The 141,692-nt window shown below is 47.6% G+C and overlaps 4 protein-coding genes across 4 annotated transcripts; all 4 read right to left on the bottom strand.

The window, feature by feature from the left end:
- Nucleotides 1-14,651: 14,651 nt before the first annotated feature.
- Nucleotides 14,652-28,598, bottom strand: LOC143273041 (vomeromodulin-like). Its single transcript, XM_076570924.1, has 15 exons — nucleotides 28,543-28,598; nucleotides 26,085-26,364; nucleotides 23,551-24,040; nucleotides 23,142-23,243; nucleotides 22,301-22,456; nucleotides 21,347-21,431; nucleotides 20,949-21,006; nucleotides 20,497-20,567; nucleotides 19,251-19,397; nucleotides 18,126-18,248; nucleotides 17,890-17,957; nucleotides 17,591-17,621; nucleotides 16,423-16,483; nucleotides 15,628-15,707; nucleotides 14,652-14,907 (listed from the first exon to the last, which is right to left on the bottom strand). Exons 2-15 carry the CDS (start codon nucleotides 26,350-26,352, stop codon nucleotides 14,884-14,886), a joined length of 1,764 nt encoding a protein of 587 aa, XP_076427039.1. The 5' UTR covers nucleotides 26,353-26,364; nucleotides 28,543-28,598; the 3' UTR covers nucleotides 14,652-14,883.
- Nucleotides 28,599-50,656: 22,058 nt separating this feature from the next.
- Nucleotides 50,657-70,403, bottom strand: LOC102912664 (uncharacterized). The gene is made up of 16 exons (XM_076570923.1): nucleotides 70,373-70,403; nucleotides 69,993-70,115; nucleotides 68,728-68,944; nucleotides 66,253-66,357; nucleotides 65,224-65,355; nucleotides 64,460-64,544; nucleotides 64,307-64,370; nucleotides 63,919-64,004; nucleotides 63,148-63,330; nucleotides 60,376-60,429; nucleotides 59,439-59,591; nucleotides 58,362-58,429; nucleotides 58,149-58,194; nucleotides 55,974-56,037; nucleotides 53,282-53,361; nucleotides 50,657-51,222 (listed from the first exon to the last, which is right to left on the bottom strand). Exons 2-16 carry the CDS (start codon nucleotides 70,099-70,101, stop codon nucleotides 51,193-51,195), a joined length of 1,476 nt encoding a protein of 491 aa, XP_076427038.1. The 5' UTR covers nucleotides 70,102-70,115; nucleotides 70,373-70,403; the 3' UTR covers nucleotides 50,657-51,192.
- Nucleotides 70,404-73,885: 3,482 nt separating this feature from the next.
- Nucleotides 73,886-106,852, bottom strand: Bpifb1 (BPI fold containing family B member 1). Its single transcript, XM_042277187.2, has 16 exons — nucleotides 106,719-106,852; nucleotides 95,543-95,699; nucleotides 93,460-93,598; nucleotides 92,725-92,832; nucleotides 91,736-91,885; nucleotides 91,003-91,084; nucleotides 86,485-86,548; nucleotides 84,708-84,793; nucleotides 83,126-83,305; nucleotides 82,674-82,727; nucleotides 82,183-82,341; nucleotides 81,039-81,106; nucleotides 79,644-79,689; nucleotides 78,689-78,752; nucleotides 75,196-75,272; nucleotides 73,886-74,048 (listed from the first exon to the last, which is right to left on the bottom strand). Exons 2-16 carry the CDS (start codon nucleotides 95,655-95,657, stop codon nucleotides 74,016-74,018), a joined length of 1,425 nt encoding a protein of 474 aa, XP_042133121.2. The 5' UTR covers nucleotides 95,658-95,699; nucleotides 106,719-106,852; the 3' UTR covers nucleotides 73,886-74,015.
- Nucleotides 106,853-123,696: 16,844 nt separating this feature from the next.
- Nucleotides 123,697-129,636, bottom strand: LOC102912972 (BPI fold-containing family A member 5-like). Its single transcript, XM_076568742.1, has 9 exons — nucleotides 129,602-129,636; nucleotides 128,495-128,763; nucleotides 127,922-128,078; nucleotides 126,577-126,684; nucleotides 126,141-126,290; nucleotides 125,129-125,207; nucleotides 124,785-124,848; nucleotides 124,405-124,479; nucleotides 123,697-123,850 (listed from the first exon to the last, which is right to left on the bottom strand). The coding sequence occupies exons 2-8, from the start codon at nucleotides 128,751-128,753 to the stop codon at nucleotides 124,439-124,441; spliced, it is 858 nt and encodes a 285-aa protein (XP_076424857.1). The 5' UTR covers nucleotides 128,754-128,763; nucleotides 129,602-129,636; the 3' UTR covers nucleotides 123,697-123,850; nucleotides 124,405-124,438.
- Between the last annotated feature and the right edge of the window lie 12,056 nt (nucleotides 129,637-141,692).

Here is a 141,692-nt window from a genome sequence, read left to right as displayed (position 1 = left end):
GTGCAAATTCGGAGAGATAGACTACAGACTCTTAATGACTTTCAAAGATTATTTGGAGATATTTCTCATCTACGAACTATTGTTGGGGTAAAAAATGATGAACTGACTAATTTGTTCAAAACCTTAAAAGGTGACAAGGACTTAAATAGTCCAAGAGAATTATCACCTGAAGCTGAGAAAGAATTGGCCTTGGTAGAAAAGAAAGTACATGAAGGGCACGTGGATCGTATTGATCCAAAGCTGGATTGCATTTTGGTTATTTTACCTTCTAGGCATTCTCCTACTGGAATATTAATGCAAAGGGAAGATATTATATTGGAATGGATATTTTTACCAAATAAACCAAATAAAAAATTAAAAACTTATGGGGAAAAAATCTCTGACTTGATTTGGAAAGGAAAATTGAGACTTCGTCAATTAGTAGGAATAGACCCAGCAGAAATTGTTGTACCTTTAACTAAGGAGGACATTGAAAAATTATGGACAGCAAGTGAACCTTGGCAAAGAGCTTGCAGTAATTTTTTGGGAGAAATTAACAGCAAATATCCCAAAAGCAACAGAATTGATTTTATAAAGAGAGCTGATTGGATCTTGCCTCGAATTGTACGGCAAAAACCCATATCTGGAGTTCATACATTTTATACAGATGCCAACAAACAAGGAAAGGCAGGTTACAAATCAGAAAATTTAAGTAAAGTGGTACAAAGTCCTTATAATTCAGTGCAAAAATCAGAATTGTATGCTATTCTGTTGGTATTAATGGATTTTTCAGAACCTCTCAACATAGTAACTGACTCTCAGTATGCTGAAAGAGTGGTATTACATATTGAGACTGCAGAATTTATCCATGATGCTTCAGAATTAACTTCACTATTTATTCAATTACAAGATACAATCAGGAAAAGGAGTCATCCTTTATATATAACTCACATCCGATCTCATACTGGTCTGTCAGGCCCTTTAGCACAAGGCAATGATGAGATTGATAAATTATTGATAGGAAATGTGCTGGAGGCCTCAGAATTTCATAAAAAACATCATGTCAATAGTAAAGGTTTAAAAAAAGATTTTTCCATAACCTGGCAACAAGCCAAAGAAATAGTAAAGAAATGTCCTACTTGTTCCTTCTATAATCAAACACCATTACCAGCAGGATGTAACCCAAAGGGTACTCAGAGGAATGAAATCTGGCAGATGGATGTGTTTCACTTTGCAGAATTTGGAAAATTGAAATATGTACACCACACCATTGATACTTATTCAGGATTTCAATGGGCAACTGCTTTGAGTTCTGAAAAAGCTGATTCTGTAATCACTCATTTGCTAGAAGTTATGGCCATCATGGGTATACCTGCACAAATCAAAACTGACAATGCTCCATCATATGTCTCTGTTAAAATGAAACAGTTTTTTGCTTATTACAATATAAAGCATATTACAGGTATACCACATAATCCTACAGGTCAAGCAGTTATAGAAAGATCAAACAGAACTCTAAAGGATATGCTAAATAAACAGAAAGGAGTAACAAAAACTCCCATAAATAGACTGCATAATGCTCTATTAACTTTGAATTTTCTGAATGCCAATGAGAAAGGAACAACAGCTGCAGAGAGACATTGGATAATAGAAAAAACTACAGAATTAAATCAGCCTATATACTTTAAGGATGTGCTGACCTCAGAATGGAAACCAGGGTATGTATTACGTTGGGGACGAGGTTTTGCTTTTGTTTCTACAGGAGAAGATAAGCTGTGGATACCATCAAAATTGATAAAGGTTCGATTTGAAAAAGAGAAACCTCTTAATTAGAGGAGGTGATAGTTCATCAACCAGCATGAACATCCAATTTAAACTAACTTGTACCAGTAACACATGTCTTTTCACTTAATCAGATAATAACTTGCCAGAAAGGAACATCCCCAAAATTAGTCTTGGGAAAAGTTTTTGTTTTTTGTCTTTTAGGAGGATGAAGGTTAAGGAATCTGAAGAACACAAGACAAATGAGACAACTGAAGAAAAGGGACAAATCATCTATCCCAAGAAACAGAGTGAAATGGCGTATGGGTATATATTATCTAAAAAAAAAAAAATTTATGTCTTCTTAAATGTTTGTTTCCGCTTTTCTCTAAAGATTTAACACTATTGGTCTTCTAATAGTCCCAGTTTAATTAAAATTTAAAGCTGACTTTGGAGTTGGAGAATGGCTCTCTCCTTCTTTAAACTCAAGCATGTTGTTAAAATGAAAATACAAACTCCCTGTATCATGACAGAATAAAAGAGCCATTTTCTGCTATGGGACAGGACAAAAGCCAAATTAATTAAGGGACTATTCTATTACTAATCTCAACTCTTTGATTCTATTCTGATTCTTTAAACTTTTCTTAAAGTATAAATTTTATATCAATATTTACAAGATTAATATATACATATACATTTTAAACTTTGTTAAGATATGAATGGTCATATAGAGTACTAACTAATTCTAGAAAAAAGGCTTCAATTAGCTGCATATATATGTCTTTGTGTTCGAGTCTCTTATCAGTTTTCTGCAGGAAATCATGGCCAGGCCTAACATCAACTGAAATCTCCAGGAAGAAGATGGGGCCCAACAACAACAACAACAACAACAACAACAATTCCACGTGGACAATAATAATATCACTAAGCTGACAAACATCATCTACAGATCAGCTTTGAACTACAAGGTGCTCAGAGCAATTTTGAGATGACTAGCTGAGAAGATCCAGTCTCAAAGACTACTTGAATAAGGACTTGAGATAAACCCTGAACTTTGGCTTTATACACAGACTGGATAATAATGAAGGATGTAGTTACCTTTCCTAGAATTTGACAATTAACCTAAATTTTTCTTTCAGGATAAAGATAACTTCGCCCATACCCAGCAGGAAGCAATTTTAAGAATATGACACCCACATTGCCAAAGAAGTGGTGTGGGGCGGGTGGTTTTTTTTTTGGTTCTTTTTAATGGGTTTTGGGTCTGGGATAATTTTCATTGTTTAGGGGGTTTGGTTACAAGTTGTTGTCAAGGGTTAGGAAAAAGGCTAAGCAAAGGAGATTAGATTTAAGGTTCTTGTTTAAAAAAAAAAGAAAGAAAGAAAAGAAAAGAAAAAGACAATTACTAGTTTTAAATACTTTACATTATTACCAACTATTAGGATATAAAGAAATGAAAGTTAGTACTTAGACATTACAATAGAAATTGTAGTCATATTAGATATGTTTTAAAAAATTGAGCAGATATATTTTAGACAGGTCATCTTCAAACCCTTCAGAGATCTACTGAATATGGCATTTAAAATGTTTTAATAACTTAGAAATTTTTCTTTTTTGAGACATGTCGGCTCCTGGCAGTACCAATCTACTTCATAGAAAATATGGGCATTGAAGAAACTGCATATGGAGTTAATTTTCATTGTGGCAAAAGTTAGCCACTGGACAACAAAGTATCCTCAAATCAACAGGACAAAATGGACAGACAGAACACGAAACAAAGGACTACCGATTCCTGCCAAAACAAGTGTGGTTATGGCTTTATCAGAAGGCATCTTCTGAGGCCAGGACAATATGGCACCATCCCTGAAGTGGCCTTCACAATCTGGAAAAGGTACAGTACCCTTTTCTTCGAAGGCAGCTGAACAGGCAGTGGGCCGATGGCTTCTGTTGTGCAATGGAACAGCAACTGAAAGCTCACACCTCTCAATAGTAGACTGGCATTTAATAGAGGGATGTGGAGAAGAAGGGGATGCTGAGATGAAGCCATATATACACAGCCAAGAAGAATGGACAGCTGAATTAAAAAACCATCAACAATTTCCAGAATTTAAAATCCTGAATCATGACATGACACTAGTGGAATTCAGGTGTTTCTGGTACATGGACTGCTCTCACCCAATGTGAGGTTGAACTGTTGACCTTGTGTACAACCTACTTCACAAATGAGTCTGTCAGATACGATAAGCCTATAGGCGGAAGATGATGCCCCAACACTGCGAAGAAACCTCAGGTGACTGTCCAGGCAGCTGGCTGTTTCTGTCAACTCACAAATTTTTTGGAAGTTGCTTGCATGCACTTCCTGTTTTTATTTTTGTTAGCTAATATTATTTCCTTCTTGGGTCTCTGAGGGAGTTGAAGATTAGTTAGTTATAGTTGAAGATTAATTAGGATAGAAAGTGAATTAGATACATTTTGGACTTACTAAAATAGGATAGATAAGGGAATTATTTTCTCAGATTTGTCAAATACAAATGGACTAGACATCGTTTAGGTATTTGTTACTTGTATATATTGTATATAGTTATTGTACTTTTGTATATAGTTTTTCTTTTATTAGTTATAACCTTTTGTCTTTTTTCTTTTTATTAAAATAGAAAAGGGGAAATATGGTGATATTTTATTTGTACTGAAATGTGATTTTAATTTTATGTTAATAAATAAAGTTGCCCTGGGGTCAGAGCTATTAGAGCCATAGCAAGAGCGTGGTGGTTAGAAGAGCTAGGTAGATTTCTGTGTGTTCAGGGATACAGCCAGTATTGGAGACATACGCCTTTAAGACCTGGAGGGCGGTACTTACAGGCAGTGATGAGGCAGTCATGTGGTTGGGTTTACAACCAATAAGAAGGCAGAACAGAAAGAGTATTTAAACACAGACAAACAGGAAGTAGCTCTCTCTCGGGGAAGCTAGGAGCACTGCAGGAGGTAAGATTTTATTTCTGAGCTCTGACCTCTCGGCTTTCTCTTTTACATTGGCTCTGTGTTTCTTATTTTAAAAAGACGATTGGTTACATCTACAGAAGTTTGTCTTCCTCTTGTCACAAAATGGCCTGCTGGGCAAAGAACTGTCCTTGCCTCGACTGCTGACAGTATGAACGCTATCCTTTCTGGATGAGTAGGACACAAGGAAAATCAACTACTGAACTCTGCCAAGACAGGGTAAGATGGTCTTTCAAAATTCCTGCTTCTGAAAATAGTCTGTCAGATATTCTAGGCTGTAGCAAAATTGGATGCCCCAACAATGCTGAGAAACTTTAGGTGATTGTCCAGGTTGCCAGCTGTCTCTGTCTATTCTTGCAAGAATTTTGGAAATTGTTGCTTGCATTTTCTGTTTTCTCAGGTATTATTATTTTACTTCTCAGGTTTTTGATAGGGTTGAAGACTAGATAGTTACAGTTATAATCCTCTCATATCTTAGCTAAGAACATTTTAGATGCTAGAGTTAGAATATCAGAATAGGACAGCTATTGGAGTAATTTCGGTAATTTGCCATTTACTCATGTTCTGGACATTTAGCATGTCTTTCTTGTTTGATGTTGTTCTTGTTGGTTGTAGTTCCATTTTTGTTTATGTTATTGCCCTTTGTTTTTCCTGGACAATACTTGATAATCATTCTTATTGTATGTAGTTTGCATTAAGTTTAGAACCTTCTTATTTAGATAAAAAGAGGGAAATGTAGTGGTATTTGCTCTGCCCCATGACCTTGGGCCTGAAGGAGGCAGTACTTCTTGCCGTTGTACATGACCTCTTAAAAGGAAAGGGAGAAGGGTCACAAGCTCCTTCTCTCTGCTGCCTGAGAGGTGGATTCACTCCCGGTCAGATCAGAGTATGACTTCAGTTGTCTACTCCGTTCTGTATTCATGAGTATTTTTCCTCAATTTATATGTTAATAAATCCCTACTACCCATTAAATAGACTCACATTGATTGATCTTAGTAAGGTGTGGTTAATGTACCCAATGAGACTGCATTGGTACTGAGTATTTTTATCAAGGATTGTTGCATCCATATTCACCAAGGACATTGATTTACACTTTTTCTTGTTATGGTGTAATCATTTTGTTTTAGCATTGGGGTATCAGCTTTATAGGATGAGTTTAGATGTGTTTCTTCCCTTTCTATTTTGTGGAATAGGATGAATTTGCCTGGTCATGGGAGGTGGGGATTATTAAAATGACTGTTATAATTTTGTTGCTTCTTATTGGTCAGTTTATGAGGCTGCTCATTATATGACCATCAATTGAAGGAACATTGAGAGCAACGCCATCTCTGAGGATGTGTTCTGTACCAGCCTGCCCTTGAAGTGCTCATCTGAATCTTCTCCAATGAGCTACTCCAGGATGTGATCACAGCTGGCACTCACAACCAAAGAACAAGATGTCCTCCTGGGATATGTATCTCCCTTCTCCAGGGAGGAAGCCAAGAGTGAGAGCACCAGCATTTAAGGCACAACAGTAGCTCACCCCTTTTTTAAACTCACCTCAGGAGACTTCAGTGTCCAGAGCCAGGGTATGTATATCCAGAGTGTCTTCAAGAAAGTGAAAACAAGGTCAGAAGGGCCTGAAGAGTAGGTTACAAAGTGCTTATGCAACTTACGTTATTGGCACCTGGCCCACGAGAGGCAACATGGAGCCTGGAACAAAATCTTGTTGGTGAATGAGGAGGACAGTGGAGTGAGGTCAGTGGAGACAGCTATGAAAAAAATAGGTGGGGCAGACATGATGCAATCCTGCATTTTATTCATCCAGGCTTTTATAGTGTCCTTTTCAATGAACAAGTTCTAATTATACACTTGTTTTGGGTAGGTGACTTAAACGCAGCTGCTTTGCAAGCAGGAAATTCTGATGGCTCCCTAGCACCAGCACAACACTAGGAGTGGCCATAAGCTCCTCTACTGTCTGCACTGGGGTGGAGGCGCCAGACACAGGGATTGCCGAGCCTTGCTGCTTGACAGCCTAACCAAATCTGAGCTATAGATTCAGCAAGAGACACTGTCCTAAGAGCATAAGTCAGAGAATGACAGAGGAGTGCCACACTCTGCATGGCTCCAGGGATTGACATACCTGGGGCTGAGAGGGACTGAAGAAATGACAGACACATCTGCAGAAAAGTGGGGGTCAGGTGGTCTCTGGGCTCTCAGGTAGAGAACTCGGTGTATTTATTGTATACAGTTGAATAGAGGACCAGGGTTATTGCATATAGCAGAGGAAGGAGCTGGGTTTATTATATACATCTGAACAAGGAGGCAAGTTTAGGTAATACCATAGTCTCTGTAGGGGAGCAGTCTTCAGGCCACAAATATATATGTGTGTGTGTGTGTGTGTGTGTGTGTGTGTGTGTGTGTGTGTGTGTGTGTATGTATGTGTGTGTGTAAGCTATAGTGACATTTTCTGCACACACTATCAACATTCACATGCGTACTAGAGGAAGACTTTGCCATCTCTCTAAGTCACCCAGGGAAGGCTTTGTCACTCACATGGAACTAAGACATTGGTCCTTGACATGGCTGTGCCCATGTCAACAGCACACATTCACCCAGGACTTTATTCCCTCAGGGCTTCCTACAGAGGCGAATACCAAATGTCCTCCTTTGGTCCCTGCATGGACACACATAATTCACACATACAAAACAGAAAGAAGACAATGAGAAGTAGTTAGCAGATGGTGCCATGAGGCTGGGGAAGAGTGAGAAGTACTGGTGAGAAGGAGTGATGGATTGCTCAGAAAGAATCAGCTTGAGGGCTCTTCCCAGCACTGGGCCTGTACACCCAAGAACAAGCGCTGTTTAGTTCACTGTCACCAAGAGAACCCCTTTCCTGTGCTTCTCTGCTTTCAAGTGAACTTCTGAGCTCCCTGGCAGCTGATACCAGGGAGCAGAAACTGTCCTGGCATGGATGCAGACAGCCGCAGGAGAGAGGTAGCTATGAAGTTCAGCATGTTATGTTTCTATAACCTGGCCCACAGGCCTCTGTCTAACACAGGAAAAGATATGCAAATTGCCACATGCTTCTACACAGATTCCAAATCATAAAAACATTTGCCCCATGATGACCTCGAAAAGCATCCTGCTGATAGCACAGTTTGATCCAAAATGATGTCAAAAGCTGGATGCCCAAATCCTCTTTCCTCCCTGTTGGTGAAGACTCCATAGGCTGGTGTTGGGCCATGTCTGTCTGATCTGCTTATCTGTTTATTCCTTTAAGTTCTGGTTCAGGGAATGTGTTCTTCTGCCTATAAGCTCACCAACCCTGTGTTCTTGGCCAGATTTACAGTACCAGGCATTGGTTTCCTCCTGTGGAGTGGGCCTTGAATTCAGTCAGAAAGTTGTTTGTTACACAATAACGTCCATGCCACTGCTGTGTGTGTTCACGGGCGTATATTGTGACACTGGTTCCTATTGTAGCTTACAGGAGTCATAGCTGGTAAAACTGTTTGTAACTCCCCTTACCCAGAAGCCTGCACAGCATCCTTTGGTACTATAAACCTAGCCAGCAGGGGGGATGCTTCCTGGTCAATACCAATTTGATTTCTCTGTGACAAAAGTATGTGGCATCTTCAGCAATGTGGTTTTACTATCAAGTTCTAGAGGAAAATCAAGAGCAATGGAAATAGATGGTATTATTTTGGGGGCCTCTAGGGTACTCCTGACTAACAGCTAAAAGCGCTGAAACTGACTAAAGCCCTGAGATTTTCATTTGGCACCCTGTGGCTTCTGGGCAAAGCATTATCTCCTGTGTAGAGTAATTCACTCTCTTTAAATTATTTTATATGAAAATATACATGTGAATCACAAAATGGTAGGTTCCTTGTAGCTTTTTCCCAAACATCCTTAGTATTAGTTATCTCTCTCTAATTTCTCTTCCCAACTAAACCTTCCCCCCCCCCATTATTTCCTTTCCCTGCTTCATATCACCTGTGTTTTGCCATTCCCCCCCAAAAAATCTGTTTTTCTTCTCATCACTAATAAACCCTTTCCAGCTTCCTGGGTTCTACAGGCACTCCAAGTTTAGGGCTAAATGTTCAACACTAGTATCCACACACAAGTGAGAACATATAAGATGTTTTTCTTTCTGGGTCTTGGTCATCTTGCTCAGTATAATTTTTTTGTTCTACCCATTTACCTACAGATTTTACTGTCCTTTGCAACTGAATGAAATTCCATTGTGTATAGGTACAACATTTCCATAATCCACTCACCATTTGATGAATGCCTAGGCTGTTTCCATGTCCTTCCTGTTATTAATAGAACTACTATGAACGTGGATGAGCATTTTTCCCTGTAGCAGGAAATAGTCTCTCGGAGCTATGCCAGAAGTGCTATAGTAGAGCTGTATGGTAGCTCTATTTCTAGTTTTTTTTTCTTTTGCAAAACTGCTACACTGATTTTTGACAGTGGCCACACCAGTTTGTGTGCCCAACTACCAGTACACGAGGGTCCCTGTTCTCCATATCCTCACCAGGTTTTGTTGTGTTTTGTTTTATTAGCCATTCTGACTGGTGAAATATGGGATCTCAAAGTAGTTTTGAGTTTCATTTTCATGATGGCTAAGGATGGTGAACACTTTAAAAAATATTTCTTAGCCATTTGTATTTCTTCTGATAACTCTCTGTTCATTTCTACAGTCCACTTTTTTTTAAAAAATAAGGGTTAGTGAGGTTTATTTATTTATTTATTATGTATACAGTGTTCTGTCTGCATGTTGCCTAGAGGCCAGAAAAGGGCACCAGATCTCATTATAGATGGTTGTGAGCTGCCATGTGGTTGCTAGGAATTGAACTGGGGACCTCTGGAAGAACAGCCAGTGCTCTTAACCTCTGAACCATCTCTCTATCCCTACTGTCCACTTTTTAACTGAGGTGTTTTCTTTGTGTTTATTTTCTGAGTATATTCTAGGATTTGTCAGATAGATAGCTGGCAAAGGTATTTTCCCAGTCTATAGGCTGCCTTTTGAGTCATTTAACAGTTTCCTTTGCAGTAGAGAAGTTTTAAAATTTCATGAAGTACCACATTTTGGTTGTTTATTGGTCCTGTTTCCTAGGTGACTAAGGTCCTAGTCAGAAAATCTTTTCCTGAGATATATTCTGAAGTGTTTTATTAGTCAGGATTTTCTAGAGGAACAGAACTGATAGAATGAATCTATCTATATGTCTGTCTTTCTGTCTGTCTATCTATCCACCTACATACCTATCTACTTAAAGAGGATTTATTAAAGTGGTTTACAGGTTTTGGTCAGCTAGTCAACACTGGCTGTCTACTGATAGAAAGTCCCAGAATCCAGTAGTTATTCAGTTCACAAGGATGGATATCTCCAATGATATTCAGAATATGTTAGAATCTTGAAGAAGTGGGTTCTAATACCAATGAAGGCATGGACTTGCCAACAAGAGCAAGAATAAGAACAAGCAGATAAAGAGTGAGTGCTTCCTTCTTCCCATGTATAGACTGCAGCCAGAAGTGTGGCCCAGATTTAAGGTTCTGTCACTCATTAGCTTAAAAAAAAAAGAATCAGCCTGACCCACCACAGTGACTGCTGTTTTCATATTGCACCAGCAATGCTTAAGTTTTTTTTCATATCTTACCAATGGTTAGAGAACTTTTAAGTAAAGAACTCCAGAAAAGAACAAAGTAAGTGATGTCTGGAAATCTTGCCATACGAGAGGGTGAGTGTACTGTTATTCCTACAGTGGGATTTGCTAGGGAGCCACTGGCCTGGGGAGAAGAGCTGAAGAGAAATGGGCAAAGAGCTGAGGGAACTCGTGATCTGGCCTCCATTTTCTTGGGTGCCATTCTTGCTTTGGGGTAAGCCCATGTCCTGTATGTGATCTTTGTGTCCTTAGTGAGCTCTACTGACTAATATAAAAAATATTACCCAGGCACTGATTGTGGTGTAGACATGGCACTTGTGTTCCCAGGAGTTATCTCTTCTCTTCTCTTCTCTTCTCTTCTCTTCTCTTCTCTTCTCTTCTCTTCTCTTCTCTTCTCTTCTCTTCTCTTCTCTTCTCTTCTCTTCTCTTCTCTTCTCTTCTCTTCTCTTCTCTTCTCTTCTCTCTCTCTCTCTCTCTCTCTCTCTCTCTCTCTCTCTCTCTCTCTCTCTCTCTCTCTGTGTGTGTGTGGTCTCACTTTTTATCTATGGCAGTCCAGGAACTCACTGTAGATCAGGATGTCTTTGAACTCACAGAGATCCTTCTGCTTCTGCCTCCTGAGTGCTGAGATTAAAGGCATGTGCCAACACACCAAGCCAAGAAACCAACTTGTTCATGTTTCTAGGTTTTGGCATTTATTAGCTTACCTTTATTGATTTAGTTTTATTTTTTTGGCTGTATGTATATGTTTTTATTTGTTCATGTACATACAGATGTGGCTATGTGTATGTAGGTACTTGTGCAACTTTGTGTGTGTGTGTGTGTGTGTGTGTGTGAAAGGGCAACTGGGAGTGGTTGTTTGCACTATCTTTTTTTTTTTTTTTTTTTTTTTTTTTTTTTTTTTACTGTTTCCCACTAACGTGGCACTCTGAAAGTGAGCTAGGTTGTTGACCAATGATCTCTAGGAATCTATCTGTCATTGCTTCTCCAGGACTAGGAAGTATTCACTAAGAAGCCCAAGTCTCTTTTAATATGTGTGTTACAAGGCAGAGTGCCTCAGACAGACATCTCTGTGGCCAGTGCCGGCTTGGCCTTTCAGTCAGGGCCACAAGGCTAGGACTATACTTACTGACCTAGGACATAGGAAATTTTTTTCTGCTTGGTTTATGAGGAGGTCCCTGCAGGTGTCAAAAGGGAAGTGAGCCTCAGGAAGAGATAAGACTGAAAATCCAGTACAGATTGACTTCATCAACCTCAATCAGACTTCAGGGAGTCTAATGACAGGTGTTTCCCCCCCCCCAATATATTTAAGCCTCATACAATTAAAAATTTCCTGGTGTAATACAATCTCTGTTGCATGAGGAAGCATGATTACATTGAAAATCAACTCAGGAGCTGGGTGATGGTGGCACATGCCTTTAATCCCAGCACTCAGGAGGCAGAGACAGGCAGATTTCTGTGAGTTTGAGGTCAGCCTGGTCTACAGAGAGAGTTCCAAGGCAGACTTCAAAGCTACAGAGAAACCTTGTCTCGGGGAAAAAAAAAAAAAGTCAACTCAGGGTACATGTCATTTCTTCTGAGAAGATGGGTTCTGGAGATACACTAGCTATAGTGGCTTAAGAGCCTATGGGTCTGCCTGGTCTTGGTCATATAGAAAATGCAGAGGTCATTTGGGCTGTTAGCCACTACTGGTCCTGGTGGTGGGAGCTTGGGGGAGCCTCTGGCTATCAGGGTCATTTAGATTACCAGCCATCTCCCAGTCTTGGTTGGAAGAACCTGATATGGCCTGGTCCAACAGAGAACACAGATCACCAGGTTGTTAATCATTTCTATTTCTCAGCTTTCTGGATGGAAGAATAGGTTTTTCATCTTTCCCATTGGAAAGGCAATCCTGTGTGCTTAATATTCCTTGTTTTTCTGGAGATCCGTGGGCTCAAGGACGTACTTGCTATATTCCCAACTGTAGGCAGAAGTTTTCCTATTTTGGCAGCCATATTCTAAATAACTGACTCAGAGTTAAATATTAATTATAAATTCTTGGCCAATAGCTCAGGTTTGTTACTAACGTTGACAACTTAACACATTTCTATTAATCTAATGTTACCCCAAGGCTCATGGCTTTTACCGCTATCCCATTTTGAGTGTCTGACTTGTCCTGCATCTGGCTGGCCACTCCTTTGACTCCCCCTTTCTCATCCTAGCATCCTGTCTCTCTCAGGCTGTCTCACCCAATCTCTTCCTGCCCAGTTGTCGGCCTATCAGCTTTTTATTAACAATGAGAGCAATACATATTTACAGTGTACAAAAGGATTATTCCTCAGCACCCAACAGATGTGTAGTGATATCTGGCTCTTATCTCTTTGAACCATCTCACAGTTTGTGTTTCAACAGTGCTCCTCCATTTCCAACATGGAGGGTTTGGGTTCCAGGCTCTGTTTGGTTTCGAGTCACAAGAAAGCATTTAGAGTTGGAGAGTGTGTTAGCTCCATCAGTGTAAGCAGGTAAGCATCTTAAGTGGGGAAGAGGTTGTGTAAGCTCAGGCTTAGAGGACCCAGGCTGTGTCCTAAGTTCTCTCCTGGTCTTTGAGTCTGTGGTTAGCAGTACACGGTTATGAGAAGCAAAGCGTTCCCGAGACGGGTAGGAAGAAAAGGCAGGAACAGAAAGACAGGGTTCCCATCTACTTGAATGGCACACCCAGAGACCCGAAGAACCCCTTCTAGGCACCACTTATTAAAGTTACCACCTCCCAAAAGCACCAGGTGGGGAGCAAGGCTGTACCACCTGAGCCTTTGAGAGGCACTCCAGATCCAAGTAAGTGAGGGGAGAAAGGTTTAATCATTGTCACGATTGTCCTCCAGGGCACCAGAGAACACTGGATTTTGTTGTCTCATATTATTGTTCAGCCCCAAATAAGAAATACTTTGCTTCATAGCAGCACTATTTGTAATAGCCAGAACCTGGAAACAACCTAGATCCCCTTCAACGGAAGAATGGATGAAAAAAATGTGGTACATATACACAATGGAGTACTACTCAGCAGAGAAAAACAATGAAAGCATGAAATTTGCAGGCAAATGGATAGAACTAGAAAAATCATCCTGAGTGAGGTAACCCAAACCCAGAAAGACAGTCATGGTATGTACTCACTCATAAGTCGATTCTAGATATAAAATAAAGAACAATGAAACCACAACCCATAGAACCATGGAGGCTATATATATATAGCATGGAGGTCCCTAGGACAACTGTGGCTTATAATAAATTTCAGTTTTACTCAATTATTGAAAAAAAAATAGCCAAATGAATGGAAACACATGAACTATGAACCAAAGGCTGAGGGGCCCCCAGCTGGATCAGGCCCTCTGAATAGGTGAGACAGTTGATTGGCTTGATCAGTTTGTGTGGTGGTAATCTAATTGTATTGAAATATTATTTTGATTTGTACTGAAATATTAATTTGATTGTATGTTAATAAATAAAGTTGTCTGGGGGTCAGAGCTATTAGAGCCATAGCAAGAGTGTGGCGGTGGTGGCACACGCCTTTAATCCCATAGATATCTGTGTGTTCAGGGTCAGAGCTATTAGAGCCATAGCAAGAGTGTGGCGGTGGTGGCACACGCCTTTAATCCCATAAGATCTCTGTGTGTTCAGGGATACAGCCAGCATTGGAGACATATGCCTTTAAGACCTAGGGGGCTGTACATTCAGACAGTGACGAGGCAGTCATGTGTTTGGGTTTACAACCAATGAGAAGGCAGAACAACATACTTTAAAAATACGAACCGACAGGAAGTAGGTCTCTTTTCGCGAAGCTGGGACAGCAGGAGGAAGGGTGAGATTTTAGCTCTGAGCTCTGACCTCTCGGCTTTCTCTTTTACATTGTTTCTGTGTTTCTTATTTAATAAGACGGTTGGTTACATCAACAAGTTTGGGAGGCAACTAGGCAGTGGGACCAAGTCCTGTGCTCATTGCATGAGTTGGCTGTTTGAAACCTGGAGTTTACGCAGGGACACTTGGCTCAGTCTGGGAGGAGGGGACTGGACCTGTCTGGACTGAGTCTACCAGGTTGATCCAAGTCCTCAGGGGGAGGATTTGCCCTGGAGGAGGTGGGAATGGGGGGTGGGCTGGGAGTAAGAGGAGGGGGTGGGAGGGGGAGAATAGGGGAACCCGTGGCTGATATGTAGAACTGAATGGTATTGTAAAATAAAATAAAATAAAAAAAAGAAATAGTTTGCATGCTCACAAACATGTACCAGAGTTGAGACATGAGTCATCTTTTACTTTTGCGTGCAGAGAGTGTTTATTAAGGAGCTATTACAACAATGCCCATGACCTCGAACTGTTCTTCTTTCCCTTGTCAATCAAGGCAGAGGATCCTGAGCGTGCTGAGGGGACTACTGCTATTGTTTCCTTAATCAGAAGGATGGGGCTTCAAGGTTGCATGGAAAAGATCCACAGAGGCTGTCAATGTCTCGCAGTACTTTGCCTGGCTTCAGTAGCGCTGGCTTCAGTTTGCTGCCTGAAGGTGATTCTATGGAGAGAGAAAGACAGTGATTACTGCCTTTAACCTCAGAAGCTGACTGCAGGCATGGTGAGCGCTAACCCACAGCCCAGCAGATCACATAGCACTGCTTCAGGGGTGGGGAGAGAGCACCTGGAGAGCACCCTGGAGAGCTTAGGTTAGGAGAGAAGGAGCTTGAAGGGGAAGCCTCTGGCAGGAGGGGATCTGTGTGGATGCAGTCGGGGTCCACCCAGAGACAGCAGGCACAAGGCACCGACTCTGGGGTCACGGGATCCTGAGTGAACCACCTGCTGGCCCTGCACAGTGCTGGCTGTCAGTAGCTACACTTTCACTATTATTCAGAGCTGCTGCGGGATGTGATTCTTGTCACTGTGGCTGTCGATCAGATGTCACCCATCTGATCGGTGCCCTGATCAAGGCTGGCTTGTGCAGGTTCCCTGGCCCTGACAGGGTGGGTAGGAAAGAATGAGAACATGAACAGCCAGCCTGAGCAAGTGCTGCTTTCTGTCATTCGGACCCTCTAGGAATTGATGTGGGCCCGGATGCAGGCAAGTGTGGGGCCAGGCACAGCCTAAGGTGTGAGTCCTGTGAGAGAAGCTGCTGTTCTCTGGGTTAATTTCACACTGGTCGTTCGTACAGGCAGGATTGGGAATCTATGTGAGGTCCTGTATTTGAGGCAAAGGGAAGGAAGACAAACGAGCAAGGAAGAGTTGTATTTCGGTTTCTTACCGATCTCAGCGGTCTGACATTGGCATCCTTTAGGGTAAATGTAGTCACTCCTTCCGGAACATTCATTTGTTGAAACATTTCTGAAATAAGGAAGTACCATCTTGTGACAGCAGTTAAGGGACATGAGAACCTGGGTGGCTTGTGTGACCACAGCCACACTTGGCATCTCTGACCTGTATGTGGCCCTAGGAGGAGTCACTGCCACACACATTCAATACGGTGTCATGAATGCTGTCCATCCCCAGCCTATAGAATGGAGGCAAGATACGGTGTAGGGGAAGGAAGGCCCCAAAGCAGGTGGGGACCTGGTGGTCTCCTACCATTGATGAGAAATGACACACTGCCTCACAACAGGACCTGACAGGGGTGACACAAACATTAGAAGATCAGAATGCTATTGACAAGCACGGTAGAACCAACCAGGAACGTGTATTCCTGGCCTGTGGCACCATCATCATTGTTGTCCAAAGAGGTTAAGATATCACCTTCAAGTGTCACAACCCAAATGTCTTTAGGGGTGGGTGACCCAGGTCCACTGTCCAGGTGTATACCCTAGTGGTCTTGGTCCCAGGTACCTGCGGACAGGACTTCCTGGGAGCTCCAGAGGAGGCAATTTGATCTGTGTTCCCTTTATACCATTATGATGCTGTCATTTCTGATAGAGAAGGTGATGGATAACCCAGCAGGTGACAGGGTGGCCTTGCACTTAGGGTTTAGTGTCCCACATGTGTCATGCCCGGCACCTCTCATGGGGCACTCACTGTGCCAGCTGTCAGCATCATTAATTCCACATACCATTGAAGGAAGACCAGGCCTTCTTCATGACTTCAACCATAATGCCTTCCACCTCTTCCTTCTGCAGGACACAGGAGGACATTTTCAGTAGAGCCTTGCAGCCCTCCAATTGTCCTCAAGGCCCAGGAGTATTAGCTCAGGCTGCAGGTTTCTGTGGGCTTTCTCTATTGGACAGGTCTGTCACATGTCAAGGTCAAATATAGAGATGGATCTCCTGTATCCTTAGGGCTCCTGTCTCTGGGAGTTTTGGGGTTCCTATTGGGGTTTGTTGCCCTTGTGGCTCCATGAGCAGAGGCATTGTCCTGTTTACTGCCACCTTGCTACAGTTCCAGCAGGTGGCTTTGGGACTTCAGGAGCGACTAGGAGGTCAAAGGTTGGGAGCCTTGCACTTGGTGGTCTCTGCTGCCTGCTGTGATATGGTTTGAGGACATAGGTCTGGGTCCCTCCATGTTATGATGCTCCCTTCTTCTCATCTGACCCTCCTCTGAGAGCATATGGTGTTGCTTCTACACCTCCTTTTCCTTCTCACTGCTCATCCCTCTTTGTGGGAAGTCAGGCTTCTGTGAACTGGGTTAGGGTGCCACTGTAAACACACCCCACTGTGTGCACAGAAAGGACACTCCTTAAACTCTGCTCTCTAACATCCGGGGACAGATCTTGGCATAAACTACTGTATTTGGGTGTCTCTATGAGGTCAGGGGTCAATCCTACACAGTCTTTATCACTTAGTTCAGAGCCAGGATCATCCTGTCTCTTCCGTGCTAAGTAGAGATGGAAGGTTTGCTAACCTGAATGTTCCCTGAGTCTGCTGCTTCATTGGCTCCCTGTATCTCAGGCTGCTAAAGGTACACATTTGCTAAGCCCATCTCTGGGCCCCACTGTGGGCCTCTCTCCAGCATGTGGCGCCAGACTTTCAGTATCTTCTGTCTTCCATGTATGTGTTTGTATGTTTGCTCCGTGTAGCCCCAATGAAGATGTGAGTGTGAGCATGGGCAGCCATGGCTTAAGAGCTCTCCAGAGACCAGTAGGAACTTGAAGTTCTGTTCCACAGTAGGTGTGTGCTCTATTACCCATGGGCCTCTCTTTCCCCATTCCTGAGTCAGAGTGTCTGGCACTGACGTGATTTCCCACCTATCATGGGTCAGTATACAAGGGCACACCAACTTACAGCCTCAGGGGGCTCCACTGTGTTCTCAGACCTGTCAGCGACAAAGAACAGAGAAATGTTAGGTTCATGATAGCAGTACCACTGGTGTTTAGAGTTCAAGTCTTATCTCAGTTGATTTGGAATGAATCAGTTGTAGACTAGGAGCTCCTGAGCAGAATGGACACATGAATGAGAGCATGTAGGCCTAAATCCCCCATTTCCTGTAATTATTGAAATATTTTCCCAGAACCCATCATGCATATGTGTTTGACAGGGTCTTTACGTCCTCGGGAGGATGGTGCAGTTATAGCTTGTAGTACCTCTTGATTTTGATATCTGGTGTCAGTTTAGTTTTTGAAATCTTGCTGTTATGAGCGATGATTAATTTCTGAAATGACACAAGAGAGCTGGAGTGAAACATGGGGGTGTGGCATTTCCCTCTGTTATGGGGACTCCAAGGTATATTGGGCCTCAGTCTTTTGGGGACAGCTTATCTCATGCATCCAAGTCCTTGCCCTTCTTCCAACTCAGGGAACCTTCATTTCTCTGTACTCACCGTTTTCCCAGTGGCAAAGTCCTCACTGTCCTTTGTTATTTCAACCTCATAAGTGACTCCGAGGAGTTTGTCTTTCTGGAAGGCATAGGCTATTTTGGTGATGTTGGCACCCAGGTCATTCATCTGTTGTGAAGAAGACTTCGGTCAGTGAGAGGAAGAGGATGGGAGGTGCCGTACCATGAGTCAGGCATGTGTCCTTCAGGCTTGGTTGAGATACTGACTTTGCTTCTGTAGGCTTGGTCACCCAGCTGGGTGCTGGTGCAGCTGAGAAAAAGAAATGACATGTGCATCCTCACCCCATGCCTCTGTTTACTTGAGTGGATGGATGTTGGGGCAGAGACCTTGTGAAATGTTGATTTCTATCAAGCCTTTCAAAGTAGAAGTGTGTTTCTTGGCTCTTGTGTCTTGGATGCTCTCTGCTGAACTCTTATGGATTCTGTGGTGAAGATTCCTGATAGGCTGAGTCACCTGATCATGGTACCTAGAGCATGGGAGCTCTTCTCACTGGGGAGACTTCTTCTATCTTTAGTGGGGGTCATATTAAAGTACCTCCTGGGTAGATAAGCCTGGTACCCTTGCTGCTACTGTGACTTGGCCACTCACTGAGCCTTTGAGGGCATCGGTAAAATGAAGACGTGTTCTTACATTGAGCTGTGTTTTGAGGATTACTTGCCATTGATCATTTAAGGACACATGGCCGTGTGCTTGGCATGTGGGCGACACACTCATAATATTTACCCTCCCCACCCCTTGCCTGCTTCTGAGCCCCACTGATGACATCAAGGCTCCTTCTTGATCACTAAGGATGATGTGTGTCATGTGGCATTGGTCTTATCCATCTCTGCAAGAACCTTCAGATCTTGCTGGGCAGTGAGTACATGCCTTTAATCCTAGAACTTGGGAGGCAGAGGCAGGCAGATCTATGTGAGTTCAAGGCCAGCTTAGTCTACAGAGGTAGTTGCAGGACAGCTAGGATTACACAAGGAAACCTTGTCTCAAGAAACTAGAAAAAAAAAATCACACAACCTTCATATCTCATTTATATCTCTACCTTTTCCCTCAGAAGTGACGGTCTCAGCTGTCGTCCAGAGTAGTGCAGACCTGAGGCTGATGGAGGACACTCACCTTGACAGAGCTCTGCTTGGCTACATATATTAAAAGTATCTTCAACATCGAGGTGGACATAGTTACAGAAATGGTGGCATTTTTGGGATCTGGAGGCAGCCGACCTCCAGGCACAGGCACTGTTTTTTTCCCCAAATTGAATTCCGCCTAAGGAGGGGAAGCAGCGAGACAGCTGTGTAAGATTAGGAGACTGGAAGGAGAGGGAAGGCCTTGTGGCCTGGCTTCACCGTGCAGGGCAGTGCAGCAGGGCTCAGGGCAGCCAGGCTTTCCCCAGAAGCCATGAATCCTCACCTGCAGGTGAGTCGGTCATTTATGATGGACTTCATGAAGATGTGTGTTTAATATTGCTTCCTCTCCTTGTCCCAGTTCTTCAGAACTGAGGGCCAGTCTCCCCCTGTGTCTCCATCCTCCTTTTCTCTCTGTATCTCCCTCCCTCCTTTGTTTCATAAACCATCACATGGAGGAATAAGTTCGTACATGTTAAGGCTATTCTTGAATAATCTTTCTATCTGTCTGCTTGTCTGTCTATCTGTCCATTTCATTTTTTCTTTTTTTTATGCATTCCACCCTCATATTTCTGAGCTATAATCCTTTTGGAGGGATGTTGGAAGATTCAGACAGGAACAGAGGAGGGAGACTTAGGCCTAACACCACTGGGGTTTCCTCGTGTCCCATGCACAGATCCTTTAGTTTTTACTTGACTTTAGAGCGATTCATACTCTCTGGGAAGCATGGCTTCGTGTGTAGGAGGTTCTGACCCTCAGCTGCTGTCCTTGGTGTGTGTTGTAGGTTGTTGAGGAACAGCATCCTGAATGTGCATGGATTTGTGCTTCAGCATCTGAGTGCAGCTTTTTTGATGGATTTCCAGAAGAGAAGCTGAGCTCACTATGTCCCCTCTCTTCAAGCTTGTCCCAGCCTGGTTTTGCCTCCCTGACTTTGGGTAGTGGGTGGTTGGAGGAGCTGACTCTGTTGTGTTGTGTATAGTCCACTGAGAATGGAGAGCTGAGCTGAGACAAGTTATGGTTCTCTCTGTGGGAGCTCCTCACAGGCCATTGTCCTGTGGGTTGGAATGGAGAAGAGCACTAGCTGACCATGTCCTGATGGGCACTCAGGAGACTGACCCCAGGACAGATGAGGGTGAGAACTGAGCAGATCATCTCACTGTCCTGACTCTCTGATCTCTGTTTGGGCTCCGGTGTGCTTCCAGCCTTCAGCCGGGTGTCAACGCAATGCCATGAGTACTTACACAGTAGAAAATGGAAAGTCCTTTGGAAGAGATCCTGGTACTCTGAACCTGGTACTTGAATAAGCCGGTAGCTGTGGAGGAGAGGGAGGGAGGGAGGGATGGGGAGTGCCCGGACAGACAATGATGACTGTTGTGCCTCAGCTGGTCTGCCCGATATACCAGTATGGACAGCTGCTTCTGTCTGTCTGCCAGACACAAGGTGCTGCCTTGAATGCTTCCACATCTCAAAGGATGCCGTGAGCTTTGGGTTTACACATGAGGACATGAGGATGTAGTTTTTTTTTTTTTTTTTTTTTTTTTTTTGTAAATCTGAGGTTAAAATCCCCTTGGAGAAGGAGACTGTCTAGGTAGACCTTCAGAGGCCCAATCTCTGTGGTATGTCCCCTATGAAGTTCCCCAAGGTCCCCGGGCCACTTGAGACTGTTGACAAAGGACACCCAGGAAGTACTCACCATTCTTGCAGTCATTGAAGTCCTTGAGGACAATGGCACAGGAGTTGGATTTCTGCAGCTGTGAAGTCACCAGAGGTTAGCTTAGCTGAGGGAGCATCATTAGTCTGTCTTATCAGTCAACCTCCTCCCCCTCTCCCCCTGGCTTTCCCATTTGCTGAGCTAGTTCCCTGACCTCTTATGGGCAGAAGTCATCCACTATTCCCAAATCTCGTGTCTTCTAATTCTGCTGCTGGACATATGCTCAGAGGAGCTTCCTGGTCACACTGGCCTTTGGGCTCCAGGTGTCCCTTGTTCCTAAATCTGTCCCAGCAGCTGGTCATTTACAAAGCTGCATGATTCTTTCCTAGTCCCCCAGTGATTTAGGTCTCTGAGGGAACTACTCCCTTCCCTGGACTTACATTCTCATTCATTTCTGCTGTCAGCAGTATTGCGACGATATTATTCAAGGGCAGAGGCACAGGGAGAGGCACAGTTCCTGTGACACTGTGAAAGACATATGTGTTGAAATGAGTGATCGTCATGTTTCTAGATTTGTGCATGTCTTAGACAGACCGACTCACTGATGAAGGAGTCAGGATGATGTTTCGGTTCTCAATGTGTGGGTGAGTCCTGACCTCCTGCCTTGGTCTTTAGTCTTTAAGGAAGATGCATAGGTTCCTGGCCAAAGCACAGGATACCTGGCTCAGAGGTCTCCTTGGATGGATCCATCCTTCAGACACCAGAAGACATTTGTCCATAGACCTGTCTGTGGTCTTGGTGTAGCTGTGGATCTGAATTCAGAACTTGCTAAGCTCTAGTTAGAGAAATTACAGTGACTCCTGCGTAGGGGATAGCAGAGGGAGGGAAAGAATGTCAAAGCGGGTATGTATGGGGAGAAGCATTTCTAGCTTCCTAGTGTGAACCTAGTCAGAATGGCTACTATTACTTACCTAGTCAGAATGGCTACTATTAACCTAGTCAGAATGGCTACTATTAACCTAGTCAGAATGGCTACTATTACCTAGTCAGAATGGCTACTATTACCTAGTCAGAATGGCTTGGAATCTCTGGTTGGCCCAGGAGAGGAGAGGTAGGTAGCTTGCCCACAAAAGTGTCAGAGAGATTTTCACCATGTGGCCTCATGGTTTCTTTTAGGGAAAACATAGGAGGAGTCCCTTAAATAGAATCAGTAGGAAAGCTGGAAGGTAGATGTGAGAAGACTGTTGTTGAACACAGAGGAATGTTGATAGCTCTCCTAGCATTTCCTGATTGTCTAGAGGACTATGGTGGACCAGCTCTCCTCTGGCCCAGCAGCAGGGCCTTTTGACACACTTTTGAATTGATTCAGTAGAAGGATAGAAGCTGTTACGTACGTCTCTATTAACTGTATTTTCATTTCGTTGACCTTGATATGGGTGTCTTGGACGTCAAGGTTGACACATTTTGTGTTGTTGGAGGAAACAGCAATTTTCATTGTCACATCCAAGTTAGATTCAAATTTCAGTAGGGTGATGACAGGTCCAAGTACGCTGTGGAGAGGAATGTGAATGAAATACTGCCTGAGACATGGGCCTTGAGCGGAGGGCTAGGCATTTGGGAATCAGGCTGATGCTGTGGTGAAGGTCATCCTCTTGAGGAGAGGACTGCGTTTCCTAGTCCACATGTTCCTCGCCTCTCAGTCCCATGCCAGAGAATGAAGAGGGTGGTTATTGTGGTAGTCAGTTACTTTTTGACAAATAACTGTCTTACCCAGCCTTGAGGAGGTCACCTGTCGTTGGTGGCACAAGCTACTAGCCATAAGTTCACTTCCAAGTCTAGCACTTAGGCCTTTTGAGTTTTTGTGGAAATACGTAAAAGAAGTCAATCAGGAGAAATGCTTGGCTTCTTAACAGAAGAAGCTTAGGACAAGGCAGGTTATCTATCATCTGTCTGTCTGTCTATCTGTCAGTTTTTCTATGTATCTATATGTGTTTCTATCTATGAAAATGTCTATGTATGTATCTATGAATTTATGTATGTTTATATGTATGTATGTATCTATCCATCTATCTAATTTTTTATTTTCTGAGTCAAGGTCTCACGCTGTAAGCCAGGCTTGCCTGCAATAGCTGATCCTCCTTTCTCTGTCTCTGTGACCTTGTCATCTGGCTCTAGGATAGGGTACACATATCCTAATCCTCAGTGACCCCGCAGTCATGGTGGAAACAGGCTCACCCTTTTCCACCTAAGATGGCAGTGGCTGTGGAGTGGACTTGGATCTCATCAGCTTCCATGGTGATGTCTGTGCTCTCCTCTCTCACCTCGTCGACCTTGAACCTGCAGAGTGATGACAGAGACTCAGTTCTGCTTCATAGGAACAGCCTGGCCCTCCTGAGGAATAGGTCTGAGGCACCCAGTTCCTCACCAGCTAAGGGCTGCTAGTCCTGTGATCCCTGAGCTGCCCTTTCTACCCCCTGGTTTAAACTCAAGACCTCCTGGTCCTATTTTGCAGAGCTCCAGTGGGAGTCAGTCTCTCTCTATGAAAGGGTGGCTGTCACCGGGCTTGCTGTAGACTGAGGGTCAGTGTTCCCAGTGGGCAGTGGGTTTGTCCAGAAGCCCAGAGAATTGTCAAGGAAGCACTTACTCGAGCACAAGCTCTTGGAGGTTTATCTTGAGCAGATCTGAAAATGTGTCTTTGATGTCTTCTGGGAGGATATCCTTCACCTTGGCCTCAACAGATTCTTTCAGATGTTCTACGTCTTCCACCGCGCCACCCAGGGTCTTCTTGATGTTGGAGAGTCCCTCTCCCTTCAGGAGTCCTTTGCCAGAGTCCTTGTCTCCACCGAGATTTAGCAAGCTGCCCAGGCCACCCTTGCCCCCTGGGAGTAGGTTGTTGAGTCCTCCAGTGGCCTTGGACCCTGAGGAGGACTTTGAGGACTCCTCATCCCCTTTTGGGCCTAGGAGACCATCTAGGCCAAGACCTCCTGCCCCTTCTAGGAGGGAGGTGGGATCTAAGAGTGAGAGCAGGTCAAGGTTGTCCAGTGTGGACATCACTGTCCCAAGCACGCCTCCCATGCCAACGCCATTACACTTCACAAGTTCCTCGATCTGTGGGGGCAGAGTGTCCATGAGATCTGAAAAAGATCAAGAGACAGTCCCGCTGTGGGTTTTCTATTCAGTTCATCCCTAGCTCCCTCCTTTGGGAAGATGACATCTTGAAATATGGGGTACATAGGAACTTTGAATTCTGCCTTCCAAGTTCTAGTGCTTCTCCTGCCCTAGTTAAGAATGACCTTCTGTCTGAGAGATCCCCCTTCCCTGTTGTCCACAGCTGCTGCTGGTCCTACACTGATGCTAACTTGTGATGAGACTGTTAGCTTCAAAGATACTTGGGTGTGGAGTGAGGAGGAATCTCATTTGTGTGTGTCATTTTTCTTGTCCTCATTTGTCTTGCCTCCTTCTTTCCTTCTAGTGACAAATCTCTTTCTCTGTCTCTGTCTCTGTCTCTCTCTGTTTCTGTCTCTGTCTCTCTCTCACTCTCTCTCTCTCTCTCTCTCTCTCTCTCTCTCTCTCTCACACACACACACACACACACACACACACGTTTTGCATTCTTGACTGGTCCTGTTAAGGAATGAGCCATCTGGCCAGCTTTATTTAGTTAATTTTTGTTTTTGTCTTGGTGTCTGGTGCTCAGTATCAGCTCTAGTCCTCAGGGTCCTCATTGGTATTCTGATCCCCATCCTCTGTGTTTGTTGGAGTCTTATAATTGGATATGGTGCATGGCTTCCCGATGAAGTATAAAGGTTATGATTGTGGATATCTACTGTAAGGTGGAGGGACTGCAGAAGCAGGAGGGTAGTGAATAGACAAGCACAGTTATTCTTTCTTTCTAGGCCCTTCCGTCCAAGTCTCCTCTGTTCTTTTGACTCATTTTCATATCATTAGTCTTTACAGATGATTTTTACTTGGATATGCTATGTTGGGTAGCCTTTGCATTTCCTCAAGGCTTAAGCACTCATAGGCATTCAGGGGCCTATGATGTATTTCCCTCCATGTGGTAGAAGTAAGAAAGGAGAGATCTAGTGTAGTAGAGAAGAGGCTGAGAGTCATTCTGTGACCTAGAATACAGTCAAACCACTCTAATGCTACCTTCACTTGCCTGTCTGTCTGGCTCTAGTAGGAACTGCACAGAAAAAAATGTCAGTGAAGTGTTGTTTGTTGTCAGCCTTGTCTATTGCAGAGCTGTGGCTGATTGGTCCAAAGGGCATTTCTGGCTCAGCAGAGTTATGGTTGAGGCAGTCCACGGAAGCATGTCTTACATCCTAGCCGCCCCTTCTTTGCCCAGAGTTCTGTGTCTGGAATCTTGGACTTATGAGGGGTGTTACTTGGCCACTATGACAGGTGAGTGGGTTATGGCCTCCATCTTCATCCCATCATGCTCTCTCTGATGCAGGTCTTTACTGGAGTGTTGCTGCACAGAACCTCCAGGGAACTACGAAGTGTTTCCTGTTGTTCTTTAGCCCATGAGACCTAACCAGTTCCTGTTTCTGAAGCAGAATCATCTCTTTGTCATGCTTTTAACTACCCAGGTTCCTGTATTCTCAGCCTTTGAGAATCTTAGGGAGAAGAATTTCTCATCTCCTGGACCAAAGTGTATGTCAGAGAAAGGCTGAAATGGGTGTCTCAGGAGAGCACGTGTGATCAAGGGCTTGCAGGCCGATTGTGAATGTTCTGCTTTCTGTTCTGAAAACTAGGCTGAGGGTAAATCAACTGTGGGAGTGTAGCCAGTCTTGAGGCCCAGCAAGGAGAAACCCTGTGGCATGGCACAGTCTCTAAGTGGTAAGAATCCACTGGAAGGCAAATAGAGAGACAGCTTTGGGGTCAGACATTTCCTTTGTCCAGGGTAGCATAAGTCAGTCCCGGACTAAGAATAGTTACCTTACACTCAGCTTCACCATCTCCCAGAGCTGTAGGATGAGCTAGATTCAGCCCTTGCTGAGCCAGAATTTCTAGGCATGACCCAAGTTCCCTTCTCTCTCTAGGCACCAAGCAGATGCCACAGGGTCATCATGTTTGAAATTCACTTGTTGAGAAGGTTGACTGAACCTTCTCTGAGCTAGAAATGAGCAGACTATGGAAGGTGTGGACAGGACCCAAAATGTGAGTCTTACTTACAGTCGTGGAGTTTGCCGCTGGCGAGGAAGTATCTGGCTGCAGGTGCACACTTGCCTCCTTTGGGGGCAGCTGGATGCTTTCTGGGAGGCAAGCCTTGGCTGTTGGAGGAACCTTTGAGGTGTGGGTGGCTTGGTATGATAAGAGGGAGAGTGCTCACATTGGGCATAGCAACAGGGAGACTGCTCACCCCTGGGGGTGTTTCCACCAGGTCAAGTGTTCCTGCTTGGATGCTCAACATGATGACCACGGCTGAGAGAGCCCACATCATTGTGGGTGAAACCTGCAGAGGAGAAATGGGTCACTTATCACGTTCACCACAGGCCTTAGAGCTGTCATGTTACTTTGTGTAGATGGTTCCCTGGCTCTGGTAAGAGCATGTTTTTCACATTATTGACACCCCAATTTCTCCTCTGTTTGTGGGAACATGTTCTGATACATGCTAGTTAGCATCTTGTGGAGCAACTCTTTGCTCTTCCTGTTTCTGCCATGGGTAATTGTACTGTCAGGATTGGCTGTAGCATGTCAATGAAGGTGAGCCTTGTCCTGAGGTCTGACTCCATGGGTATATATATATATTCTCCTGCTATCTTGTGCCGCCATAAGATATAATATACTTGGTATTATCCCAAATATAAATTTTGCCCCTCTTTTCTTTTTCAGTGCTGAGATTGTACACAAGACTTGCCCATGTTACACCATTGCTGAAGCACTGAGCAATGTCCTTAGGGCCCTGGCAATATCCCAGTTCCTGTCTGTGAACATGTCCAGTTGTGTCCTTAGCTACAATCTCAGGTCTCTTCCCCTAAATATCTTCTTAGTGAGTAGTTAGTATTTGACTTTTCCTGAGGCATCTAATCGAATTGTGTTAGCAAAGCTAGGCATTCGGTCTCATTCTTATCCTGGTTTCCCTTGTCTTGGGTGGTGGACTTATTCACGGTGGATCTGAGCTGTGTTGGTGACTTCTGGAGATTATTTCCCATCTCACCTTCTCAGATTCCTTGCTTATGCTTATTCTCTGAGTGTTTTGTCTCTGACATTTACCTTGATTTTTTGCTTATTTATTCTTGAGACGGTCTTCCTCTACTTTCCTGAAGCTTGCTTTCTAGTTCAGGCTGGCCTTGAAATCAGAGAAAACTGTGGCCTCTGTCCCTCCAGTGTTGGGATTAATGCCATACACCCCATTCCTGGCATTTCTTTAAGTCTTGGAATTACATTTATTCATTGCTTTCCATTGGTGGTTATGTGTGTTCTAAGTCATGGGAATGCAAGTCAGAGGAGAAATTGATGGAGTTTGTTCTTTCCTTCTGTTGTGTGGGTTCTAGGGACCAAACTGAGTTCATCCGGCTTGGTGGCAGGTACCTTTACCCGCTGACTGATTTACCTGTCCTCTTTCTAACATTTAGAATGGTCCTTAGGCATGTGCCCATGACATTTCCCCCTAAGATATGAGTTGCACTGTGTCATTTCTTCCCACTTGTCCTCCTTCACCTGTCAGCTTTGTAAAATTGGGGGTGTGGGTCTTTGCTCCCACCTTTCAGCACACTGTCATAATCACCATGGGGGTCACTTCTCTCAAATTGTGACCCTGCAATGAATATATTATTTATGATAGAGAGCACCCTGCACATGTGTTCTTAAAAACAAGGATCATTTATCAAGACTCCAGCTATAACCCTTAATATCCAGAAACACTACTGCAGCCTGACACAGAGAGGCTCCTGTGACATACCTGTCCATCAAGTGACTACTCCACCCATGACTGGTACTACCCTGGTAATTACTTGATCTCATTCTAAAAATATTATCTATAATCCCTTTCCTTTCATCTTTTGAACCTGGCCATGCCCTGTCCTCTTTGCATACTTCAGTAGTCTACAGGAAGTTTGTCTTCCCAGAGCTGAGCTAGCCTGTGTCTGATAAGTTGGTGAATCTTGGAAGGAAGGTGTGATGGTTTCGGTTGGCACCAGGTGCAGTCACTAGCAAAAGCCAGCCCTCTGCTGCCGTTACCATCAGTAAGTGGTTTCAGTAAACAGAAGCCAGTGACAATTCCTTGCCGTGAATAAATTGCCTTTTTGAAAAATAGATCTCAGCACATATCCACCAGACTTCTGCCTTTGCTGTTCTACCTGTGGGAAATCCAAACAGCATGGCATTCATCTAAACCCCCTCTCTGGAAAATCGAGGCATGTGTGCCTGTTAATGAGTTCATGACTATGCTGCCTTAATGGATCTGTCTAAATGTTCCAGCAATCAAACTGTGTTCTTCAGAAAACAGTCTCCTAATTTTCCCTTGTCACCCACCAGCCCACTTTAGTCCCAGAACCCCCGCATTTCAGTAGCAGAGGAACGTTCTAGATTGTCAGTGAATAAGACCTAGTCATCTGTCCAGAGGTGACCTGTCCCATAGTCCTTTCTATCTGGCCTGCCATTCTTAGTGCATCCCTCTGGGCAGTCCTACCTTTCCCCTCTGAAGGGTCAACGTCTTCAGAAGCTGCTTCTCCTCCTGCTCCTGCCTCTGACTGTCTGCCCCAAAGGGGCACCCCATTTTTATAGGCATTCACTATCTCCTAGAAAGGTCACCATAGAGGAAGGGGCATGATCTAGATGTGCTGATAAGACAGGTGTGATGCAGTATTCTTTCCAAAATCAGCAGCTGCTGTTTGTCCTTGCTTTTGTTGGCATGTCCCTGTGCCTGTCAGAGCTGGTCTTCGGATGGCAGAGGTAGGCACACCACACAGATTGTAATGGCCTTAGGGGTCTGGTGGTTCTTTGTTTTTTGTACTTAACCGTAGTAGGAGGAGAAGACTATGAATTCTTCTGATCTAGACTTTCCTGAGGTTTATCGTGCTCAGTTGCTGATTTTTCTCTCTTTCTTTTTATACCTCAATCTTGCTGTCTTGTGTTGGGTAAATAACCAGAGGGAAAGGGCCATAAGGATGACAGTTATCAGTCCTCTGAGATTCCCTTGATGGCTCCTAACAGTGCCCTGATAAAGGTGATACTCAATACAGAGTGATTGTCAGGAATCCATGATACAGGACCATCTCAGACATGATTGGCACGTAACATCTAGTAATATAACTACAAGACCATCTCAGACATGATTGACATGTAACATCTAGTAATATAACGATGTAACAATGAGCAAGGGATGCAGGTGAATGTACCTAGGGACTAACTTAACTTGCCTGAGTACAGTGCTGCTCCTGAGTTTGTTAAACAGGAAAGTTAGATAATTGGGTGTTATCCCTTTCCTTTCTTCTCCCTGTGGAGGTCCAACAAGGATGGGGTTAATCCCCTGTCCATGATGTGACAGGGTCTGGTGAGATCACAGGTCCAACAAGGATGGGCATGCTGAGGCTGAGGCCTGCTCAAGATTAGGATATTTTAAAAAGACAATGGTAGCTCCACTAGCAAGCAGACTGAAACAAGGCATTGTGGGGAATGGGAAATGTTCCCTGGAATCCCAGTTTGGGAGCAGAAAGGCTGGAGCTTAGTGCCTGCCAGAGGTGGGAAATGTCCTGGAAGGGATTTCACAGCTGCAGGCTCATTAACCCCCTGCAACAGAGACCTCAGGGGGACAGTGATGGAGCAAGCACATCCTGGCTGGGACTGCTTAGCTGTATAGAACTCTGGCCTCTACTTAGCCTGAACCTCATGCCAGGACCCTACAAAGGGTCTTGATGGGGGAGATGGTGTGTCACTGGATCCCTTTGTCCTGCTTCCCACAGTAGATATAATGATTAAGTCTCCTTTTTGTGCTTTTCACATTCATCTATCTGGCTTTTAATTGTCTTATTGAGAACAGGCATCCAAACCTGGCTTGTCGGATGGGGCACAGGGTGTGACCCTGAGTTCAGTAACAGAATGAGGCATGAATGGTGTCAGTGGTCTCTCATGGTCTGGTTGTACTTAATAAGTCCCTGTCTGGAGGGAAGCCTGACTCCTTTCTGCCTCATCTCTCATCTTGTGGTTCTCAAGCTTCCATGCCTGTTTCCTGGGCGTGAGGTTTCCCTTCCACTTCCAAAGAAGTCTGTGGGGCTTCCATCCCTGCAGGGTCTGCCATTTTCCTGTCCATGATGTCACAGGGTCTGGTGCGATCACAGGTCCAACAAGGATGGGGTTAATCCCTTGTCCATGATGTCACAGGGTCTGGTGAGATCACAGGTCCAAAGAAGGATGGAAGAATGGGGTTAATCCCCTGTCCATGATGTCACAGGGTCTAGTGCGATCACAGGTCCAAAGAAGGATGGGGTTATTTGACTGGAGGTCACTCATGCCTGTTCCGGCTCCCCACAGGCTGGGCATAGAGCGGTCTTCCTATCATCCTGCTTGGCCCTTCGAACAGCCTCTGCATGCCCATCCATTGCAGGGCTTTCCCCAGCCACACTGGTCCTTGCTCTGAATCTCAGCTGCTGCTCCCCCTTCAAAGGCCCCAGTGTTGTTGGTCTTGGTGAAATGTCAGATGCAAAGAACAGTTGGCAACTGTCCTTTTCTTACAGGGCAGAACTTAGAGTGTTACCCATGATGCTTAGTAGAAGACAGAACCTAAGTGTTCTGGGTCTTATTTTTTTTGGACATTTGAGGGAAATTGAACTCTGTTTTTGATGACAGTTATGTCGCCTCTCAGTGATTAGACCTCTTGATTTAATGTCCCCAGTTGTTGTTTTGGAGCCAAACAACTTATGGCAGAGGTGGGGAGTGGGCACATCAGGAGGCAGTCTGTGTGGCCCCTGGCCCTCCTGGTTCTTAGGAGGTGGGGCAGCCATTGAATTCTGCTAATCCAGGATGCATGGAGTATGCCATGCAGGGCAGGTTTCCCAACTGGGAACAAAGGGATGAGAAAGGCCAGCTTGTCTAAAACACTAAGTGGTTTTACCTGCCGATGTGCCTTTGAAGGGAGAGCTTTCAGGGCTGTCCAGGGCTGACATGAGATCACAGTTGCCTGTGATAAGTAAGGTAGGTGCCAACTCTTAATGGCCTCTGTGTGAAGAGATGACAGTGGGACATGTGGAGCCAAAGGTGCCCTGTTGACACAGGCATTGATTTCCACCTTTGACAGCTGTGTCTTTGATCACACACAGTGCACACACTGGTGGACAGGCTTACACTTCTGTCTTCTCATGTGCTCGTCTACATTTGGTCTCTTGCAAGTAGAGACTGAGTTGGGCCTTTTGTGTTATTGTGTCTGTGGTGTGATCAGTTGTGATCTTTGGGAGTCCTAGGTCACAGGGTCTTCTCCTGGGTTCTTTATGTCTCTGAACCTTCTGAATTTGCAGGTAAAGTATGGTCTTGTCTGCAGAGGTGATGTGCTCTCAATGAGGTCTCAGTTAAGTTTTTCTAGTACTAGGCATTGAACCTAGGGTCTTAGATATACTAGGTGTGTACTCAACCACCAGCCATATCCCAAGTGCATTAATTAATGTTTGTTCTTTTTAACTTAGTATTGTTATTTAAAAATTTTAGATGAATTGATTTCATGTTTATGAGGTTTTAGTTTCACCTATGCATGTGATTATGTGTGCTTGTTGGCCATGGAAGTCATAAGAGTGGTTTGGATCCACTTTAACTGAAGTTATAGATGGTTGTTAGTCACCGTGTGGGTACTGGCAACTGAACTTTGGTCCTCTACAAGAGCAACAAGTGCTTTTAACCACTGAGCCACTTTGCAGCCCATTCAGTCTTTACTTTTTTTTTAAGCTTGGTGTCATTTAACTCAGACTAGTCTCAAACTTGTTATCATAGCTGATGGTGACCTGAAACTCCTGAACTTCATGTCTACACTTCCCCAGAGTAGTGATTACATCTGTGTCTATCACACACTGCTTACTCTACCTCAACTTTGAGAAACAGTCTAAATAAGTTATGCATGGTGGACTTGGTCCTTTCTGCTTCAGTTTCTATGATGGCTGAGATTACTTGGTCTTAATGAGTTTCTTCATGTATTTTGTGCTTTACTAATTGTGATGATCCCGTAGTTTAGAAGGAGGTAAGATTTCTGACCACAGCTTTTGGGGCCAAATACACCCAGAAGTGAGTTGTGGTTGAGCTGCCTACAGGCTACATGGCCTTGGGCTATTAATCTTCTGTGCTATTAATTTTAATTCTGGGCTATTAATCTTAGTTTCTTCATCCTACTTGTGTGTGAGCTCTTCTCTCCTTAGGATTTTCTTGGATTAAATTAGATGAAACACATCAAGCAGTTGGTAGCATGACGGATACATGTTAGTAGCTATACTTTTATTTCTTTCCCCCCTATGAACTCAAAAAAATATTTTATGTGTGTGAGTGTTTGACTTAATGTACATCTATGCACTGCATATGTACCTGGTACTCGTGAAGGTCTTAAGGCTTTGGATCCCCCCGAACTGAAGTTATAGAAAGTTGTGAGCCATGGGGAGAATGTTGGGAATGAAACCTAGGTCCTCTGAAGAGCACTCAGTGCTCTTGACTCCTGAGCCTGTTCTCCAGAACCTGTCATTTTTTCTTCCTTATCTCCCTCCTCATCTTCCTCTTCCTCCTCCTCATCCTATATCTTTGCATTTTCTACACTCAGGTTTCCCCTGAAACTTTTGTTAGATTTTATATTATTTAATTAGCAGTTCTGTATGTTATTATTTGGCAACTGTTTTTTTTAACCTGTTTGCAAAGATGAAATATGGATTTTTTTCTTTAGAGTTGAGGATCAAACTCAGCTTGTGGTTTGGTAGGCAAGTGCTCTACCATTGTGCTAAACCCTCAACCCTACAACATGGGTTTTCAGGTTATGTTTTGTTGAAGAACACAGAATGGATCCTTGACAGTGCTTCATTAGAAAGAAGGCAGTTATTTTCAGTAGGAAGAAAGCGTCTTCTTGATAGCCTCTTTTTAGTGTGTGGGCATACTACTGGGCCAGTTCTAAAGGCAGTGTAAATGGTGCTCCATGAGTATTGTGCCTACTGTCAGGTTAGCACTCAAGAGGTCTTCTGGGTCCTATTTGGTGATATTTTGTTTGCATCCTAACAAATAAAGCCTGCCTGGAGATCAGAGTGGAGATCTAGCCACTAGTTAACCAGAGAGGCCAGGCAGTGGTGGCATACACCTTTGATCTCAGCATTTGGGGTCTTATGCCTTTGATCCCAGTACTTGAGAGGCACATGCCTTTAATCCCGGCACCAGGTGGGAGGAGACAGGAGCTCAGCCCTTTTTGGTCTGAGGAGTTGTGGAGGTAAGAGGTGACTTTGGCTAGCTCCTTTACTTCTCTGATCTTTTAGCATTTACCCCGACATCTGACTCTGTGTTTCTGTTATTAAGACCAATTAGAATATGTGATACAGTCCTAGACCTTACATAAAGGCAACATGGGCTGTTCCCAGGTTACTTGGCCTGAGGGTTGCCATGTGCATATGGCCTTCTTCTATTCTAAGGTCAGTGCACAGGTGGCCTCCTGGCTACTATGGAAGCACTGGAGAACAGTGTGTCAAAGGGAGCCAATCACGTCTGACATCAGGGAGGACTCTGGGTATTCATCCTGCACTGGAGGGCAGTATGTGGGCAGTCCCTGGACACTGAGCTTTTTCTGGATGGAAGTATGAGGGTAACATTGTGGATACTGGAACTACCCTGAGGATAGTTTTTCAGCAGCTTCCTATGTATAGGGGATACCCTGGGAGCATCATGTGGAAGCTTACCTGGGTATTAATTCTTTACTATGGTCAGACTGGGCATGGTCACATGGCTGCTGGATCTTCCCTGAGGTCAGTGTGCAGTTACCCACGTGGGTACTTGTTCTGTCCCAGGAGCAATGTACAGGGCCCTCCTGAGTACTGGAACTTGCTAGTTCTAGTACTTCTCAGGCAGTCCAATCGGAAATCTATATATCCAGGAATGAGCTCAGACTAGACCGTAGAAGGATTTCTGAGAGTGAGGTAAAAGCCAGCATTCCTTAAGAACTTGTAAAATCAGTTCCTATCTGCCAAAAGGAGTCTTTCCCCTTACCTCTGGCAGAAGGGACATATGGCTTCATTGAAATATATCTGTGGCTGCATATCAAAGCCCATGCCAGCTTTCAGGCTCCCCCAGTGCCTACTCACAAGTACCCTGAGTACAATATATAACATTTCAGTGCCCCCATGCCAGCATCCTAGTCCTTTTCACTTTCCCAGGCTTCTCGTCTCTCACATACTAGTTTGTTCTTTTTATAACAGTGCCCCTCCTCCACCTCCCATCCCTGTTCTTCTCCTTTCTTTTGCAGGTAGCCCTGGTCATGCCCAGTCTGTTTCTCTATATCTCTGCTCTGGACTCTTCCGGATGCCTCTGGATATTTCCTCTCTGTTATTTACAGTAAAACCTTCCTCTTAGCCATATGAAGCATGATGGAGCAGTCATGTTGACATTTTCTTTTCTGTGCCTGCTGTGTGCAGAACTGCCTTGGGATCATTGGATGGTCATCCCCTTGACTCGCCTGCCCTAGCTACAGTTGACCTCTTGGCTCTTGGGTCTCTGCTGAATTCAGCATATGGGCATTCCCATGGGTACTGGCCCTGCCCAAGATCAATGGAGGTGCCACACAAGGTATTGCTTCTTTCTTGGAACAGTCCTCTTAATATTGGGCCTGCATGGTGAAGTCTGTCCTGGGCTCATGCTTATTTGTGTGTATTTACCTCCTTGGAACTGGGTTTGCCCTTTAGTCCATGTGAGGGCACCCTCTGGGTATTGGTCCCATTTTGTGGACAGCACGGGCTCAGTCCCTTAGACACCGGACATGCACTGGTTTCAATATACAAGCAGCCTTCTGTGTACTGGCTTTCCCTGAGGTCAGCACATGGGTGGCCTCTTGAGTACCTGGCCTGCATAGGGTGGCAATGTGTTGCTGACCCCTGACTATGTAGGCAATCTGTACTGGGCGGGCAGTGTGCTTTCAGTTTTCTGGGTGCTGGGCCTGCCCTGGTGGACCCACGTATGTGGGTTTCTAGGTCTTGGATTTGTCTTTTGGTCAACAAGCATACAGCCTCTTGGATTCTGAGCCTGCCCTAGAGGCAGCATGAGTCACGCCCTGGTTAGTGGTCCTCTGTCTGAATAGGTTGAAGGTGTGCATGATTTTCTGGATGCTTTCCTCAGATCAGCCTGTGAGCAGCTGCCTGGGTGATTCGGCTCTAGGCCCCAAATAGTTTTCCTTGCCTTGTCCATCACTGAAGCTCGGCCGACACAGGTGCACCTTGCTGAAGCAGCAACACAGGCATTGCTTTTCTTGGTAACGTTTCCAGTTTCCTATTGGCCAAGCATGGCCAATGCTGGCTCACGGCCCACATGACTAGGAACTCATCGTAGGGGTTGAAGATAAGGATGAATAACCAGGAAGTGAGAGATTCAGGAGAAAGATGTGGTTACAAAGGTCAAGAAAGAGACTGGGGGATATCAGTCTCTTCTCCATCAGGAGCCAGCCAGTCCTCAGTATCTGATAACACTGATGTAATGGAAGTGTCGTATTAAAATTTCCAGGAAGTACAGATAGCAGAGGAGGGAGACAGGCACTTCGACTCAGACTACTGGAGTTAATTAAAGGTGTCTCCAACTGGTAGGTAGAGTTGACGTTAGAGAGGTCGTAATTGAATTGGTTGCTCCCAGTCAATTTAAAAAAAGATTTATTATCATTACTAATTTAAACTTTTTAGATTTATTTATTTGTGTGCATGAGTGTTTTGTCTGCATATATGTAGTGCACCATGTGCATGCCTATGGATGGTTGTGAGCACCATGTGGGTCTTCTGCAAGAACAAGTGCTCTTAATGTCCGAGTCACTTTTCAAGCCCCTTATTATTTTTAGTTATATGTATGTATGTCTGTGCACATGAATGCAGGTGCCCTGGGAGGCCAGAGGCATCAGATCTCCTGAAGCTGGAGTTACATGAAGTAGTGACCCACCTGATGTGAGTGCTAAGAACTAAACTTGGGTCCTCGGCAGGAGCACTAAGCACTCTTAACTGCTGGGCCATCTTTCTAGTCCCCAATATATATATTTGTTTTTTTGAGACAAGATTTCTCTGTGTAGCTTGCGCCTTTCCTGGAACTCACTCTGTAGCCCAGGCTAGCCTCAAACTCACAGAGATCCACCTGCCTCTGCCTCCCGAGTGCTGGAGTGCACCACCACCACCCGGCCCCAACATATTTTTTAATAGGAATTTTTTTTTTTAATCTAAAGTGTTTGGATTCGAAAATAAGCATCCTGAGTGTCATGGCCATACCTTCTGGCCCCAAAATAAAATATAAGTGTCCCATAAATGAAAATTCTTTTTTTTTTTTTTTTGGTTTTTCGAGACAGGGTTTCTCTGTGTAGCTTTGCGCCTTTTCCTGGAACTCACTTGGTAGCCCAGGCTGGCCTCGAACTCACGCCTGCCTCTGCCTCCCGAGTGCTGGGATTAAAGGCGTGCGCCATCACCGCCCGGCTGAAAATTCTTTTGGAAGACTTAAATAAGATTTGTCAACATAACAACTGGACTTTGTCATCAAACTTCTGACTGCCCTGGCACGGAGACATTTGTTGTCTTCTGGGGGGGGGGTGACCGCCCTTCAGGTGGTCTGCCCTGCCACCCTCTGGACTCTGAGGAAAGCCACTCCCTCATGGACGCTGGATGTGCGATACTTTCCTGTCTGCCACCATCACCCTGTTTCCCCCTTTAACTGAGTCAGCCATTCAGTTAGGCTACTGTCTCCTCTTTATTATCAGTTTTCCAAAGAGGGAGAGCGAAGTACTTTGAAGTCTGTACTTGAAATCTGTCTTAAGTGTTTCTTGTTAGTTCTGGGTTCCCGCCCTCCCTGGGTGAAGCCCCGAGTCTTTGTTTCCAGCCAGCTGTGGTTTGTCCCAGCACTCCAGACCTCTGTGGCATCTCTGCAGCCCACCACTTTTGGATTTGTCTTTTTTCATGAGATGTTTGGGTTTGTTTTCTGCTTTGTGTACATGTCTTGTTCAGTGTGGTCAGGGTTGAGCTTCTGGTGTCACCACCACTGAGCAGAGCGAGCATTCTGATCACTGTTTCTACAGAGCTCAGAGCCAACTGTATACATAGGCCATGAGATTACACAGTATGAACAGTAGACACCCAGAAACCCTGACTTCCGTGTTTTCTCCGTTTGAGTATTTTGTAATTTTTTTTTTGGAAATATGTATGGACATGAATAAAACCAAGCCACACTACAAAATAACAAACAAAAAACCAAAGCAAAACCTCAAACATGTAGATTTATTTTACCCAAGTTGTACTGAATAATGGAAAAAGTTGAACACTTGAATTATTTTAGACAAAAAAACTGGATTCAAATAAGACAGGGATTCTGACTGGTGTTAGGGAAACTCCCAGGAATCCACAATGATGACCCCAGATTAGAGTACTAGCAATAGTGGTGAAGGTGCCTGGACTGGCCTCTCCTGGTAATCAGATTGGTGAATACCCTAACTGTCATCATACATCATCCAGTAACTGATGGAAGCAGATGCAGAGATCTACAACTAAGCACCAGGCCGAGCTCTGGGAGTCCAGTGAGAGGGAAGAGGGTTTATATGAGCAGGGGGTCAAGTTGATGATGGGGAAATCTACAGAGACAACTAACAGTGCTCATAGAAACCCATGAACTTTAGACCAACAGCTGTGTGTGGAGTCTGCATGGGACCAGGCTAGGCCCTCTGCATACAGGAGACAGTTGTGTAGCTTGGTCTGCTTGAGGGGCCCCGGTAGTGTGATCAGGATCTATCCCTGGTGCATGAGCTGGCTTTCTGGAGTCCATTACCTATGGTGACACCTTGCTCACCCTTGATGCAGCAGGGAGGGGCTTGGTCTTGCCTTAACTGAATGTACCAGGCTTAGCTGTCCCCCCATGGGAGAACTTACCCTGTTGGAGGAGGGGATAAGGGGCAGGGGTGGGTAAGACAGGAGTTGGGGGAGCAGGAAGAGAAATGAGAGGGGGATCTGTGGTTGATATGTAAAATGAATTAAAAAAAGACAGGGATTCTGGGTAAGCAGGCAGTCATAATAAAACCATGGTTAGTGAAAACCATGATTCTTTTTGTTTGTTTAAGAGAGAGAGTCTCTTTATGTAGCATGCAACACTATGTCTGCCCATTATGTTGTTCATTAAAACTAAGGTTGGCGGAGAGATTCAAGATGGCGGAGACGAGCAGACGCAGGTAGGCCTGTGGTGGCGGCCCGTGGAGGTGGATGGGCCTGGCGGCGACAGCCGGCAGCCGACAGGGACATTTAGGCCCGGCAGCAGCCGGCAGAGACATTCAGGCCCTGCAGCGGCGGCCCACAGAGGTGGACAGGCCCTGCGGCAGAGATAAGCAGACGGAGGTGGACGGCCGGCGGCAGCGGCCAATGGAGACGTTCAGGCCCGGTGACGGCCCACAGAAGTAGACAGGCCACGCGGCGGAGACAGGCAGACACAGGTCGGCGACCCGTGGAGGTGGACGGGCCCGGTGGCGGCGGCCGACAGGGACATACAGGCCCAGCAGCAACGGGCAGAGACATTCAGGCCCTGTGGCAGTTCGCAGAGGTAGGTAGGCCCGCGGCAAAAACATACAGGCCTGTTGGTCGCCCGCAGAGGCAGACAGACCCAGCGGCAGCTGACAGGGACATACGGGCCCGGCAGCAGAGACAAGTGGACGCGGGTGGGCCTGTGGCGGCGGGCCACAGGGGTCGACAGGCCCAGGGACGGAGAGGGGCGGACACAGCTTGGAGCGGGGACGCCCCTGGCCCCAACACCTGGGGAGGAGGCTATCTCCATGGGTCGGAACCAGGGCGAGTCTGGGCACTTCGTCTGGGGACAACCCAGGGCCCAACTGCTGATCCTGTGAAACCCAACAACTTGGAGGTGTTGGTGAGACTACCCTGCTCAGCTGAAACCCATCTGGGAGAGGATTCAGATGCCTATAGTTTGAAGTCTGAAGAAACAAGATCAGCTGAGGAGTTGACAAATGAACAAAACGTGACCTGGGAACACAGAAGAAGGTGCTACCCAGCCACTAAACCAGATCACCAGAATCATAAGTATATAATTCACTGACTGAAATCAGCTGTCCCTGAAGAAACAGCCCAATAGCACCAATTTTACCAGGAACCCCTACTAAACCAAGACTAAAAATTAGAACAAGAGAGGCACTCTCAGACACAGACACCACCTGCACCGCACAGAGGAAAAGATGAGTAGACGCCAGTGCAAAAATACAGGCAACAACATAAAGACCTATATGGCAACATCAGAACCTAGTGATTCTATACCTGCAAGACCTAAACATACCATGACAGAAGAAACAGAAGAAATCAACCCTAAAAATGACTTTAAGAAGATGATAGAGGCCCTTAAAGAAGAAATAAAACATTCCCTCAATGAGGAAATAAAAACTTTCCTTAGAGAGGAAATGAAAAACTACCTTAAAGAGGAAATAAAAACTTTCCTTAAAGAGGAAATGAAAAACTCTCTTAAAGAGGAAATAAAAACTTCCCTTAAAGAGGAAATGAAAAACTCCATTAAAGAGGAAATTAAAAACTCCCTTAAAGAAATGGAAGAAAAAACGAACAAAAAATGGGAAGAAATCAAAGAAAGCCAAGAAAAAGCAATTAAACAGATGAAAGAAACATTCCAAGATCTGAAAAATGAATTTGAGACAATAAAGAAAACACATGCTGAGGGAATGCTGGAAATAGAAATCCTGACTAAACGAACAGTAACTACAGAAACAAGCATAACCAACCGATTGCAAGAGATGGAACAGAGAATCTCTGACACTGAAGACACGATAGAGAAAATAGATTCGTCAGTCAAAGAAAACACTAAAGACAAAAAAGTCGTAACACAAAACATCCAGGAAATTCGGGACACCATGAAAAGACCAAACCTAAGAATAATAGGGATAGAAGAAGGAGAAGAATACCAACTCAAAGGCACAGAAAATATATTCAACAAAATCATAGAAGAAAACTTTCCTAACCTAAAGAAAGAAATACCTATGAAGATACAAGAAGCTTACAGAACACTGAATAGGCTGGATCCAAAAAAAAAGTCCCCTCGCCACATAATAATCAAAACACTAAACACACAGAACAAAGAAAAAATATTAAGAGCCACAAAGGAAAAAGACCAAGTAACATATAAAGGCAAACCCATCAGAATAACACCAGACTACTCAATAGAGACTATGAAAGCTAGAAGATCATGGACAAATCTCATGCAGACACTAAGAGACCACGGATGCCAACCCAGACTATTATACCCAGCAAAACTCTTAATCACCATAGGTGGAGTAAACAAAATATTCCAGGATAAAACCAGATTTAATCAATACCTGTCTACAAACCCAGCCCTACAGAAAGCACTAGAAGGGAAAATTCAACCCAAATAAGTTAAACACATCCATGAAAAATCAAGCAATAGATAATCCCACACCAACATACACCACAGGACAACAGTTGATGAAAGATACGACAAGCATTAAAGTGTGGGTGAAAAGCTTGGTGAAATTCTGAGTGAAGTTTTAGTTAAAGTTGGTTGAACTTGAGATTGACTGGGAGACCAAAGATTTAAAAAGCAGAAGATTCTCTCAAGACACAAGTTGTGTGATAATAGTGTGTTTTGTGTGTGTGAATGGGATTTGTAAATGTTGAATTCTAGGCTTCGACAATCATTGTCAGTGCAGATCAAGCTGCAGGTATTTATGTTTTAAAACTTAAATTATAAAGCTAGTTACGTCTTTCTAACAACTAGTTGTAATGTTTATGAGCATATTTTACCTACATTACCTTTTCAGGATGTTGAGAAAAATGCATCACAAGCACAGGCTGGAGGCTGGGGGCTAGATGGTTTTGAGGAAGAGGTCTTGGTGGACTCTTTCATAGAGCAAAGGGAAGCAATGCCTTCTGGGAAATGAGCTAAGTTTTAATCTAGTCTTTAAGATTAGAAGTCAAAAACAAAAATATTAAGGAAAGGAAAACCTAATTGAGCTTTGAAGTATTGTTATGTGGAACTGAGTGGGACTTTTGAGGCCTTTCTTCCAGAAAACAAGGACTTGGTTGTCAGGCCTATATTAGGCCTAAACCTTGGTGCCATGTAGCTGTACTTAAATCATTTCAATGGAAAGTGTCTTGGTGATTGGAACTTCTAGTGCAGTTTGGAGTTCTTCCATTTGAAAAATGTGATATTTGCATGGAATTTTTTTGAATCTTATTTTCTAGTCCCTCCCCATCACCACCCTCATAGTCTGAAGGTAGATTTTTCTCTTGATAAAGGAACAAAAAAAGTGAACATCTTGTTTGTAAATAGGTATCTAGTAACTAGTGGTAAACTTGAAATGGTAGAATTCTTTAAAGCCTAATTCTAGGTAGCCTTAAGAAAATGTATCTTAATTATTTTTGAACTTGTATTCACCTTGTTTTTTTCAAATATCTTAAGTTATATTTTCTTTTTCAGAGCTGCTTCTTATTTGGGGCTACTTTTTTTTTTAATTGAGGCGTAATTCATAAAAGAGTATATTGTTTTGATGAGACTTTTTACAACTGTGGCTGGATGTCTTTCTTTAGTCTTCCAAGAAGGGCCATTTTACTTTTTTAGAGTTACATTTTAAAGTCATGAGGTCAACAACTTGGACTACTATGCATGTAAGTGCGAATGCAAATTAAAGCCCAAGTTGACCTCCAGCAGCAGTTCATTCTATGTTGACAGTGAAAGAACACTTTGCCTGTTAGGATACTGTTACTCGTGGACTGAAATGCTGAAGAAACCCCTCCCCCTTTTTTGTTTTTTGCAAAAATCAAGGTATATTCTAGGGTTTCCTTGTTGACCTCAACAGATAAACTGAGATGATAGTCTTAGTTCAGAAATGATCTGAATGTAGATTTACAGTCTACGTGTACAGCTGGCTAAGTGAGGTCGCTTTCACAGTTCTGCATGTATCCCATCGGCTCCCCATTAGTCACTGAACTCTTAAAACTGGTATTGTAACATTATCACAATGTTTTGCGCCAATTTTATAAACTTTACAGTGCAATATGTGTTCCTTTTCTGAGGCAAACCAAAGGTATATTTCTCAAGGTTCTGCTGCTATCAGCAGCGTTGATGGAGGATTTTTTTTTTCATTTGTAATAGATAGAAATAAACCAGAAAAAAAGAAGAAAAAAAAAGTGGTGGAGGAAAAGGTGAACACAGCAAGAATACTCAAAAGGGCTGAGAGTTGCAAACGCCAAGAATGGCTTTGCATAGTAAATGGAATAGAACAGCTCTGAACTATAGCTTACTTTTCCTGGTTTGGTCTGACAGAATGATTGAATGCTTTTGTACAAAAATCAGAGCCTTAAAAACAAGGATTTGGTGAGATTGTAAAATGGTGTGCCACTTTGGCAAAACAGTTTGGTGGTTGATCAAAATGCAAAACATTGTTACTCTGTTACTCAACAATTCTACCCTTAGGAATATATCTTCAAACTACTGAAAATGTGCACCTATGAAACATGTACATGAAGGTTTACAGCAGTGTGTTGCTAATAGTAAAAAAGTTAAAACAACTCAAATAGCTATCAAATACTGGAGAAAAATAAAATGTGGCTTATTCATACAATAGAATATTATAAGACATAAAATGAATGAGAAACTGACAGATTAAATGACTTTGGTGAACCTTCATAATTTCATTTGTAGATCTTTCCATTTCTAATTTATAAATACATTTGGGGTTATAAATTATAAATGTACTGCCTCCTGTCAACATTGTATACTTCTATTTGATGATTTCTGTGTCAAACATTATATGGAAATGTTTCCAAGTATTTTCTGTATTAACTGTGAATGAATAGAACAAAATAAATTGCCTGTGATGGGGAAAAAAAAAAAACAACTAAGGTTGGCATTATTTAATCATGTAGGAACATACCAAGTAAAATACTAAATATCTTAAGCAAGTTGAAAAGATTTATTTATACAAGCATTTAAGGAGCATTAAAAAACTAAAAAAATAATTCAGTTACTTGGGATATTCCATTGTTAATGTAGTTGAAACCAAAGATTTAGCAGAATTTCACAAATTATTAGTCTCATTTCTTTATTCAGTCATCCAAACTTATAAATATATTTAAGTATTTGTCCATTAAAATGAGATCCATGATCTCTATGTAGTTTAGCAGGAATGTCCCAAGTAGGAATCATTCTGTTAAAAAAATTATTTATTGGCTATGATCAAAAACCCTAATGACAGTCTATATTGGAGAGGATGTGGAGCAAGGGGAACACTCCTCCACTGTTGGTGGGAGTGCAAACTTGTACAACCACTGTGGAAATCAGTATAGCAGTTTCTCAGAAAATTGGGAATCGATCTACCTTAGGACACAGCCACACCACTCTTGGGCATATACCCAAGGGATGCTCAATCATACCACAAAAATACATGCTCAACTATGTTCATAGCAGCACTATTTGTAATAGCCAGAACCTGGAAATAACCTAGGTGCCCGTCAACTGAAGAATGGATTAAGAAGATATGGTACATATACACAATGAGTACTACTCAGCAGAGAAAAACAATGACATTATGAAATTTGCAGGCAAATGGATGGAACTAGAAAATATCATCCTGAGTGAGGTAACTCAAACCCAGAAGAACAAAAATGGTATGTACTCATTCATAAGTGGATACTAGATATAAAGCAAAGAACAATCAGACTGCAACCCACAGAACCAAGGAGGCTATATAGCAGGGGGGACCCTAGGATGACTGTGACTTATAATAAGTTTTGGTTTTACTCAATTACTGAGCAAGCCTCAATGAAACATTTCACTATTAGGATAAGAATTTGTACTGTATCAAGCTGATAATAGAAAAAAAAATCATCTCTCTCTCTCTCTCTCTCTCTCTCTCTCTCTCTCTCTCTCTCTCCCTCCCTCTCTCTCTCTCTCTCTCTCTCTGTGTGTGTGTGTGTGTGTGTGTGTGTGTGTGTGTGTGTACATGCACTGGAGCTGGAGTTTTAGGCAATTGTGAGCTGCCCAATGTGAGTGCTGGGAACTTAACGCCAGTCCCCTACAAGATCAGTGAGTACTTATCACCACTGAGCCACCTCTCTAGCCCCAGGCATACTTCTTTTAAAGAGAATTTTTCCTGTTGATAAGGAAGTGGCTGTCTAGCAAATGAAAGCATAAAAAACATAAAACTAAAAATCTAGCCACAGATTTAAAATCATTTAGTTAAAGAATAAAACAAAGTCCCTGCCCTTCTAAGTAAGTTATTTCTTTGTAAACATTACTAAGAGAAGAGCAATACTTAAGAACAACTTATTGTTGTAAACAGAATGAGGATAAGCTTTATCTCTAGGTATTGAGTTCTGACATTAAAAGTTCAACAACTCATTATTAATTGCCTTCGTTGTTTGACATGAAGGCACAGTGGAGCCACTGAACTAGACCACTGCCTATGTAGAAAGGAAGGTTTACTGGGGAGTTCAAAGCTACCAGGCTGTTTCTTGGGAGGCAGAGAGAGCAGCAATGGTGGAAAGAGCCTTGCCAGTTTTATGGGGTGCAGGTTGTGGTGGGCAGCAGTCAGAAAAGCTAGGTAGCTAGATTAGGGGAGGTATGGGTCAGCCAGAACAGCCTGTGTGAGACAGAAAGCCTAGGAATTTGGATCTGGTGTGAGCTTGTCTGAGTTAATAGGGAACTAGATGCCTGTTCCTGGAGGTAGTTGACTGTAGGGACAGATAAGGGAAGTAATGATTTCTCCTGACAATCAGAACCCTGCTTCCCAAGGTCTCTGAGGAATGCTGAGTTTGGGTTATTTTTATCTGGAGCAATCCTCTGTTTACCCAGTCAGTCAAGCCTGAGCTGAGCCCAGACTGTCATTTAGGACACTGTCAACAGCCATGCCATTTTGGGGGCCCTCTTTGGACCTAACAGTTATCACCATGCCCATGCTCCTTAGTCTCAATCTCACTATCTTTCTTTTTTTTTAATTTAGATTTTTAAATTCATTTTACATACCAACCACAGATCCCCCTCTCATCCCTCCTCCTCTCCTCTCCCGTACCCTCTCTTTCCCCCACCCCCAACCCACTCGCCATCCCCTCCTCCAAAAGGGTAAGTCCTCCCATGGAGGGGGGGACAGTAAAGCCTGGAACATTCAGTTGAGGCAGGACCCAGCTCCTCCCCACTGCATCAGGGTGAGCAAGGCATCCCACCATGGGTGATAGGATCCAGAAAGCCAGCTCATGCACCAGGGATCGATCCTGAGCCCCTCAAACAGACCACGCTACACAACTGCCACCCGTATGCAGAGGGCCTAGTCCAGTCCCATGCAGGTTCCACAGCTGTGGGTCTAAAGTTCATGAGTTTCCGTGAGCATGGTCCAGTTGTCTCTCTCGCTGTCTTTCTACAGCATACTTTTCTCTTCTAACTTTGTTCTCATCCATTGCCATTTTGGAGCAAGCTTTACCTTACCACACTAAATCCTTTCTCATCCAAAGACATTTATTTCTCTTTTCATTGACCTTCTTTACCAGAAACACACTTAAAATACACTTTATATCTAGAACTCCTTTGTATCTTTTTAAATTGAATGGTGTTTACATCTAATTTTATTTCTAATAGTCATAAGTAAGGGCAGTATGTGGTCATCAATTTAAATACACTGTAAAAGAGAAGTTACTTTCATGACATAATCAAACATATGTGATTATTTGAAAATTTTAAGATGTCTTGGTATATCTTTGAGCAGGTTGTATAGTTTTTATCTTTATTTTATTTACTTATTTGTTATTGTTGTTTGGTTTTAGACAGGCTCTCACTGTGTAGGTCTGGCTGTCTTGGAACTCACTAATGTAGACCAGGCTGGCTTTGAACTCACTGAGATCCACCTACCTCTGGAGTGCTGGGATTAAAGGCATGTGCCACCACACCTGGCATTTGTATAGTGTTTAAAATGACATCACCTTAAAGTATTTGTATAAACACACATACCAATGGCTATACATGTATACTGTATGTACACATCTTCAGAATGACAGCTGGCAGTGCATGCCAGCACATCGGAATAACATGTAATGTGATTACATCGACCATTGAGAGAGCCAAAGGATAGAGCGGAGGGTTTTGAGTAGTTTCTTAAGTTTTTAGGGGTGCTTACTTGTGCAGGATGGGGGAATTCTGCCACCTGAGTGTTTTTACATCCTCCTCTTCCCTCCAAAATAACTTGTCTTTTGTGGCTTGGCTAAGAACTGTGCTGCAGGTGGGTGGGGAAAGCAAGGATTGGTCAAAGATTTATGTCTTTGGAGTGTGGCTTCTTGGGGTGCTGAGAGGACAAGAAAGAGGTACGGCCGGAGGCGTTTCTGCGGGCTAGAGAATGAGGGACTTCTTTGTGGGTTTTGTCTGGACTTGGTTTGAAAGCCAGTTTTACTTTGTCCACGTGTCGGCAGCAAAGAAGGGGTAGGGTGGAGGGAGTGGCGATTTGTGGTGGAAGCATAATGACTTCTTTCCGTGAGGAGCAGAGACTGGTTCCTGTATGCAGTCCTGCAGGCAGGTCTGGACAGGGCACCCATGTGGAGGGCCATGGGCCAGGAGACAAATGCTAGTGCCGGGTCTTGGAAAAAGGAGTGGGGAGCAGAGAGAAGGGGGAAGATTGGACTAGGAAGCTCCCAGAGAGAGGGAAAATCACCCCGGGAAGGGATAAGACCATTTTTTCTGTTCTTTTCTATCCACATCTCCAGTGCACAGTACCACAGGTGGTGATGGCTTGTTCTGACGGATCCAGTACCACAGTACCACAGTACCACAGTACCACAGTACCACAGTACCACAGTACCACAGTACCACAATACCACAGGCAGTGATGGCTGGCCCTGATGGATCTAAGTGGTGATGAAGTCTGCCTGGGAACGTGCAACAGACATAAACCTTACAGTTTAACAATGTATAGACAAGTAATTTTAATTTATTATATTATAATGTGTGTGTAGTTTGATTCAAATCTTTAAAAAATCAGACAATATCATTATTTGTTAATGTGACCATATCACATGACAATTAGAAAGGACATAAAGTGAAAGGGAACCACTAATTAGGGGAAGAAAATGTTAGAAGGATGTCAGCAGAAAGATATTTTAGCAAAGAAGGGTTTCTTTTTCCTCTTCCTTCCTCCCTCCCTCCCTCCCTCCCTCCCTCCCTTCCTCCCTTCCTTCCTTCCTTTCTTTCTTTCTTTTTTGAGACAGGATTTCTTTGTGCAGTTTTGGTGCTTGTAGCCCAGGCTGGCCTCCAACCCACAGAGATCCGCCTGGCTCTGCCTCCCAAGTGCTGGGATTAAAGGTGTGTGCCACCATCTCCCGCCTCAAAAAAAGGTTTCTATGTGGTAGAGGGAACTTAGGTCATAGAAGGCTGATGTAAATCACAGGAGGTTTATAGATATATCTATCATATATCATAGTCATATATATAGGATTAAAGGATATTAAACTATCTAATCTCAAAGTTTAGTGCATCCATGGCAAACCTCAATGTCAGTCAATAGAATTCTCTTAAGTTATTGGTCTTCTCTTGGCAACACTTACAAAAATCGGCTTAAAGAACAAAGCATGTATGTCCAATCCAGATTCATTTAAAACTACTTAGTCCTCTGTCTTTGCCTTATGTCCTTTGTCTTTGCATGGTACCTAAATTTTAAAGCACAATTTGTTCTTCAAAACTGAGGTGACCCAGCTGCTGGGTGTCCGGTAACCACGCCTGCAATTCCACCTCGGTGCAGACGGAGGGACTGAAAGCGCAGCCTGTGTTGTGGCACTTGCCATCTGAGGTCATCAGTTCCAGACGAACACAGGACACCTCTCAGAGAGCCCCGCAGCTCTGCCAAGTCATCTGTCCTCTTGTCTGAGAGGCCGCGGAGACCCAGAGGTTAGACTCTATGCAGTGCACATCCTGGAAAGAGGGCAAAGTCTTCAATGAGTCTAAAAGAAGCCACAGGGTCAGAAAAAAAAAAAAACAAACTCACCCAGAAAATGGCACAATGGGTAAAAGAAAGATTGGGAGAACCAGAGGCCTCCCAAGTCCCAAGTAACTCTCTGAGGACCAGACCCTCCCGCCTTAATAATAAAGCTGGAAATAGTTAATTTTGGCCATCTGTACAGTCTTGAACACCTAACTGAAAAGTATAGCCACAAACTAAAATGATTAGAATTTTTTTAAACAGTTCAAATGATCACACTCCCTAGATATTAGGCTTAAGTCCACATGAGATGTTATAAGCTTGGTGAGAAACTGCAGCCCCCTCTGGGTATGGTGGTGATTACCTTTATTCCCAGCAGAGGCAGGCAGATCTCTGAGTTCAAGGCCAGCCTGGTCTACAGAGTGAGTTCCAGGGCACCAGGGCTACACAGAGAAACCCTGCCTTGAAAAACCAAAGAAGGAAAGAAAAAGAAAGAAAGAAACCACTACCCAGACGCAGGACTGCGGTTCACTTTCAGCACTCTGTGCCTCCATAGGACCTGTAGCCCAGAGACAGGCTCACTGTTGCTCCAACCTGAAGGTCAACGAGGGTTAAGTCTCTTGTCTTTCTCCCCAAGAGTCGCTTCAGAGGGGCCTCACGCATCGATTCTAGCCACTCTAACAGCTCCACAGTGCCTGAAGGCCAGTCCCGGCTGGGTTTGTTGCTCTTGAGTCAACCCTTGAAGGCCCGAGAAGGAAGGGCCTGAGCAGAGGCCCAGTAAGCCAGACGTAGGTGGATGCTCTGGTAAGCCTATGGGCTTTCATTCAGACATTTCATTTTATTCTTTTAAAGATTTGTTTTATTTTTGTGCATGGGTGTGGTGCCTGTGTGTATGTGTATGCATGTGCAGGTGTCCACTGAGTCCAGAATAGGGTGTTCCGGTCCCTTGGAGCCGAAGTTACAGGTGTTTGTGAACCAGGCAGTGTGGGTGCTGGAGTCCAAGCTCTGGTCCTCATGACGGAGCATCACATGCTCTCAGTCACTGAGCTGCATCTCTAGCTCCCGATTCAGACACTGAAAAATCTCCTCTGTTCTGCCTTTTTCCTGGTTCCCTTGGGACCCAGAATGTTAAGCTTTTGTTGGAGATTCCGTCTGTTTCCAGTGGAGTGGAATAATTTTTTAGGCTCAGAGGGCTCCCATACCACTTTTCTAACTCTTTGCTTTCTCCTTCACATCACTGTCCAGGCACCAAGTGTAGTGGGTAGCCATTCCAGCCTTGATCTGGAAGTTCCAACCACCATTGAGACTTCAGTAACTATCAAGCCTACAAGGTGGGGCTGAGAGGGAACGCTAAAGACCCGATATCTGGTTGTACCGGCTCTCTTGGTTCCTGGATCCTGGACGCTGGAGGGAGACCGAGCAGAGTTCTCCAGAGAACACTGCCGGACTGCACTACACCTGTCCCAGACCCTGTAACCTATCCCTTCACTTGTAAGTTACCCCACAAAATAAACCTCCCTTTTAACTACCTGGAGTTGCCTTAATAATTTCACCAATAACCAAGGGCTTCCTTTCCTCACTTCACCTGGCTGCTACACAAACGATACCATGGAAGCACTTTCAAGGTCTCTTAGACAGGACCACTGGAGAGGTTCCCTGACTGCCATTCCCTTATCCCTGCTCAGCAAGGAGACCAGTCACCACCCCCAGCCCCGTTTCCTCATGGCAGTTAGGATCACTGCTTCTGAGGGGATGATGGGAAGAGAAGATAGAAATGGGTCAGTCCTGGCCGGAGGTCAGAAATACCAGCAGTGTTTTGGGGCTCTAGTTCCTGCTCTGATTTCTTGTTATCTTTCTTCTCCATTTATACAGCTGCCTGGAAACTGTAGGTGAGGGTGTGACCAAAACACCAGTCCAGATACCTTAGGATGGAGAGGCACACGGATACCTAATGGGTGGGACAACTCGGCCAACCAACCCCCACGACCCATTTTCTGCCATAAGTCATATAAAAAGTCCCCACACTAGCAGCTTAATGGCACCCCATCCCCAGGACCTCCTCTTGCTACTCAGGAGCTTGGCTTGCTTCCTCTCTCTGAAGCTTTCACCTGTGAACCTATAATGAACTTATTTCTAAAAACTCATCCTCCTCATGGTCCATGACATTCATTTTTGAATTTGGTAGAAAGAGTCTGGGGCCATGACTCAGTGGAAGGACTTTTCCCTGACTCCTAGCTACCAGCACCGGAACTCCTGAATTAAGCCTGTCTGAGGCTAGAAAGCCTCTGTTATCCTCAAGGGCCCCGCTTTCCTCATGTTTTAACGGGATCGCGAGGCCCGTTTGGATGAACCCTTGATGGAGAGGGCATTGGTGTGTCTTTGTTCATTAGCAGAAAGCCTCTCAGTAGACAGTAACGTATGAACCCCCCAGCAGCCAGATAGTTGTGCTGCAGGGCCAGAGATGCAACTCAGATCCCATACCTTTGACAAGGAAGTCATGTAACACAACAGATGAAAAGGGATTAAAGGGGAAAATCTACGGAAATAGCCACCTTGCCGGTTCTCTACTTCCCTCTGCCCTGTTCCTTTGCACCCAAGGCCTCCAGAATGTCCCTGGGCTCCTGAGGGTCCCCCTCCTGCCACCCCCACTTCTTCATCTTCCTTCTGTCTTCCTTCTTGACTAGAGAAACTTTTCTGGGCGTACAGACTCGGCATCCTTCCTAGATGCCATCCTTGCAGGGCCTGATCTTTGGAGAGTCAAAAGGCTTTTGTCCTTTTTATTTTTCTCTTTTCTCTCACCCTTCCCCCTTTTTGGCCGGGTCTCCGTCTAGCCTGGACTGACATGGAACTCACTCTGTAGCCTAGGCTTGCTCAAACACATGACAGTTCCTGTCCCTGTCAGGCTCCATCGTTCTGAGCTGACAGGTGTGAATCGCTACTCCCTGTCTTTCCTTCCACCGAGGACAGAGCACAGAACTTTCCCGAAGGTCACAGGAGAACTAGAGCTGGGAAAGATGCCCTTCATTTAAACATTTCAAGGCTGCTTCCCAGCTGGCAGGAAACACAGCAAACTCAGACCCAGACTCAGAGGAAACATCTTTATTACAGCTGAGAACTCCACTGGGACTGATGCTGATCATGGACTCTGGGGGCTTGAGCATGTGCAGCTGGGGCAGGGACTGGGCCTTGGCAAAGCAGCTACTCGGGAATGGTCAGCAGTATGTAATCCTGTGGAGAGAGCAGAGTCCCTGTGTGTGCGCTCCCTCTCACACAGTCTGCTTTCCCGGAGCTACTCCTGACACTTCAGAGGGGACCACACCTGTGACTAGGAAGGGAGAGCCAGGGACTCGGGATAAGGGTGTAGATTGGAGAGGAAGGTGAAGTCTTGGGAGTGTTTATGAGGACAGGAAGACACTCGACTTTAAAGCTCTTCCTGAGATATATTGACTAGTGAGCAAAGGACCATGAGGGAATGAATGAACAACCAGAGCAGCCATGGAAGGGTGTGTGTGTGTGTGTGTGTGTGTGTGTGTGTGTGTGTGTGTGTGTGTCACACTGTGCAGCTCCAGATGGTGTTTTTTTTTTTCTTTAAATCACAGTCTGCATGGTGCACTCTGTAACTTGCAACCTGAGCCATGGCACTAGGCAGCTGAGAAGTAGACCAGCAAGTGAGCCTTGCTTTTCAGAGGTCTGGTTATGAGGCGGTGCTTCTGTGGCTGGAAGGGGCTGGCTGTGTGTCCTGTCTCTGGTCATTTGGATCTGTCACCCTGGGCAGCACCTGACCTGATGGCTCCAGGACTGGTGGCATCATTTTTAGGGCAGTCACAAACCCTGGGTTACCTGGATGTGTTCCTCCAGGCCTACTCAAGTGGGGTTTCTCTTGACTCTCTAAGGTCCCTAGGCTGATGTTCAGGCAGGAGCAGCGGTGGTGGGGGAATGGGGAGTGGAAGACAATGAGTGGCCCCATGAGGCACCAATGCCTGCTGCCCCTTCTACCTCAGGTTCTTGAAGGCAGGCTTCTGTAGTCAGGAATGGGGATGGGGGCGCCTAAGGTATAAGCTTGGGATCCTAAAGCTAAAGGTCATTCATTTGTCTTTTTGTTTCTTCTTCTTTTCTTCTGTCCTTCCTTTCTTTCTGACACAGGGTCCCATTATGTAGCCCAGTCTGGCCTGGAACTCAGATCCTCCTGCCTGTACCTCCTGACTGCTGGGATTATAAGCATGTGCCACTACCTTAGAAATCATCTCAAGGCAAGAGAAGGAATTGAAAAGTATTTGTGAGCCCTACCCTTCCCATCTACCTTCTTCTCTATTTCCCATCTCCCTGTCTCTGTCTCTGTCTCAGTGTCTCTGTCTTGGCGTCTCTGTCTGTCTCTCTGTCTCCACCTTGCCCCAATCTGGAGTTTAGTATGGTCATGTTCAGCTTTCAGAGACATTTCATTCTGGGAGATGTATTCTATTAACTGTGAGATTGTGTTTCTGTCTCCCTTCCAACTTGTTTTTCTGCAACTTCCTTTAAATATTTCTTTCACCCCTTTAAAAGGTATTTTTAGTTTTTATTTTGTTTGTATCTATGTGTATGTTTGTATGTCTGTGAGCGGATGCCATGGGGTGTAGGTGCCAGTGGAACCAGGAGTGGGTGTCAGGTTGGAGCTGGAGTTCCAGGCGGTTGTGAGCCGCCATTCGCTGTGGGTGCTGGGAATGGAGCCTGGGTCCTCTAGAAGAGCAGCAGCACCCTTCAGCACTGACCCGCATCCCTGGAACTTTTCCTCTTTGGGAAGAAATGGGAGCCAGGACAGGAAGCAGGACAGGCCTGGGAGCAGATCCCCAGGCAGCAGCACCTCAGGGCGCTCTAAGCTTATCCCTGCTTCGCGCCCCGGGGTGTTTGCAGGGAGTGGGCAAGGGTACAGCAGCACTGGTTGGGAACCAGGACCCCTCAGTTCTAGGGAGGTGGGTGGTCCTGGCTAAGGTAATAGACTTGGAGGTCAGAGAAAGACTCCTGCTTTGTCACCCTGGCCCTGCGTGTCTGCCTTTCTGAGCCTTGGGTTTCCTCTCAGTGGCAGTGGGGAGGCTGGCATTGTCTGTGTAAGGGGAGATGCTCTCCATGAGCCCTGTGTTCTGGCTTCCTGAGGGACTCCTGCTGGCCCCCAAGGCCTCAGTCACTTCATCTATAACAGGTGTCATATACCAGCATGGTAACAGAGAGGCAGAGGGTGGGAGGGGCCTCAGCTTCTAACTTCCTGCTCATTAGCTGAGCATCACGGGGAGACCCCTCCCCCTGCACCTACCTCAGAGAAGTCCAGCTGGGCATGGTTGAAGGAGATGCCCTTGATGTTGGGCAGAAGGAGGCCATGCTCTCTGAGCCACTCTGCAAGGGGAAGGCAGGAGCTCAGGGCCTGGTGGGCAGGGCTGTCTGGCAGGTATGCTTGGGAGGTTCTGGGTGGCTACCCTTCCCAGCCAGGGGACCTTCTGCACCCCAATCCCCCTGAACAGCAAGTAGCCTAGGGAAAGTAGACGTTACTAGAGGTGTACAACTTCTTACATTTCGACATGACATTGTCATTTGCAAATGTGTTGGGCCATATTTGTAGTTACCCTGGGACACATGCGTCCTGCAAGCCACAGATTGGATACCTCTAATCATCTCCTCGTTCCCCAACACTTTCGTGGCCAGTATTTTTTTTTTTTTTTGGTTTTTCGAGACAGGGTTTCTCAGTGTAGCTTTGCGCCTTTGCTGGAACTCACTTGGTAGCCCAGGCTGGCCTCGAACTCACAGAGATCTGCCTGCCTCTGCCTCCCAAGTGCTGGGATTAAAGGCATGCGCCACCACCACCCGGCTCATGACCAGTCTTTTAAAGGAACATTCTTCTTAAATATATCCCAGATCTGTGAACACATTGTTAGGAAGCTATTCTTCTTTGCAGAGTTTAAGGAAGATAAACTTTGTTGAAGATGGAAGGTTTTCTGGTACTCAGGAAATGCACTCTACCAAATTCTCACACTGAGCTTCAGAACTGCTGACATGTCGGTAGAAATAAAACATGTCACAAATAGACGAGACAGGGGTCAGAATCAACCGAACACCTGAAAATGCTAGAAATGTGGCTCCATTAGACAGTATCCCCTGACTATATCAAAGAAGGCAAATATTCACAGATACGCTTGCTCGCCAAATATCTGAAAACTAAGCCTTAAATCAGCAAATTTACAGAGCTGGCCAGTTTGCTATTAGTGCTTCTGCCAACTAACTATTTGGCTAGCTGATTTTCCTAAGTGGAGTTGTGAAAAGCTGAGGGCCTGGCATGGCCTCCCCCTGTGCCCACCACCCTGTGTTGAGCAGCCTTCCCCACCCCGTTTCTGGGCTCTCTGGCTTGGAGTAACCTGGCAATCTTTTGCTGGCCTAATGGTCACTTGGAAGTCGGGTGTGGGGATGGATGGAGGAGAAGAGCCCATGCGTTTGTTCTCCCATTTGTCCTCAGACCCCACTGGGTCCCCAGCCTGGGGACTCCTCATTCTAGGTCTCTTCCATAGGACTTTCCCAAGTCTCCCGACTGTCGTTTCTCATCTCAAGTTGTTTCCTGCAGCCCTCCTGGGTTTCCTCAATGGCATCGCGCTGCCCTTTTCTCCTCTGGGTGGGGTTGTAGTGTGAGCAGCACCCCGTGGCACTAAGCAGTCTCCTGGCCCGGTGTTTAGACCTTGCATGACCACACCAACTTCTGGGCCTGGCCCACTCTCTGGGTTGTCTCTCGACCCTGGTGTTCCAGGGTGTGACACACAAGCATTGAGTGAGAGCCCGTGGCGGGCACAGGAAGAGTGGGCCCTGTCTCCCCAGCCCCTTGCAGATGGCATCCTTGCCTGTCTGGCCTCTCTGGCTGCCCCGATGGGCCTTCTACTGCCCCTGCTCTGTGCCCAGCTAGTCTCCCGTTTTGAACAGATTTGCCCACTTCATGCCCAGACCCTTCCCTGGCTACCAGAGGCCCTCAGGATGGAAACGTGGGCAGCGTTTGAGCCTCTGCCAACTCTTCAAAGTGATTGTTCTCCTAGTGTGACTCAGAGCACAAAGACCATCAACTGAGAAAGCAACAAGTCAGGATTCTAGACTCAGCTTGGCCGGAGATTTGCTGAGTTACTTCGGACAAGTCACCTAACCTCTCTGGGTTTATGGAGTGGGCCCATCTGAAAGATGAAAAGACTGAGCTGGATAATCTCTCTGGAGTAAGTGGGGCTGAGCTGTATATCCTACATTTCTTTCCTGTGAGTCACTGGACAGGATGCTATGGACACAATGAGAAACGTGAGGACCTGTGTCCTTGGAAAGCTCACCATGCAGTGGGACACAGGTGCTGACCAGTTAGCCATGGAGACAGGTGAGGGGCACACACCCTGCCCAAGGAATGGCCAAGCTGGGAAGCCCAGTGCTATGGATTGCCCCTCCATCTTCCTGGCTTACCTACCCAGCTGTCTACACTGCCTTGTCTCAGCATCTGAGGAGCCCAGGGTGAGACAGGGAGTTTTGGAAAATTCTGGATTCCTGATAACTAGAGGGGAGAGTGATGTATTGTGACATTCAGCTTTCAGCTGTTCTAGCCTGTACAAATGCCCACCCTGCTGATGATGTTTACAGTGTGAGCTGCCCACTTTAGCCATCTTATTGGCCTCAGCCCATCTGGCATTCCGCTTGGGACCATCTACTTGGCCCTGCAGTTGCTGAGGCTGAGCGGCCCCTCCCCTCTGAGGGCCCCTTCCTTTACATCCTCCCTGAAGCTGCTCTTCCGGCCACTGGTCCACGCTCTGAGCTTGCATCAGCGTTAGCGGCCTCTGCAACTGCATCCGAAAGTTTGGATGCGTACTGCCTCCTGCTTTGCCTAGGAGCCGGTCTCAACCCTGGCAGCTGTTTGCAGCCCCCGTGGACAGGTCTGGTGCTGCCTCCAGCAATATACTGTGATGTGTGGTCTGACAGGGAGGTACAGTGAGACTTACTGTTATGGTGAGGCAAGAACCGCCTCTTCAGGACCGCCAAGAGCAAGGCCTTCAGATGCTCTTCCTGCAATGGGGAAACAGCATGCAGTTCAGTTCCTCTAGTCTGGCACTTTCCAACCAGGAGGGGTGACTCGATTGTACAGATGCCACACAGATTCTGGAGAAGTCCTGCAGCTACCACCTTAAAAAATACCCACAGTCTTCCTGTGTAGGCTGGGCTTGCTTTGACCGTACTATCCTCCTGCCTTAGCTTCCCGAGTGCTGGGATTACAGGTGCCACAACATCTATCCACATGCCACTTTTGAAGGACTTTGAAGTTTTGGGGTCAGATTAGTGAAGGGTCAGGGGAACCCTGAGGGGCCCAAAAAGGAGAGCCCCCCCCCCATCAGCCAGGTATCATCTCTGTAGGGAAGGAAACGGATGGGTCTATGGGAGCCCAGAGCACAGCTTCACAGGGACCAACTTTGGGTCAATGTGAGAGAGATTCTTCTAGTACTGAGAGCTGCTGGCAGGGGGACACATTGAAACAGCAAGCCTCCCAGACCTAGGAGTGCTCAAGGGGTCTTGATCAGGACTGTCCCAACTCCGCTAGATGCTTTTTGTCTGGTAGGAGCCTGCTATTACTACATACATATTTTTACATGTCCATGGTGTCGGTGGCTTATACAGTGTATAAATTGTCACCCTGGTCTCATGGATGCCCTGTGATTTGTCACAGATGATATTCCTGACTGGAGAGAAAAAGAGTCTTAGTGTCTTTGACCCAGATTATAAGCAAGTGAAAATCATGTGTCAAGGACCTTACTATTCTGTAGGGTAGGTCTGCCAGTGAACTCTCCCTACAGTGTTGCTTGGTTTATATACTCAGTCAACCCCACCTCCCTGTGACTCTTCTCTTTTAGGGTTGGAGTCTGTGGCACAGGCCTACAGAGAGGAGAGGTGGGCTGTGGGGAGCGGCAGGAGCAGGAGCAACCCTTGGGGGAGAGGTACAGGTTGCATCTGCAGTGGCGTGAGCTCAGGGACTGAAGGCCAGTAGGTTCAGCCATGTTGCCCAGCTCCCTGCACTCCTATGTTTAGCCTGGAGAACAAGATTGGCTCTTAAAATCTTACCCCATCCTAGACGACTCCCCACCTCCTTCCCCTTCTCTGACCCATCTGGGAATCCTGTTGGTTAGGACCACCTTCAAAAACGCCGGGTCCTGACTCTCGTGTGCTCAGCCACCACCACCTCCTGGGAACCTCATCCACCTGCTGGCTACGCCCTGCTGTGGGCCCCGTTGGCTTCTCTTAGTGCTGCTTCTCCTCTGCTCACACTCTCTCAATGAGGCTTCCATCCCAGTCTGAGGAAAGTCATCCCAGTATGACCCCCGCCCCTCTTGATGTCCTGCACTCTGCTCCAGAGCCCTGGCACTTTCCTGAACCTCTGGGGGCACATTTAGTCCTGGGTCTTTGGTTCACCTCTTCCCTGATGTCTCTGGTCTCCCCACTTCTGCTTAAAGCTCACCCCAATACAACTCCCAGACTCCTTTCTTAAAAAAAATAAATGATTTGTTTATTTTTATTTTATGTGCATTGGTGTTTTGCCTGCATGTATGTCTGTGTGAAGGTGTTGGATCCCCTGGAACTGGAGTTACAGATAGTTGTGAGCTTTCTTGTGGGTCCCTTGGAAGAACAGCTAGTGCTCTTAGCTGCTGAGCCATCTCTCCAGCTCCCAGACTCCTTTCTGATGTTGCTGATCTCCACACTGACCCTGCTTCTCTCTTCATGGTGCTATCACTTGATTCCATGCTGTATAATTTGCTTTGCTGGGGCTTATATGGGTTTATGTCTGCTAGCCTGTGACGAGTGGGGACCTTTGGGTTGATACCTGACTCATCTGTGTACCTAAGGCAAGGCTAGGCACATAGTAGGTACTCAATTTACACACACACACACACACACACACACACACACACACACACACACACACGTGAAAGAATGAAAGAGACAAGCTTGGGCCCCAGAGGCCACACCCTACCCCAGCAGGAGTCAGGGGCTCCAGGGTGAGATGAGATTAGTGAGATGAGATTAGGGACAGAATAGGACTCAAGCTTTAACCCTCCATCAACATCACGGGACTGTTTACACTGTGCATGTGGCTCCTTTAGGACACAAGGCTGAAGAAAGGGACTCACCTGCTTCTCAATGATGGTGGGGTAGGGACCCAAGGTGATCACAGCGCTGCCAGAAGAAAGAGTAAGTCAGTGAGTGAGCTGCGGGGGGGGGGGGGGGGGGGGGTCTAAGTCCCTGCTCTGCCCTGGGTACAGCAGGGGCTGCCATCCCTGACCACCCCTTCTCCTCATCCCCACTCCCAACTGTCTTATATTTCCCAAGTCAAAACCCATTACCCGTGTGGCGTGAACTGGAGTTTTAGTTTCTGATTTCTTGAGGAGAACACAGCTTTGGAGAGGATTTGCTGAGATGGATTGAAAGCAGACAGGCAGGGCAGAGTTGGAGCTGTTTCCTACAGAGCCTCCCAGCCCCCAATCCCGTCTCAGCCCCAACCCAACTTGTGTTCTGTCCCATGGTCCTCACCCTGTACCCACGTCACTGTCTTCCCCATCCTATGCCCATATGGCCTTACTCAGGGAAGGGCACTGGTGGGGCTGGCCACTCCTGGGAGGCTCAATGGAAAGGTCTTAGTCCTGGAATCATCATTTCTGAAAGCCAGCAGGCTTCTTGCCTGTTGGGATGAACCCAAGGCCTTGTACTAGACTAGGACTCTACCACTGAGCAACAGTCCTAATTGACTGTATTATTATTATTATTATTATTATTATTAAAAATGGATTCTTGTTATGTTGGTCTCAGACTTCTGGACTCAAGTGGTCCCTCTGCCTCAGCTTTTCAAGTAGCTGGGATTGTAACGTGCACCATCACAACTGGCTCCCCTTGGTTTTGTGGGGTGTTAAAATAGGCCTCTAATTCATATGTACAGGTTCAGGGTGCTTTGCTACCAGTGGGGGGTAGCTAATTCTTGGTCATACAATGATGTCATCTAAGATCCAAGGACCCTGCTACATCCTTAGGATGCCATCCAGCACACCTGTGGCAGAGTGATTCTTCTGCTTTCTCATCTGAGGCACTTTGCCAATTCTGAGGTCAGGGATTGAGCCATTGGAATTTGGGAGGGGGCTGTGTTTCCCAGAACTCTCCCCACGATGATTGGTATGGTTGCTTTGTGACTCAGGCATCCCTTGGGGAGTCCTTTGAAAGCACTAATAGCACCCTACAGGAGGGGCTGGAGCCGAAACTTCTTCGGAGGGCCTTGGTGAGTACAGAAACTCGTATGTGAATGTCTTAGCAGTGGGCACAGTTGCCCACATGTAGACTACTAGCAGATGGTGGTGGGATTGGTCACAGCCATCCCACCTCCCTGCCCTCAGTCTGCAGACTGGGAGTCCAGTCCATGCAGTTTCACTCACCCAGGCAACCGCATCAGAGGAGGTATTCTTGGTCCCCTGCAGCATCAGTAAGCCCTGCTGGGTGACCGTGGCCCTGGAGCCATCCAGGTGGACAGTGGGTGGATGTGGGGTGCTGATGATCAGTCCTAGGCTCCCTCTGGTCACATTATGAACCTGAATTAAGTTAAAGCAGAGAAGGTAGAGGGAGAGTCAGAAGACAGACCCTGGCTTGGAAGGGTGGGAACAAGACCCTCTCATGAAGTAGGGCACTGGGTTTTTCTTCTAGCCCTACAGCATCTTGCTGTGTGGCTTAGGGGAAGTTACTTGGCTCCTCTGAACTTCTCTGAGGTAAAGTCACATCCTTCTTGTCCTGGGCATGCACAGTGCTGTGCTGGTTTTGGGAGTTAGAGTCATGGATCTACCTCCGAAAGCTGTGTAGCCTGAAACAAGATTCTTAATCCCTCTGTGCTTTACATTTTTCATTCTTGTAAAATAAAGGCAAGAACTGTACCCACTCCACAAAGTTTATGTGGATTAGATGACTCACTGATGTGCCGTGCACGAGAGACATTAGCATCTACAGTACTACAGGCTGTAATTGCTGTAATTGTTTGCCCATCTGGTGAGCACAAAGTTTTGTAGAGTTCAGTGCATTCAGATTCTAGAGCAGGGGCTGGGTTCAAATCAGGTTCTTGTAGTTACTCAGCAGTGATGAGCCCTGCCCTGCTGTTATCTGGGTGAGCCTTAGCAGGGTGGGGCGTGCTCAGTGCTGAACGATGACAGCCCATGGTCACCGTCACTGTCTTGACTGCCTCCTCTTGTTTTACATCCCTGACACTGTAAAAGGGTGCACCTACTTCTGGGAGTCCACAGCAGAAAAATGGAACATGTCCATGAAGTCTTTAGGTCTAGCCTGCCTAGCCCAGGGTGCCGAAGGAGGGGCAGGCACCATACCTACCTCTGGCATGGGCGTCGGAGCACTCAGGGACAACAGCTCCCAGAGGCCAGTTTCCTAGAAAGGTAAAGACCGAGTCAGCTGTGGCGTCCTGAGGGTGTGTCTGAGCAAACTGTGGGCTCAGGGAGATAGCTGCCTCTACTGGACATATTGTCTGGACACATCGTCTGCACACGAGTCAGTCTCAGCTCAAGGCGAGTTACATGTCTGGCTTCTCAGAGCCGTTATTTGGAAAGATTAACTTTCTGTGGTTTTGATGATTTTTATTCTAACATTTTATTATAATTTTTTTAAGCCAGGGTCTCGTGTGTCATGTATCAGTCTTGCCTCAAACTCACTATGTAGCTGAGCTCCTGATCCTCCCCACAAGTGCTGGGATTACAGGTGTGCACAGTGCCTGAGATTGAAGCCAGGGCTTTGTGTGTGCTAGGCAAACACTCTGCTTGCTGAGCTACATCCACAGCCTCTTAACTATGAGAAATGCTACAAACACAGTGAAGCTGAGTTTCATAGACGACATTTGCATGCTCGATACAGCCTTCTATTAACAATTTCTGCCGCTGCTTTATCATACTCCCACCCACCCATCTATGCTCTAGTGATTTTCATGGAGGTGTTGGGATTGAACTCAGGGCCTCACATATGTCAAGCTCATTTTTGACCCCTGAGCTACCTTGGATGCCTGCTCCATTGGTTTTCCAAAATCACAAATCATCATAGAGAAAACTATAGAAATGTCTGAAGTAAAATTCACCCAGTGTATCTTTCCTTTTCTCTCTGAACCCAATTCTCAGAGGTAACTACTGTTGACATTTTGAAGTATCTCCAGATGGACTTTTTCTGCTCACACACAGGCGTGAGCAGAGAGGAGCATTCTGGCCCACATAGCCCTGTGCCTCGTTAGTGCCACCCAGTGCCAGGACCTGTAGAAGCATCTTGTTCTTACAAAGCACTGCATCCTCGTGTGCATGGCCTGCAGTCTCAGCAAGTTTACTAGTTCTGGACCAACTTTGGTTTTTACTCTGTGGCAAATGTGGCCTAAAGGACACCCTGCAGCTGGGTTCCTGCCCACCAGTGTGAGACTTTCTTCAGATGTAGCGTTCACTTCTGACTGTCTCAGAACTGTTGTCACAGCTGTGTGGGATACAGGGGAGAGCAGTGGGAGACAGGAGACCTCATCTCTAGTCAATCCCACTTGTGGATGACCTTGAACCAGCCACTTCTCCAGTCTGGGCACCATTTGCATAACTATTTAAAATAACTTTCTTTGTGTGATGTAACGCTTCTGGATGTGGCATGTCCCACTTGTGGTGTCACGTGGGCACTTGAAAAAATTTTCAGATTTTGGATTTCAAATCTGAGTTACAGATGCTCAACACACACGCATGTGCACTTTGCACGTATAATTTCATATACATATGTGATTAGATATAAAGTTAGAATGAGATCAGTGTTTTGAAAGAGGAAGAGAAAGGAACAAAAGGGGAGGGAGGGAGGGAGGGAAAGAGAGAGAGAGAGAGAGAGAGAGAGAGAGAGAGAGAGAGAGAGAGAGAGAGAGAGAGAGAGAGAGAACTTTTTTAGATCTTTAGATGCAGTAGTTTTGAAGGGGCAGTGTGAGGAGGTGACATTCATACTGAGACTACCAGTGAGAGAAGAATGTTCTAGGCAGAGCCCAGTATGTGTAAAGCCCTGAGCTGGGGATCGGTGGAGCCTGCATGGCTGGAATTCAGGGAGTAAAGAGACAGAGCTGGAGAGAGGCCAGGGATCAGACCGCCCAGACCCACCCAGAGGAGCCTGGCTTTTCCTCTGGGGTAGGGAGAAGCTGCTGCGGGCTTTTGAGCAGTGATGTAGGCGGCCTTGCCCATTCTTCCCATCAGCCCCAGGAAGCGCTTATTCTCCTCCACCTGTGTGTGCCTCCTCACCACTGCAGGGGCCAGCCTCAGGTACGCCTTCCCTGGTGACAATATGCAGGTGGCCTTCTGGCTGCCCTGATGGTTCTAAGCAAAGCCAGCTAGTTATTTATTGTACGAATGCACTGTTAGAACCCGACCTCTGCCAGGCCACACACTATATTTACAGTGGCTTCCTCTCACAGATCCCGACAGGCACCTTCAGAGACACTGCCTGTGAGTCCTTAGCTATCAGACTCGCCCCTGGGAAGTGAGAACACCGAAGTCCTCACAGCTTCACACCTTGCTCCGCACCCCTACCCTGCCTCCCGCCTGGAGACCAGCAGGTCTGGCTGCAGGCTTGTGCTGTGAAACCTCCCTGCCCTCAGATCCTACCTCTACCAGGAAGGCTCTTAGACTGTCTTCAGAGACATTGTTCCCATTGTCTGTCTGTCTGTCTGTCCGTGGTGCTAATAACTCTTTACTCCCCAGTAATCCATCTCAGTGTCTCCTTGAACACCGACACCCAAACCTTTCACTTATCACATTTCAGTTTTCTACTCCCCTATAAGACTCTGATCTCTACGTGATAGAGACCCTGTGTTCAGAGGGCCAGCCCACAGGAGGCTTTCATAAATACCTGTTGTGTGAGAATGGCTATGTGTTAGGAAGAGAACAATAGGCGCGTGAGTGTTCCTCTTCTCAGATAAAGGGGCTTCTGTGAAGGGTTCTGAAGGATAAATAGGAGCTAGTCAGGTTAGACTAGTCAAGTCCAGAGTGGGGAAGTGACATTTGCTACCGGGGCCTTGGCTTTTTCGTGCAATAAACAGGGCAGGAGCATTCTGTCCCGCCCCCCCCCCCTTCATGCCCACCTCCCAGCACTCACCGAGGAGTCTTGGGGCTCCACGAAGATCTCCTGGCTCGTGTACAGACAGGACAGGATGTCATTGTAGATTTCTAGCCAAAAGGCAAAATCTGCCGTGCTGTCCTGGGCTAATCCTGGGAGAGGTGGGGGAACCACACGCTCCGGCCTTGAAGCCCGCTGGTGTGGGCCACAGGGAGTCACAAGCTTCAGAGAAAGGATGGAAGAAAGATGGTCAGTGAGGACAGCTCTCCGGGTGGCGCCTGGTCACAGCTCACCTTTCCGACCACAGCAGGCACAGTTTCATTTGAGTCTCCCAATAGCATCACCAGGAGGGAGTCATTATGCTCACTCTTTGACCACAGAGAGGGGATGTCCCTCACTCAAATCCCGCACCAGAAGAGGTAGAGCTGAGCCCCTGAGCCTGGTTTCTTTGCTCCCATCGAGCTTCACTCCATTCTCTGAACCCTGGCCCTCCTGCGCCCTCTTCTCCCTCCTGCCTTCCATTGCAGAGAGACATCAAGGAGCAGTGGACAGAAGCTGGCCAGCCCTCAGCCATTCTCTGCCCTCAGTTTCCCCATCTGGGAGCTGACTCAGCTGCTTTCCTGCTGGCTCTGACTCACTCGCTGGTCGGCAGCGGCCCCTGGCCTCCCCATTCCCCTTTCTCACCCCTCGCTCTCCTGTCTTCCTCTTCCTCCCTTGCTCCCCACCCTGTGAAGCCCCGCCTCCCTTCCTCCTTGCCTGCCCACTCCCGGCAGGTTCCCCGAGGGCCCATGGTAGCCCAGGTTTGCCCACCTGCACTGTCATCAGGATGGCTCCCTGTGTGAACTCGGTGGTGGTCACATAGTACTGGAAATCATTGGGACCCGAGATGATTGGCGCTGTGGTGCAGAAGCGAAACCTAACTCAGCTGGAGGCAGAGGTGGGAAGGATGCTGCGGGAGGCAGGGAGAAATCCCTTCTAACAGGCATTATCTGTGGGCCTTTCATTGATCCTGTTTGACAGATAGGGAAACCGAGGCTCGGAGGGGACATGACATATGAAGGTTACAAGCCATGTTGTCCCCCCTTTTTCCCCCGTTAGAAAGTGTCCCCCCTGTAGGTAGGACTGTCCTGTCTCTGGGTATATTCCTATAGACGGTGCCTGGCACATGGCAAGGGACAGTTGACCAGCAGCAACATACGGAGATCGATGTGTAGCAGGTCTTCCAGCAGGAAGTTGAGCAGGTTTGTGGCCACAGGGCACACCTAGAGAGAAGGGAAGTGGGGGGTCCTGCTGGCACGAGGCCGAGGTAGAGAGGCTCTCTGGGGGGACGCCCCTCCCCTTGGCGACTCACGATCTTCTGGAGGAGGAACGGCAGTGATTCCTCCAGGATCTCAGTCACCAGATTGAGCAGCTGGTTTGGCAACAGGGTCTCTGTTCTAGGGGAGGGATGACAAGGTGGAGTCAGCCATGCAGTGTGCCAAAGGTGTGGGCAGGGAAGGGGGAGCTGAGCACCACTGAGGCAGGACAGCAGGAAGGCCCTCAGCATCGACCCTTTCCTTCCCTGGCATTCCCATCTCCTCTCCATGTTCTCCTTCCTGCCTCCCCCCTCCACATGTTTTCTCTCCAGTTTTCTGCATTATGTCCTGATTCGTGTCCTCTCCTTCATAAAGGTCTTTGGGATTTTTCCAGTAGGAAGTGGCCCCACTGGCAATGGAGAGATCGTGTCCTGCTTCCTGGAGGCTTTGGGTTGTGTCAACAGATGAATGATCGATCCCCTTGGGTGTCAGTTTCTGGGCTATGTAAGTGGGTTAGTCCATCTCCTCCCCAGGACCACTCCATGCGGGCTGGGTACCGTAAGCAATGCAACCAAGGCTCCCAGAAGTCAGGACCTGGCTGGGACCCACTATTAGGATTAGCTAAGCAGAGGTTGAGTCTCAACCATGACCTTCACTGTGGAGGCAGGAGAGGCTGACAGACAGGTGGGTGTGGACAGTCTGTGTCTTTAAAGGAGAGGCAGCCCCAGCTCTGGGTTTCAGTGCAGAAAGGGCTGGGTCAATGCAGGAGGAACCACTGCCCATCACAGCCAGGGGAGCCCCAGAAGCACCAGGTACTCACTGCTTCAGGATCTCAATGTTCAGGCTCCCAGGGGGCACGTGGCACTCCTCGAAGGCCACCTGGGTCTTGTTCCCTATCTGTTCTAGCCGTACTCCAATGCGTATGTTCTTCATGGCTTCTAGCCGTAGGATCCTGCAGGGACAGTATGTCTGGGCAGGCTCCCAGCCAGACTCCAAGGTTGAGACCAAAAGTCATGAGCTGGCTGTTGCTGCTGCCAGCAGGCTTGCATTAGAAACCAGCTATTTAAAATATGGAATCTGCTGGCAGACTGGGCAGCACCGAGCCAGTGTCCTCACCGGGCATCAGACACCTGCCCTGAGTATGACCTTGAGATGGGACACACAGTCTCCCAATTGCCGAGGTCCACGGGTCATGAATCTTACTATTACCACACTGTCCTAACCAAGGCGATAATATGTTCCTCAGGGAGCAGAGACACATTTCTCAGGGCCCCCTACTCTGTCCTAGTGTTTCCTTGGGCTTATATCTGCCATCCAAGCGCTAACTAAGGGTCCTGCGTAGCTCCCCACTGAGCAGAATCATTCTAGGGGGAATGGTCATAGAATGCTCCCTCATTGAGTGGTAAAGTCACACCAAAAAGTCATATCCACAAGAAAGGCAGGAGCTGGCATGTTCCCAAAGTAGCGTCCCTACTTCACAAGCCAACTTGGGTCTGTCTCGCTGCTGTTGCAGGAGGACACTTTGCTTACTGTAGCAGGGAACTGGAATTATACCTACCTGGTTATAGACTCATGTCCAGGGAATGGATACTCTTGCTTCAGCTGCCCAGCCCGGGAATCCCAGACCCTTCCCAGACTGTCCCATTAGGGTCAGTGTGCCCACATGCACAGACAGCATGGGAGAGGGCTCTCACTGAAGACTCGCTGTATGATCCTGGGCAGGGCTCTTCCCCATTCTGTACCTGCTTCCTCACAAGTCAGTCTTTGAAACATACCCAAGTGGAAAGGACTTGTGATCCTTGTAGTGGCCCATGGCAGCATGCGGGGAGGAAGTACCCCGGGCACTTACTCTAGGAGTGAGAGGTACAGTTTGCAGCGCAGTGTGATCTGCAGCAGGCTGTCACTTAGAATTTCCAGGGTGACTTCTGGTCCCTTGGCATCTTCTATGACCAACCTATGGGAGGCATGTAGGTGATGTGGCTGGCTCTGTGTGTGCGCGTGCGCGTGCATATGTCTGGAGTAGCTAGAATGGGAGCTGACGCCAGGAGAAGTGGAGACAGCTTTGGGATAGTCTGTCCTTGCCCGCTGGCCTGCGAGAGACCACAGAACTCAGCTTCTAGTTTCTAAGCCTCGAGGATCTTGCCCTTCTCTGGGTCAGCCTCTGAAAAACCAGGAACTATGGCTTAAGTCTGTGCACACACAGTCATCGGAATCCAAGTACAAGCCTCTGAGGCTGAGGCTGTGGCTCAGTGGGAGAAACCTTGCCTTGGGATCCCGGGGTTGATGTCCAGGTCTAGGGAATAAGACTCTATGAGCATCTCAAAAGAACAGTCAGCAGGCAAGGGTGTGGAGATGCAAGAGTCCTGGCAGCTCGTCTGCCATCCATGAAGGAGCTATGGGCTCTGCTGAGCATCCTCAAGCACTGTGCTCCCTCCTGAGGGCTCAGGTGCCTCCTGTCCCTGGCTCAGAGGGGTCAAGGTTGCACTGTGGACACCAGTGTCAGCTGGTGATTCCCCTGGAGCCACTGAATCAGGCAGCAACATGTTCTATCACAGGGGAAAACTGGCCACCAGCATGGAGCCTTCTGGAGGGGATTTTTTTTTCCCTGTTTGTTTCAAAACAGAGTCTCATACAGCCTGGGCTAGTCTCACACCTCCTGTGTAGCCAAGGATGGAACTTCTGATGCTCTTCCCCAGCCTGGAGAATATTTTTAGGATTAGACCATGTTGTGCTTTCCTTTGTCCCCCCCAAGCCATGTCCTGGAATAGGATAGTCTTATAGCCATGGCATGGCTACCCAGGTGGGGTGGGGGAATCAGGAGACAGTGCCCATACTTGGCATGGCTGGTGTGGTATTTGACTATGGTGCCTCCCAACTCTCCCTGGGCAGTGCTCCTCACACTATAATTCTGTGAATTCTTACTCCATTTCACACCCACCAGAAAATCCCTTTTGGAGCCTGGGGTCTTAGGACCCATGGGTCTTTCCTTGCTCATGCTGGGGAGGGACTCATGCATTCAGGGCTGAGCCTGTGGCTGTGCTGAAAGAATTAAACATGAGAAAGAGGAACGAGTACCAGCCTCAGACCCCCAAACCAGGTCCCCAAACCATTCGCTTCAGCAGAAATATTCTTGTCATATTTCTTGTGGCATCAGCAGAATAACCTTGTGACATTGTCTGGGTCTAGCAGAACATCCTGTGGCTATTCTAGGAAGAAAAGCAGCCCCCATGGAAAGTCCCCATTGCTGTATTCCCCCTCCCCAGTGCTGATTTCTAAACTAGCCAATTATGTATTGCCCCGAATGCTATGTTAATTTTTTGTTTTTTGCCTTTAAAAGATGCCTGCAATTATTGTTCGGGGCTCCTCTCACTGAATAGTAGAGGGGCCCGTTTGCGCAAATGATTAAATAAAGCCTCTTGTGATTGCATCCACTGGTCTGGAGTCCGGGTTTCTGGGGCGCCCACCTGAGAGGATAGTGCCCTGAGTCTGGGGTCTATCAGTGCATGTCACCTTGAGGGAGACATGCCCCCTGTCAAACTCAGTGCCATTCATTAAGGCGGATTCTTGTTCTGCTAGGAGGCTCTAACCCATGGCTTCCAGGGCTGAGCAGACAGCATGGTGGGGCATCTGGGGACTGGCTAAGGGACTATAGACCTGACACTAATGTTTGACATGTGGAAGGTCAGAACAGGTGTGGCCAGATTCTCATTTTAAGGACAATCAGAATTATGGTTGAAGTCATACTAGAGTGAGTAGCCTACACTATAACCCAACATAGCTGTGTTCTTACAGAAAGGGAATTTGGACCCAGGAGGATGTCCTGTGAGATGGCTGTATCAGGCATCTGGTACCAGCACCAGTGATTGCTAGTGGATGCCAGGAGCAGTGGCTGAGCCAAGCTCCAGGAAGCAGGGGCAGACCCCTGCCCTGGCCGCCATCTTCCACAGGGAGACCACTTGGCTCTGAACACTTTAGTGTGGCTGTCCTGGCAAACTCATACAGTTGGGAAACCTGGACTTTGAGGAAAATTCTTGTTATTCAAATGTAGGCGATTAACTGAAACTACTTTGGAAACACTATTCAGATTTGTAAAGTGTTGGAGTGGGGAACCACAGAGGACGCTGCACCGCCAACCCACTTTAGTGTAGACCCTGCTTCCTTCCTAGGGGTGTTTGGAGAGGCCTGGAAAGGTAGCCACACAGTAGGCGGAAACCTGCTTCGTGCATTTGAGGTTGGGGAGCTGCCAGCCCACCTCTGTTCCACTTGACAGGGAAAAGCCTCCTGAAGGAGAAGAGAGGCAGAGGCTGCCTCGCTGGCCACTCACCCAGCTGTGTCTAGTAGCGTCTTCAGCTCAGGCATCGTCTTCCCAGAGAGCAGGTCCCCCACAAGTGACAGGTCCAGCCCACTCTTCTTCCCAACAAACTCCTTTTTGACGAAGGGCAGACGGTCCAGGACAGACACACCCTCACTTGGGGATCCAGTCACAGGTATCCTGATCATACCTTTCAGGACCTCATGTTCCATGAATAGATCTGAAATATCTGGGAACAGAGCATCTCCTCAGGGTTCATTCAGCCATTCAGCAAACACTCACTGGCACCTGTGCCCAACTGGCAAATGAGATAGCCATTCATCAACAAGTTCATATGAGGACACCAGAGCTCAGGTCTCACTGTATTACCCAGGCTGGTCTCAAAGCCTAGGCTCAAGCCATTCTCCTGGCTCAGTCTCAGCTTGCCACCAAGCCCAGTCGGCAAGTCTGGGCTCCGGGAGCAGCGTGGTTCCCACTGCCCTGGAGTTGACATGTTAGCCAGGGAGAAAGACAAACTTATTCTCAGGTCAGCAAGTAAAGTATGTTTTGTTACAAAGAAAATGAAACAGGGCTGAGTCAAAGCATGGTGAGTGAGGAGCATCTGCTTCGGACATGATGGTCAGGGAGGGCTGCTCTGAGGAGGAGGACGAGGCTTGGGACAGACATCTCACGGAAGTGAAAGATCTCATTATGGAAGGTTCCAGGGAGAATAACAGCTCATACAAAGGCCTCAAGGTTATGAGCGTGGTGAATTTGCAAACTGGATCCTGGAGCTGGGACGAGAAGCACCTCATAGACAAGAGGCAGGAAGAACAGTAGACAGGCCAACAGACAGGTTGGCAGGTGCTGTATCTGGACAAGGCCATTGAGGTTTCACCAGAGGGCTGTGGGAGCCAGAAGGACAGACCTACCTGCTACAGGGAGATGAGAAGAGGTTTCTGCAGGAAAGGAGCTAAGGACTTTGTCTTCCAGGCCCAGCTGGAGTACACTACACTGAAGAGAGGAGGAAGAGGGAAGGGCCCGCACCAGCCAAGGAGGCAGCCATGACCTCTATGTGGTGGACAGGGAAGGTGGTGGGGAAGACACTGAAGGTATGGGGGGCTTTGAATGTCAGGGTGAGGACTACCCACGACAGGTGGGCCATGCAGATGTTAGAACCGGGGAGGGACAAGGACAGCAGGGAGGGCTGGGAGGCCAGAGGAGGACAAGCCCAGAGCTGTCTCCCTCTCTGCCTTCTCGGAGCTCACGCCTCTCCAAGCTCACTCCTTGAGACTCACTTGTTTCCACCCATCTCTCGCTGATCCGCAGGAGCAGAGGACTATGGGTTGTCCCTTGGGCTTGGTGCAGCAGCCCCCAGCACAACAGCGGTGTCCACATCAGCAGCATTCTCCCGTTAGGACCTGTGGCCATGGAAGCGAGAGCTCCTGTCCTCTCCAGGGACCCGCAGCCCTGTGTCCCCCACGCCATACCCCCTATATCCATCTTTTTAAGTCTTAACAGTCCTGCTCTGGGCCCAGCTTGCTCATGGTGATACAGTAAAGTGGCAGAGCTTGGATCCGAACCTAGCACGACTGAGTGCTAAGAACCTCTGCTTTATTTCACCATGTGATGATGGGGCACAGCCTGAGTATGCGGGTGCTGTCAGTTCTGTCCTTACCACTCTCTGAATGGACCTTCTAGAGTCTCTCAGGCCGGTGTCACCAGCTTTCTTAAAGGGCTAGTTTTATACGCCAAGCTCTGGAGTGAGGGGTGGGCACGTGATGGGAAGCCAAGGCCCCTGGCCAGGGCTTGGCACACTCACGAGTTCTTCAGGGGAAGAATCACTCCTCTTGGCCCCATGCAGCCAGGGGCTTTTGGCCAAAACTGATAAAGCCTGGTACTGAGGTGGGGGTGGGGGCGGGAGGGGCAAGCTCAGAACGTGGCCAGCAGACCCCAAGGAGGAAGTGGGCTGGGCCGGGACCCTTGCTCTTGGCACATCTTCAGCTCTTGTGAGGGGTGCGGAGGCTGCTAATGCAAGATGTGACTAGCATGGAGCCCAAGGCGGGAGAGGATGTGTGTGTGTGTGTGTGTGTGTGTGTGTGTGTGTGTGTGTGTGTGTGTGTGTGTAGTGGTTAAGGGGCAAAGATGAGGGTAGCAGTGTCTGTGGCCACCTTGTCACTGTATTCTCATGCCTTGCCCGTGTATGTCACCTGGGCTGTCACCATTTCTGCCCAGATGTGTTCACCAAAATTGCAGACAGGCCCTGGAATGGTTGCTTTGACTGTGTAGGAGCTGAGAAATGGAGAACAAGCCATGTTCATTCCCTTCTAAGCCTCATTCAGAATATGATACACATGCCTATGGCTTTGGGGGGATGGTGAAGGTCACTGTGGCAATTCATACAGATGTGGGCACAGGGCCCCGTGCACAGGAGGGGTTAACAGACTGTTAGGGTTTATATTTATATTCTATACGTAAGGGGGCTGAGATGCAGAGGGATAAGTGCCTCCGTCAAGGTCAGGTAGCTTGCCCAGGGAAAGCTGGGATTTGATGTCAGGGCCCAGAAAGGGCAGCAAGATTTGTTGGTTCTACACAGCGGTTCCAGGCCTGAACTCTCTGCCACCTAGCTGTGCAGAGGCCCTGCCTTGTGGGGATCCGGTCCCCCTTGCTTCTGTATGCATCTAGCTAGGTGAGCACAGCTCCTTTCTTAACAGTCCTGCTCTGGGCCCAACTTGCTCATGGTGATACAGTAAAGTGGCAGAGCTTGGATCCGAACCTAGCACGACTGAGTGCTAAGAACCTCTGCTTTATTTCATCATGTGATGATGGGGCCACCCCACAGCAGAAGGACTGTCTCCAGTTGGCTTGGGATCTCCTTTACAGTTCAGGGCACAAGCAGGGTGGGTGTTTGCTCCTGTTTTCTTTTCTTTTCTTTCTTTCTTTTTTTTATTTAGTTCTTTGAGATTATAATACCATTACATCATGTCTCCCTTTCCTTCCCCACCCTTCCCTCCGTGAGTTCCAGCTCTTACCTGGAGATTCAGGGATGAGAACCTGGTGGAAGATGGAGTTCCAGGAGACAGCAGATACCCAGAAAGTGCAGGGCTAACCTTGGCTTGCTCTGAAGCTCTTCCTTTAGCAAACAGCCCACACTGGCAGTGAATGGTCACACGATTTGGTGGAATATGTTGGAGAAGACTAGGCTCTTTTTATAAGATTTATTTATTTTTTTTTAATTTATGTGTAGGTGTGTGTGCCTGAATGAGTTTCTGTGAACCACATGGATGCAGATGCTTCGGCAGCCAGAGGACACCAGATTCCCTGGAACTGTAGCTGGTTGTGAGCTTCCTAATAAAGGTGCTGGGTCTTCTGTAAACATTCTTAATCTCTGATCCACCTCTCCAGCCCAAAGAGTGGGGGTCTTTTTAATTTTATTTAATGTGTATGGGTGTTTTGCACGTCTTTATGTCTTGTATACCCATATGTGTGCTTGGTGCATACAGAGGCCGGAGAGAAGGCGTTGGATTTCCTGCCAGTGGAGTTACTGATGGTGTGAGCTTTGATGTAGGCTCTGGGAATTGAACCTAGAGCCTCTAGAAGAGCAGCCAAGTGCTCTTCACCACTGATACATCTCTCTAGGCTCAAGATCTGAGTCTTTTTGAAACACGGTCTTGTGATGTAGCTCAGGCTAGTCTCCAACTAGTAATCCTCCTGCCTCAGCCTTCCAAGGAGCTGGGATCATAGATGGGTGTCACTAAAGGATAATATGTAAGACCTCACCTGGAATTTTCTCTTTGCTGTTTCTGAGACTCAGATTAAAGAGAAGGAGTTTTTCCTCTGTCAAGGAAGGGTACAGAGGCCCAGAGCCTTGTCTGTGGCATTTGGGACCCCTACCTCTAGGGCCTCCTGTCTGTAGTCAGGGATGGTGTTTCAGGGTCCTGTCATTGAAGGCCATCTCAGGAGCACTTACTCTTCTTTCCCTTGGAAGGTAGAGACAGAAGAGGGTGGGTGGGGAAGGAGCCTGAAAGAGCAGCCAGTGACAGGCTGCTGATTGGTGGTGATGGTGACTTACCAGAACCCCAGTTTGCCACCTAGTGAGGGGAGAGTCTTGCCAGTCTGTGGGGAAGGTAGATGATTAGTCACCTCTAAGATCCCTCTAGTGTTACCCACATGGAGCAAATGGTCTTGGTTCGGGGTCCCCAGCAGTAGACTGGTATCCAGATTTGACTGGCATGTATCTAGGAGATGACCCACACAAACGTAGGGAGTGGGATGTGACCAGCTGCTGAGGGTACCCAAGCTCCTTCCTGTGGGATGGTGGGAGCCACAGGAGAGCTGGGGCCTCAGAGCTGTTCCTTGCCCAGGGAGTAAGGATCCTGGACTTCTTCATCTGCCACCCTAGGAGGCCCCAGGGGATGATGGACTTGGAGAGCCTTGGCCATATTAGGGAGAGGTCTTCATGCCTGGCCACTCAAATTTGGAAGAACCTACCTTGTGGGGGACAGGTGGCACTACAGACCTCTGTCTGACAGAGATGGTGCTCTGACACTGAGTACTGTCCCTTCCCAGACACCACCCCTGTCTTCCTGTAAGGGTTTTTCTGTGACTGAAGGCTGTGGTTGGGTGTGGGCACAACCCAGGCCTAAAGAACAGAGGTCTATTGTCTTGTCCCAGAACCCGGAGGCTTCAGGGAAGCCACGGAGTCAATGGCCCTCACGCATGTCTAAGTAGGAAAGGCCTTGGTGATAAAGTGTTCCCTGAGGTTGGGTGACAAGGGCCTGTGATGCCATGGTGTCTCTGGCTGAGTGCCTACCAGGTGCTTCATTTAATCCTTACCTCAGCTCTGCAAGGTGAGAACCACGACTCTCCCCATATGACAAAGACGGGCACAGAGGCCCACCTAGGGGAAGCTGCTTCCTGTTTGTCTGTTTTCAGAACCACAGGGCTCAGAGAGCACACGACCCACTACACCAACAAGATCAACAAAATGGATGTCCCCGCCGCCGCTCAAAAGCCACCCAAAAGGGAGGTGATCCCAACTGTGACTACTATCCTTCTGTGGTCATGACAAAGACTTGTCCAGGTTGGCTCAGAGGTGTCTGAACCCATCCATATGTCTCTGTTCATATCCCAGGCCTGCACCGGAGGCAGAGTGACTCCCATGCTGGACAAAACCACACTGACAACAAGAGCCATCAGCAAGTGTTTATTGATTGCAGGGGATAGTCTATGTAGATGGCTTCCACTCTTCCAGCTGGGACCTGGCCTGTGCTGGCCAGCTACTATCCAGGTCTACATCAGGAGGGAGGAGAGCCAGGGTTCTAGAAGGAGGCTGGGGTGAGCTTGAGGGCACCCTGGAATTGCAGAGGAGTCAATCTGGTTAGTTTTTTGCTTTGCTTTGCTTTTCACTTCCTGCCTTTTGGTGGGGGGGTTGCCCTCCTTTTGTTCTCCATGAAGGAAGTCCAGGTATTGGGGGAACATTCGTGACCCTGAACACATGTGTGTAGAGTACATAACACGGTCAGAAGTGGAGGGTTTGTGTATGCACAGTAGTGTCTTCCAGCACTCTGTGGCCAAGTCAAAGTGTGTGTGTGTGTGTGTGTGTGTGTGTGTGTGTGTGTGTGTGTGTGTGTGTGTGTGTGTGATAGGAGAACTCTGTAATAGGAGTTCAGACTGGGTCCACCTCAGGATCTAGGTGTGAAGATGACGGCACAGTTGGTGTGACATCGCTGTGGGGGTTGATACTGGGTGCGAGGTGCCTGCCACCGCTACCGCCCTTTCCTAGCAGAAGCCGGGAGTGTTACTTGCTTATCAACCATCTGTTGAACATCTAGTGTGTGTCCAGCCTCACTGACCATGCTGGGGACAACGGTAGCTCCAGTCTTCTCAGGCTGAGGTGTGTGTGTGTGTGTGTGTGTGTGTGTGTGTGTGTGTGTGTGTGTGTGTGATCTGAGGTCTATAGTCCTTGGCTGCTACCTCCTAACCAAGACCTCTTCCTCATCTTTCCTGGAACAGTAAACATCTCAGCCTCAGGGCCTTTGAACTTGCCGGTGCTTTTGTGAGACACTTTCCCCACTATCCACAGGGCCTTCTCAGGTATCAGCAAACATCACCTTTCAGAGAGGACTTTCCTGTCCACCCCATCAAAACCAGTACCCCGCTTTTCTCTTCAGAGCCGGCCTTCTTTTACTTCCCAGCCCTTACTGACTTGGTGCTGTTTATTCGTGTATATAGGTGTCTCTCTTGCTAGAGTGTAGGCTCTTCCGGGGGACAGAGTTTTCTGTTTCTGCGGCCTGAAGCGCTAGGAGCCATACCTTGCTCATATTACGCCATCAAGAAATATTCCTGAATAAGTGAGTGAAGGGATGTATGGTGTCAAGGGGTGAGAGAGAGAGAGCGCTGATTTTCCACTTCTGGTGTCCACACCTGGCAGGGCCAGGAGTGGTGGCAGATAGGCCATTCTCAGCCCAGACAGCTCGTTTGTTTCCACATGCCTCTCACCTTGTGCACAGACCACACAGATTTCTGATATCCCAAGGCTTTCACCATTGACACGGGGATTCCATTTCTCAGTTTGCCTGAAAAAACAAATGTAATCAGAGAGCGGTGGGTTAGTGTGGGCCTGGGTAGCAATGGGCACGCTCACAGTTCCTGGAGGTGAGCCTAGGATCTGGCATGTAGGGCCTGTTCTGTTTCCATCCTTCTGCACGCCTGTCCTCTACTCTGCCACTCACCTGGCCCTATCTGGCCCTCTGGCACCATCTTCTGGTTGTCCCACAGTGCACCTTACGTCCTCTAACACTTTTGCTCAACAACAGCCATTACCCACTGCAGAAGTTTCTCTACCTGAGATCTTTCTGCTCATAGAGCAAGATTAAAAAGGTGATGATGTCACAGGTACCAGTCTCCCCACCCCTCACATACATCATCTCATTCCCACCTCTGAGGAAAGTACTCGGATTTATCCCTTTCACAGGTGGAGAACCCAAGGCAGTTTGTTCAAAGCCAGCCAGCCAGCCAGAGGAGTTGGGCACTTGGGCTCAGTCTGGCGATGGCCCCTTCAGTGAGTTCTAGCTGTCTGTTCGCACCTGATTCCAGCTGGCCCTATGAATCTGGTGTCTGCCTGCTCTTCCCTGCCTGCCTTAGAACTGTCCTTAGTAAAGGACCAGGCTGGAAGGGGGGAGGCAAAGGGGGAGATTGGGAGGGAATTGCAGGAGGGGGAGGCAGAGGGAGAGGCAGGAACGTCTTCTCTAGTTGGTGACCAGGAAGGCTCCTTGGAGCAGAAAGAATTTGAACTAGGCTTAGAAGATGGGTAGATGTGGTAGTTTGAAATAAAAAATGACCCCCAAAGGGAGTGGTTCTAGGAGATGTGGCCTTGTTGAAGGAAGTGTGTCACTGTGGGGGTGGGCTTTGAGTTCTCCTATGCTTAAGCTGCTCCCAGTGTCACAGTCCACTTCCTGTTGCTTTCTGATCAAAATAGAGCCAGCACCATGTCTGCCTGCATGCCGCCAAACTCCCTGCCATGATAATGGACTAAACCTCTGAATTGTAAGTGAGCCATTCCAATTAAATGTTTTCCTTATAAGAGTTGCCATGGTCATGGTATCTCTTTACAGCAATAGAAATCCTAACTAAGGCAGAAGTTGGCACAAGGGACCGGGGTATTGTTGTAATAGGCCTGAGTATGTTTTTGTTTGGAGGAATTTGGACTTTGGTACTTTGGGTTAGGAAAGCAGTGGAATGTTTTAAACCCTGCTTAATGGGCCTCACCAGTAGGAGCATGGAAGGCAGTGGTGCTGAGAAAGATTTGAACTGTGGGGAATCAGAGAATGTCAGCATGTGGCCTAGAGATTGTTCTTTGTTCTTGTGATATTTTGGTGAGGAAAGTGGCTGCTTTTTACCTTGTCCTAAGAGTCTACCTGAGACTCAAATGAAGAGTTTTGGGTTTATTCTTTTGGCGGAGGGAATCTCAAACAGCCTAGTATAGATCCTGTTGTGTGGTTACTAGTGTTAACTCTGATGAAGATTAATAATGAAAAGTAGCAAGCTGAGCAAACAAAAATACAAAATGTGCAGATTGAGAAAAGGGGCACCAGAAAGTGGAATTAGAGATAAATCCTGTGTTTAAGAAGATAAACAGATTTATAAATGGGATAAAGGGTGTGGTGACCTCAGGGCACTATCACCCCAGATAAGTTTCTAACTTGTGAAAAGGAATTAAAGAAAGTCTTAGAGCCAGATGTGGTGGCACACGCCTTTAATCTCAGCACTCCAGAGGCAGAGGCAGGTGGATCTCTGAGTTTGAGGCCAGCCTGGTCTACAGAGTGAGATCCAGAACAGCCAAGCTTAGGCAGTGAAGGTAACCATTAAAAACAGAAAGCTGGTGAAGATGAGTAAGGAGGCCGTGTAAGCAAGCAGCAGAACTGGGCAGCTTTAGGCACGTGGTTCTGGCTTTAGAGTTTAGGATAAAAGATAGGGGCTATGGAATTTGCTTCCATGTCTAAGGAAAGTCACTGAGGCCAGCCATGTGTCAGGGATGTCCCTGAATGGAGGCCTAGAGAGGCCATTGCATGAAGCTGTAAAGTTGAAGCCTGAATTGTCTTGGAGAATCTAAGATGCTGGAAATGCCAGAGTCATGGGACACCTGCTGAGGAAAGCTGCACACAGGGAGTGGAACCTGTGGTGATATTTTAATTGTGCTGAAATGTGATTTTATTTGTATGTTAATGAATAAAGTTTGCCTGGAGATCAGAGGTCACATAGCAAGCTATAAGCAGAAGTCAGGTGGTGGTAGCACATGCCCTTAATCCAGTCACATGGCAGGCAAAGTCTCTGTGTGGTCAAGGACACAGCCAAGTGTGGTGACACGAGCCCTTAATACCAGTACCAACCATAGAGACCTGGAGGTCTGTATAGACAGGCAGTGATGAGGAAGCCATGTGGCTGGGCTTAGAGCCAATGAGAAGGCAGAACAGAAAGGCAATAAAAACACAAGTCAGACAGGAAGAAGCTCTCTGTGGAAGCAACAGTGGCGAGGTGGTAAGATAAGGTAGTCGTGGCTCTTGGCTAGTTCTCTGATCTCTTTGGCTATTACCTCTGTATTTGGCTCCGTGTTTCTTATTTAATAAGACTGTTTAGAAATTCGACTACAGGAACCAGCCCAAGAGAAAGAAGTGTGTTGCAGTCAACAAAGCCGAATGGAGTTGGAGATCTGAAGAGCACTTTAACATCAGACATGGAGATGCAGAGTTTGGAGTTTGCCCAGCTGGTTTTTGGTCTTGCTTTGGTGCAGTATTTCCTCTCTATGCTTCCTTCCCTATACTTTGGAATAATAATAATGTATACCCTGTGCCATTATATGCTGGAAGTATGTCATCTATTCTTTGATTTTGATTTTTTTAGGGGATTACTGTTAAGAGATTTTGTGAATCTCAGAAAAGACTTTGAACCTTAGACTTTAAAATAAATTTGGGACTGTTAGAGACTATAGGGACTTTTGAAGTTGGACTGAATGCAGTTTTGCATTATGCTATAGCTATAAGCCTTTAGGGGACTAGGGAGTGGAATTTGGTGGTTTGAAAGAAAATGGCTCCCCAAAGGGAGTGGCACTATTAGGGGGTGTGGCCTTGTTGGAGGAGGTGTGGCCTTATTGGGGGAAGTGTGTCACTGTAGTGGTGGGCTTTGAGTTCTCCTATGCTTAAGCTCCTCCCTGTGTCACAGACCACTTCCTGTTGCCTTCTGATCAAGATGTAGCCAACACCATGTCTGCCTGCACACCATCATGCTCCCTGCCATGATGACAATAGACTAAACCCCTGCACTGTAAGTGAGCCACCCCAGTTAAATGTTTTTCTTTATAAGAGTTGTGTTCATAGTGTCTCTTCACAGCAATAGAAACCCTAACTAAGACAGCTGGTCATGAATAAAAGGGGCCCCAGGGGAAGGCAGGATTTTCAGCAGCTTAGGAGAGGGTATTGGGGGCTGAGGGACTCACCATTCTCGTTGGGCAGCAATGTGTATTCAAGGATCTTGGTCAGGGTGCCCTTCAGGATTTCAGGCTGTGAGGAAGAAGGAAGCCATTACCAGGCTGATTGCCAGGTCCTCTGGGCTAATACAGGTTTCCTAACTTGTCCCCCATGACAAGGGCAGCCAGCAGTCATGTGTTGGAATACCAGGTCTCCTGCAGGCTGGAGCTGCCGTAGTCAGACCAGATAGACTTCGAAGAGGCCCTCACTGCTCTGGGTGTGGCTCACTGAAAATGCCCTACACTCAGGAATTCCCCGAGGGAATTCTGCTTTTGAAGAAAAGCCAGATGTCCCGATTTTTACAAGCCTTGCATTAAAATACTGTTTTTTAAACCAAAATTTACTAATGAGGCACCAGGTGTGGTAATGGACACCTACAATCTCAGCAATCAGAAGGTAGAGGAGGAGGACTGCCATGAATTTCAAGGCCAGCTCCAGAGCTACATGGTGAGACCTTGTCTCCAAAATAAAACAAAAGAAAAACCACCACCAACAAAATAAAGCAAAGCAAAATAGAAAACAAACAAGCAAAACCACCACCTATAACAACAACAACAACAACAGCAACAATAACAACAACAAAACCCAAAGTAATGCAAAACCCCAAAGACTCAGCCTAGCTGAGCTTTCTTCAGGCTAGGAACTTGGGAAACTGAGGACCAGAGGGGAGGGGCCGCCCAGGGTCAGTGGAAGGGCTTTGTTTTCAATAGAGAGTGGGTGCACATCTGTAGTGATTGGTGTCCTCAGCTATGTCTGCATACAGTGGGTGCTCAGTAGAAAGGGAGTCTGCAGGCCAAACTCTGGAGGGTAGTGAGAAGACCCCCAGCCCACAGTGGGGTTCCTGTGCAGATCCTGGGCTGTGTCTCATTTTAGAATGGCCCATTCTGGCCCCGGTGCCCTTAGAGGTAATCTGTTAATACTTACATCAAACAGTTCAATATCTGAGATCATCAGCTTGATGCGTTCAATACTGTAACAGAAGATACTCATGAGAGTGGTCCCTTGGGGGATTCAGTCAATAACTTCATTTATTGAGGACCTGCTGTGTGCCAGGCAGGCTCTCAGGAGACAATGGTGAAGCAGGAAGGAACCCACTTCATGGTGCTCACATTCTAAATGGGGAGGACAGTGGCTCAAAGGTGGAAAATCACCCAGGAATGAGGGAGGATTGGTGAACTAGTTAGCAAAAATCCTTTCTAGATGGTCCCTAATTCCCATTCAACTACTTGTGTAGAAATGCCAGCCTGGAAAAGTTTGATAGTTTGATTTTTTTTATTTGTCTGTCTGTCATCTATCTATCTATCTATCTATCTATCTATCTATCTATCTATCTATCTATCTATCTATCTATCTATCTATCTATCATCTGTCTGTCTGTCTATCACCTATCATCTATCTATCTATCTATCTATCTATCTATCTATCTATCTATCTATCTATCTATCTATCTATCTATCTATCTATCTATCTATCTATCTATATCTATCTATCTATTATCTATCTATCTCTCTATCTCTCTATCTATCTGTCTATCTTCTATCTATCTATCTATCTATCTATCTATCTATCTATCTATCATCCATCATCTATCTATCTATCTATCTATCTATCTATCTATCTATCTATCTATCTATCTTCTATCTATCTATCTATCTATCTATCTATCTATCTATCTATCTATCATCTATCTATCTATCCATCATCTATCTATCTATCTATCATCTATCTATCTGTCTATCCATCATCTATCTATCTATCTATCTATCTATCTATCTATCTATCTATCTATCTATCTATCTTCTATCTATCTATCTATCTATCTATCTATCTATCTATCTATCTATCTATCTATCTATCTATCATCTTCTACCTAGCTATCATCTTACCCGGTGTGGGCTGATGTAAATGCTTCCCTGAGCCTAACTTTATCACTGGAGCCTCCCGTTGGAGTCCCTGAACTCAGTCTGGGACAGAAGGTGATTAACCTTGCAGGGCGGGCAGGGGCACAGATGTCACTTCTGTGCTAGGCCCAAAGGTTCCTATCTGGGGCTGTCACCTCTTTGTCATGAAAAATGTCAGAATGGGCCATTGAGAGCCTGCATGGTGCATGGCAGCCCTGTGGTGGGGTTGGCTTGCTCTGTGGCTCCTGTAAAGTCTTTCCTTTTCTATTTGAAATTTGTCCCTTAACGGTGGACCAGGCTTGGCAAGGCAGCCTTCCGCCATCGGCCCTCTCTGGTGCCCCCTGCTGGCGGTTTAAAGAAACCTGCTGCTCTGGGCCAACACTCAGCAGCATCTCACACAGATTCACACATTATTTACCTGACATTACTGAAGTCTAGCATAAGCCGGTCACCTTCTGTGAAAAACTGGGCTTCATAATTGGCCTCCTGCAACAAGAGAACCCAGCCCCCATTTTTTTTGAAGCGAATGTCTCTAGAGGGAGGGTTATACAGGAAAGATTGCGGTCGAGGAGAGCTGACCCGAATCTCGGCTACTGGCTCTGTGTGACCTTGGGAAACAGTTTAACCTCTCTGGGCCTCACTTTCCAGGCCCTAGTGCCTGTTTCACAAGTGACAGTTCAGGCCTGGGGACGACAATTCCAGCACTGTCGACACGTGCTGGCTGGCTGCTCACTGTGCGTCAGGCAGTTCAAATGCTTTCTTCAATAAGCCCCACCACCCCTGGAGGGGGCCCTGTCAGCCCCCTGGTGTCCATGGGAGGAAACCGAGGGGCAGAGGACGTCAGGGGCTCTGGTAAGCCCTGAGCACCATTAATATGATTGCAAAGCTCAGAAGCGAAGTCTGGCTTGACATTCAGGGCTCAAGACTTGTATCAGCTTGACCCAGAGGCCGAGTGCTGGGCTCCATTATAGTGGAGGGGTCATCGGGGAGTGGGACTGGCCTGGAAGGTCGGCTCCCACACTGTCTTTCACTGCAAGGCCGGAATGTCAAGATGAACTCTCTGGGAGGAACCAATACACCGCTAGTCTAGAAAGGCACCCCTGAGATTGTGTAATGTAGAACTGCACGTAGAGACCGCGCTATAAGGAGGAGTCAACTCCTACTCACAACAGGTACTGCTCACCCTCTTTGGGTAAGCCTGGCTGGCCTCACGCATGAGCCCACCCTTGGCCAGTCTTCTCTGCCCTCTGGAGTGCATGTGCTTGCTGCCCTGCTCTGACCCACCCCTTCCTTCCAGGAGGGGCGCTGTTGCTGAGCTGCTGTGTGTTGCCTATTCTCTGAAAACTCCCCTAGCTGGACTGTAGCTGCCTTGGTGGGAATTACGGTCCCTCTGTCCCTAGGGCTGCTGGAGGCTAATGACTGGCTGATGAGCCCCCAAAGTTCTTGACTCTTGGTTCATCACTCCTCCTCCTCTCCCTGTTCCTGGGTGAGACCCCAATTGGGAACAATGACCAGGAAGGCCTCCCCAGTCTTTGTTCTATGCCACAGCCACTTGAACTCACAATGCCGAGGGAGAAGAAGGGCCGGACATCTGTGTTGGTTGGGAACACTTCCAGGATGATACTTTGGGCTGCTTTGGCGCTTCCTTCCTTCAGCACGATCTGGGGGCTGCTCTGAGTGGCCATCTTCACCATCTGGGTGGGTCCCAGCTTGTTTGCTGCCTGGAAAGACATCAGACCCACTCGTCCTGTCACAGCGCACAGGCCCTCATGGCTCCTGTGGCGTCTCCAGTCTCTGTCCTTTCCAGGGCCCCTGTGTGGATGTTCTCTGGTTTCTCAGCCTGGAGCAGGGCTTAGAGTGACCCTCATCACTCAGTGCCAGCCCACCCATCAGATTCAAGATTCTCTGCTAGACTGGAGGAGTCTCTGGGCTTCCAGGGGATCTTGTCCCCAGAGTGGAAAAACGAGAACAGCCCACATCTGTTCTCCACCGCAGAGACCTACGGACAGAGGCAGTGAGCACCCAGAAATCTGCAGGTGAAAAACAGACCCACCTCTGCATTGATCTCCTTGATGTTCGCCTGTAGCTCTCGGGCCACCTCAGGAATCTGGAGAGGAGAAGGGATGTGAATCAGTTGCATTGATCAGGCTGCAGTAAGAAGATCAGAATATGTGTTGGCACTCAGGCTCAGGAGAAATGAGGACCTTGATCAGTTAGCGACCTGTGCTGTTGGGGTGCAGGCACCATCTCTGGGTTCCTCAGGATCCAGAGTGCTCGTGAGCTCCCCCAGGATATTTGGAGGAGGAAACCGGTACACCCATTCCCTTAAGGCAGAACCAGGACCCAAGTTGGATGTTAAGGGACACTTTTGGCTCTAGCATCGAACTTCAGAAAACAGGGTCTCTCTGAAGGGAGGGCAGAGCTGATCATTGCTGGGAGTTCCCACCTCAGTCTCCTTGCAGATGACACAGAGGTGAGTCATCCTCTGTTCTCAGTGGGCCTTACCACAAATGTAAGCAGGATCACAAGCTCCTCCTTGGGGACCAGGGTGTTCACAATGGCATTCACCAGGTCCTGCCTCACAAGCAGGCTGAAAGGGGCCCTGTCCGGGGTGGTCCCCGTCAGGGAAGCCACAGAGCTGTTGAACCACTGGGTCACCCTCGCCTGTGAGTCCAGCAGCTTGGCCTGAGGAGACACAGAACAGGGCATGGTTTGAAGACTTCGGTACTCCATTGTATCCCATAATCACCTGGAATGAAACAACTGTGTTGAAGGGGGAAGTTGTCTCCCCAAATTCTCGTGATGGAAACCTCATGCCAGTGTAACAGGGCCTTGATCAATGGTTAGTGCTGGTGCAGGAGTGGCCTAGTCACTGCTGGTGGGAGGAGGACATTTGAAAGTAAGCTCAACCCCTGGCTGCCCTCGCTCTCCCCCTCCCCCACTCTTCTGTCTTCCACCATGGGCTGATGCAGCATGGAGGCCCTCCCCAGAAGATGCACCATGCTCTTGGATTTCCTAGCTACCAGGACCATGAGCCCAGCAAGCTCCTGTTGTTTATAAACCACTCAGGTACTGTGTTCTGGCAACACAAACTAGACTAAGACAGATGCCATTCTGCTTTGCATCCTCAAATTTGTGTCAGGAAGCTGAGATCAATGAAGACAATGACTGTTAGGTACCAGGCAGCTCCACTCCTGACCGAGTGAGTCCCTGAGATTTCCTCTACCCTCCCTTCGTCCCTCCCTCAGTTTCTTTTTTCCACCTTTCCCTCTGCCCTTCTGCTTCACATGTAAAGAGATGGCATCTCCCTACCCTGCCCAGGCTGGCCCCTAATGCCTCAGCTCGGATGATCCTCTGGGTTCCATCTTCAGAGTGCCCAGGATTGTGGATGCATGCTGCCTGTGCCTAGCTTGTAACTAGGCTACAGTAACTGAAATGCTTGCTTTTCACTTACGATTCAGCCTCTCAAACCCTTTAGATGAAGGGAGGATTCAGACTGCAACAGAGCAGAGAAAGCCATCCCATGCTGTGACTTCAAGGGACTCCTGAGAATAGGTCTGGGACGCACACCACCCACGGGGAGCACTCCCTGCAGGTGTACAGTGCGGTATTCTATAGAGGTCCACCGGTCCTGAGTCCTTCCTGTCTGGGAAGCCAGTATGGTTTCATTTTATTGTCTCCTAAGAATTGTATTGTATAGCCAAGGAAACTGAGGCTCAGAGAGGTGAAGAAACCTTCCCACAGCTACACAGCCAGGGATCCAGGCATCCAGGAAAGTTAAGGCTGTATGGTCCTTGAGGACGCCTCTGTCCTGAGGCCATGTTGCAATGTTAGCAGAAGTCTGGGGTTTGGCAGGAGCTTGTCTGAGAGAAAGACCCAGGGACCCATACATACATAGGGTCAAGGTCTGAGGTCAGGACCCAGGGGGTGGGGCATGAAGTTCTATCTGCTGGCTTTCACAGGGTACTCAGGGTCTGACTTCATCAACTGCATCCCCTGATGCCATGGAGGTATCGGACCCTGGGTGGCCACAGAAGAGCAGCTGTTCCCCAATGTCCCCACTTTGCTCTGAGGTCTGCACACTTACCTTCAGGTTGAACACGATGTTACTGTCCTGGATAGCAGGAGACAGAAGGCCAAAATCCAAGGCTCCGGGGCTGAGGGCAACGGGTGCTTCTCAGGGCAAGAAGAAAGTTTGTGAGGATAGAGGGTGAGGTTGGGTGGGGGTGGTTTTCTACTGCTTCCAGCTAGGGACACTGCCAGAGTCAGGAAAAATGATGCTGTTGGTGGTAACTATGGCAACGATTACAGGGACCATTCAAAACACCAACACAGAGCTAGACTTTTATGTATATAACTAGAACCCATTCAGTCCTTTGCCAACCCTGAAATGCTGGTTATGACCTGTGCCTCCCTCACCTCACTGTAACCCACTCCTCAAGGCAGGTAGGGGCTGAGCATTGAACTCAGGGGTGTACCCATTAGTCCATCCATCACCTGTGTGTGCCTTGGTTTTCCCCACTTGGTGGACAGAGGGTGGAGACTCTGGTCAGCTGTGGGGTGGACAATGAGAGTGCATGTGCATGTGCCTGTCCTCCTCCAGCCCCTGTCACTAAGATCAGAGTGGCTAGATAGACCTGGGAACTCCCGTGACATTAGTATTTCTCTTCTCTCTCTCCACCCCCTCCCCTAGAGTCTTATACATGCTAGGTAAGCAATGGCCATACCAACCCACAGCTAATTGGAACAGGAAGAATCAGGTTCCGGCTTTCCGTATCACGAATCTCCTCTGTGAGCTCAGAGATTTCCCCACGTGTGCATTGGCCATTGAGTGTGCCGAGGAAGTGAGACAGAAATGCCCTGTCCTGGATTTAGCTCTTGTGTGCACCAGGGGCTTTACTTGTTCCCCTCGTCTCTCTCCGGCTACCCTGTGACGCGCCTCTTTAGATCCTAAATCAGCACACGGTAGGGTTTTCTTCCCCCTTGTTGATTCCCACTCTGAGGGGGTTGAGAAGGACCAGTTTCCAAGGTTGAGGGCAGAAGCCCATATTGTCTCCTCTTTGTGCTCTCAGGGAGGGAGAAAGACATCTGTTCTGGGCATGTAGCTCACTTCTGCCCTTGTTCTCTCCTCTCAGTAGCACACAGCAGTCAGTTTACCATCCATCCATCCATCCATCCATCCATCCATCCATCCATCCATCCATCCATCCATCCAGCCAGCCAGCCATCCATCCATCCATCCATCCAGCATGCATTTATTTTTAAGCAACTCCATGCTAGGTAGAGTATTCTATATGACCAGAACTTTCCTATAACCTTTAAGTGCTGAATACATTCCTTTGAGGTTGGGAGGTAGAAAGCCCCATTTTATAGATGAGGAAACTGAGGACAAAGGCTAGAGTGACTTCTCCCAGATCAAGGAGCAAGTCAGCAGCAGAGCTGGGCTTTAACTTGGCTTTGCCTGAGTATCTGCTTACACAGAACAGTGGTTCTCGGCCTTTGGGGATTGCATATCAGATATCTTGCTTATCAAATGTTTGCATTACAATTCACAACACTAGCAAAATTACAGTTACGAAGTTGCAATAAAATAATTGTATGGTTGGGGGTCACCACAGCGTGAGGAACTGTATTAAAGTGTTGCAGCCTTAGGAAGGTTGAGAACCACTGTCTTAGAACCTTGCACACGTAAGGTGATCAGGAAGTGGCAGCATGTAGGCAGGGCTTAACAAGTGCTTATGCACCGGTGCTGGGCCCAAGGTGCTGGTGGGACATGAGGGGGGTGGTCTCTCCTGGGTAAAGGTGGGGCCTGAAGTCCAAGCCTGTAGTTAAAGGAAAGACAGTGGAGACAGCAGAGCCCCTACCTGTTGCCAGCCTCAGGAAGTCATTGTACATGTCATTGAAGGCTTGCTGGATCACAGGGCACAGCTGCAACAGCACAAACACAGGGCCACCAGTGAAGAGCCAGTCCTTTGCCCGCGACGTCCTGGGCCTGGTCTCCACCAACCTTAGTCCCACTGCAGTGCCCCAGCTAGTAAAATGTTCATCCGTGGAGTGGAGGACTCACAGATTTGTCCATCTCTGTCCCTCCTTGCTGTTCAGAGTCCATGGCTGTCCTATGGGCCATCCAGGTCCTTTTTGCAATCGTTTGCCTTTTGCCTCGTACCCAGATTGTGCCTGGCCTGCCAGCTACCATCCCCAGGACACCCATGATTGCTCAAAGGAGCCCATGGTTCCTTAGAGGAAGCCAAGAATTCACTTGCTCATTCCATAAGAACTCATAGAGTTCCTCCCATGTCAGACTCTTAGAGCAGAGGCCGTCTGGGCCGTCCCACAAGACGCTAAGCAGTGTCTGCATCTTGGTGAGTTTCCAGCCCCAACACATCCTCGCACCACCAAGGAGTTCTCTGCCTAACATGGACAGCACCTCTCAACAGGGAACGATTTTGGTCTCCAGCAAGACACTGTGAGACATTTTTTAGTTATAACGTAGCATATGAGCCATACTGACATCTAGTGGACAGAGGTCAAGGATGCTACTACACATTCCTCCCCTCAGCCCAGCCCCAAAGTATCAAAAGTATCAGTAGTCCCCAAAAGCAGTGTGGATTTAGGGGTTCTACTGAAAGGGGGTAAACATTTGCCTTGCAGTCTTTAGGATCCACGGACTTTTTGATGTTTAGCTGCTCTAATGGAGGGACCATCTCACTGGCTACCCACTTCAATATTCTTGTGTGAGGAAGGGCAGTGCATTTTGAGAATTGCTAACTTGTGAACAAAGGTACTCTGCTTCCATCAACTTTCCTAACCCATGACCCAGAGAGGAGGTATAGGTGGGGAGACATCTTGACTCACACAGCCAGGGGACCGACTGTTCCCTGCAGGAAAGAGGCATCTTCCATAATACCCCATCCTTCACCCTTCGACCCTGCCCACATATCAGAGTCGGGGACACAAGGTTCCCACCAGATCCATTGCTTCTGAATTTGGGGTGGGATGGAACGTCCATTTTTATAGCCTTCAGATAGTTGTGAAACACAGCCTTGTTGAGCGCCATGTCCACACTGAAAAGGGCTCCTTGCTTTCCTCTGTGAGCTCCCTCAAGACACTCCTCAAATGACACTCTGTGAATCACAGTGGTGACCACTGACCCCTGCCTCAAGTCACTACAAATCAATGAGTTAGAATTAGCTTAGAATTCTAAGTTCATGCCATCTCTTCTGCTGGGGAATCTCTCTTTTTCTATTTAAATATGTTCCTGGGTAAAATTTTGAAAATATTTGCATCTGAGTCCTACTCCAAGAAACTCCTATTTTTAAACAGAAAATAAAGTTCTTAAAATGTATCTACTGGTCATATTGGCACATGCCTGTAATCTTCACCCTTGGGATGTGGAGGCAGGAGGATCAGCAATTCAAGGCTAGCCTGGGCTATGTGATACCTTGACCCCACTCCTATAACATTCTCATATAAGTTGGTGACAGGCTATGCCCTTCTCTAAAAAAAAATTGGATTGAAGAACCTGCATTCTCCTGAGCCAGATGACCAAGGTAGATGGGTTATCTGACAACCACTGCCATCGAAAACCCTGAACCTGTGAGTTTATTGTTATTTAGCAAATCCTGACATTGGGGAAAGACATGTATGTCTTCATATATGTTTCTGGCACAACATGCTCATGATAGTGAGACAAGATTATTTAACAAAGGGATTTCTTTCCATTTCTCTTTAAAAATACCTTTCTGAATATGCACCTCAACTAATGGTTCAGAAGTTTAAAATTGACTTGAGTTGGAAGTCACATATAAATACTTATTCTCCCATTTCCTACCTCTCTCTCTCTACCTCCCCTCTCCAAGAACCAGGAAGTTCCCTCCCTCCCTCCCTCCCTCCCTCCCTCCCTCCCTCCCTGCCTCCCTCCCTCCCTCCATCCCTGCTTCCCTCCCTCCCTCCCTTCCTGAGGAGTGATTCCAAGCCTCACACATGCTTGGCAAGTGCTCCACCACTGAGCTACTTCTCTAGCCCTCTTGGCTTTCTTTTAATTTTGAGGAAGGATCTTGCCAAGTTGCCCAGGCTGGTCTTGAACTTGCTCTATAGCACAGACAAGCACTGAACTTCTATCCTTCTCTTAGTCTCCCAGAAGCTGGGATTACAAGCCTATTCCAGACTGGTCAATATTGTTTTTTAAATTAACTCTATAAAATGTAAGATCCAGGGCCTGGGGAGATGGCTCAGCAGCTAAGAGTCTGTATTACTCTTCCAGAGGCCCCAAGTTTGAGTCACAGCACTCATTCTAGGCACTCAGACCTGCCTACAATTCCAGTTCCCTGGATCAGATACTCCTGGCCTCAGTGGGCACCCACATATATAGACTATACGCCCTCTCCTATACACATCATATACAGATGATTAAGAATAAACATCTTTACAGTAAAATAAGATCTCATTTGTGATTTCTTCTCTCTCTCTCTCTCTCTCTCTCTCTCTCTCTCTCTCTCTCTCTCTCTCTCTCTCTCTCTCTCTCTGTATTGGGCCTTGTGCATGCTAACCAAGTGCTTTATCATCAAGGTACACTCTTAGCACTTAGGTTTTTGATAATTTGATTGCTTTTCTTTATTCTCTGTAACATGTAGACACTTAGTCTACTAACAACAGATTCAGTAGACTGTTTCCTAGCATATAAAAAGGGATTGAAGCTTTACCAAGAATGAATAAAAAAAAAAAAACACAATTCAGTATTATACAGTAGACCGTGATTAACAGAGGCAAAATGCCACACTGTATTTTTCTTGAAGGTGATTTGGTAGGATTTGATACAATTTTGAACAGAGGGAAACTGATACTCTATTGTTTTAAAATCCCATCACGCACATGAAATATTGTTTTAAATATCACTTGTTTTGCCGGGTGGTGGCGCACACCTTTAATTCCAGCACTCAGGAGCCAGGCAGATCTCTGTGAGTTCTAGGCCAGCTTGGTCTACAGAGTGAGATCCAGGACAGGCACCAAAACTACACAGAGAAATCCTGTCTCAAAAAAACAAAACAACAACAACAAAAAAACCAAAACCAAAAACAACAACAACAACAACAAAACCACACTTGTTTTAAAGTAATCTTAATACAAGCATTTCCTTAAAAAGATATTTTGATAAACAGTTAAATGTGATCCAGCTATTATAATGACTATAAATGTTAGATGAGGACAAGGAGCATCAGGTGCAGTCATATAAAAACATGAGTACCCATGGATGAGCTGGAGATGAGCAAATGGCCAAACAGCTGCTGGATTGGACTGGACACATGAATGTTTTCTTCCTAACTTGTGCTAGTTATTATGTCATCTTTTTCATTAAAACTCTACCATGGTATCAGTGAGACTATGACATCTTGTCAGCTTATGGTAAAAAAAAAATGACAGCTACTTGACAAGGTGCTCTGAGCTCTTTGGGTAATTACTGAAGTGAATGCATCTTGAATTTACAATGGAAATCACAGGTAAATATGAATGGATCCACTTACAACATTTCGGTTACCTATGGCATATTAGGGACATATAGAAGGAATCACTGGGGTTGCAGGTGTCTTCTGTTGTAGAATGCTTGCCTAGTAGGTGTGAAGCCCTGGGTTCTATCCCCAGCACCACACACACACACACACACACACACACACACACACGCACGCACGCACGCACGCACGCACGCACGCACACGCACACACACGCACGCACGCACACAGCCTGAGTTTACTGACACAGAAGAAATAAATGCAGCTCATCTGGTGGGATGCAGTGTCTACAAACCACACCTGGATGGCTGAGCAGGGGCATGCCACAGCCTGCTTATGACAGTATTCCGGGACAAAATGCTAGATGTTCAGGGATTTCCAGCTTAGTTTTTTAAAAGTAAAGTATATAGACTTACACAAAAAAGTACTAAAATAAATTTAATAAAGGCAGAAAACCTTTCCCTTCCTAGGTGGTTTGCTCAGCATCCACTGTTGTCTACTGCTCTCTAGCTCTGTTGCTCTTGCCTACTGCCTGTTTGGTGGCAGTACCACACAGGAGCATGCTACTGGGAACCTTCTTCCAGTTCTGCTCCCTGACATTACTTTACTAGACTAAGATCAGCCTGGAGGTAGGATTTATAACTGGCAAGTCAGCAAAAGCTACACATAGGCTTCCCTCCCTCAACTCTTGTAGAGACAAGTGTTAAAAGTTTAATCAGCACACCACTGACAAGGCCTCCGGGCTTTTTGGCTGTTCTGTTACATTGACCTCGATGATCTCACTAGCCCAGTGGCTCATTTGGCACCGGCTTACAGTTTCACCCCAGTCCTACAGAGGGTGCCATCTCCATAGGCCAGAGGCCTGGTTTTACTCACCTGGTTTTTCACCATTTGGGGCAGGGCTGGCACCAGGAGATTCATGACATTATTTGCCAAGGAGTTGACCATGAAGGAGAGCCTTTGGCAGAGGAGAGTGGGAGATTAGGAAGCTTATAGGAGAGAATTGTCCCTATGTTATAGAGGTAACATGGACTCCCTGCTCAGGTTTATCCAGGATGTTAGCTAAAGCTGTTGCAGAGGCTGAGCTGAGGGCAGACATTGGGCTGGGTATTGCCTTTACAGATCTGTGCTGACATTAGGATGCCGGGAGCTGACAGGTCCCTGGAGAGGTGCCATGCACTCTTATGAGTAGGTCATTCTTGATGCCTGGAAAGTGTCATCAGCAGCATTTCCAGACCAGGAAAGTGAGACATGGGAAGGTGACTTGGCCAACATCACCCAGGCAGTCAAGGAAGAAGGTAAGCTTGCTTTGGGCGCACCTAGGTCTGCCTGGGTGGCCTGGGAGCCCTAGATGGAGGCTCTGCTCTGTCTGCAGGTGTTTGCCCCATGCCCAGCCCCACCCATCCTCACCCCCACCCCCACCTTCCCATCCTGGTATTATGCCCCCTCTTGCTGTTTTCATCTTTGCCACTCAGAACTGCTTTGGCATCCCAGAAGGAGCCTTAGATGGAGAGTCAGGAGGGACAGGGGTCCGCTCCTTCAGTGTTGTCCCCGTGAGAGCAAGCCGCAGTCTGCTCCTCGTACCAGCATGGTGGAGCCCAGCACTCACTTGTTCAGCAGGCTGAGGCGCAGGGTGTTCTCACTGCTGGAGCAGTCACTAAGGTTCAGGTGGGCGGGGCCTCTCGTGCTTTTCTCCACCCGGATGAGGGCTTGGACCTCTGTGTTCATTTGGAACTGCACTAAGGTCTTGATCAGTGGCCTGAGAGGACAACCGCAGTGATAGGGGGGGTGCTGTTCAAGTCCATGTGGGAGCCACAGCTGGGTGTCTGTCCCTCGCTATCTTTTTGGCTGGTTCCCCTCACCCCTCCAACATCTGGAGTCCTCTCTTGATCTCACCTGTTATGGATGCCGTGGGACTCCAAGTCACACACTGTGCCCGACTCAGATGTCCTCTGAGTCCCTCAGGATAGTGTGGCAGCAGTGGATTCCATGTCGTCCCCCTGGACTTTCAAGCTTTGCCTTGGTTCCTGGCTGCTCCTCTCAGATTGATGTTGGAGCAGACCCTGAAGTAATCCTTCATCTCTCTCTGTCTCTGTCTCTGTCTCTGTCTCTGTCTCTCTCTGTCTGTCTGTCTCTCCATATCCAACGCACCAGGAATTCCTGTTGTTTCTGCCTGCTTCTAACACAGCCAGAGTCTGATTTCTCCTCTGAGCATCTGGCCTAAGCCGTCTCTCTCTCTTCTAGAGTTGACGAAGGACCTTCTTCTATGGTCCACCTCCACTCTGGCCCACGCTTTTCCCCATAGCTCTTCCTTGGCTCAGACCTTCTCTTGCTCGTGGCCCTCATGCTCTGTAAAAGCCAAGTTCTCATCTTGGCCCATCAAGCCTTTCGTCATCAGGCTTCAGCAGCTTGCTGATGTCTCCTGTAACTAATTCCCCTCCTCTTGGTCATTTTTGAGCCAGGCAAGTCCATCCCCACCTCAGGGCCTTTGCGCTTGCTCTTCACACTTTTGGATTCTTTCCCAGATATCTCCATGGAGGGCAGAGAGCGAGTAGATGGGGCTGTTAGGTTACTGTGTCAGATTCAGGGGACACTCACGTGTTGAGTCCAGCCACCATGTCCAGGGGGATTCTGACAATCAGCTCCTGGTCATAGGTTGAAGGCTGCACAACCAGCCGGGGGATGTTAGCCGAGGTGACCCTTAGCCTGGACAGGGTGGAGGGGAGATGGAATCACTTTCGTGGTCAGGTAGGTGTCACCCCAGCCTGTTACCATTCTCCTTCCTGACTTCTGCACACCTGACCAGACTCCAGGCCCAGTCTACTAAGCCTCTTTATCATGGTCCTACCTCTGTCTCCTCCCTTCACCCTTGCTTGCCTCTCTGCAGGTTCCTTGGCTTTCAGCCTCAGCCTGTTGGGCTGACAGTAAGCCCCTCTGTGAGCCGACCTTACTGGCCTGTCACTCTTTGCTGTGGGACTTTGGAACGCAATCATTCTGAGTGACTCTTACCCCTCCATGGTTTTGCCCTACTGGCCCCTTTGCCTGGAATGCCAGTTTCTTGGTGTCTCTGGCTTAGCCTTGAGCTCCACGAAGAAGCATCTCCTGGTCCCGGCACTGTCCCACCTGGGGCTGCCTTCCTATGTGGCTGTCCTCTTAAGGTACCAGTGACACTGCCTTATGGTCACCCTAGCCATGCTGGGTGCTTTTCAAAAGAGGGACTTAGTCTGGTCCATCTTCACTAATGTTTGTTGACTGAGAACTGAGTAAGCAGCATACTTGGGCATGGGAGGTGTGGGAGAGAGAAGGCTCCCAGCACTGTCCAGCATGACTCACCAGACGATGTATCTCAGAGCAGTGCGCACTAGGCTGTCCAGCATGGGGATGCTCCCAGGCCTATTCTGCATGGCACTAAGCAGTGGCAACTCCTGGAGGATGGCAATGGCGTTGTGGTCCTCCAGTGCTTGGGCCAGTTCTGCAGATAGATCCAGGGGTTAGAGCTCAAGAGGAGGTTTGAGGATGGCCATCACTCAGGACTCCTTGGACCTGACATTAGGTGAGGGTGGTGGTTTTGAGACAGTGGGAACCATCACACTCAGGATGTCGTCAGTCACTGCTGGGATGCTGGACCTGAGTTCTCCCTCTCCCTAGCCAGTGCCAAATGTTTCTTGAGCTGAGTATCCCATCGGGGACAGTTTTGTGACAAATCACACTTGCTAATGATCTTCTGGCTCCCTTCCTGTTTGCCCTGTTGGTCAGGGCACCTTAGATGCTAGCAGAGGAAGGAGGAAATGGGAGTGAGGGCCCTGGGGCTGGTCCCTGCTGGCTTTGCACTAGTGGACAGAGCCCATTCCATAGACCCTGTTCCAGAGCCATGCCAGTCCCAGTGTTTCAGTGTCTTATCAAGCATTTGCCTCTTCTGTACTGATGGGGCTGGACCCATGAGCATTTTTTTCCTTGCCAGTTGGCAATCTTAAACCCCATCAGTATAGACTTGTGAGGGACATGGAGGGGCAATTCCCTGAAGTGTGCCTCTTATCAGCTCTTGTGGTATCACTGCCCAGGTGACATCAGATTGCCAGTTAACAGGGCTCCTGAAGACTGAGAGCAAGTCCTGCAGGCCTCTGGCAAGCTTCCAGGGTCCATGCAGAGATGGTCCTCTAGAGAGGTAAAACAACTCCTCCCTCCAGGGACATCATCCAAAGGACATCATCGGCTGAGGGCAGGGGTGTGCTCTGCACCTTCTGCTTGCCAGCATCAGGCGAGTGCTGGCCTAGCACAACCCTGTGAGCTTCCCTCCAAACCAACAGGCCTTCATCACACCCAGTCCCAGGGGGCTGGGGAGGGGTCTCCAACTGTGAGTGTGTTCTGTCTTTGAGTGCCACCTAATTGCTGGGTGCCCTTTAGAGTTAGTTCTCTTTTCCCCTCTTAGCCAAATCCTCCTTCTTCTGATGCCCCAACATAGTCCTTTACATTAAAAGCTCCTCCCAAGGATTATGGTGTGGCTTTTATCTTCTGATGGAGTTAATGGATAGAGTTGCCTGGTGGCTTCTGGCCCTCGGTGGTCACTTGCTTGGGAGGGCCCACTGACTCTTCTGTAGGGGATCTTGGGAATCTCCTTCCAACCTCTAATGGTCCTAACTCCTTGACTGCACACTTCCACCGTGGCTACTCACCCCAAGCTCCCTGTAGCTCAAATGCCACATGCTTGGGAGTCACAAGATGGACCTCAGTTATCTGCTTCCCCCAGCCTTTGTAACAGTGCTTGTCCACCAGGTAATTGCCACATTGTCATAGGAGACATGTGTCCATGCCTGGGTGGAAGATGCTTCTAAGTGTCTCCTACCACACAGGACTGTGCCCCATACCAGAGAGGAGCTGTGGAAAAGGCTGCCAGATCCCCTGTGACCCTCCTCAGTTCCTATGGTGTTGTGAGTTCTGGATGGCCCAGGGAGGCTCATGTGCTTATGGAGAGTAAGCCTAGACCCAGGGTCACGGAGCTGGAGTAACAAGCCTGTGTGTGGTACTAGGCCACCAGACTCTGCCTAGGCCTCTGATTTGGGGACCAGGAACATGCTGGGTCTTAACTCTGCTGATGGGAGTTCAGGCAAGGACAGGGTTGAGGGGCATCCCTGCATGCAGTGGCCACATACCCCCCCCCATAAGGCTCCCAGATCCCCAGGGTAGTGGTTTTTTGGAATAATATAATTTGGGGCTATCTTGGCGTCACCAGCTCTTGAGATCATAATACCCCAGACCTTCATATCCCAGCCACTACTCTTGCCTCACTCAAGTCCTGGGCTCCACCCATGCCTGATACACCCTTTTGACAAGGAACTCCCTTCCTTTTTGGAGGACTGCTCCATCTGCTCCTTGCTTTATGGTGGTGAGGCTTGAGGGAGGGGGAGTCATGACTTACGATCCTTGATGACTTCCGGGCCCAGGTTGAGCACAGCAGGGGGCCAAAGGTCAGCATGGACCAATGTGGCTCCCAGCAAACCGTAGAGGAAGGTGACGATCCATGGACCAGCCATCTTTCTGGGTATTGATGAGAAGTAGGTGACAGGTACCAGGGCCTAGGGTAAGCACAAAGAGTCCTTGCTAGCTGGACAGAGGAGCCTATGCCTGGGGCACAGTGTCCAGAAGAGGCATTCAGGGCAGTGGTTAAGAGCCAAGGCTTAGGTGTGCATCCTTGAATAATCAGCCAAGACACAAATACCTCTGTGCCTCGGGGTTCTCCTCTGGCAAGCTTCACTTCATAGAGTCTCTGGGATTAATAGTATCTAGGAATCTTTCAGTGTGGTGTTTTCCCCACAGGAAGAACTTGGGAGACATTAATAGTTTTTAATGACTACCGATACTGGCATCAGAGGAAACCATGCCACAGTCAAAGCCAGAAGGCAGAGCTGGCAATCTGCATTGGTTGACAAGGCAAACCGTACCCTCAAACCATGTCTTTGTCTTCCAAACACTTTGGTCCCGTTGGCTGCCTTCTGCCCACTGCTCAGCCTCCTGATCAGAGGGGTTCTGAACCCAGAAATCATAGTGTTGCCTCTTATGGGAGACATTGTCTCCCACAAATCCCAGCCTGTGCCTACCCACCACGTGGTCCTCAGCCCCTGCCCTCTTCATGGATGCTTTTTACTCCTTTCTAGCATCCACTCAGCTTTGCCTCCCACATGCCACCTCTTCCAGGAAGCCTCCTGTGATTGCCCTCTCTCTGGTCCCGGGCCTTCCATAAACACAGTAAACCCACAATGGTCCCTTGGGAGTTCTTTGATGGTTGCTGTGACTGATGCTTCTTTTTGTCCCCAGCAACAGCTCAGCACACACAGGCATTGCACAGCCAGTATGTGAAGAGCAGGTTGAAGTCCCTAGCCTGAAGATTGGGAAAGACCAACCTGCCTCATGCCGCCATCTTTGCTCCTGGCTTTTGGATAAGAGCACCAGCACCTCCCCCACCCCCAGAAACCATAGCTGACAGGGGCATTATTAGGCTCCTCAATTCTCCCTTAGCAGATGGGCTGACCTCAGCAGGTGTCCCCTGAGGAACTTTCTTGACTGCCCAGGCTTCTGCCCCCCCCCCCATTTTACCTGGATGTGCTGGATCTGCCTGCTCCTCTCCTGGGTGGTGGGTCTGGAAACCTGGCCTTATATCCTGCAATCCTGACTTGGGCAGCCACCCTGAGCATGTGGGCCAAGACCTCAGGCTGAGGTCTCCAAGGTAAATATTTGCAGCTCTTGGTGAACCAGAGCCCTTCCTGGAGGCAGTCTAGGAACTCCAGCTTCCTGAGGTCTGGAGAAAGGAGGGTCCAAACTGGCTGGAGGGGAGGAGGGAGTGCTGGGCATATGGCAGGAAGGTGTCTCAGGCACACAACAGTCTCACAAGGGGCTCCCTGCATCCTGGGCAGTCACCGCCACAGGACCATGCAGGGGTCTCTGCACCCTCCACAGCCAGCAGAGTCACGATCCGCAGGAGGCAAGAGGCAGGTTCAACTCAGTATCACTCAGTAGCTGGTGTTGATTCAAACTTCTGGATCCTGACCCTGAGGAGTTCATTTTGGGCATATTTAAGCACAATGGTATTTGGTGAAAACTTATGCTGGTGATAATTCACTCAGTCTCACATTCACAACAAAGCATACATAAGTCTCTTTGAGGAACAAAATAAGCTAAATACAAAATCAGGCGCGACTACATCAAAATTCTTGTAAAGTTCATAAAGACAGGTTTTATAGATTGATCGAGAAAAACAATTTACAATAAGGGTCTTGAGGTGGGGGGGACCTGGTGCCAGAAAAATTCTCTAGCCACACAAATAGAGCAAAGGTCACCAGGCTAGGAAACATGTCCTCTCTCAGCCTTTTGGGAAGATAGAAAGCTGTGCATTCCTTCCCTGAAGGTACAGCTCTGTGTGTTTAATATTCCAGATTCCCCTAGCGCTTATCTGTGAGCACAAAGACCTCTGTGCTTCCTACAGCGCCATCATGATCACAGTAGCAGTTGCTGTGACTGAACAGCTCTGACACAGCAGGCCTCGTTCATGTTTTCCATCAGTTAGGTTGATGGGTGTCATCCTCATGCGTGATCAGCCAGTCATCCTGATATTAGCGAGGAGGAACCAGCTGCCACACTCAATAAGCAGAAGAGTGAGGATTCCAAGCAGAAATCTGGCTTTAAAAGCCATCTGGGGACATCTTCAGCAGCTTGGTAGACACAGGATGTGTGTTAGGGGACAGACCAGGGTCAAGTCCTGGCTTCACCTTTTTCATTCTGAGTGACTTGGGGACTGAGCCTCTCTGTTTCCATGTGTGAAATGGGCGTACCCACGCTCCTCTTACTTAGAGGGCATGTAGCTAGGGACACTGGGCCTACCTAGAACTGCTCATTAGTAGTGTGTTTGGGGCTGCTGTCATTGGTACTGCTTACAACAGGATGCGGTTTGTAGAGAGGCGACGTTAACGGTACAGCCTTGCCCATCTCACTTTCTCCCATCCACCAAGGAGAGCACGTCTCCACTCACGGATTCCTTTAAGAGAACAGGTTAGAATCCCACCTCTGCTACTTCTTTGCTGTGCTCCCCGGGTGAGTGCTTCACTTCGCAGGGCCTCTCTAACCTCCTTGGTACAATGGGGTTCTTGGAAATGCTGTCCATTAGGCTGGTGAGAGCGTCCGCTGAGCTGTGGGCCATGTGACCTTGTTATGGACTTGGATTCGGTCATTGTATGACCTGCGCACATCTCTGCCTCATCCACACTGCCAGGAAGGTGGTGGATGTTTGTGGAGTGATAGAATAATGAGCAACGGACCATGGACCAAGGGACAAGTGTGAACTGGCCAGAGGGACCCTGGTCACCCCCGCCTGGGTGCAGGCCAGTCTCATTTAGTCACACAGCACCCAAGGGGCATTAACAGCCCTGCTTTTCCCAGGAGCATTGGAGGCTCTGGGGATAGGGGTTTGCTCAAGGTCACAGGACCAGAGGTGTCAGAGAGGGGACTTGAGCACCTAGGGTAAGCCACACACTTCTAGCCACACTGTCCTGGTGATCCCTAGGGTAAGCCACACACTTCTAGCCACACTGTCCTGGTGATCCCTGGTGAATGTTAGGGTCAGTACGGATAGAGATGTGACCTTTGGACACCACCTGGGCACATGCTATGGATTAGGGCTAAGAGATCCATTGCTGAGTCTTGTCCCCATCTGTAGTGTGACGAGAGAGGGGCAGTGTCTGTGAAGTCACACAGGCCCTGGCTGGTCACGGAGGAAAATATGGTTTGCATCCTGCCGTGTCTGGAACATTCAATAGGTCCTGAACACCAAAGGCTACCTGCTCCAGAGCCAGAAGGGCTCCCCGGAAGGACCCTGCCAGTGCCTCGGGCACATGTGCAGAGAGACATACACCCCTGCTTGGCTTCTCAGCTGCCATGCCTGCTGCCCAGGGACAAAGTCCCTCTGTGGGGTGGTGGAGCTGGTGCCAAGTCCATATCTGTTCCAGCTTCCTGCCTGTCGGCTCAGTCTGTAAGGGTTGAACGGGCATCATGCACCCCTTGACTGTGTACCTAGTCCCGTGTGCCTCTGTCCTGCACCTCTTGCTTTGGCCTCACTTCTCCCAGATCCTCACTTTCTTTGTGTGTCCCCTTCCTGGAACTCCTCACACCTCACAAAAGCTCCTTCATAAGCCTGGAGAGGATGGCTCAGTGGTTAGGAGCACTGGCTGCTCTTCCAGAGGGCCTGGGTTTGATTCCTAGCACCCACATGGCAGCTCACAACTGTTTGTGAGTGCAGTTCCAGGGGATCCAGTGCCCTCTTCTGGTCTCTGTACACCAGACACACACTTGGTACACAGACATGTATATATATGTATATGTGTATGTATATATATATATAAAATAATAAAATAAAATAAAAATTTTAAATTAAATACAGAAAGATCTTTTGTGGTAGTGGCCAGAAGGAAACCTTGCAGTTTGAGACATGATTTTCACCCTTTCCTGTGCTGTGAGCTGTGGCCTCGCTGAACACTCCTCCCTTCTGAGGAGAAAATGTCTGGATCATCATCCACAGAATGACAATTCTACCTCCATTACACAGCTGCCAGCTTCAAGGTCCAGTCCAGAAGGGAATATCCGCCCAGCCTGGTCCCTGTCATCTTACCCTCCCGGGAGTCCCCAAAGCCCACCCTCCGTTCCCAAGATATGAACCCTGCGCCCTGAGGGGTGTTATCTGTCTTCTGTCCCTCCATTATTCCTTATTCCTTCAGTCTTTTCAAAGTTATTTATTTATTTATTTATTTGGTGTGTGTGTGTGTGTGTGTGTGTGTGTATGTGCACGTCTGTGGATGTGGTGTGTATGTGCACGTGTGTGAGCATGTCTGTGGATGTGCACGTGTGTGAGCACGTCTGTGTATGCAGAGGCCAGAGGTTGATGTCAGCTGTCTACTTCTGTTGCTAGACCCTCCATCTTACCATTTTATTGTCTTTTATTTATTTAGAATTTTTTATTTAGTTTTTATTCATGTGTCTCTGTGAATGTACATCATGTGTATGGAGGTGCCCACGGAGCCAGACGAGGACATCAGATCCCTTGGAGCTGTAGTTACAGACAGTTATGAGTTACTTAGTGTGGGTTCTGGGGACCAAACCCAGGTCCTCTGGAGGAGCTGCAGATGCTCTAACTACGGGGCCACCTTTCTAGCCCCCATCTCCATTTATGTTTTGAGACACTCTCTCACGGAACCTGGAGCTCACTGATTCAACTAGACAGGCTGACCGGTGAGTCCCCAGAACATGCCTGTTTCTGGCCCTGGCTGGCCGGGGCTGGTGTCAAACACATGATGCTGTGTGTCAGGCTTTCATGTGGGTGCTGGGAATCCAAACGCAGGTTCACATGCTTGCACAATAGGAACTTTGTGGTGCACAGAGCCATCTCCCTGCTTCCTCCCTCCCTCCATTCTTACACAGCTCCCTCTTGGTCTCCGGGTCTTCACCTTTAAGTCTCTCTTACCTAAAGTCCAGTTCTCCCCAGCAGCCGCTGGCCCCTTGTAAACAGGTCTTGGTGAGACTCGCCAAGGCCTGCAGTGACCTTGCGTGAGAACCAAGCTCTACAGGACCCAGCACGAATGGCTGCTCATCTAATCCTTCATTCCTCACCAGTTTGCCCTTGTCTTCTCTCACCCCCACCTTAGGGCCTTCGCACATGCTGAGCCTTCTCCCGGGCTGGCTCCTTCTCCTCTACCAAGTCTCAGCTTCTCTCCTTGGAGCGGCCTTTGCTGGTCACCTGGCTAGGGCAGGGTGCTTCTGGCTAAGTGCTGGTGGCTGTTTACACCAGAATTTGCTGGAAGCAGACCTGAAGACTCAAGTGTGCAACTCTACAGATGTTCTGCAGCAGGGAGATGGGCGGGCCACAGTGCGGGTGGGGGGATGGGGAGCAAGAACAAACACACAGTTCTCAGTTCCACCGTGCAGGGCCCTGATCCAGCTAGAGGTAATAGGGGCAACCGGAGGGGAAGAGTATAATTGTGAAAGCACCCCCTCCGTCCATTCCTGTCTCCATACGCCTTTCCCCAACCCCTCCTCCCTCCCTCCCTCCTTCCCTTTCTGTTTTTGACAGGATCTTCTTACGTCCCTCAGGCTGGCCTTGGACCCTTCATTTTCCTGCCTCTGCCTCCCAGATGCTGGGATTACAAGCATGAAGCGCCATGTCCATCTCTGCGAGGCATTCCTTAGGGGACTGCTGTGGTCTCCCAGCAAAGAGGCAGGGTGTCTAGAAGGAGAGGGCTTTCCCGAGACCTCTTGGGAGCTTGAGACTGTGTCCCTAGAGTGTGATGCACAGCGGGCTGAGTTCGGTGTGGGTGGATGAGCTGCAGCTGTGGAGGGCAGAGTGACGAGTTTGGGAAGTCACTGCTGTCGATAGCGTCCAAGCTGGCGTGGATGCAGCAGGACAAGGTTCTGGCCTATCAGAAATCGTGGTTTGGAGAGGAGAGGAGGCGATGTCAGAAAGACAGGGACTGAGGAGGGCCAGGGAGGGCTGGAAAGGATGGTTCAGTGGGCTGGGTGGGCAGCAGGGAGCTCTGCCTTGGACTGGTTGCAGTTTGGGAAGCCCAGCAGAGAGCCTTAGGGAAACTTCCACAAAGTGCCGCTGAGGCCCAGGGCTAAGCACATCCTGTCCACAGAGAGCAAGAGCACCTTGTCACACTCAGGCCACGCTTTCCTTCCCTCTTCCTCACATACTTGTACTCCATTCCCGGATGGTGAGAGTGAGTACAGCTGCCAGTCATCCCCGGCAGCGTGGGTTAGGGCTGAGGAGAGAGGCCATGTCACGTCAAAGCTGAGTGCTCAGGCAAAGCAAGAGGCAGAGTGGAAAAGACCATCAACCTCTACTCTATCATCAAGCAGACCCAGAAAGGAGAAAATAGCATGTTGGTGCCCCCCTTCCCCAGCTGAATTGGGCTCTAGGAGAAGAGCAGAGACCTGCCTGAGTTCCCATAGCCCCAAGGCAGGAGCTAGAAACTACCTGAGCTCTTCCTGACTTTGTCCCCTACTGGGCCACCCTGTCCAGCCGCAACACGGGCAGCCTCTCTGGAGAAGGCTGTGGCTGCATAGAAACAGAGGGTGTGGGAGGGCATGGCGTGGCAGGGTTAGTCGGGCGGAAACCAGAGAGCTTGCCAACCGTTTCTTGCCCGGAAGAGAGGAGAGAAGAAAGGCAAGAATTCAGGCTGCTCTCGGCAGACTCAAATCCTTTACACAATGGCTCTTCACGGCACCAGCGAGCGAGCCTTCACTATTGTGCCAAGCCTAGACAATTGATTAGCAATGTCTGCCATGACAATGCAGAGGCCTTGTACTGCTGTCTCCTGACCCATCCCTGTTAAAGACTGTCTGTCCTGGTAAAATCCTAAAAACATGATAAAATGGGAAGGGGAACCTGTAGATGACACGACGTTTGCCACGGCCTCCAGTAGGTTGAGTTTGGACAAGTTGGTTCCTATCTCTGGCCTCAGTCTCCCCAAATGCAAAATGGAGATGTAGGTTCTGTAATAACGTTGGTCGGCTGTTTTGTATAAGCCTGTCCATAGCAGAGGGAGCCGGCTGATATTCACGTTGGGGGGAGAGTGCTCCACCTACTGTGTGTTCTAAGGTGGGTGTGGTTCCTTGATTGGGGGTGGGGTGGTGCTCTGCGGAGGGAGTTACCCAGTAGTTTGGGAAAAGAATTGTTAGTGTGCTGCCTGCAGTGTGGTTACTTGTAACAGCCCCAAAGTAGGGCTAGTATAAATGTCCAAGTAACTGGAGATTTCTTCAGTCCTGAGCCACCAGGCAGCTGTCACTAACAACACAGGGAGACTGAGGCAAGTGAAATTAACCTAGAGAATGTTCTGAAAGGATGCGGTCCCCTGAGAGAAATCTGTCTTTTTCTTTTTGGCGATACGGTCCTAGGTGACTTTTATGATCTCCTTGGTGATGTTAAGATTTACATATTTTTTACACAATGCATTTTTTTTGGATCAGCAAACCACCACACTAAACAACTTGAAGATGAGTAGAAGGAGGTTGGCAGAGGTCAGGGAGTGCAGGAAGGCCTCCCTTTCCCAGGGCCGGAGTCATAGCCCCGCCCACTCCAGGTTCGCTGGAAACTTTGCCACACTACCACTGATAAGCTCAACAAAAGCTCAGTTACATCAGCCCGGAAACTCCGTTCTGGAAGCTTCTGGGCATAATCTCTCTTTTGTGGGGCAGGAATAGACGAAATTGAGGGCAAATAAACCGTGGCTAAGCCAGGCTCTGTCACAGCCCTGCCTGGAAAGGAGGACCAGGGCCCTGCCCTGATGAGGCTCACAGTCAGGTCCTGGCAGGTGCTAAGTGGCCTTTCACAGTAGGCAGTGGTGGGGCTTGGTACTGGGACTTCCTTCTCCCACTGGCAGCATGTTATCAGAGGAAGATGGGGGCTGGGTGCCTTAAGGACAGGAGCTGGAACAGTGTGATGCATTTGTCCACTGCAAGGAGTCCAGGTCAAGTGTGGCATGTTAGCACAGAGGTTGGCATGGGGACTGTTTGTTGTCAGGGCCTGAGAGTGTGGGACGCACAGGCAATGTGAAAACACACATCAGCACTGACGGAGGTTGGCACCCATCTAGGGGGTGACTGTCCCCAGAATCTCTGGTGAGGCCTCCGGAACAGGTGCATGAGAGGAGGCTGGATTAGAGACAGCTTCTGAAGTGGTGACCTTTGCCCTGGGCTGGAAGAAGGTAGTAACTAAGAACTGGGCATGGGGGGGAGGCATTTCATGTGGGGTCCCTCAGGAGCAAAACAGTGAGCCTAGGAGCTTGTCTGAGCCCTGTGGCAAGCGTGGGGTAGATTGTAGGGGCCCCTGGCCCATCCTGGGATGCCTTAGTTTGTACCAGAACCTCCTTGGGTGGGATTCTGACTCCCTGAGTCATGCTTTGAGGACTGCTGTTCTATCTCTAGGCCTAGTTTGCCCTCTCTGTGTCTGGTTTCTCCAAGCCTCTGTTGCTTTCTCCTCTCTCCTCTCTTCCTTTCTTTCTCATACCTATCTTCCCTGGTCCCATGTCTCTCTGTCTACCCCTCTCTCCCCTTCTAGTGTTTTTTCTCTCTCCCTATGCATCTCTAGATGCCATCACAGAGGCCAGGACAGAGCTGAGGCCCCATGGAGAGCAAGGTTTGGGCACCTGGATAAAGCAGGTGACCCCTCCCGATTGTGTGGCCCTGGATACGTGTCTCACCTCTCTGTGATACAGCCTGGGCCTGACAGAGGGGCTCAGTGTCCCAACTCTGGGCAACCAGCTACGTCTAACCTTGACTGAGTAGCACTTCTGGGCCATGGGCTTGGAAAGCTTAAGGCGTTGTCTTAGAGCAGGGCCTGGACCCAGGAAAGTCTTTTTTTTTTTTATTTGTTTACTTTGTTTTATGTGTATGAATGTTTTGCCTACATGTACACAAACTGCATGCATACTGGTGCCTGTGGAGGCCAGAAGAGGGCATCGGATCTTTTGGAATTAGGGCTTCCTGTGGTTGTTAACTACCACATGGGCACTAGTCCTCTGTGAGAACAACAGTGCTCTAAAAAGCTGAGCCACCTCTACAGCCCCAAGGCCAGGGACTCTCGGCCTGAGCAGCCCTGACATCAATACTGCACGTGCTGAGATTGCTGTGCACATTCACGGCTGGAAAAAGGAAAAAACCCAGTGGTCTGCAAAGTCCAGACTTCTGGGAATACTCCCAGAGGTGTGGCTGTGTGTGCTGGGGCCTTTGGAAAGGGGGGATCTCTGTGATGAGGATGTTTCTGAGCAGAGGAGTCACTCAGATTGAGAGCTTCAGTTTGGAAGCATGCTGAGGTTAGCCTCATCTTCCTCCCCTGGTTAGCTTGGGTGGAGATAGACTCTGAGGGCAGCTTCTTCCACTCTGCTCCAGGGCAGGCTGGGGAAGGGCCCACCAGCAGCCCAGGGCAGGCCGGGGAAAGGCCCACCAGCAGCCCAGGGCAGGCCATGGAGGGAGACTTCACTATGTGATCTTAGGAGTTCATGTGCAGCATCTCCTCCTGAAATTTCTATTTCTTTAAAAATCAGAGAGAGAGAGAGAGAGAGAGAGAGAGAGAGAGAGAGAGAGAGAGAGAGAGAGAGAGAGAGAGAGACCCAGCCAAGAGCCGAGCTGGCTAGCCAGCAGGTGTATGCACTTCTCTATGTGTGAGCAGAGTTCTGTATGTCTTGGACATAGCAGGGGGCACATTCTCCTGGATTAAGGTCTCTGGGCAATATATAGTGAATTAGAAATGCACAAACTGATGTAAAACCACACTACTCTATCTTCTCAGTGTGAGGACTAGAACAAGGAGGCAACTGGAGAGGCTATCAGGATGCTGTGGGGGTCTATGAAGTTTTAGTCCCACTGAAAACGGGATGGCCCTTACACCCAACACACACCACACATGCACCCATCTCTCCCTGTTCAACTTTCATGTATTTGGGTTTACAAACAGCTTCGGGGGTTGCTTATTCACAGAAGGGAGAGGGTACCTGGCACGCCAAACAGGCTGGTCCTGCCGTCTCTGAATGCTCACCAGCCGCAGGCTGGGCCTGAGCCTGCTGGTTAAGTTATAAACCCCACTGCACAGACGGAGACCTAGATGTGCTGAGTTACACTTATTCAAGGTCACACAGTGACTAGGACAGGAAGCCGGGATTTGAACTTAGGTCTGTGTGACGCCAATACTTGCACTCTTGTCCTCTTGCCAGGGTCTGCTGACACCTGTGTTTAGGTGCATCTTTTCCTGTCTACCACCTCCTCAGAGGATCCCCCACCTACCAACTGCTGAGATTCCCAATTATCAGCATGCATTTTGGCCCATGAAGCCACCTTGGAAAACTTGAATAAGTTCAATGTTCTCCACCCAGCTGGAAATTGTGTCTCACTTCCTAAAGTGAAGAACGCCACTTTCTATCAACAGAAAGTTACAGTAGGGCCACAGTGATGGCAGTGGTGGTGATCACCAACTTAGTGGCCATTTACGGTGTGATGGGTGCCAGGTCCTTTGCTTTTGCTGTTTTTATCTGTGCAGCCCCACATGGGTACCTGGACATGTGTGAAAGGGGTGTGGATGAACCTTTGTTGAGAGAGAGAGAGAGAGAGAGAGAGAGAGAGAGAGAGAGAGAGAGATATGAAATGACTTTTCTCCACTTTAGTGCAAACAGAAGCATGCTAGTGACCTCTGGCGACCAATGCCTCCCCCACCCCAGTGCTGGGGATTGAACCTAGAAGCCAGGTCTGAGCCGCACTCCACCACTGAGCCACACTCTGGCCCTTGCTCTCTCCTCTCCAACGGGAGAGTTAATGCATGGTTGGAGACGTTGTTGAAAACACATGAACACCATGTCCAGCTTTTCTCTGAGTTATCATCACAAAGACTGAGAGAGTAGGAATGGAAAGCACTGCCACCTGACTGCCACAGTGCCTGAATGCCACCTGACTGCCACAGTGCCACCCGGCAGTGCCATAGATTCCAGAAAACCCTTCCCCAGATCTCCGGCATCAGCGATGTTTTGAGGACATCCCAAGCCTGTAACACCAGGATTGCAGTCTCTCACCTTGGGATGCTGTGTCCAGCAGCAGCAGCAGCAGCAGAGTCTCTGAGGCCCAAGTGAAGTGGGTTCCCTCACCTGTTCTTCAGTCTGGTCCTCCTAAGGCTTTGAACATCTTGATGTTTGCTTGACCTGACCTCCTGGGGACCAACAGGGTTGCACAAGGGAACCTCCCTCGTGGCCCCCTTCTCAGGGTGGGGTTTCTGTGCTAACAATTACTCATTCGGTCACCTGGTCATCCAGGAGAATGAGGCAACCAGGAGTTCAACCCTTGATAAAGGCGAGCCAGGATCACCACTGGAGAGTGGGGGACTGGCTGTGACCCCCTGCTCTCTTTCGGTGTGCCTCTCCCACCCCCACCCCTCTTCATTCCTCTCTGCTGCTTCTGACAGAGACTGTTCCATTTCTCTAGAGTAGACCTGACTTCAGGTCATTCTTCACCTCTGTCTGTCTCCCCAGATCTCCCACAAATGGTGCCTCTGGCTACCTCTCCTTTCTCTCTGCTGCCCAGGCCGTCCCTCAGGTCTCCTCATTTATTCTTCACAGGCCTCCCTGACTTCCCCCCAGCCTGTCAGATTGATTTCTTGTCACTAACCAGAGCCGTCTTTCCTAAACCCTAGGAACTTACTACAGACCTTTTCGAACAGTGTATCAGGTGCTGCTGTGTCGCTATGGATACCTGTCTCTGCTTGCTTCTTTCCCTGCCATCTGCCTCCAGTACTGTTGAGGTATTTCAAAGAAAGCTGCAGATGTCTGTACCCTTTCCCTCTGTACTCTGGTGGTGCTTAGAGCCTGGAGTTCAATATTTGTTAATAGTCTGGTTTCAGCTTGGAGATGGCTATCATATGGCTTTCTTTGTTCAATATCCGGGTTCATCTGATTAGTGACCTCTGCCACCCCACTGAGCTGATCCTGGGGAAATCAAAGCCAGGCACCTGCTGTAGAATTTGACACCACCCTTTGGGCCTCAAAGTGACAGGAGACTGGGAGGGTTTAAAACTCACAGTCTGAATGATGTTCAGAATTGGTGGGGCCAGCATGAAAGATGAGTCGCCTTTATCAATGCTCCCCAGAGACAAAAGCAGGCACACGGACATAAAGTGTGGTGGGAATAGACCCCTGGGGAGATTGGCAGCAGCACCTGACACAGCTGGTACCAAACCTTAGACCAGAGAACTTTCTGGAACCAATAAAACATTCCCGGGGACTGTGCAGCCTGTGTGATGCCCCTCACGACAGCATGGTTGACATTTACCGTCATCCTGCAGGACATCAGATTAGTTAAGTGCCATAGAGAAAAACCAAATGCAAAGTGTGGCTTGTTCGGTGTTGACAATAGCATATGCCCATGTAATCCACCCCCTGTCAAGATTCAGAATGTCACTATCACTCCAGAGAGGTCCCCAGCAACCCTTCCCAGCCAGTATCCCTTGAGCTCCCACTGCAGGGAAAGGATCTAACTTTTTTCCACCATAGATTAGTCTAGTCTATTCTATAGTTTCAAGCACACATGTGCATCTCAGTCATGCTCACCCATGAGTTATCACTGATAATGTTTAGGTAGCGTCTGGACTGCAGCCGATCCTTTTGACAGGGGCACAGTCTCCCATTGTATAAACCTGACAGAATGTGCTCATTCATTCTTCTTTCAGGTGGCCCCCTGAGCAGTTGTGCGTATACTTTTTATAAATGTTTCATGCAAGTCAATTTGTAAATATGTTTTCATTTCTCCTGGGATGAAATTTCTGGGTCATAGGGCCAGGTGTATGATTAGCTATATAAGAAACTTCCAGAACCTTCCAAAGTGGTGGTGCCATTCTATACTTTCACCTGCAGTGTTCTGTCAGCCCATTCCTTCACTAACATTTGATAGTGTCCGTTCTTGTGAGTGTAATAATGCCATCTTTACAACAAACCTTGCCACTGACTCTTTGTGTCTCTCAGGAGAAGGTTTAGCTCCTTATTATTCCAGTCCTCCATGTTTCAGCCCATCTTTGCCTGGTCTTGAATTCCCCATGTGTCCCTCCTACATTGATGGGAATAGTTCTCCTGTGTGTGACCAAGCAACTCATTTTCCTTCACTCTTATATAGTAGTTTTCTCTTCTGAAATGCATCTTGCCACACTGATCTGGAGATGTCCCATTGGTTTTTTAAAGACTCAGCTTAAGAGCTGGGGTGTAGCTTGGTAGAGTTTGTAGAAGACTTGACTAACACACACAAAGCCCTGAGGTTGAACTGGAGGCAGGAGGACAGATAAGACAGAGACAGAGAGACACAGAGAAAGAGAGACAGACAGACAGAGACTGAGAGCTCGGCTTAGGTATCTTCCCCTCCTCCAAGCCTTGGCAGACACTGATATCCCAGCAAGAAATCATGCTGTTCTCAGTGTCATGAGGTCCTTTCTAGGAAGTCTCCCTGCAGCTCCAGGCACTTTGTTCTGTCTTTGTCTCACCGTCTGGACCATGAACTCCACGAGGAAGACACCGTGGGATTCACAGTATCTCTAGCACCCAGAGCACCACTTAGCAGGATCTAGGATTTAACAGCATGTATAGCTGCAGCAGATGCAGTGGAGACAGTGCCCACACTTGCTGCCTGCATTTCCCACAGGGACACACATCCCACCTCTATTAATCCTCACCTTCCCTGCGAGGAAGGGTTGTTCTTGTGACAGAGTTAGGGAGACAGGTTCACTGTCAAAGTGAGAGGCTTTCTGGGATCCTCTGCTATTTAGGAATCTTAAGGGACTTTAAAGATTGCCTCCCCAAACGTCTTTCCATTTGGTGGGCTCCTCAGACAGTGTAACTCCAGTGTTTATGTGTGACTGTCTGCCCTTCCCTGTTCCATGAGTGGTAGGTACATGGCCAAGTCAACTCATGCCCACTCTGTCCCCCATACACATTGCCACATGGTGGACAATCACAATAAATCTTCTCTCTCTGAATAACATGTGCTATTCATAAGAAAAAAAAAACCCCACTGATTTGATACTCAGAGGGGGCTCAGAGGTGTGGGCTGAAAGTGGGGCAGTGTCCCTGAACTCAAACTGTTTAAGAAAAGACAAGTATAAACACAATGGATGTGCGAGGGCTGGAGAGATGGCTCAGGGGGTAAGAACACTGGCTGTGTAAGCCGAGGGTCTGAGTTCACACCGCCAGAATCCATATAAAAGGCAGAGCGTGAGTACCTGTAACCCCAGAGATGTGGGAGGGTGAAGGGATGGGGTGGACACAGGGGGATGGCTAGTGCTTGCCAGCTGCCATCCGAGCTTCAGGTTCAGTGGACTCTGTCTCAAAGGAACATGGCAGACTAATAGACATTCAACATTCTCCTCTAGTCTCTGTGTGCATGCACGGGCATGCACACTGTCTTAGTCACTGTTTTGTTGCTGTGAAGAGACACCGTGACCAAGGCAACTCTTATTAAAGAAAGCATTGGGGGCTTGCTTACAGTTTTAGAAATTTAGTTCATTATCATCACAGCAGGGAGCATGGCGTCAGGAGTATGGCTGTAGGCATGCATGGTGCTGGAGAAGAAGTAGCTACGATTTATAACCTGATCTATAGGCTGAAAGAGAGACTTTGAGCTTGGCATGGGCTTGACATGAAACTTCAAAGTCCATCCTCAGTGACACATTTTCTCCAACAAGGCCACACCTCTTAATCCTTCTAATCCTTTCAAATAGCGCTACTCCTTGGTGACTACACATTTAAATATATGAGTCCTTCAAACCATCATACATACCTTCACATACATGTATATATATATATATATATCACATACACATACCACACTGACACACATAAATCTTCCCCAAAGTAGTACACAGTTATACTTAAAGATATGTACATTTCACTGTGTATAAAATTTACCTTAAAATTAAAAATACAGGTTACAGGCTGGAGAGATGGCTCAGTAGTTAAGAGCACTGGTTGCCTTTGCAGATGACCTTGGTCCCTTCCTAGCACCAACGTAGTGGCTCACAACTACCAGTAACTCTGGCTTTGGTGATTTAATGCCCTCTTCTGGCTTCTGTAGGCACTGCATGCATGTGGTGCACATATATACATGGGTAGAAGGACAGGGTGGGTAGACACACTGTGAGCTGGCAAGCAGAGCAAACCACTAATTACAGCGTAGCAGTTGTATGGGTGTGTGCCCACTGCACAGTAAAAATTGTGTGCAGGTGTGGAGATTTAGGATTTGTTTGTTTGTTTATTTTTGAGACAGAGCCTCATGTAGCCCAGGCTCAGCTTAGATTCTGTATATAGCCAAGGATGTCATTACACTTCTGATCCTCCTGCCTCCACCTCCTGGGTGCTGCTAGGTCACTCTAATCAGTTTAATGCAGTGCTGGGGATTGAACCCAGGGTTATGCAGTCACATGACCAACTGAGCCAGTGGCCCAGTCCTAGATACTTGTTTTACAAAATGTTTGGGGAAAGCGGCTCAGCTGCTGGATAAATCTCCACTGGAGTAACCGGAGATGGAGTGCCTTGCAGACAAACTCCTTGGCCCAGCCCACTCTGCTCCCTGCAGTTGCAATCACTGCCAGCACCGGCCTGCTGGCCTTGCGGAGAAGAGCTTACCTGTTTGCTCCCAGGACACAGGACTCCAAGGTTCTGTCCCTGGTCTTCTGCCTCTGGGGGCATGTCTTGGGGATTCCCTTCCCTCCCACCATCTAACCACATGACATCACCTCCCCCTCAGCATTCCAGTGTCATATTTCAGCTGCAACTTTGACACTGTGTTCTGAGAGGAAGACATTCTTTTTTTTTTTAAATTAATTTATTCTTCTTTCATATATTATATGCCGACTGCAGTGTTTCCTCCCTTAGGGAAGGGCATTCTTATTTCCAACAGTCCCATTGTTGACAGCTAGCTCTGGGTACAGGTGAGGTAGGTTCTCTGGGGGCAGAATTTCTGGATCTGTGGGCACATATTTTAGTTTTATATTCTGACTGTGTTAGGCATGGTTCCTCATGGCTTTACCCAGCAGGTCCGCATAGGGGATGATTAGGACCATGGGCCTGAGTACAGGTGTCTGAGATGGTCTGCACTTGGCTGTGCTGGGGGAGGAGGTCTTTTGCTCCACCCCTTGGCGTCTCTATAAATACCCTGGGGCAGAGACAGTCTGGGCCCGTTGGAATAGGTTTCAGGCCCTCTCGAGGCTATCCTTTATTTTCTATCTGTTTATCTCCACAAGATTCTCCGCAATAAATCCTTCTATCTAATATTTCCTGCTGTTCACACTCAAGAAAACTCTGGGGAACTGTGGGGGTGGTGGGTAAACGCCCCACACAGAACCAACATAATGTTGACCACAAAGGAAGAATTTTTCAGATTGGCTAGGTAGTCAGCAATGGCTGTCTGCATGCAGAAGAGGCAGAGAAGCCGGTAGCTGCTCAGACATGAGGCTAAGTGCTTAGGTAGTCCCAGTCTGGTGTTGAAAGCCTGGAGAGTCCCATGTTGGGGTGCCAGTGGCAGGGCCACAGCTCCACACGGTGCCTGTAACAGTTCTCGTCGGAGACCTCTACTCCTGTGAAGTCAGATTCTTGACTATGTCCCAGGAAAGAATTTCATGAGGAGCCAGGAGGAAGCAGGGCTGGGTGCGGACTTTATCAGGAAACAGCTTTTGCATGTGTGTCTAAGGTGGGGATTGAAGTTCTTAGGAAAGGGATGGGGCAGCCAAGTGTGAGAACACAGGCTTCTCCTGAGAGAATTGTGCTCAAGTGATATACTGTTTTGGTGGCTTCTCGTTACATTCTTCAAAGGGTTTCGGAAGACCTTTCCCACTGTTTTAAAGAGTACTTACTTGTTTTTGTTTTTCATATGTGAGTGTTTGCCTGTATGCATGTGTGCCTGGCACCTAAGGAGGCCAGAAGTGGGTGTCAGATGCCCTGGAACTGAAGTTAGAGCTGATGTGAACCATCGTGTGGATGCTGGGACCTATCAAGTGAGTGCTGGGAACCAAGCCCAGCTCCTCTGCAAGAGAAGCAAGTGTTCTTAACCACTGAGCCACTTTCTCAGCTCCTTTCTATTTTTTCCTTTTCGGTAAACGAGGTCATAGGCTAGCTCCCAAGGTACACTGGACAGGATTACAGCTGGTAAGGTAAAACCATAGGTCACAGGGGGTGCACAAGGAAATTAAGACACACTTTACTGTAAGCCAAGTTTAGAGTCTTGTTTGTGAGATTCCCAGAAAACTGAAAGTTCGCATCTGGGAAAGGAGTCAGCCCAACTTGAGGGCCACGTGCACTTGGGCGTTTATCTTGGCTTTCTCTTGAGTCTTTCTGTATGAGAGGAGACATCAAACCATACAGAAGCAATAAAGCATCAGCAGATGGTTTTGCCTGACCCCAGGACTGACCCCAAAGCCAACATGGCTTTTCTATTTTCTTCTCTCACGAGGTGCCTGGTAACTACAATGCAAACAAATCATCAAAACCTACTGCAGAATCAAGCACAGATTTATGGGCGTGCAAACCGTGGAAGACTGAGGGCACACCTTGCCCTGGGTGGCAGGTAGATGCATGCGCACAGTGCTCTGCCTCGCGTGGCACGGCTTTCTCCTGTGTGCTGCCCGACTCTCAAGGGCCGTTTGGTTCTGACAGACAGCCGTCTTCATCATTCTGTGCTTAAAAGCGAGACTGTTTGGGTAATTATTGTTACTTTGTTTTGTAAGAACTGAGGGTGGTATTCTGAGACTATGACAAAACACTAAAGAACAGTCCTAAGAAGGAAGCCAATGGGGGGAAAAAAGGAAACAGAATGAGATTGTAATCATGGAGTATATGTGACTATATAACAGTGCCTGAAAGAAAAATAATGAAGCAAACCAGAGCATAAAGTAATGTTACAGTTGCTGGGGGGATTATAAATGGAACTTACAGCTTTAAAGAGGTTAATATGTAGGGAGCCAAGGAAGCCCTGAGTGAGTGAAGTCTTGGGTAGATGTGTATTTTGACATGGGCATAGGGATGTTGAGTACTCCAGGGCCAATCGACTCATGGCAAATTGGCAAAGCTGTTACCCAGACTCAAGAGAAATAGCAAAGCTTTCATTGGGGTCTGAGCCTGAGTGTTTATAGACTATTGATCAGTGTGTGCAAAGACTAGTAACTGCAGCTTCCTCTTCTGGGACGTTATGGTCTGCAACTGCTCCCTACAGAGACCGCCTGTGGACTTGCTACCCCTCCCCCTGCGCTGTACCTAATAAACATGCAGAGGTTCCAGGCTGTGGTGGGAGCAGAACCCCACCCGGTCCCAGCTTCCATATGTCTGTTCTTTCTTCATTCCCTCCCCACCCTTAATCAGGGTTCTAGGACCCAAGCCACGTGGCATTAAGATACTGTGCTTTCTTGTTTGAAGAGAATTTTTAAGAGTTCACAGCTCATACTGTAAACGGCCTTCTCCTCAGGATATTCTTGAGGCTGTGGAGACTCAGAAGGGAGAAGTCTATCCTAAGAGAACAAGCTCTTGAATTCTTGCAGCCTGAGTGAGTAGGCCCTTATTCATCTTGAGAGGTGTCAGCAAACACCAGACGATGTTGACATCTATAACAAGGAAGCAGTGGAGAGCACTCAGGTGTCAGTCTTTTCCTCAGAATGTGCCCATGCTTTGCACAAGACGAAGGAGAGGCGGTGGCCTAGTTAGTGTTACAGGAGCAGTGGAGACAGGATGTTAGGACTTTTTGGACTGAGGACTTCATGTTTTTTTTTTTTTTCCCCAAAAGGCACACGTGACTAGAACGGTTGATGCCTGTCTTTTGAGATGCCATGAGTCATGAAGTCCCTTGCTAATGTTGTGCTATGTGTGGGGTGACAGAATCTTATAACCCCCCTATGTCTACCAGTTATTTTCCATGAGTCTTTATCCTTTCTGGGTAAGCCATTCTTTCTCTACTTCTGTGTCAGGTGGGATTAGGTTTGTCGGGGGAGCAGTGCATCACTCTGAGCCTCAGAGCATGTGTTAATCCCAAAGATAGGAGGAGAAAGACCACTGGCCTAAGCCATCATGGCCAAATTAGTTAAAGCAAGCAAGTAATTAAAGCAAGCTTTTTTGTTCATGTACATGGGCTGTCTCCCCCTAAGGTGGGGTTCGAGAGGTCACCATTGAAAGTGAGGAAGACAAGGCTTTTATAGCTCAGGGGTAGGGGTTTTCCAAGTGGGGGATTTGGCTGGCAAAATAGGCGGGGTTACATGAGCAGAACACAAGCCTAGCAAGTTAGTCTCTCCTGAAACAAAGACATGGTCGCAAGGTGGGCATAACAAGGTAATCAGAACAAGGTAGCCATATGTGGCAGTTTGAATTAACACCCATAATCTCATAGGTGTAGCACGAATCTTAGAAGGTCTTATTAATAAAAACAAACCTGGAGCCAGGTATTGGGGTGAACACTGAAAGATCAGAGAAGCAGAACAAGCCACAGCTACCTCACCTTGCAAATTCCCCAGCTGATCCTGTTTCCTCAGACTGGATGCCTCTCAGCTGAACTGCTGCTCAAAAGCCTAAAAAGTTTAACAAGGCTCTAGTTCATCCCTTAAATACCTTCCTACTTCCTGCCATCACTTCCTGGGATTAAAGGCTCACTTCCTGGGATTAAAGGTTTGAGTCACCAAGCCTGGCTGTTTCCAGTGTGGCTTTAAAATCACAGAGATCCGGATGGATCTCTGTCTCCCAAGTGATAGGATTAAAGGCGTGTGTGTCACCATTTTCTGGCCTCTATATCTAGTGGCTGTTCTGTTCTCTGACCCCAGATAAGTTTATTATTATAGGGTGCACAATATTTTGGACAATACAATATCACCACACATAGGGAGCAGCATTAGGAGGTATGGCCTTGTTGGAGGAAGCGTGTCACTGTTGGGGATGGCTTTGAGGTTTCCTATGCTCAGGATACCGCCCAGTGTCTTAGTCAACTTCTTGCTGTCTTCTGGTCAAGATTTAGCCAGCACCATGTCTGCCTGCATCTGCCATACTCCCAGCCACCATGCTTCCCACCATGAGGATAATGGACTGAACCTCTGAAACTGTAATCGAGCCACCTTAATGAAATGTTTTCTCTCTAAGAGTTGCCGTGGTCATGGTGTCTCTTCACAGCAATAAAAACTTAACTAAGACACCATAACAACCTTTTTAAAACAAAGGTAGGGTTGCTAGATGGTTATAAACAACTTTCCCCCCTTTATTTTGTATACAATGTTCTGCCTGCATGTATGTCTGCATGCCAGAAGGTGGCACCAGATCTCATTACAGATGGTTGTGAGCCACCATGTGGTTGCTGGGAATTGAACTCAGGATCTCTAGGAAAAGCAGTGTGCTCTTAACATCTGTGCCCTCTCTCCAGCCTGGCTATAAACAACTTTTTGAAACACAGACATGATTGCCATTTCTGGAACAGGCAGTACAGAGCCATTTGTAGTTAAGGTTACAGGTGGGTCATAGCCCAATCCTTGAGAAACAGGTTTAATGATAAACAGGGATGGACCTAATTTGTCTTTACTATAAGATGGCTTTTACGCCTAAGGTGGAGGCAGGATGGTCCATCACATGACTGCAGCTGCCACAGTTTACAAGCACCGAGTCATAGATTTTAAACTCAGACGTCTTAGGTGAGGACTCTCAATGTCATGCATACAGGGTAGGTAATTCCCAAGGCTGGGCTGATAATGATGACTCTTTTGGCTTTGAGCATTCCAACCAGGACTGGTTACTCATTTAGAGAGGAGTCCTGGGTAAACTGCTAAGACAGAGAACAAAGCCCCAGCACTGAAAAAAAAAATTACCATTTTTACCTGATATTACCTGTCTAGGGGTTCAGGGGTAACATGAGGGTTATTGGGCTGTGTGATGCACCAAGTTTCTCCTTATTGTAAGACAATGGCTTCTGACAGTGCCTTGCCCTGAATGACTCCATTGTTCAAGTCAACATTTGGCTCTACTTTGAATGCAAATGCAGAGGCAGACTAACCCTTCATCTCCCTGTACACAAACACAGCACTGGTTCTGCACCAACCCCAAGTACAGAATGATGTACAATATCATTCTTAAAAGAAAATGATGCCACCTGTCAGCTTATCAAAGTAGATGGGGACACTCATGCATAGTAGTATATTAAAATCGTATCCAAAAAGTCAGGTGGGAGGACTTTAAACACCGTAGACTAACAAAGAGCACAACATTCTCACCTGGACCCCATAAAGAGAAGAACATCTACCACTGTGATGGCAGTGATCACAGGTCTGGACATGTCATCTAAATACTCAATGTGTGTGTATCAGTCACCAACAGGCAGAGGACTTCAACAAGCAAAGGACTTCTGACGTCCCCCAGAGCTTCAGCACAGTTTGCCCCCCACTGCTTGACTCAGCTCACTCAAATTGCCGTCCATTTGTCCATCCACCCACTCACCCATCCACTCACCCCTGTACTCAGCAGCCCACCTGCCTGTCTACCTGTTGACCGAAACCTGCTGACCTGTGTAGGAAGCACAGCTTAGAGGAAGCATTAGAGAAACCAGGATTATCAATCATGTGGCCGATTTTCTTCAAAGGAAGGAGATGAATTGATGCTCGGTCACCTGGAATGCCAGAGTGACAGTGGTCACACAATCTGGTGACCCTTTGCTTGTCTTTTAGAAGCCAGCCTCCACCGGAATCCTCCCAATAACCCAAGCATTGTTTAGGCCCTAATCTTAATTCCGAGCTCTGTCTCTCAATGAATAGAACCCATCCCTATGCAAGAGGCCCCATGTACTTTGCATCCTCCACCAATAGAATCCATCCTTACGCTTATCACAGATCCTTACTCCAGGCCCAGCCCTGAGCTCTGTTTATCAGCCAGTAGAACTCATTGTAAAGGTCACACAGGTGCTCTGCCACCTTGCTAGGGAGTTTCTATGTCGCTATTGAAGGGTTCACAACACGTATTTACCAGGCGGACACTTCCGCCTAGCCAATTCCGGTCAGGATAGCCATTTCCAAGTCAAAGCGTCTCCTAACTAGGATACCCAGACACCTCCGCCTAGCAAGTTCCGGCCAAGGCATCTCGCGTGACCAGAGTCCGTGACGTTACATGGCTACGTAAGCGCGCAACGTGACCATGTGATCTACGCACACGCGTGGAGTAGTGACGTGACCTGGCCACGCCCCCAGCCAGTTTTAAAGTGGAGCGCCATGCTTCCCAGTCCTTCTTCTTCTTCTCCACGAACGTGTCTCTCCCACAGGCCTGCGCACTCTATCCCTTTATCTCTAATAAACTCTTATAAGCGGATTCTGTCGTGTTTCGTGACGTTTCCTTGCAGGGTAAGAACACAACGCAGCTAAATAACTAACAGCTATGCCTAAAGCTTTGTTGTGATAATTGTCATGTGGAAACCCCTTCCCAAACTTTTACTGTGCTTAAATATGTAAGAGGAATAAACCATGAGGTCAGAACCTGGAGGTTTTGACCCAGTGCCCGCAAAGATGGCACTGACTGGAGTTTCATTCTTTACCTCATGCCGATCACCTCCCTGCTGAGGCTTGTGGGGTCCCTGACACCTATCCATCCATCAGGACCTAGTCCTGAATCTCACCCTCACAGCCCTGTGATCCTGCTGACTCAACCCTGTGACTTGACTCTGTGGCCACCAGCAGCTTTCCAACTAGTTCAGTAATGTCTTATCTAATCACTTGCAGTGACTTTCTACGAATTTGTATCGACTCTCTGTCTCAACTTCTAGTTAAGCTTCGTTGAATTCTTTGACCTCTGTGGCCCCTTAATCCTTTCACAGCCATTCTGTAATCTACATATATACACATACGCAGATATGGTTTAATACTATGTGAAACATAATCTAAGAGTCAACATTAATAATTGAGATTGGAATAAAAGACCTTGGCTTGACAGTGGCCAACGATCAAGAGAAATCATGAGTACTTGGCAAACTGCAGCCAACAAAACCAATATGGTCCATAAATTTATTATTATTCAATAAATTCCAGTGTTGTGGGAAGTCACAGATGTGTCTGTGCATGTTTTGGCGCAGCATGCTCACAAAGCTAGGCAACCTTGGGCAGCTTCAAGGGCAGCCATCACTAGCTGAAGGTCCATGCTCCCTTTGGAGGAACATCTCTTTAAACCTTGCCTCACTCGCAATTAACTCTCTTTGGTTCCTGCGTGTTGACACGAATGTGTTCAGCCAGTTTCTTGTTCTGGCTGTCTGTTGTAGAGCACTTCATAGGCCCCCATCGAGGCAGCATGGAGGCTCACCATGGCCGAACCCTCACCACCCAATCATTGCAACCCAACCACCACCATGAGCTCGATCCATAGTCTGGTGAATTACTCGCCTAAGATTAGCATGGGGTGGTGGGGTGGTGGTGGTGGTGGTGGTGGGGCCGCGGGATCCTGGGGCCTTGGGCCCACTCAGCAGGTTCTTGACCACCGAGGTCTCTTATATTTATTATATATTGACCACCGAGGTCTCTTATATTTTTGTCATAAGTCTACAACTCTTTGGGAACTGTCCTGGTTGGATTTTTTTTTGACATCTTGACACATGCCCACATCATCTGGGAAGAGCGAACCTCAGTTGAGAAAATACTTCCATCAGATTGGTGTGTTGGTAAGTCTGTGGGGGAATTTCCTTGATTAATGATTGATGTGGGATGGTCCAAACAACTGTGAATGATGCACCCTGGGTTAGTGCATAGTGGTCCTGGGTTGTATAAAAAAAGCAAGCTGAGCCAGTCACGGGAAGCAGGTCAGTAAGCAACACCCTTCCATGGTCTCTGCTTCAGGTTCTTGACCTGACTCACCTCAATGATGGCCTGTAACCTTTGAGGTGAAATAAACCCTTTTCTCTCCAAGTTGTTTTGGCCAGTGTTTTGTCCCAGCAATGGAAACCTAAGACAGGGAGGAAGCAGTTAATGCAGGATGGTGTGCTGTGCTGACTGGGAGAGTGATGAGCGCATCATAGTACCTGGCTGGGCACTAATCAGCGTTCAGAATCAATTTCTTTTGGAGGTAGGGCTGAGGCTGTAGTTCAGTTGGTAGAGCACTTGCTCAGCATGAGCCAAGCCTTGGGTTCGGGCTCCAGCAACACATAAACTGGATATGCTGGGATGCCTACGATCCCAGCACCAAGGAGGTGGAGGCAGGAGGATCCGAAAGTCAAGGTCATCTGTGGTGGCACAGGGAGGTTATGTGAAGCCAGCCTGTGTTAGAAATCCAGCTTTAAAAATGTCTGGAGGGCATGAGTTTTCTGCGGGCAGCAAGCAACTCGAGCCGTGGAGCCTGACTGGCACCTGAGTGCCGGACTCACTGCTCACAAAGCTCTATAACTTAGGAGACGTGGAGCCTCCATGTCCCTGGAGAAGGAGTCTTGCAGGACAGTAGAGTGCCGCTTGGTGCCTGTTCCATAAAAGTCTCTTGGACTCCAGATGGCTCAGTGGATAATGTCACTTTCCCACCAAGACTGATGACCCGAGTTTGATCAACCATGATGTGGGGGGAAAGGGCCTCAGGTGTTGGGCTTCTTGCTAGATGTGGATTCTGGGGTGCTGTGGTGGATGGGCTTGAAACTCAAGCCTGGGGCCAAGGGAACCACAGGGGGAACCACCCCTTGCCACTGAAGGCCCCAACTTTTGGCAGCCAGAACCCAATGGGACCAGGTTGGAGAAAAGCAGATGGTCACCCGACACCCGGACTTGCTGATAACTTTTGACAGCTCTAGATGGACTTCTCAGAGGTGACGAGGGCTTCTCTGCCCCTCCCCGCCACCGTAGGCCTTGGGAACATGTTCCTGCCTTGGCCTCCAAAACAGTTTCTAGCCACTGGAGGTGGAAGCACCAACCACTTCAAAGGCCAGCTGCTCAGGAAGTCTGAGAGAGCCATAACGCTTCCCACAGCCACAGACGTGCCCGGCAAGGGAAGGCTCTTGATTGGCACCTGATGCCCTGAGAGCCTTTGCGCTGTAGCATTTTCAAAGCACCAGCCTCTCATCAGCTATGGAGAGTTTGACTCGGTTCATTTCAGTCCCTCGAGGCAACCTAAGTTGTTTTACCAGTTTAAAGGTTGTTACTCCTGAACTGGTCATAAAGTATCTCGTGTTTGTACACTCTGATGTCTGCTCACTCTCTTTTTGGAGGAGGGTGGGACAAGAACCCACTGACCCACTAGGAGCCACATGGTGGAAGAAAAGTGGCTCTAGGAAATTGTATTGAGACATACACATGTGGAACATATGTGAACACACACACACACACACACACACACACACACACACTGCACACACACTGTAAAAGTGAATTCTTTCCGCTGCAGTAGGGACTAGCATGTACATTAGCTCCCTCTTGTGGTTGCAGAGACAACTGCACACCGACGCCTGACTAGTGGTCTGAAGATCTCCTGGGCTCTAAGAAGTCCAGGACAGAGGCTGGTGAGGCTCCACCATCTCCCTTATTTACTTCTCATATTCCTCTAACTGGTCCTCACTTTTTATTCCAAGACATCTATATTCCGAGGAGATGGCTTAGTCTGTAGAGTGCTTGTAAGAAGAATAAAGAGCTGGGTTCAATCCCAGCACTTGGATCTTCGGGTTCAGTGACACTACTCACTAAGCCACCCAACCAGCCCCACGGAATAAAGTTTAAAAACTCTCAGAAGCAAACCGTCTTAATTAGAAGGTGACTGCAAAGTAGATGGGAGCGAGGCTGATGTTAGTAAGTTTACGGTTTTTAGGTGATAGGATGAGAAGAATCTCTCTGTCCCTCACCTCTGTATCTAAGACAGCGTCACCCGAGAAGAGCTCCCTCCCAACCAGGACGTTGCTCTCGCTGCAATTAAATGGTAAAGGAGTTGTTATGGACAAAAGCATGGCTGCTTCCCGGGTTACAGTTACTTCACGCTTTGTCTGGACTCCACCTGAGCTTGCCTCACACAGGCCCTCAGTGGGGGAGGCGTGGCGGATGGAGAGATGCAGCTGGAGAACACTTTCTTCACTGCCCACTGGAGTAATTCTGCTTTGATGTGGGTAGAGTGGAGAGGGACACTGATGCTGAATAACCAAGCCCTGAAACACAGTCACTTTCATCTTCAAAGAGAGAAGATTTTAGGGAAAAACGTGGTTTGCTGGGACGCTGTGTACCTGTGCCTCTGGCTACTGACTGAAGGTCATGCCCAGGGACGTCTGGAAGGGAGAGACAAGATGGCTTTTAGCCTCACCCACAGATGCTCAGTTGCTTCTTCCAGAGTGCGAGCTTGATTCTCCCTGGCTAGTTGTGCTGGTTTTGAAGGCATAAAGGGATCATGGAGAACAATTGAGACTTGGCACTGTTTTGGCAGGACTTGAGTCCCTGAGGAGAATCTGGGAGAGACCATTGGTGAAGGTTCAGCTTCAGCTATAGAAGAAGCACCAGGGATGAAGAGATCATGGAGAGGAGCTGAGGATTGGCACTGTGTGGCAGGTTCAAAGTTCCCAAAGAGAGCTCAGGAGAGGCTATTGGTGAGGGTGCAGCCAAGTTGCTGCGGAGAGGCCAACATTTTGGAGATGCCAGTACCACAGATGGTGTGACCATCAAGAATATTGGCAGCCAAGAACTGGAGCTGGCTTGAGCCCCGGGGAGCACTGTCTGTCCCGTGGCAAGCCCATCAGAGCCCAGAAGATCGTGAGTGAGTCCGGGAAGTCTGACACTGAGCTTTACATGGTTGAACTTTGGTTTTGCACTGGTCTGATTGTGACTGTGCCCTGGTTCTTTCCTCTTGGAGTAAGAAAGGGTTTAACTTATTTTTTATTTTACAGGAGCCCACAATTGAGAGGTGTTGGAATTTTAGAGAGACTGAACTCTTAGAGTATTTGATTTTTTTTTGGTTTGCAGCAGAGTATTTGAAGTTTTAAAGACTGAGACTTTTAAAAATTGGAATGTTTTATATTGCAATACCAACATTAACATGCCATCTTGGGGGAAAAATGAGAAAGGAAAGTTTTAGTGGAATAGTGATGTGTCTGTGTGTCAAGTTGCTAAGGGGCCAGTTGTGCTGGCTAATTCCTGTCAACTTGACACAAGCTGGAGTCATTTGGGAAGAGGGACTCCCAATTGCGAAGGTGCCTCAGTAGTGCATTTTCTTGATTAATTGTTAATGTGGGAGGACCCATCTCACTGGGGGTGATGCCAGGCCAGACAGGTAGTCCTGGAATATATAAGAAAGCAGGATGAGGAGCAATTTAGTAAGCAGTGTTCCTCCATGGCTTCTGCTTCAGTTCCTGCTTCCAGGTTCTCTCTTGAGTTCCTTCCCTGGCTTCCTCCAGCGATGGATTTATAAGCTGTGGAGTGAAAGAAACCCCTTCCTTCCCAAGTTGCTTTTGGTCATTTTTTTTAAACCTTAGATTTATTTATTTATTAATTAATTTATGTGTGTGTATGAGTGTTTTGCTTGCATGTATATATGTATACCCTGTGTGTGCCTGGTGCCTCCAGAAGCCAGAAGAGGGCACTGAGTCTCCCGGAACTGGAGTTATAGATGGTTGTGAGTCTTTGTGTGGATGCCACAAATCAAACCCAGGTTTTTTGCAAGAGCAACAGTGAGCCATCTCTCCAGGGCCTGGTCATGGTGTTTATCACAGCAATATAAACCTTGGGTAAGACACCCACCCTGAGATATAGACTGGAACCATATATATCCTTACATACTCTCCTTCCATGCCCGGCTCTTGGACATCTCTTCCATCAGCTGCTTCACTTTTTGTGTGGTAACACTGTACGTGCAAACATCTATGCCTGAGTATTTATCCACTACCAGCATCCTTACAGACACTTTGTAAGGACAGAAGGGCAGTATCTGAACCCCAGCCCTCAGCTGTTCAAGACCACTCAGCTCTGTGATCTGAGTTCCAGCTCTGGTGTGGCCATGGCTACCTAGGCAGGGCTCCCCCCAGCCTCTAAAGCCTCAAGAGATGGGAGGAACATAAGACCCCAGTGGATAAGCAGAGCCATTTTATTTAGTGATGAATACAGAATACTTATCAAGCCTGAGAGAGGAGGAGAGCAGGTTCCTTGAGAAGATGACCATGCCATTTTCCAGGACTTGGGTCCCCTTCTGTGAACGATGGGAAGCTGGGCAGGAGGAAGAGGACAGAGCAGCAAGAAATTGTTCTGTTGGGGAAGAGTTCAATCAGGAGGGAGACTTGAGGCCAGCGACTCTCACTGGTACTGTTCCATCATCACCTGACACTCTGTGGGATGGGAGCATGCTAAGACTCAACACTGTCTCTGAGGCTTCTTGTGCGTGTGTTTGAGTGTGTGTCTGTGTACTCATGAGGGCTTGGCTAGTGAGTCTGCATATGTGTGCCCATGTAGATGAGTGTTTGACTGTCATGTCTATGTGCTTGAGTGTGTACCCATGATCACATATTTTTCTCTTTGAAGCTATATTGCTGTGGTTCTGGTCCATCTCCACATCTTGTCAGTCATTCTACGGACTTCATGCATCTCCGTGTGTCTATGTCTATGTTTGCCTCTTCCCTGGGGTATTGCTATAGCTTGGGTCTAACATCTTTCCCTAAAGCCCGTATCCCTAAAGGACTTAGTGCCCAGAGAGGTGCTGCTGGGAGAGCTGCTGTGGGTACTCTTGTCTCAAGAGCCTTGCTTTCCTGTCCTAGAGGATGACAGCTAGTCCACAAATGCTGGGAGATGGGAACAGCACTTACCATCTCAGCAGAGACAGGGCCTTTCTTGGAGGGCTTAGGCCTTAATGACAAATTGTACTCCATGCAGCAGCAAGTCTAGGAAAAAAAATGACTAAAGTTATGATCCAGAGGGAAAGAAGTCCGAAAAGAACCTGAGTGTCTCCCGAGGCCCTGGAGTACCAGCCATGCTCACCAACCAAACCCAGACATGTCAGGGAGCTCTAAGTGTTCCCCTCCAGCCAGCCTGGCTGTTGTCAGGTCAGACTGAGGAGGAGGCAGACTTTCTCAACCACATCTGGATCATTCATGGGAACCAAGACACCTCCAACCAGGGAGGGTGTGGCTAATGAGACCTGGCTGTCCCATGGTGTGTAGGGACAAAACTTGGAAACCGTACTTACCAGCAACATCATGCATCAGGGTGACATCCAAGAGGCTGAGAATCCCGTTGACCAGAGGACATACCTGACCCAGGCCAGAGAGGGGAGTTAGGCACAGGACCTCCTGCAAGGAGACCCTTGGAGAAGCAGCATGCCCAAGGTGGAATAGATTCAGGGGTACTTTTTACAGCTCAGAAGAAGCCAACCAATGTGTTTGGAGGGGCAGAAAGAAGTAACACAGACAGCTGGACCACAGGACAGATGGACTGATGGATAGATATTTCTCATACGGAGTAGCTCAATTTATCGCAGCCCAAGAAGCTCTAAGACCCCTAGAGCAAGGGACTGTCCCTTTGATCTCTTACCACACCCTGCACCAGGCCAGGAATGACTCTAGTCAAGACGTCTGTGAGGCTGTCTATCAGGCTTTGAAGGGGACTGAGTCTAGAAGAGAAAGGCATGGGTGTGACCCAGAGGCTTGGGGTTGGTCTGGAGAAGTTCAGCAGCCACTATGCACACTCAGTCTCCGCACCCAGTAACTGAGACCAGGCCTTGCACACTCATGTCCATGGCAGGTGAAATAGCAAGGATCCTAGATGAAGAGAGTTACACCCAGCCCAGCTGTGCACACACAGAGGAGTGTGGAATAAACACACATTTCAAGGACATAGTAGGTGGACAACAAGACTGTGGGATCCATGAATGCATGAAAAGTACTTAGTTTGTAGTTGTCATGGAGACTTAGTGAAATGATACACACAAAGCCCACAATATATGTATTTAGCAAATGTGAGCCATGGTATGTATGGACAGGTCCTATACACCATGAATGACTGGGCCTTCCCATGTGACAGACAACTGGAACAAATAAGTGCTACATCTCTTTACCTCTTAGGAGGATTCTGTCAATAACATCAGTGTAGCTTTTGTTGTTGTTGTTGTTGTTATAGATAAGCAAAACAAGCCCAAATGGGAGGAACCCTGGCTAGGTTCATGTCAGAGGCTCTCTGGTTCTCCTCATCAGATTATAAAAAGTAGTCTTAAACCATATTCTATATTGTCTATCCAGCATAAAATTGGTCATCTTGGTTCAAGAAGGGGTAAGTGAGCATTTATTCATCCATTTATTCATCTATTCATGTACCTGCCTATACATGTCTCCCTACCCACCAAACGTCTTACCATCCATTCATCCATCCATCTAAACATCCATTCATCCATCCATCTACCCACCCATCAATCCATCCTCCACCCACCCATCCATGCTTCCTCCTCCAACACATCTTTCTTCCTGCCCTTGCATTCATTCATCCTTTCCTTGTTCCATCATTTTATCCTGCTATCGCTGGGCAGGAGAAGCCAGCCCTTTGTCCTTACTTGTTAAGCAGCGAGATTCGCAGGCTGCCAGGAGAGTGAATGCAGTCACCAATGACCAGACGGCTCCTCCCGTAAATGTCTCTCACAGCATAGACTTCTGCGGTGACATCCAGCTTCACAGCCAGTTCCAACAGACTTCCAACCACGAGTCTGACAGAGAAGGCACACACAGCTCTAATGGCATCTGACTTCTCCCATTCCAAGGTGGAGGGTTTCTGCTTGGCAGGAGTCCCGGCCTCACCTCACTCCATTTTGTGACAGTGGCATTGATCTCTGTGCCCATTAAAAAACAAGGTTCAGAGAGATCACGTGTTTCCCACATGACCCGAGTTTGTTCAACACATCAAATGGGTAAGGTTCATGGCTCAGGCCTCTGCAGCTTTCCATAGTCATCAGGCTGTCCCCCCAACTACCACCAGCCTTGGGACCCACTCACGTGTTCACTTTGAGTTCAAAACCCAGAGGGATGGTGACGTAGAGGCGGTGGAAGTCATAGCTCTGCACAAGACCAATTTCCAGCAGCTGGGGATTAGTGACTCTTATGCTGGTCAGGGAGAAACAAACCTCAAACCAGGGAACCACCTTCAAGTAAATTTACTCATCACAGAGGAAGAGCTAGCCTTCTGGGATCAGGACAATCTTGGAATCAGAACCACCCAGGGTTCTGAGCCATGCCTCTGTCATCTCAAACTTTCTCCTGGATCAGATCCCGACATACCCTATCCTCTGTTTACCTCAAGTCTAGGAGATATTTGAGGAAAAGGACTGGATATGCTAGTTTGGAGCCCTTCAAAGAAAGAGGCTGACTTTTAACTTGGCAGGAAGATGAGTCATTGGATATGGGGAGGGTGGATGGAGGAGGGAGTGGTTGGATGGAAGGCAGGAAGAATGGATTCATGGATGGGTGCACTGTCAATGGAAATGACACAGCCTGTCCTGATCTCTAAGAGGCAGGAAGTTGGGAAGAATTCAGAAAGGGTAGGAGGGAGCCTTCCCTGAGCCATCCATGGTGCCTGGTATTTACCCTTCCCTGGTCCCCTCCACAGCCTTTCTCTCATGTATAATCCCCATCTCACAGATGGAGAAACCAAGCCCAGGAGACCAGGTGCCTGACCTCAGGTCATCCAGCACAGACAGTTCTTATGTCAATCAGACTGAAGTCTGTCTGTCTGTCTGCAGGTCAGGAAGCAAAGGCCCGGGAAGCTGGGAATCCTGGTAATAGCCCAGTCTTACTAAGGACTAGGGCTCGAGTATCTGGTCCCTGGCAACAAGCTCCCCATTGTGGCTTTGTGCCTAGGAAGCTCTCGGGTGGCTCATGGGAAGCTCCACATCAGGTCACCTCACTTAGGTGATACGGTTGAGGACAGGCTAGTGACAGCTGACATTCCCCAGACGGGATGAGCACAGTGAGTGCAGTGGGTGGAAAAGTCCCAGCTTGGGGCTTCTCTGAGTTAGATTCCTGACTCTGCACCACCCTAGCTGTGTGAGCACAGGCACATCTCTGTGCCTCAGTTTTTCCATCTGGGAGCTGGGGATTATGGAGCTGACATGGAAGGGTTGTCATGGGGATAATAGCTGCTGGGGGAGCCCAGGCTGTGCCTTAGGACCGAGGGCAACTCCAGGTCCAAAGGGCCACTGTTCCTGGTAGAGTGGAGAGAGGCCTGGGGACGGAGTGTTGGTTCCATGCTCAGCCCACCCCTCTCTCTCTGTAGGGCTGCTGCCTGGGGCTGGCAGGTCTTCAGCTGTTAGTGGGAACCAAATCCCTCTTTGGGGCAACTCACTCGAGGATGTTGTTCAGGATCGGGATTGATGAAATCACTTTTCCAAGCACCCCGACCAGGCCACCAGCATTGCTTCCTGCAGGTCTCACGTAGCTCAGGAGAGGCATGTGTTCCAGAAAGCCCAGAATCCCCCCAGACAGCAGGCCTTGGCTGAAAGCTGCAGAGTGGAGAATCTCAGGGTTCATATCTGCTAACTCTAGAGCAGCAGTTCTCAATCTGTGGGTTGCAACCCCTGTGGGGGTTAAATGACCCCTTCACAGGAGTCTGCTAAGACCATCGGAAAACATAGATGTTTGTATTACGATTAATAACAGTAGCGAAATTACAGCTATGAAGTAGCGACGAAAATAATGTTATGGTTGGGGGTCACTACAACATAAGGAACTGTATTAAAGGGTTGAAGCATTAGGGAGGTTGAGAACCAATGTTCTAGAACCTTAGACCGTCTTCTCACTGATGATTCCCTTCCTATTATTGGGAAGTTGTATACATCAGCGCACACATGTGCAAACACACACACACACACACACACACACACACACCCCTGAAAGAGGCTGTCACAGATTCACTTACCATCTCTGAGGTTTCTAGCAAGATAGTCTGTAGGATATGTGGATATGACTGGGGTCGCCCCATAGGGCAGGCTCTGGCCCAGGTGCAAGGGCCGGCAGTAACCCACAGACGTGGGCAGGTTCTGGCCCAGGTGCAGGGGCCGGCAGTGACCCACAGATGTGGGCAGGCCCTGGTTCAGGGGCAAGGGCAGCCCTGCCAGCTGGGCCGAGCTCTGGGCCAGTAGCCCACAGAGGACAACGAGGCTCCCAACTAGAAACATCTCTTGGTATCTGCAGAAAGAATGGCAAGTCACTGTGGTATGGATATCAGAGTTCTCTGCACTGCCTGCCTTGTCTCAGGCATGAGTTTCTTTCCTCCCCTGGACTCCAGGGGGTGATAACTAGCAACAATAGCTAACACTGCCATGGTGTAGTCTGTCCCAGGCCACAGGCTGATACATTCAGTCACCAACTTCATTGTCACCACATCCTCAGATGTGACAACCCCCACTACACAGTTGGAACAGAGGCCCAGTGACTCAAGGCAGTCTCCCCCAAGGTCACAAGTTGCAGCAGAGAGAGGAGCTGAAGTGAAGCGTGCCTGGCCCAGAAACTTGTGTGGTTAAGTGACCGTCAGGTTTACTTTGGGGCCGGGGGATGTGACTGTGGTGGCCTGACCCTTTGCCCTCACCCCTGCTCTTCAGTGTGGATGGAGAGGCTCCAACATGGCAGAGGCTGAAGATCTGAACTGCTTGGCCATCATCGGCCCTGCTAAGGGATGGTTCTTTGGTCTGTGTTCAGGCCATGATGGTTTGTGGATACCATCAAGAGCCACAGAATGTCCAAGGTCACATGACCAGAGACAGCTTCTCAACTGTGATGGGTTACCTCAAGTTAGAATATCTTCCCTAGAGTGTTGACTTAGGGCATGTTGAGAGCTCACGGCTCTATCAATGCTGCCCTGTCTAGGAAAGGTGAGTGAATGGCCATTCCCAGCCCCTGACCAAGACCATTGCCTTGTAAGGTCCCCTGTTAGTGACAGTACAATCTGTGAACACCAGGCTAGCGTGAGGGGCTTGGCCTCCTGCTACCCGGAGCGTCTGTGAAACAGAGGAGGGGCAGGTCTCACCTGAATCTCGAGGTCTCAGCGGCTGTCCTGGGCTCCTCTCCTGCCACTTCTACTGAGGAGCTGAAAGCCTCTTTTATAGAACGGGACCCAGGAAACGTGAGATTAGATGATGTGCTTCTAGATAATTCCAAATTCTGCAATCTGGTGGCATCTTTCAGGGTTCTGCCAAGTAAATAATTACCAATCACCCAATCAGGTGAGTCAGCTGTTTGGTCTACAAGTTAAACAAGACAGCTTGTGACAGGAGGTTATTAAAGACTTCACGGTCTCATGCATGAGGCTGACACTGAAGATCCATGCTCCTGAGTGGCAGGAAGATCAGGTTTGGAATGGAGAGGAGCGGCCAGCGTAGCCCCGTCAGGAACTTCATCCTTAGCTCTCAGACCATATCCTTCCATGGCCTTGTTCTTTTTCTCTATTTGGTGATTTTTTTTGCTCACACACTACATGTGGCCTTCTCTGCTCTGAACTATCCCTTAATTCTGTGCACCTGTGTGTGTGTGTGTGTGTGTGTGTGTGTGTGTAGGTGTGTGTGCACGCACATGTACATGGTGTTTTCTAAGTCCCTGGTGCATGACAGTTAGGTGCCTATAGGTCCTCACAAGATTCCTGGTGGGGATGCTGCTTGTTTCCAGAGGAGAAAACTGAGGTGTGGTTAGGACGGGGCAGAGTTAGAAGTCAACTCACCGGGTGATAACGGCATTCAAACAATGGTAGCATTGAACACGTGCCAGGTCCTCAGAGCCCCACAGGTGGGATGGATGAGTGTTTACAGTGAGAACCGGGGGCTGCGGTGTGGGGTGCAGGGCAGAGAGACACTCACACTTGGTCTTTGTCCTGATCAGTGTGCTGAGAGATGAGGACGGCCTCCTCTAATTCGCTTGCCCTTTGCTTTCCCGCATCATGCCTCCCACTCTTTTTTCTTTTTCTGAATTTTTAATTACATTTTAAATTTATTTTACATACCAACCACGTTACCTTTCCCTCCTCTCCTCCCGTTCCCTGTTCCCTCCCCCAACCTCCCTGTCTACTCTCCCCTCCCCCATTCATTCCTCCTCTGTCTCCATTCAGAATGGGTAAGGCCTCCCATGGGAGTCGACAAAGCATGGCATATCAAGTTTAGGCAGGACCAAGCTCCTCCATGCCCCTGCCTCAAGGCTGAGCGAGGCATCCCACCATAGGGAATAGGTTCCAAAAAGCCAGTTCATGCATTAGGACAGATCCTGGTCCCACTGCTAGGTGCCCCACAAACAGACCAAGCTACACAACTGTCACCCACATGCAGAAGGCCCAGGTCGGTCTCATGCACCAGCAGCATGTGAAGACGCCGGTAAGCCACCAGCCACGTGGCAAGGTATAGATTTATGGAAATGGTTAATTTAAGATAAAAGAACAGTTAGCAAGAAGCCTGCCACGGCCATACAGTTTGTAAGCAATATAAGTCTCTGTGTTTACTTGGTTGGGTCTGAGCGGCTGTGGGACTGGCGGGTGACAAAGATTTGTCCTGACTGTGGGCAAAGCAGGAAAACCCTAGCTGTCGGTCTAGAGTCTGTGAGTTCCCACGAGCTCAGGTCAGCTGTTTCTATAGGTTTCCCCATCATGATGTTGACCTCCCCTCTTTAAATAATCCTTCTTCCCTCTCTTCAGTTGGACTCCTGGAGGTTGGCCCAGTGCTTGGCTGTGGATCTCTGCATCTGCTTCCATGATGAAGGTTCTATGACGACAATTAGGGTAATCACCAATCTGATTACAGGAGAAGGCCAGTTCAGGGACGCTCTCCACTATTGCTAGGTGTCTTGTGGATTCCTAGAAATTTCCCTAGCACTAGGTTTCTGCCTAACACCATAATGATTCTCTCTCTGTCAAGATATCTCTCTCCTTGCTCTCTGTTTCCGTCCCTCCTCCAACTCGACTACCCTGATCCCCCATGTTCCCATCCCCCATCCCCACTCCCTGTTTACCTAGAAGATTTCATCTATTTCCCCTTTCCAAGGAAATTCATGTATCCCTCTTAGGGCCCTCTTTGTTACCTAGTTTCTCTAGGGCTGTGGATTATACCCTGGTTATCCTTTGCTTTACATCTACTATCCACTTCTGAGTGAGTACATACTGTGTTTGTCTTTCTGGGTCTGGGTTACCTTACTCAGGATGGTTTCTTCTAGTTCCATCCATTTGCCTGCAGATTTCATGATGTCATTGTTTTTTTTTTTTTTTTTACCACTGAGGTCTCTCTTGAATGTACTGTTCACGTTGGCTTTGCGGGCTGTTCTTGCTTCTGCAACTGCATTTCCTCAGTTTCAGTTCCTCAGCGCAGGGCTGGAAACCTGCAATACTACAGGGAGTCCTGTTACAGAGTCTCCTGTCACAGAGTCTGTGACCCCTGGGAAAAGACCATAGACTCAATCCAATTACAATGAAGAGATTCATTGATTAGCTGCTGGCAGGATGAACAATCTCTGAGTCAAATTTGAGATTGCCGTGGAGCAGGGGTGTGGGAAAGGACTTCTAAAGGAGAAAACCACACAAAGACCTTCAATATCTGCACAAGCAAGCAAAAGCTGTTCTGTTCTGCCAAGTTCAGTGGTTAAGGCAACTCGAAACAATCGTTGGGTATCTGTGTAAGCAAGTTACAGAAACAAACAAACAAACAAAAAGCAGTTAGTCATATCATAATAAGTAGATAGTCATGGCTGTACATTTCTGCATAGGGGGGTGGTCACTGAGTTCAGGGTTACTGGGAACTTATCTTCCGGGGACTGGAGTCAGAGACAAATGGCTGGTGGGTACCAAGATGGATGCCTACACAAGAGTTTCTTCAGCAGACAGTCCACGGCAACCCTCTCTGTTTAACATCCCACAGTAACGTCACTCACCATAGTAACGTCACTCACTTTGTCAGAACCACAGCGTGGGGTTCACCTGGATCTGTCTCCTCGTGTTTTCCCATCTAGTTCTTCCAGGTTAAAAGTTATTAATTGGACGCATTAATGCACATATGTACCAAACAACCCAGAGGCCAGATATTTGATTTCCCAGAATAACAATGTAAGGGACATTTGTTCGGAAGACATGTAAGAAGACGGGCCACTGGATGTTCAAAATTCATATCAAGCTTGAATATTCCAGCTAAGTCAGAGTCTCCAAGCTTGATGTTTTGCTTTGACATTGACTGGTTTCAGATCCTGGTGCAGCACAGTGTGAGCAGCTTCCTCGGTGACCTTCTTTCGGGGCCAGTGTGAACTGAGTCATCACACCACGAACACACTCCTCCTCATCTAGGTATTATCTGTCTTTGTTCCCTTTGTAATTAGACTATCAGGTCAATACCTTCACGGTGTTCTATTACATTGTACAGGGCTGTAGTGGTTTGGATGAAAGTATTCACCACAGGCTCAAGTATTGTAACACCTGGCCTTGGTTGGTGGCACTGCTTAAGGAGGTTATGGGGCTTTTAAGAGTGGGAGCCCGGCTGGAGGAAGTACACCACAGGAAGTGGGCTTTGACGTTCTGTAGCTTCACCTCACTTGCCGTTCATTCTCTTGGGTTCCCATATGTTGACAGAAATGTGATCAACCAGTTTCCGGCTCCAGCTGTCTGCTGCCATGCCTCCCCACCATCATGGAGTTCCCTCTGCAACCATAAGCCAAAACAGACTCTGCCTGTAAGTTGCTTTTGGTCATAGCATTTTAGCAGAGCAACAGAGAAGTAACTAATGCAAGGACTGTAAGGACTGTGTAGTTTCCATCGAGAATGCCATCACAGTAATGGGTGATGTTGGATGCTTCAGCTTATGGAGGAAATTTACCTCAGAAACAACTACGTTTCTCAGATTCCACCCTGGAGCCAGAGTCAATCAAGTTCTTTCCAAACCAGTGTCTTGACACTGATCTTTCTTTGGATCCTCTGGTGGTGGCCACTGGAGCCCTGCTAGTGCTGTGGAGATCCTCATAGTCCTCTTCATTGAGGTGACATGACAAGCCACCATGGCTGGACCATCACCACCCTACCATCCTCCAAACCATGCTGCCCCAGCCCCGGCTCAATTCACCCCTGGTAAAACCACTGAGCCCAGAGCCAGAGGGCAGGAATCTCCCAGTTCTAGAGGCTGAAACTCATGGCCTTGGACCTGCTCAGCCCACACTCTACTATTGAGCTACACTTTCATCTCCCATGTTTTTATTGATAAGTCTATAACTTTACTTCAGGGCCTAATAATTATAGGGAAAGTGGTAAGTGCATATACCATTAGTACCCAGTTGGACACGAACCACATTCAAATTAAGTTTCTTCCAGAAAGTAGGCTGGGCATGTGCAGAGTTTAGTCATTAGAGGGCTTGTCTACCGGGAAGGCAAGCCTGGGATTAACCTGTAGTGCTGTATAAACTAGAAGTGGTACATTTCTGCAATCCCAGCGTTCAGGAGGTGGAGGCAGGAGGATCAGAAAGCCAAGGTCATTCTTGCTTACACAGGGAGTTTTGAGGCCAGCTTGTGCTAGAGGCCAAGTTGTCTTTTTGTTATTGTTATCTGTTTTTATAGTACTAGACTTGCCAGGAGCCCATGAGTTTCCCACCAGCAGCAAATTACCTGAGTGGTGGACCTTGACTGCTGGCGTCTGATAGACCTACGGCTTACAAGCTGTGTGACTTTGGGCTTTTAAGGCTCCATATCTGAGAAGATGAGATGAAATCCTTGCGGAAGAGCGGGTGATAGGCCAACCCCTTTTGCATAAATGGTTTAGAGTTCTTTCACAGACCTGGAGGGGGACTAGTGTGTACATCAGCTCCCTCTTGTGGTTGCAGAGAAAACTGCACATTGATGCCCGACGCCTTCAGATCCTAGCTTCTGGAGACCGGCCCCTTCATTACCTGCATTTATATCATTGTTCCTCTAAATGGTCTCTCTACTTTTCGAAGGAGAAAAGAGTTACAGGCAAAAATACATTTACACTGTCCTCTGTGTGTGTTTGTGAATGTATGTTCATGTATGTACAGGTACAAATGTGTTTATGTGAGTGTTCATGTGTGTGGCAACCACTGTCCCTCAGAGGCTATCCACACTGTTGTTTGAGAGAAAGTCTCTCATTGATGTAAAATTTGCCTAAAAAAAAAAAAAAGGTTAGGCTTGAGGGCCAGCAAATCCCAGAGATTCATCTCTGCCTCTTCAATGCTGGGACTACAAGTATGTGTGAGTATGTCAAGCTCTGTGTGTGTGTGTGTGTGTGTGTGTGTGTGTGTGTGTGTGTGTGAATGTGTGTGCATGTGTGCATATGTGTATGTTTGTGTGTTTATGTGTGTGCATGTATATGTGTGTGTATGTTCGTGTGCTTATGTGTGTGCATGTATATGTGTGTGTATGTGTGAATGTGTGTGCATGTGTGCATATGTGTATGTTCGTGTGCTTATGTGTGTGCATGTATATGTGTGTGTATGTGTGTGTATGTTTGTGTGCTTATATGTATGTGTGTATGTTTATGTATGTGTATTCTGGAGAACAAGCTTTAGTTTGTGCAAGGGAAGGCCAGCCTTGTCATCTTTTATCCTTACCTTGTCCTCATCTGTAAGGTGTTCTTTATTTCCTTCCATACCTTCCACTTTGCTGCCCCCCTTTTCTTTCAGCCCGAAGAACTCCCTAGAGGGCATGCTTCTTAGTGTCCGGTCTCGGGTTATTTTGATCCTTTCTGTTTTTTTTTTTTTTTTCTGGGAATACACCGACATCTATCCACTCACCCCAGACAGAGACGCTGCGGCTGGCCAAAGCAATAAGTTGAGAGGAGGCTGCTTGAAGCGTTTAGGCAGAAGTGGTTTAAGTTCGCCAGATGCGGCGGCGCACACCTTCCATCCCAACACTTGAGAGGCAGAGGCAGGGGATCTCTGTGAGATTGGGATCACACGGAGAGACCTAATCGAAAACAAAGGTCCTCCTACAGGTTTCATTGTGTGTGGTGCCGGGGTCAGAACAAGACCTCATGTTACCCGACACCCCACTGCTGAGCTGCACCTCAAGCCCCCTTTTCCCCCTTAAAGCACAGGTTCTCTGGATACTGACTTCTTGGCTGAGAGTCTTTCCTCTCAGAATTCACAATTTGGGTCTGTTAGTGAATGTCTCCTTTAGCTCGCCATACTTCTCAGCTCCAGGGGTTTGCAGGTTCTTTCTCATTGATTCCTGTTGTAGTACTGACACTATCTATTTGGAAGATATTGTTCTGATAATTTTCTGTAGTTTTTTCACAAACTGTGGTTTCTGTGGGGTTTGAATGAGAAAGGCCTCCACAGGCTTATATAATTAAATGATTGGGCCCCAGATAGTAGACCTGTTTGGGAAGGATTAGGAGGTGTGGCTTGTCGGAGGAGGTGTGTCACTGGGGGTGGGGCTGTGAGGTTTCGAAAGCCCATGCCAGGCCCAGTCTCTCTGATTCCTGAAAGTTCTGGATCAGTTGTGAACTCTCAGCTACTGCTCCAGGGCCATGCCTGCCTGCCTGCTGCTGTGCTTCCTGTCATGATGATCGAGGACTCACCCTCTGAAACTGTGAGCCAGCCCCCAATTGAAAGCTTCCTTTTGTAAGTTGCCTTAGTCATGATATTTAATCACAGCAATGGAACAATGATTAAAAGTTTCTTAGATGTTTATTGAACATATTTAAAATAGAAAAAAATTTAATTTACTTTGTGTAGTAAGTTCAACATCTGAGAGTCCTTGGGTACTTCTCAAATGTAGGAGCTATATTTTATTGTTCTTTTGTGTGTCTCATACATTTTATAAATAGAACAATTAATATTATATTTTACACCTGTAAATGTTTTGTCTGCATGCATGTATGTGCACTATGTGCATGCAGTGCTCATGGAGTCCAGAAGAGGGCATCAGATTCCACGGAACTGGAGTTATAGATGGTTGTGTGCCACTATGTGGGTGCTGGGAACCAAACCTAGGTCCTTTAGAAGAACAGTAAGGGCTCTTAACCCCCGAGCCATTTCTCCAGCCCCTGCTTCATGCCTCTGTGCCTCATACCTATGAATATAATACAACCACTTTGCAAATTGGATTGTTTCTCCCTTGCAGAGTTTTCTTATTGTTGTTGTAACTGGTTGTTTCAGGCATCTGTCTAAGACTGAACTAATTCTGTAAGCTTCTCTTCTTTGTGGCGTGTGGCTTCCCAGTTGTGCCGAGAGAGGAGATCCTTTGCATCCAGTGTTTTGACCCTTGGCTTGGCCAGGTTAAGAATGAGCCTTGGGCCTGGGACACTTCCATACTTTCATCCATAGTGGTGGAGATTCTGCTCCACGCTATTTGTTGCCTGCAGCAGCCTAAAGAGTTCCTTTCCCTTTGCAGGCTCTGCATCAGGTGAAACTGGATCCTTGGTTTCACCAGAGAAAAGGTTTCCAGTAGAAGCTTGTGTAGGAGACCAGCCAGGTGACCGGCTCTCACATTTTCCCCAGGGTACTCTTGAGGAGTGCGGGATAAGAGATTTAGATAGAAGGATAGAGGAGAGAGAGAGACAGATGGAAACACAGGACAGCCTCGGGAAGACCTGGATCTTTATCCACTGGCCCCTTCTGTCTCTTCAAAAGGGTTTTTTTTTTTTTTAAAGGAATGCCAAGGAGTGGAGCAAAAGATGTCCCCCCAGCATAGCCAAGTGCTTTCCAATCACCTAGTAACCATGTACACGGTCAAGCAATCCTCTAATGCAGCTCTGCTGGGTAAAGCAAGCTCAGATCTAGCTAGGAAATCTTTGTGGGCCTCTACAAGCTTGTATAGAGAAGAATTGGAGTTTGTTTAAAAGGAGATGCTTAGTATAGATTTACACACGTGTGTTATGAGAAGGGGAGGCATTCAGGAAAAGAGAGAGGCATTCTCAGGGTCTCTCAAAGTGGAGTCAGCCTTTGTCTTCTTTATAACTGTCATATATACAATTTTGGCGGTTTTTGAAAGTTTTGTATTTAAAGGGTTGCCAAGCAATTTAAATGAGGTAACAGAATGTTTCCTGAGGTGCAGCAGACAAGATTATGGTGAATGAATAACTCCTTATATCATAGGGATTGGAGAAGTTAATGTATCTCGTATCTTTATGTATACAAAAGTTCATAGTATTTTTTTTTTTTTGTGTGTGTGTGTGTGTGTGTGAGATTCTCAGAAAATATCTGGGGGAGGAGCAAGGCTCTACCTGAGGTCGTGCACACCCAGACCTTATTCATGGTTTGTTAATATTCCAGCATTGTCACCTGAAAATATATTTCTAGAGAAAAGGCAGTTTGTCGCTATGCTATAGCACAGTACAGAGAAAATGTTATCTTAACTGGAGTAACTCTCAGCAGCTGAGAGTTTTTAGCCAAACCCTAGAGTGAGGAGTAGCTTTCCTTCCAGCGGCCCACAGTGGCCCCATCTTTCTGTCCTGACTCAGTCACCATGAGATAAAGAGGCCACGGCACCTGTGCCTCTGCTTTAGACTGTCCTTCTTCCCGGTGCATCAGTGTATGCATTAACGGCTGCAGAGGTGCCCAGCTTCCAGACTTGCAGACTTCACGGGGGGGGGGGGGGGGGTGGGGGGTGGGGTGGGGGGGTGGGGTGTCGGGGATAGGAGTCTCTGTGGCCCAGCAGGGGTGTTCCTGGCTAGTTGCTGGCATCAGCTGTTGGTGTGGTCTCTCTCCTCCTCTCCCCAGTGTAAGTAAAGCATGTGTGACAGGTCATTCGACCTCTTGTTTGGATGCAAAGCACCTATCTAATTAGTGAAGTGCATCTCTAAGACTCTACTAAGAGTATTCTAGAGACCACTAAGGGGGGAGGGGCCCCTGCCCTTAGTGTGGACAGCAGCATGCCACAGGCTGTGAGCCCTCACAGGTGATAGAGAGGGAAATCTGCTAGCACAGGCCTGCTCCCTCTCTGCTTCCTGATCATTAGGTCTGGCACATTAAGCAGGGTTACCAAGGAAACGGGCGCCGGCATTGTCAAATGGTTTGTCATTGTTCCAAGATGGGGTTAGCAGTAGGGGGAGGGGGTGATAGGCTGACTGAGGTGCTGGCCATCCTTTGTCTTTACAGGGATAATGTGGCGAATGAACTCTCATCACATCCCAGGTGATGCGTAGAACATGCGGAGGGGCCTGTGCAGGGAACCTTCCCTGGTCTGGGTTGCTTGAGGCCCCCTAGGAAGACCTGTTTTCATGCATTGATGAAACTTACAGTCTAAATGAGAATGAGGCTTAAAATCAGGTCATTTTCTGAGGGAGAGATTTGACAGTGAAAGAGCAGATATGGAGAAAAGGCCAGAGAAGCCTCACACCACAGCCAGGTTGGCGCTTGTTTGATTGTAGATACAAATGTCTAAGGCTGAATGGTCATCTCGGGGGTGGGGCCAAATGACTGGTGGCCTTGTTCCCCTGTTAAGATAGAAAAGGAGCCAGAGGAGGATGCAGACTTTCCTGTGGCTTTTGCATATTGGTGCTTCCATGACAAGATTTTCTGGTCTCCTTAGGAGACAATGGGAACAGGTGACATCAGGTAATTTGAGGCTGATTTGCTGACCCAGGGTGTTTTTCTGCCTGGGATGCTTATGTGCACATGGGTGGGGCTTTTGGATGTTTTTGAGTGCTACTGACTACGGTTCCTATTGCTGAGTGCGTAACAGCTCTACACATTGGCTACTCGTGGAATAGAATGCCATCAGCACCCGAGGGAATATGCCTGCTCACAGTTAAGGATTTGAGCCAGAGGAGGCGGATGCGTGAACTACTGCCTGCCAGCCAAGCCCCCGTGGGTTAGTCAGCAAAAGCTACGCTGTGTAGCTGGAGGGAAATGAGATGCTTCCTTTCTTCATCCAGTGCTTACTGAGGCAGAATGTCACAAACAATCTTGTCACTATGGAGAGGCCATGTTAGTTCACAAGGCTTCCGGGACATGAAGGCTGGCAGTAAGCTACGGCAAACCAGATGCCTTTGACCCTGGGATAGCTGGTGCCATCCCTGTCACCGAGACAGTGGCACCCTCACTAGAGACTGACATGCTGTTATTGGCTTGGTTAGTGCTGTTTTCGCCATCTCCTTGTGAGATAGGGATGTAGATCCCTTACATGCTCACCTGTCACTGCCTGCGATGTGCTTCTGAAGGAAGACTTGCATCTCTGCAGCATGCCACACGTGGGTGCGGTTTGACCTTCAACAAGCCCAGGCACAGGAAAGGTCTAGTCACCTAGTCTATCGACGACCTTCTGAGAGTAGGGCACCCTGAAAAACCAGAACTGATACTGACCTCAGTCCTTAACTAAACTAAAATCCAGAGTCTTGAATAGCAGGTGCATTTCCCAGGGGGCACATGGACAGGGAGCCAAAAGCATATTCCCCCAAATGGTCAAATGATTTTTGTCCTTGGTAGTGCCCATTATATGGGCTCGGGCTGAAGAGATGGCTCAGCAGGAAATGGTACTTGCCACCAAGCCTGATGATAGGACTGGGGTTTCTGGGAACTGAGGACGGCATGTACTCTATCTAGGTGCTTTTACTTTGGTCCCCTTAATCAAGGTGGCTTGCGAAGCCACTTGTTTTAAATGCATTGGAAGACATTCAACAAGCCACAGCCCACACATGGCCTTTAAGACTTCTGGAGCTCCTGGCCCAGGGACACCACAGGTGTCCATATCCTTTGCCTATGCGGATTGGTTTTTATGGCAACAGGAAACTATTCCTGGGATGCACAGCTTCTAGGTTGTTGGACACATATGTTTTCTGAGATGATTTCCGTACACATATCTTCAAAGGGCAGCTCTTTGCTTGCTACTGGGTGCTAGAGAAGACCATATACCTTATAGTGATGCTGTGACTTGACCTGCCTTCACTTGAATGAAGCCCCACCAATACAAATGAACAGACTAAACAGAACTCCATTTCCCAATGGAATTGACACATACAAGAATGGCCCAGCCAGAATCTCCAGGGTCCAGGAGGCTCCATGATCAAATAGCCAGCTCACCAGGAGGGACTGAACAACCAGATGTGGTCCAAGATTCAAATATGTGCCGGGATACTGATAGTTCTGCAGAACTAAAGGCCCAGGGAGTGCATTGGACCCAGGCGGTCCTTAGCTTTAATATGCTCTGAATGAGTGAGTCAGTTCTGGTTCAGACTAACCTGCTGGGGCCTGGTGCAGGAGCTCAGCCCAGAGCAATGGCCTCTCATCATCTTATTTAACACACCCTTTGCTTAGTCTATACCACTTGCTCTCACAGAACTTTCAGGTTAGCCAGAGGCGAGAGCCTAGGCCCTCCTTAGGCTGCTTTGAACCTCAAAAACCCCAACACACACACACACACACACACACACACACACACACACACACACACACACATACATACACACACACACACATACACACACACACACACACACACACACACACACACACACACACACACACACACACACGAGAGTGGCTTCCTGGAATCCCAAGAATGTGCTGACTATTTTCAGAGCCTACGTCCAATTCCCCAGGTTTTCCTTTGAAGATGATCACTGGTGTGTTGTTTGTCTTAAATGTTAACACCACCCCTGACTGTTTCTCAGCAAATTCATGTGAACAGTTGTACATTCCTAGTCTGTGAACTCTGCATCAGGTCACATGAAGGCAAACTGAAAAATGTGCAGGGACCCAGTGAGCAGGTCACACGTTGCCATCACTCTGGGAAAGAGGCCTTGGAGTTGCTCTAATCCCTCCCTGGCTCTGGTGTCCACTGGCTGCCTCTTTTTCTTTAGACCAAGACTGGGGGCTTTTGATTTTCTGATCACCCAGAGACCCTTTTCTTGCATCCAGTCTTTCAGTATTCTATACAATCTCAACTTTCCTCTTCCTTCCTTTTCTCACTTCCTCAAAATCAAGTTTTTCCCCTTGGAAAAAAAAAAAAAAAAAAAAAAAGACAGCTCCTATTAGCCTGTACTGCTTTTCACAAGCAGTTAACCCTGGGACCACGGTGTCCTTCCTTCCTGCTGCTCTTTCCTTTGTCATTTCTGTCCTCCTGCTGCTGGAAGGACAAAAGAGAGACCAGCAGGACAATGTCCTTTAGCTTTCTTTCCAGGCATCTTCTTCAGGGTCTCTCCAGCATCTTCACA

Source organism: Peromyscus maniculatus, chromosome 4 (assembly GCF_049852395.1).
Source record: "Peromyscus maniculatus bairdii isolate BWxNUB_F1_BW_parent chromosome 4, HU_Pman_BW_mat_3.1, whole genome shotgun sequence".
Taxonomy (NCBI): domain Eukaryota; kingdom Metazoa; phylum Chordata; class Mammalia; order Rodentia; family Cricetidae; genus Peromyscus; species Peromyscus maniculatus.
Note: the sequence above shows the minus strand (reverse complement) of the source record. Positions and strands in the feature narration are given on the sequence as shown.

Bases quoted from the DNA above. Each gene is read 5' to 3' on its own strand.
- LOC143273041 (XM_076570924.1), bottom strand. From the start codon at position 26,352: ATGATGTGGGCTCTCTCAGCCGTGGTCATCATGTTGAGCATCCAAGCA. The intron at 24,041-26,084 runs GTAAGTAAGACT...GATCTTTTTCAG, and splicing joins CAGCGGCAAACTCCACGACT to ATCTCATGGACACTCTGCCC. The intron at 22,457-23,141 runs GTGAGCCTGTTT...TCCTCTCCACAG, and splicing joins GCCATCTTAGGTGGAAAAGG to CGTACTTGGACCTGTCATCA.
- LOC102912664 (XM_076570923.1), bottom strand. From the start codon at position 70,101: ATGCTGCTGATGTGGACACCGCTGTTGTGCTGGGGGCTGCTGCACCAA. The intron at 58,195-58,361 runs GTAATGGGTTTT...TTCTTCTGGCAG, and splicing joins CTCCAGTTCACGCCACACGG to CGCTGTGATCACCTTGGGTC. The intron at 53,362-55,973 runs GTAAGTCTCACT...TTCCCCTTGCAG, and splicing joins GTTCTTGCCTCACCATAACA to AGTGGCTCAGAGAGCATGGC.
- Bpifb1 (XM_042277187.2), bottom strand. From the start codon at position 95,657: ATGGCTGGTCCATGGATCGTCACCTTCCTCTACGGTTTGCTGGGAGCC. The intron at 92,833-93,459 runs GTGAGTCATGCT...CACCCTGTCCAG, and splicing joins GCTCTGAGATACATCGTCTG to GCTAAGGGTCACCTCGGCTA. The intron at 81,107-82,182 runs GTGAGTTCAAGT...CTCTTGTTGCAG, and splicing joins CCTTCTTCTCCCTCGGCATT to GAGGCCAATTATGAAGCCCA.
- LOC102912972 (XM_076568742.1), bottom strand. From the start codon at position 128,753: ATGTTTCTAGTTGGGAGCCTCGTTGTCCTCTGTGGGCTACTGGCCCAG. The intron at 126,685-127,921 runs GTGAGTTGCCCC...CTCCCTGACCAG, and splicing joins ATCCTGAACAACATCCTCGA to CATAAGAGTCACTAATCCCC. The intron at 124,849-125,128 runs GTAAGAGATCAA...GGCCTGGGTCAG, and splicing joins CTGGCCTGGTGCAGGGTGTG to GTATGTCCTCTGGTCAACGG.